General features: G+C 31.5%; 1 protein-coding gene across 28 annotated transcripts; it reads right to left on the bottom strand.

Moving 5' to 3' along the window:
• Nucleotides 1–19,791: 19,791 nt before the first annotated feature.
• On the bottom strand, nt 19,792–106,324 carry LOC145312035 (neuronal acetylcholine receptor subunit alpha-7-like). Of its 28 annotated transcripts, none has more exons than XM_080151144.1 (16): nt 105,863–106,324; nt 99,897–100,072; nt 81,713–81,810; nt 70,880–71,019; nt 65,724–65,768; nt 57,268–57,377; nt 56,256–56,436; nt 51,968–52,040; nt 42,175–42,369; nt 37,353–37,436; nt 30,298–30,407; nt 28,286–28,387; nt 26,448–26,518; nt 25,697–25,783; nt 23,326–23,391; nt 19,792–22,858 (listed from the first exon to the last, which is right to left on the bottom strand). In XM_080151144.1, the coding sequence occupies exons 3-16, from the start codon at nt 81,807–81,809 to the stop codon at nt 22,660–22,662; spliced, it is 1,560 nt and encodes a 519-aa protein (XP_080007270.1). In that variant the 5' UTR covers nt 81,810; nt 99,897–100,072; nt 105,863–106,324; the 3' UTR covers nt 19,792–22,659. The 28 variants fall into 28 exon arrangements, with proteins under 28 accessions (XP_080007270.1, XP_080007284.1, XP_080007268.1 ...); XM_080151158.1 differs by lacking the exons at nt 37,353–37,436; nt 51,968–52,040 and adding exons at nt 34,065–34,148; nt 51,351–51,426 and having other exon boundaries at nt 23,326–23,379; nt 105,863–106,323; XM_080151142.1 differs by lacking the exons at nt 37,353–37,436; nt 51,968–52,040 and adding exons at nt 34,065–34,148; nt 51,351–51,426 and having other exon boundaries at nt 105,863–106,323.
• Nucleotides 106,325–144,179: the final 37,855 nt, after the last annotated feature.

The following is a 144,179-nucleotide window of genomic DNA, read 5'->3' on the forward strand; positions in this document are numbered from 1 at the left end:
ATTGTTGCATTCTTCCCTGGACAATTGTAAAAAACTTTGTTTGTCATCCATCCTTTTTTTGCTATAATTTTCCCTGGACCAATTGTAAAAGATTTGTATGTCCATCCTTATTTTGTTCCGATATTCCCTAACCTCTTGTAAAAAGTCTATATGTCCATCCTTATTTTGTTCTGATACTCCCTACCACTTTTGTAACACGTTTGTCTGTCCATTCTTATATTGCTGTAATATTCCATGACCACTTGTAAAAGATTTTAAATTTTTGTCTGTTTTTCTTATTTTGTGGTAATTTTCCATGGCCAATTTTCTATCGTCCATCCTTATTTTGTTGTAATGTTCCAAGAACACTTGTAAATGTTGTAAAAAGTTTGTCTGTCCATCCATATTCTGTTGTGATACTACCTAACAAATTGTTAAAGTTGTAAAACTATTTTCTGTCCATCCTTATTTTGCTGTATTATTCCCTGACTAATTGTAAAAGTTGTAAAGAGTTTTTCTGTCCATCCTTATTTTGCTGTGTTATTCCCTAAACTCTTTTTAAAAGTTTGTCTGTCCATCCTTATTTTGTTGTAATATTCCCTAACCACTTGTAAAAGTTTATCCATCCAATAATATTTTGTTAATATTCCCTGACAAATTGTGAAAGGTTTGTCATTTGTCCATCCTTATTTTGAAGTGATATTCCCAGACCACTGGAAAGAGTTGTAAAAAGTTTGTTTGTCCATCTTCATTTTGCTGTAATATTCCCTGACCAATTGTAAAAATTATAATAGTTATTTCTCGCATCGTATTATAAACGGCTTTCCGCGGATATAGAAAGTACAAATATGAGATTAAAACTAGTTTTTTTAGCCCCGTGGTGCCGAAGGCACCGGCTAAAAAAACTGGTTTTTTATCTTATGATTGTACATTTCTATATTCGTAGAAAGCTGGATATAATACGATGCTAGACATAGTTTTTTTCGTATGGATGAGAACCGGTTCCTATCCACCGGATTCGAATGAATACGAGAAAAATAATTATTTTGTCCATCCTTGTTTTGCTGTAATATTCCCTGACCACTTGTAAAAGTTTGTCTGTCCATCCTTATTTTGCTGTGATATTCCATGACCACTTGTAAAAGTTGTAGTGTCTGGTCTATCTCTGTTCTGAATGAAATATAGATAAAGCATATGTTTACAAATATACAGATTGGATAGACACAGTCCAAAGGTTTGTTCGGAATTATTTTTGGGTATAGCTAAAAAAAATAAAAAGGTAGATTTTCCATAATCGTTCAAAGAGAACAAAAACAAAATTTATGTTTACTAAAGTATGTCCTTGAAGATTTCACTAACAGCAGGTGCACAATTCTCAGGATAGCTTGGTATTTTTCAAGGGGTCAGAGTATGTTAAAATTCAATTTTAGAGGTAGTTGGAAATTAAAGCTCTTTGAGGGTATGGAACCTACAAAAGGATCTCTTAAAAGTAAATTTGAGATTAATAAAAACTTATCAAACAGTATAGACCCTTGAATTGTTTCTTATCTATTTAATTCTGAGACTAAACACAAGTTATACTTTGAAATCAGATAAAATTAAGACCAAATTTACAAATCAAGTTTTAACCCAAACTTATCATTATTTCTCGCATCGTATTATAAACAGCTTTCCGCAGATATAAAATGTAAAATTATAAGATTAAAACCAGTTTTTAGCCCCGAGATGCCGGAGACACGGGCTAACATTTCTAGATTAACGATAAACCTGTCTGTCACACACATGCAATATATGAAGGAAAAAATTTATGTACCATAAATATTTTGGCTTTTGATATTGTGACCGATGTTAGTATATCTGTCAGGCTGAAACTTCTTAGAAATTTCTGAACTACAAACTAATACTCTTTCATCATTTCGTAGTGTACAGAGAAAGGAATAGATGTAGAATATACGTGGATATTATGAAAGGGAAAAATTGTCGTAAATTTAGATTGCTTACATGGAACTCGATTATTGTCAGTAGGTTCATCCAGTAAAAAGGGAGGGGATGGGTTAAAAAGAGTGGCTTTTATCGTATTGTTATCGTATGTATTGTTATTTTAGCCTGCTACAAGTTTCAATTTATTAAAAAACTAGAAAATCTGTTGTAAGATCCAAGTAATAAGATATCCATTAAGATAGGGTAAATAATAATCATATGTACATGAATTTTAAAAAATCTGACTTCCAAACCCCGGTGAAGAAAAATTTGTAGTTTAATTTGACATTTCTTTCTTTTATAACACTGGCATAAATTAGAGGGGGGGGGGGGGGGGTGTTAACACCACTTTAAATTAAGATTAGAAAGGCCTGCCTAATTTCTTTTTCACTGTTAAAGAACCTAATTTAAAAGTCATTAGTCAGATGAAAAACATGATAATTATTACACCTATAACATGAAAAAAGAAAGTTTAATTACATTTTAGGAGAATAGGTTTACGGAAACAAATATTCTTTTTATGTTTTTGTATAGTAAAATAATTTACTGCGAAGTGCCGAAAAATTTCACTAAAACTGGAAATTTAAAAATCACTTAAAAACTAATTTTATATTTTTATGCATTAACTTTTTATTACAAACTGCCCAACTAGAATAAATTTTAGAATAGCCCGGTTTCGCTATCAACAATACATAAAATAATCAGGAATCTAAAGGGATAAGACAATGGGTGATAAATTGATTTACATCCCCAATGATGATACACAAAATTATCCGTTCTGTAGATTACAATTAGTGGTTAAAACATAAAACGTTTGGACTCCCAACAAATCAAAATTTAAAAAAAGGCAACAAATTACAAAACGTTATTATAAGACTTCTGGGACTAGTGTAATACAAAGTCCAATGTCCACTCCCTCACTGTAAAATAATGCATGTCTACTTATGTATGTATATGTATTTTCTACTTTAAATCTACTTTAAATTTTGTGCCCATGAAAGGCCAACAACACTTTCACTCTTCCTTTACCATTTAATAACATAGACAAATATTATGAATAATAAATTAATAACCATTTTTTGCATGACCTTTAAATTTTCTGCTCAAAACAAAATAATTAATTTCTTTGTTAAAATACTAGTAGTATTATTCAATGAATGAGGGTGTCAACTCCCCCCTTAAAACTGAAAATTGGAAGGCCTGTCTTTCCCTTTTTCCCCCTATATTAATGAATATCTTAGGTTTCCAAATATTTTTAAAAACCTTTAGAAAACTGAAAACATCACAAACATAAAGCGATTCAAATCGATTCAAATTTTTGTTTGAGTTAATCTTTCGTTATTGCTTTCTGTTCTTTTGTAGAGACATGGCTGTGTTTATATTTCCGACGCTATTGGCTTTTTTCAAAGACTCAATACAAAAACGGGATAGGATTTTGTAGACACTAGACATAAATTTTTTCTTTGAATGGGGATGGATGAAAGAAATTCCTGATTTTAAAGGTTAAATTTATAACAAATTTAACATGATTGAAATAAAATCTGTAAATATATTTCCCCATCCCTTGATATTGTGTTGGAACACGCGGGGAGCAAGGATTAAAGGAAAATGGACAGAACAGGACTGTTATCATCCTTTCTCTCATTCTCTTTTCTACCAGGGAGGAAGGGAACATTGGACTGTTTATTACCTCTGTTCCCAAAGCTTTATAATAATGTTTTCATTTTCATCGACTTTGGGGAATTTTATTGAATTTTAATTGGTTGAGTGTCCAAACGTTTCAATCACCAATTTAAATTACAGAAGGGGTAAATTGTGTACCATTGGGGATGTACATCAATTTTTCGGCCATTGTCTTATCCCTTTAGATTCCTGGTGTTTCTGTAGGGTGTTTAATCTTGACATTTTACCTGTTTGCTTTCCTATGCACAAATGTATTCAACCTTCATGGGACAATCTTATTTACATTTTATTTGAAAGATATATAGAAGAAACAAGGATGACAACATCCATAAAAGCGAAGCACTGAAACAGTAGGACAAACGGACATTAACACTTGTATAGTGTCAGAATTAAATAATCAGAATATAAATGTATAAGAGTTGAAGCAAAATTGTAAGTAAATTTGTTGAAAAACTGCTTGATACAGAATAATGTTTACGGACATACTTACACTTTTAGTACTTGATTATAGAGTTGCTTCGCTTATGATATTGTACTTTGTTGTCGCAGGAATCAGTATACCAAAAATCAGATCAATCGGATAATTAGATCACATCAAAAAATTTTGTTAAAAAAGTAAAAAAATCAACATGTTTAAAATGGACGTACGGACATTCTGGTAATGATTATATAGTTGCTATGCTTTCTAAATCGTACCTAACTACTACTGGAATCACCATGCAAAGTTTGAAATCGATAGGACAATTCTAACATGCCTAAATTAAATCAGATCAATCGGATAATTAGATCACATAAAAAAATTTTGTTAAAAAAGTAAAAAAAATCAACATGTTTAAAATGGACGTACGGACATTCTGGTAATGATTATATAGTTGCTACGCTTTCTAAATCGTACCTAACTATTACTGGAATCACCATGCAAAGTTTGAAATCGATACGACAATTCTAACATGCCTAAATTAACGAAAAAAGCTATCCGTTACGGACGGACGGACGTACGGACGGGCCGACCCTAATTATAGAAAAGCTTTGCTTTTAAAAATAACTTTTTATCACGTTATATTTTGCTTTATACATGAAAACAAAACAAAACAAGTACGAATTTTAAAAAGAAGTTTTAGGTTAAAAATATTAGAAAGCTGTAATGGGCCCTAAGGCCACATCCATATTAATTGAAGCTTTTTAGTCCGCAAGTTTGAAAACAGCCACCAAAAAATAAAATTATAAATATGCAGTTCCTTACAAAAGCAATTAAAACTAGAAGACCTGACTCATTTGAGTAAAGTGCAAAAAATAACACTGTTATATATCTTCAAAAATCCAATCTTAGCCTCCAAGTATTGTACTTCAGGTCCTAAAGGGCTTAAGTAAACTCGCCATTGACTGTCGGAAAATAAATATAAGAGGAATCCCACAGCTATTTGTATACCCCTATATACAATAATGTCTTTTATATTCATATTTGAAGATGTATTTTTAATAAAATTAGAATTAATAACTAAGAAAAATATTTAATTATGAGTGTCCTTTTAACTAAGATGCAGTATAGGAATGAAATCTACAATTGTCCACTAAAATCTGGTAATTTGAGACAAAACCAGCAAAAATGAATGATTATAAAACTTCAAACAAAGGTTTGATCTTAAATCCTTATACTAAAGTAACAGGATGTTTGTTTGTCTGTGTGTGTATCTGTGTATCTGTGTGTGTGTCTGTACCGAAGGATCTCGCTAACCGCTGAACCGATCGGGTTCTCCGTAACAGGGTAGCTTCTCATATGTCCTGGGAAGGTTTTTAACTATTTTGGGGGAGGGTACTACCACCCTCCCAAAAGAAATGACAAAAAAATTGAAAATTTTCTTAAAATCTGGGAGACTTCAACGTCAAATAAGGTGGTATCGTACATAAAAAATTAACTTTAACAAACAAAAACATTTAAAGTGCCACTAGAGGCCTCTAGGGGCGTAGCCGCTAGTATATATATAACCTACATAAAGGGACTATACAATTTTGTTTTAATTATTTTTCTTGTTATATTTTTTGGAACATAGATGATAAGTGATATAGATCCTTAAATTGTATCTAATCCTATAAATTTTTCTAGGCCCTATATCTTTATTTATACTTTATAGATTAAAAAAAATAGACAGAATTATTAACTATAGACTTCATCATATTCTATTATATAAAGTAAGGATTTTTGGTCTGTTCCTAAAGATTTTAATAACTAATGATCTGATGGAGTTCTTCAATTTAGGGAAGCTATTTTAGGCTATTTTATATAAAAGTATTCATTGATTATATTATCAAAAGATTCAACTATGCAAGAATAGTTATTTCTCGCATCGTATTTTAAACGGCTTTCCGCGGATATAGAATGTATGTACAATTATAAGATTAAAACCAGTTTTTTTAGCCCCGAGGTGCCGTAGGCACTGGCTAAAAAAACTGGTTTTAATCTTATGATTTTACATTTTTATATTCGTAGAAATCTGGATGTAATACGATGCTAGACATAGTTTTTTCGTATGGATGAGAACCGGTTCCTATTCACCGGATTCGAATGAATACGAGAAAAAAAATATTAAAATTGCAATAATCATCAGTGCATAAAGTCATGCCTAATAAAGCTTTTAGAAGGCACTAAAAGTAATCCTTATTATTATCATGCATACTACAAGAGAAAAATTAATCAAAATTAGAATCCACATTGCCGTATTGATCGGGTGGATATTAAGTAATTTTAATCTGGTAATCACAGGCTTGAGATAAATTTGATAATTATTAAATTAAACTAACTATTTTGTGTAGGGTGATATAGTACAATAATTTACAAAACTATCTTTGGAGGAGATTATGTTTCTTTCATTGTTTTCTCCATGTATCAGAATGTTAAAAAAAAACATTAAAAAAACTTGGACGTTCTTGACCAGTAACAATATCTTATCGCATCATTTTATAGACAGCTTTCCGCAGAATTTTTCGATTTCTATTTCATTAATTGCGGAAAATTGTCTCTAATACGATGCTATACATGATTTCTCAGTTTAGCTGAGAACCTGTTCTAATCCAGCGGATATTAATCCCCCTTATCTTAGTTATACTATCTGAAATTATCTGCATTTACTTACAAAGAGGTAATTTAATGGATAAAAGGGAAAACTTTTACTCCATTGAAACATGGCAGATGGACGCAACATTTTTATTTATACCTGTAACTTAAAAACGAAATATTGGACGAATTTATCTATTCATCTTTTTTCGGTTTAAGAATAGTTGAATATCAAGGTGAATATTTTTTTTATTTTTTTGATAAGTTGTAACTACATTTTAAAAAAAAACATTTTGTTTTATGACATCTTCTAGTTTCTTTGCTAAATTCTTATAGAATTTAACAAATTTGATAAAAACAGAAAAAATTTGATTATAATTTATGGGTATTGTCTTTTTAATTTGAAACAAATTTACGTTTTTAAAACCATCAACAACCTTAGTATGACAAGTACAGACGGATGATTGATTCTTAACTATGAAGTTGTTGGGCTGTTATTACACCAATCGTGGTTATTAAATTACACGTATCTCAAAACCAATTTAAATCCGCTGGGTTAGAACTGGTTCTCAGCAATATTGAAAAATCATGTATAGCATCGTATTACCAATAATTCTCCACGAATGTTAAAATAAAAATTATTAAATTAGTACCAATTTTGTTAACCTGAGCCCTAGAATCCATGGAGCTAAGAAAATTGTTTATTACTTTTTAATATCCGTAGAAATCTGTCTATAATACGATGCGATAAATAACTATTATGAATATAGCATATTTAACTAGAGCCTATTTTTCTTGTAAGCATTGAAGTTTTTCTATGCTTGACACATATAACAAAATTTTTGTTATGAGTGATTCGCTGGTGTGGATGATGTTATCCTTTTTGAAATAGAGAAAAGTACTGTGGCCTGAAAGCAGTACAATATAAATATTTCAGTAGGGCAGCTAAAAAGTTTTCTTATGAAGATTAGATCGGTACAATAATATGACAGATCAAAATTTTATTTTGCATATTTTTTTTCATATCCTATTACTTGTATAATACTAGCGGCTGCGCCCTTAGCGTTTAGGGCTCTGTTTTCGAACAGCAGAGAAATAGCCTGAAACAATTCCAAGACTTACCTCTAGAACAAACCTAGCCTGAAACCATACACGGGCTTTCCTAAATGGAGAACACAATCGGTTCAGTAGTTCTGGAATCTTAGGCTAATGGACAAAATTACCTTACTACTTTTTGTAATTAGACATCTCTAATCTGGGAATGAACTTTATGTGTTAAATTTTAAATGGAACTAGTGTAGAAATAAATGCATAAGTAGCTTTTCTGACAAAGCCCATATTGAACGATAAATTTATGTAAATCCCCAATTATGATAAACAAATTTACGAATTATGTAGATAATAATTATTGGTTGTTAAGTGTTTACACACAGCTAGTTTGAACCAACTAATCAAGATTACATAAAGGTACCAAAAGTTTTTGAGTCAATGAATAAAAGTCCAGGTTAAAAAACTTTGGGTACCAGTAAGATATACATCCAATGTCCCCTCCCTCTATAAATATAAGATAATTGTATTAATCTGCCCAGATGTTATACATATTATATTTGAGTGTGCTTACTGTTTACTATGCACTTCAGTTGGGCTATCATTTCCGCAGATAAACCAACAATTTCATAAATTTTCTGTGTATTTAGTAAATAAATATAGAAAATACGTGACCAAAGCCATTTGACGTTTTTTAGGGGTTTTCTTTCTCACTTCTCCTCGCATCTCCCTCATTTTGTTACGTCACATAGATCATTTTTGACACAATTCTAACACAATTTAGTCTTTGTCAATACGTGGAAAAGTGAGTGTGGGTAGGAGATGGGCAAATAAAGTGGATGGGGGGATAGTTATTTTGCCAGATACAAGTTTCACTTTATTAGTGCCACTTGAAGATGGGTTAGATCACCACTAAACATTATTTTTTCCTTTGGAAATAATATAAATATTTAAAAATACCTACCTTTTATTTAATGATTTTAAAAGCCATGTGTTAAAGAAGGGACACCTGCACTTAAGGCTTCAAGGGTGTCATAAATGCTTCTCTGATTGGCCAATTCTTGTGAGAGAAACACATACACTCTAACAAACATACTATATCAATGGATATATTATTACTTAGATCTTACACCATCCATCTTGTATTTTAATACTCTCTAAGTGAAACACGCAGCGGGCTAAAATAACTATTTATATTTATCCTAAATATTATGAGTAAAGCTTAATGTCAAATATCAGTCAAATAACGTGTAATGGGCCAAATCATAAAAATTATTTTTCTTTATATCTATGTAAGGGTTAGGAAACCATAAATCCTAGGCTAAAGTAAGACGGGCATGTTGGCGGCCACGGTAAACAGGCAACACACACATGTAAAGTATATAGAAAAGTTTTGCTTCAGAGTTCAAATGAGCATAGCAGCTCTATAAGTTGGTCTGTACCTCTACAGAAGCAAAGGAAATAAGGAAATATGTCCACATGTATGTAGAACTCTTTTATCGAAATCGTTATGAGGATCACTAGAATGTATGTCAGCAGCACGATATCAAGTCTAACAGGGTTGCAGGCAACTAGTCAGGCTGCCAGGACTCCGATCCATTTTAGAGTCTGAAAAAAAAGGGATAATAAATTGTTCTACATTCCCAATAAAGATAAACAAAATTACACCGACTGTAGGTTTATTTTTTTGTTGTAAAGTTTGCACACTATTAGTTTTAAAACCAACTCATTGAAATTTGTTAGGGTACCCAAACATTTTGAGTCAATGAATAGTATAACTCTATTATCAGACTTTGGGTACCAGTATAATGATCCCTTCCTCCCTGCTTCAATTTTATATCTGAATGTTTTTGCATTTATTTATGGATCATTACACTCTCTCATTCCAGTCTTTGTCATTTGTCAGTCTTTCACTTCCTGTTGGTTATTGGTGCTTATGGTATATCAACGTAATAGCTGCTTTCAACTTCTTTTTTTGGAGGGATGGGGGGGGGGGGAATTGAGGGTGTCCCACACCCCAACAAAAAAGTTTAAAACTACCGCAGGACCAATATCTATATTCCCCGAAGAGTAAAGCCAAATCGGTACAGCGGTTACTAAGATCATAAGCTTCAGACAAACGGAAAGACGGACGGGCAGACAGACATTGTTCTACTTTGTATTATAGACTAGCGGCTTCGCCCCTAGCCTCTAGGGGCTTTGCCCCAAGAGGTTTGATCAACCTAATTTTTGTAATTTAGATTTAAAAAGAAAAAGTAAAAAAAAAATTTTTTTTTTTTGGGGGGGGGATTTTTCATTTTTTGGGGGGGGTTGGGGGTGTCCCACCCCCCGAGAAAATAGCTTAAAACCATCAAAGGACCAGTAGGTATATTCCCTGAAGAGTAGAGCCCAATCGGTTCAGTGGTTACTGAGATCTTAAGCTTCAGACGGACAGACAGACGGACAGACGGACAGACAGACAGACAGACAGACAGACAGACAGACAGACATCGTTCTACTTTGTATTATAGATAGATATAACAATATTGGCATCAGAGGCGATTCCACCTCCAACTACCCACTTGACAAGAGAGGTGTCAAGTAAAAAAATTAAGGGGATTGGAAAAATTGCATGTTTCTTTAAAAAATGCTTGTTTGACTTCTGAGTATGTTGATAGTATAAAATCAGCACGCAGAATACTATTTAAGGACAAACTTGCATTTTTAGAACTTAATGGACGTACGGAAATTTTGGTAACAATTTTATGAGTTGCCACGCTTTCTAAACTACTACTGCAGGAATTGCCACGCAAAGTTTTTAATCTATAGGAGAATTCTAACGTACCTTAATTAACAATAAGAGCTACCGTTAAAGCGTCACTTTAAAATGGTTAGAATTAAAGCATGTGTTTGGAATAGGCTTATAGTCAATCTTAACCTCGACAGAAATAAGTATCAATGTAACAAAATTTCTATTTATTTTCTACCATGGCCTTTCTATATGTTACATAATAAATTAATATATATTGAAATAGAATGTTAACACTATACCTCTGAGGTCAACTAGTCCAAGCAAGGCATACATTTTTAGTATAAAATCTTTCTTTATTGGGATTTAAAGCCTACTTTATTTTAAGGCAAATAATTTATTGTTTTCTTCTTTTAAATTTATCTATTTTGTTTCTTGCGCCTTGTACCATACCACCCAACCAAATGAATTTTTTAAACTGCTTTATTTTATAATCATGGATATAGCAGGTGTCCTAGATTCTATAAGCATTTTCTTTTAAAAAGCAGAAATAAAACTTTTAATCAAAAAGAGTTTAAACCCATAATAATTTTAAATTGTATTTTCTATATGAGTTAATGCTCTACGGGATATTTGATTTATATGAAGGAAATGTTTTTTTTCTACGTTCACTTTTACAAATAAACGAATAAATTTTGTATTCTTCTTGTAAAAAAAAAAATTCGAATAAGTGGACATATTATTTATATGCTTTTCTGTTTATCTATTTATGTTGACAATCTTGCTTTTTATACAGAGGATAACTTCAGAAGAGAGTTACAAATAATTCTAAAATATCATTATGTTGTAATTTCCAATGTAAATTTCATATCCTTAACATTGCTTTGAACTGTCCAACGCAGTTTTGTTGACCTTCTATTAAAAATGTAAATTGCAGATACTATTATAATAAAAATTTATTTGTATACTTGTGGTAGCGGCTGGAGTTTGTCAGCCGCTTCCCGAGTCCGGGTATTACGGCGGTGTGAACAGACGTGGACAAGTGTAGTTATAGAGAAGCTGTGCTTCTCTATATATCACCAAATAACAAACAGAATATAATTTGGGATGTTGCTTTATTCAGAGCTCACAAGATACTAATTTATAATACAACAAAATGGTCAATGCATAGATTGGAATAATTAATACTAAAATCAGAGGTTAAAGATATACATATAAAAATCATAATAGGCAATATTTATCCCCCATCCCTGAAAGGGGTGGGCAGAAGCAAGATAATCAGATTAAACACAATAGGGTTGTCAAACTATAAATACTTTAATACAGGGGGGGTTCAAATGGCCCCACCTCCTACTTAGGGGAGATCTCTCGGACCGCCCGCAAGTTGGGAGCGAAGTTACTAAACAATTATGGGCTTCTGGGTGGCGAATACCACATACTTTTGAAAGTGGGTGTTATAGTTTGTAATGGGTGTCGACAAGACCCATAAAATTGAAATTGGGGATGCCTTTCTTTACATCAAGGTACACGACCACTGCTAAAACTCTGTGCATGCCACTGAACGGAACCATAGAACGCCATTTATCTTGGAGCTTTCGACATTTTAGTATTATTTTTCTTATTCTAAATAGATAAAGGGAAAAACATGTTTCTAACCCTTTAGGGGCCCTATCACTTGCGGGTACTGTCCTTTCGTGGCTCTACTAACCCCTAATTAACCAAACATTTGCAGCAAAATACTTTTTGTTTGTTCCATATGCCATATAAAGGAAACTTACAAAGTATGTAATGTTCCTTTATTCTAAAGATGAAATGACATTACATATTATATTCTAAGGAATTCGTTAAACATGGAATTTATTATGAAAATATTATAGTAGAATTGAATATTAATTGAATTTTAAGGGGTTTATTCTCCTCTTCAATTTGTATGCTTCTGATTGCTGTATAATGGAATAATTGTTACAAAAAAAATATAAGAATAGTATGTACATTATCAGTCAGTTAAATTTTTTGCTCATATTTTTCCAAAAGCAGTATAGAGATTTGAGACATGATTTATCTATTTAGATTTTTTTGTAATAATAACTTTTATAATCTTATGCAATTAGTTTTTAAAGTTTATTTTCTACTTATTTATTGTTTTTTTTTAATCTAAACCATTTTGTTTTAGCTAATTACTGTCTGATTGTATGCTGTAAATATATCAATCCTTATAAAAAAGCAACAGGATGTTTTTCTGTCTTTCTTTCTGTAAGTGTAAAAGATGGATCTCGCTTTCTGTATCTGACTTGTTTATCCTGTACAGCTACTTAGAGGTCCGGGAAGGTTGAAACCTATTTTGTGGAAAGGTAATCACACGCTCCCTAGAAAAAAAAAATTGCCTCTGGAAATTTCTGCATTGCTAATCCCCCCCCCCCCCCGGCCCCCATACCAACTTTTTTACCCCCCGAGGCCTTTTTTTTAAGTTATAGTCTGAAGCTAAAGATCTTCGAAATCGCTTGTCCGATTAGATTCGGCTTTTCCCCAAAAAAAAACAAGGGTCATACTGTAGTTTTAGTCTATTTTCACTTACATTCCTTAGAGACTAGGGGAAGCTGCTAGTATTAAACATACATATAACTTTTGTCAATGCTTTTATAGCGTATCTTTTTATGATCATATTTTCATTATCCCTAACTTTTGTTTACGTAAAGCGATAAATAAACAAATACTTGTTTGTCTTAGTGTTTCTTGTCTTTTTTTGTGAGGAATTTACTCGATATCTCACTGTGTCTGTCCGTTTATCCTAAAGGGAAGATGGAAACTCTTTACAGACAATATAAAGAGCGTCAGAAAATGCATAGAAACGGCTGCTTTTCGTAAAGACTCAATTTGCCAAAAAGCATTTACTCATTGATACCGTTTGTCCGTCCCTTCATTCCTTTTACTGTATAAAGGGTATGGTATTTTGTGTGAATAAATCTATGGGTTTTTAATATGTGCTTATATATTATTATTTAATACCTATATTTGCGACAACTTTTATTTAATGAAATCTTCCAATTTTTAACATTGATAAAATGCCCGCCCCTCTCGGAGAAGATTCGAACCCGAGTTAATCGGATAAGAAGACTCGCGTTCTATATACAAGCTACACGAAACTTCAGAAAACAGATGTAAAAAAAGAAAATGTATTAAAAAAAAGTAGTATTCACGAAACCTCGAAGTTTTTATTTCATAAAAAAATTTGGAGGTTTGGTGATTTTTTTCTCACCAAACCTCCCTACTTTACATTATGGCATATTCACGAAACCTCCGTGACTATCCGATAATGCAACTTTTATTATTCAAAAAATGTTTTATTATTATAAATTGCATCATTTCTATTATAAAAAATAACTCATGATTTGTGAGAAAATTAAGTTTTTGTAAAAAAAACTATACTATTATTATAAATCCATCCCACTTCATATGTTCTTCCTTCCCTATTTCCTCCATATGTCTCCCCCCACTCCCAAAATAAAATTCACGAAACCTCCGTGATTTTTTTATCTATCTATCTATCTCTCCCTCTCTCGCTAAACTACAAAGGCCATATGATGCCGGTTCAGTAAACCCCTCCCCCCCGGACTATTGTAATTAATTTTACACATTTATATTGGCGTTCTTGGTATTGTGGTTATCGTACATGCTCATTAATGGAAACATTGCGTGTTCAAATCTCTGCGGTTGATCTATAAATTTTTAGCAATAAATTTTGCTGCACGGTCTAGATCCTGCAAACATTGTAATACAAAACTTTGACGATAACCACAAGACTAAAATAGAAAGGAAATTTTTTCAAAAAATTAAAATATCTAAAAAAAAAGAGAAAAACGTTGAGTATGGAGGTATGCATTGTATTACAAACAGCTTTTCACGGATATAAATATGTACAATTATAAGATCAAAGCCAGTTGAATTAGTTACGAAATGCCAAAGTCACGGGCTACCCTGTAAAGGAGAACTATAACAAACATCCTGCTACTTTCTTATATGGATGATTGCTACAATCTTTTGAGTTACTTGCCGGGATTTGAACTTTAATTCTTAGATAAGTTACGTAAAAATTAACCCCAAGACCACAACAGCACAATCAATTTATGGTGATTTTTATATTTGTATCGCAAAAAAAGACAACATAATCATTTTCATAAACATTTCTCTCTCTAATCAAAAGAATTATTAGCTTAAATGGAGTTAAACCTTCCAACTAGCATGATAACCTCTATGGAAAAGAAGAATAGGTATAAAACAGTAAAATTTAAGTCAAGCGTACATTATCCCTTTCTCTCTCTCTCTCAAATTGTATTTATACATGTGGATTTGAACTCGCAACCTTCTTAACTCAACAATTGTACTATAACCTCTACACCAAAGAAGACAAAAATCTCCACAATAAAATTTAACTTTTTTGTACAATACCCCTTCTGTTCCGTTCCGTTCCTCTCTCTCTCTCTCTAATTAAAACTAGCTGATGCGCCCCTAGCATTTATGGGATCCGTATTCAAAGGTATATGGAAGGGCAGAAAAATACCTTAAAACCATACCCAGACTTTTTTTTATAAAAAGAAAACAGCCTAAAACCATCTCATGACCTATAAGAAGCTTCACTGTAAAGGAGAGCCATATCGGTTCAACAGTTAGTGAGATCCTTCGCTTCAGACAATAACTCTTACTACTTTATATTATAGGCTACGCCCCCAGAAGGTCTCTAGGGGCACTTGAGGAGGGGAGAGTTAAATCCCAAAACCCATTTTAATATTAAGATTCATAAAAAAAGTTTTTAAAAATTTGTAGGGGGGTAGGTATTTTTTTCTAGGGGCGAATTCTCTTGGGAGGGTGGTGGTACCCATCCCCAAAATAGTTATAAAACTTTCAGGAAATTGTGAGAGATGCTACCCTATTAAGGAGAATCGATCGGCTCATCGGTTAGCGAGATCCTTTGGTGCAGATAAACAAACAAATATACACACATCCTTTTTACTTTACTTTAAGAATTGTAAAAATATTAACTTTGGTAGAATGGATCTCGGTATAATCTGATTCAATTTCAGGAACGTTAACCACTACACTATTGAAGATAGGTTATATATGGTTAAAATTAAGTCTTGGGTACATTATCCCCCCCCTCTCCCTCTCTCTCTCTCTCTCGCTATCTTTCTCTCTCTCTCATTCTTCCTCTTTCTCTCTTTCTCTCTCTCTCTCTCTCTCTCTCTCTCTCTTTAATCGTAAAAAGGACATCTAGACCCAAGGATTCCTAATAGAAACTATCAACTATCAGTTTTGATTTTCCTGAGATTTTTTACGAATTTTTCCGTAAACCATTAGAACTATTTTTTTTAATTTACACTCTGTTTTATCCTTTTGTTTACTATTCATTTTTGAGAAGAAAAAAATGTACTTTAATAGCATTACAGTAGTTAGGTTTGAACCTCAACCATTCAAACCCTAAAGATCACTGCTAACCACTAAGCTAAATAAGAGATATATTTTGATGATTAAAAAATTGGTTATATTCTTAATTCCACCATTAATTATGTCAAGTGGTATGCGAATGTTTCATTTTCCAATAGTTAGAAAACTGTCCAATAAATTATGCGATGCAAAAATATATATAATCCATTCTTAAATTTAACCACAAAGCAGAAATTATTTTTATTTATTAGTTGTAGTTTGTGCCGAGATTCGAACCTACCACCTTCCTGTCAAGGATTAATCCCCCATCAATTAATTTAATTAATTAAAATGGCACGAAACCTCGAAGTTTTTTTTGGCGGGGTTTTGTAGATTTTTCATTTATAATATAAGATTATCTAAGTTTTGAAAAAAGCGTAACTTTAACATTACAAAAAAAATAAATTTATTAGAATTAAATCATTTCCTCTATGTTCTTTAAAAATCGCGCTAAACTAGACGTTGTTAATTCTGTGAAATAAGTTATGATTGTGAGACAAATTGTACTTTGAGAGAGAGAAAGACAGAGAGGGAGGGAGAGAAGGAGAAAGAGATAATTTTAGACAGAGATAGAGAGGGTAAGCTGTAGTGAGAGAAATATGTCTATTAGAATAAGAAGCAATTCAAATTAATATTAAGGTTAATAGTCTACTAATAAGTTTTAGATATTTTAAATATTGTCTTAATGTGGAGGATATTTTAATTGAGCTACAAATAAAAGTAAAATATAATGGAAATAAAAAATTATGAATGAAAGAAGAGATAGAGATGGGGGGTAAGAGAGATACAAAGTTAAAATGGGAAGAGGTTTTATGCACATCAAAGGAAAAAAGTTGGTGGGGTTTTGAAGTGAAATTTAAACATATTTACAAAATAACCTTCCATACTTGATTTAATAAGATAATCCTATTAATTTATTTTGAACGCTTAAAAATATAGAAATTGACGTTAAAAGGTAAATCAGGGGGTTGTGTGATGGTCACATACAAAATCATGGAGGTTGCGCGATTGTTACATATAAACCATCTCAACAACATGTTTAATTACACAACCTGTTCTCCTATATATTCCGCATTCATCACATTCATTTAGGAATTCATTTAAATTAAAGAAACAATAACAAGCAAAGAAAATGGGCAAGTACTAACAAAGAATAAATTTGTTGGTATTATGATGTAACATACACTTTTAGAAAAGATTTTACAGTAACATAGAATGTTTTTTAACAAAACTAAATAAATACGAGGACCTTTGAAAATCCTACTTTAAAAGGGGAGAGGAGGGGGGAGGGTGGCACCTCTGCTAAAAGCACAAGAGATATCAAGATGAACTAAAAAGTTGCATGGAATAAAATAATGAAGATAGTTGAAATTATATTTAATCATGCATCAGTTATTTACCAGGAAAAAGGTACATAAAAGCTTCCTTAAATTGTCTCAATTAACCTATGTTTTTAAGTGTACTGATTTTATTGTAATACCAATAAAGTTAATTAAAACAAACATTAAATAAATCTAGCCAATAGCGGGCTAATTTTAGCACGCATCTCTAGTTATATTATATAGTTAGATGATTATATTGATCATCGCCACGTACGAATATTGTTTTCCTTGTATTTATATTTGCTCTAACTTTATCACATAGAATTTATAGAATGTTTATGCTGCTGAATTTTTATTTGTAACTAGCAGCTGCGCCTCTAGCATCTAGGAGCTCTGTATTGCAGTGGTAGGGAAAGCTAAAAAAGTGCTAAAACCATACCTAGACTTAAATTTAAATAGATATACTAAAACCATCCCTTTAAGTGCGGTAAGTCTGACGAGCCCCTTAAAAAAACACAAGTTTTTTATTATCCCCAAAAAAATAAAAATGAATATATTATATCAGTCACAATACAGTCGGACTAATTAAGTTACAAAGTTTCTACGCTTTTCAATTGTCAAGTGGTTTGTCAAGACTGGCTCGAAATATAGGAGTGTAGATTTTAGACTCTATCAAAATATAAGAAGATTAGATTTTGGTCTTTGTCGAAAATTTAAAATTTTTTTAATATACTTCACTGAAGTATAGGATTGAAATTTAAGGCTTATAACTTTTAAATTTCATTTTATGTGAGGATATAAGGTTTACAAGGTCTAAAAGAACTTTTTGTACTAAGATTGTATTCCAATAAATCATTTTCATTGTAGTCTGTTGCCGCAGGCCTTGGCGTAATAATCATAGTAAAGGGATAGGGAAACTGAGGAATATTTTTATTTTCGCTAATTTTATCGTCAATGACATTCAAGCTTTTTATATTTTTGGGAGGGGTAGCGGGGATCTGTTTAGGGAAAGAGGAATGGTTAAAGGGTCAGGTTAGAGTAGGTTGGTATTGAGTTATTAAAGTTCAGGGGTTTGGATGGGTTGGTGGGTCCCGCAGGGGCTTGGAATTTTTAAGCAGGTGTAAGGTTTGTAATAATAGAACCATTTTTGTTTCTGGCACGTCATTATGTATAGCATGTTAAAAATGTATTTCTCACATTCCTGTTATTATGTGTATGTGTGTATGTGTGTGTGTGTGTGCGTATAGATGAATGAAAGGCAAGGCTGGGCTGAGTTGTCCCCAGGGAGCCCAGGAATGATATCCTAACCATATTTTGGTATCCCAGGCTCTCCGCATCCCTAGGGATCAAATTACGGTATTTTCCCGCATTCTGCAGGTTCGGCACCATCCCCCTCCCCTCCTAAAGAATGGAGCTATATTCATAACTATACGAAATTAAACACAAATAATAAAAAAAAAGCTAACCTAACATAAGTTAAAGGGAATACAATTGTGTGTTTCTTATCTTATTGAAACTTAAATTAAAATTTTTGGGATTAGTCCCTTTCGTAACATCGCCCCATAAAAAATGGCTTTTTATAGGTTGTTTTAGGTTAGGTTAGGTTATATTGGGTTAGGTGATTGTCCCACAGGGTTAGGTAATACGCCCCGCAGGGGCTAAAAATAGGAGAAAAGCTAATGTGAAAAATACGAAGAATCGCCCCATAAGGTGCGATGTTACGAATAAGTCAATACCCAATTTTTTAAATTTAATAAAGCATAAACCAAACTTCTAACTTGAAACACTATTGAATACTATTGTGCTGAATTGGATAGGCAAATGGAAGGGTAGGGAATAGATTTGATTATATATATTATATATATTTTATTCAAATACATATATTTTTATCACAGGAGAATTTTTGTCTGATTAGTAGTAAGTGCTTATTTTCATATTTTAATACAAAGTTTGTACACTTATTGGAGTGTAGCTTCTTCAAAATTTAGACGGAGGATAAGTTATTTGTTTCAAAAAAGAAAGCAATAAGTAGAAATACGGCTTATGCATCAATATATACCCTAACCTAGTTAGGGTTACTTCAGGATCCAATTTTGTAAAAATTTTCTAGAGTTTAATGTTTAAATTTATTTTCTATTTGTATTTGACGTAATTTTAAAACTTGCGTGCATTTTCAGTTCAATGGGTGTCTCTCATCCCTAATCTCCCTACTTTTTTTCTAGAAGAGTTGAACACATAATTTTTGGGGGACGATTATTTCTAGTCAACTTTCCTAACCATTTTAAACTATTTAAAAAAAATGGTAAGGTCTTAAAGAAATTCTTCATACAAAGTTCTAAATAGCTTTCTCACCTTTGAAACTCCTCATTTACCTCCACCCCCCCCCCTCCCCCTTCCCTTTAAAAAGCTTTAACGTCCTTGGCTTGGAAAGAGTTTTAACAAGAAGAAATATTAATTTATAGTTCATTGTCCTATCTGTGTATTCCTGTTTTTTGTGTAGACAGCTGAATAAGAAAGACAGATTTTAGATAACAAATTTAATTTATTCAAGATTTTTATTATTCCAATATGTTCTTATGAAATGTCAGCAAAATAAGAAATAATAAAGTTATGCTAGAAATGGATTATAATATATCTAATTTATCTGACAAGAGATATGCTTATTAGTATTCTGATCAAATACAAAATAAACAAATACATTCGTTATAATAATAATAGCTAAAATTGATAGAAAAAAATGATGAAATTATTATAAATAAAACTGACACTTCATAAACTCATAATTATTACATAATTATCAGAAAACTTAACTTAGGGTGCCCTCCATAATAGCAGACAAGTAAAATCTTATTGCATTTGTCAAAAAAATAAAACAACCAAAATCCAAATTATTTGATTAAATCATTTTTTTCTGCTATTACGAACTAACGACTAAAAATTCAGCACTCTTTTTATTCAATACAATAGTTAATAGTACAATACAAAAAGCCTCAATAATTTTATTTTAACATTTGCTTTAGTTTGATTATATTTGAGCAATTCTATTCAAAATTATATAAAAGATTTAACTTTTTAAAAATTAATTTTTATATCTAAATGTTAAGAACTTAAAACATTAAAATTTCAAAAAATTTGATTTTTAATACTTTGGTTAAATCTTTTTTATATTTCTGATTTTGGTTGAAAGCTCCAAGCTTTTTACACACCAACAAATAAACATTTTAACTATTTTTATTTGTGACATTTTTAGTATTTTCTATTAAATAGATTCTTTTTATTCCTTAATTCTATTTACTAAAATTATATCATTTATACTCTCAATAAAATCATTTTCAAGTTGTTTATTATCATTTCTTAAAAATTGATATCATATGTCTACTTGACTACTAGTATTACATTACAAATAAATAAGGAAGCTGAAAATAAATATAAATCTAGAATTATTTAAACATATGATTCAATTTTTTAAACATTTGCTTTAATATTTTAAATGAGAGCTTATGGAAGCAGGGAATATTTATATAAATTAATGCCATTACTTTTTTTGTAGAAAATTCACTTTAGTGGCATAAACATTTTTTGCTAAGTTATTATTATTTTGTGAAGGCTTTTAGTATAATTACTGGCAGCCCTAATTATCTATAGCTTTTAAGCACAAGTCATTACTTTACCACCGAGATTATTTTTTCTTTAAATCAGAAATATTATTTTTTCCTTAAAATTTCGATGATTAGGAAACAACCACTTTTTTTTAGTTGGCTTCAAGAGATCACAGTCTTTATACATAATAGTTAATATAATAATAGTAATAATAATAAGAATTATGCATGCTACAATTCATCAATAATCTGAGAAAAGAACTAATATATTTATATATATAATTATAATATAATATACGAGATAATATATAAAAAAAATTTAAAAACATTACAAGTTGATATAATTATTCACATCTTTTAATGATTTAAGACAAGCAATAATATTTATAAACTTTGAGCCATTATGATTAAGAATTAAATTAATTAAACTTATGTTAAAAAAGCATTATTTAAAGTTTAGTATGTACAATTTTTAAATTAGCCAACTTGAATGGTTGATTTTAATTTGATACATTTTTGGAATTGTAAAACTTTGATTGATATATTGGCACATATAAAATCCCGTATCGAATGAGCATAATTATTTGGCACACTTGCAAAAGAAATTCACATTTTTTATGTAGCAAAAGAACCTAGTACATTGAAAGAAAACTAGGCCTGTAGGGTCCTAGAATTTGACATATAAAAATAAATAAGAAGAGTGTCCCTTTATAATAGAATGCTGATCCCAGTGATGCCTGTTTAACAGTTCAATACACAAATGAATTTCTCAGTTTTAAGAGTGAAAATTTTGTAAATCTTTCACATAATTAAAATGACTGCCAAAAAATAAAGGTTTTAGTGGATTCAGTTAAAAATCTATTAAATCCCAATATCATATTACGTCTCCCATAAACAGTAATCCATTCATATATTCAACTGTATAGTATGTACAAAGTTTTAAATTTCAAAGCTAAATTGTTGAGCGTAATGAAATAAATGATTGTGCCTCATTTAACATTTTTAAAATTTTGAATCAATTTAAATATATAAATTACAATTTTCTTCTAAAATTCTTAACATTCATTTAATTGTAATAAATATAAGTTTAACTTTAAATATATCTTATGATTGCAAATTAAAATTTTAACTATCATTTACATTATATTTTCTAAAAGTATATTTTTAAGGGGCATTTTTCTGGCTTCAAAGTTGCCATATTTTTACTATTATTCAATTTTGCTATAACTTTAAGTTTAGGTATATTTTATTTTTCATTTATTTAACAACCATTAATTTTTTACTTTTTAAATTTGCTTTAATGTTTACAGTTTAAGAATGAAAATTTTATTTCTATTTTTATAATCTATTCTACTTGAGGGGAAAGGCCTGAGCCGAGGGGGGTTTACTCTGTATCTTGTCAAAATATAAACTTAGCATTTTTCAAAACAGATAGTAAAGAAGATTAAGGACAAGTTTAAATATTCTAGAGATAAGAGATATAACTTTTTATACACTTTATTATGTTCTTGTCCATAATATTCTTAACCAAAGCTGTAAATATAATTATTATCCAACCTTTATGCACCATAAAGTTTTTTTATTTATATAATATCAGTCCAAAAACAACACGAAGATTTATAAAAAATTCAACATTTTGATTTTTTCCTTTGAAAAATCTTCGAATTTTTTGAACAACCAGATTTTTTTTCTCTGTCTTTTATTATTTTTATTTATAACACTTGTTGTCAGAGACAAAATATTGAGAAAGCTATTTGTTCTTTTATTATTATGATTAAATAATAATGCAGTCTATGTAACAATAACATGAGGCGCAGCTGCGAGCACGGCCACTGTCGCAACAATGGTAAACAATGTGAAGACAATGAGACAGAGCCTGTCGAGGACCATGGCGGCGAACTTCCAGTCGTTCTCTATGGCCGCACTCTCCTCGTCGTCCCTGATCTTGTCCGTGATGATCTTTATCTCTTTCAAGATTAGACTCAACTCTCTGAAATAATACAAAATTAAGGTCTTTGAACATTTTTAGAAAAAAAGTGTAGTCCTATACAACCCTTCTCTGTAGAACATAGCTTTGCATGGAAATGAATTTGGATACATTTTGGCTGAGGATTAGGTCTATGTAGTTGTGAATTTATACCTGATTTATAAAAATACTAGCGGCTACGCCCCCTAGAAGCCTCTAGGGGCAATTAATGTGGGAGATACCCTCCCCCAAACTAGTTAAAAACCTTCCATGGACCTATAAGAAGCTTCATTGTAAAGGAGAACCATATTGGTTCCGCGGTTAGCGAGATCCTTCGCTACAGACAAAAAAGCTCACTACTTTATATAAAAGGATAGCTTAAAACCATCGCAAGACCAGTCTCGATATTGCCTTAATAGTAGAGCCCGATTGGTTCAGCGGTTACAGAGATCTTAAGCTATTGACAGACAGATGAATGTGTTGATGTTTACCTGTGAGCACCAGGAGGAAAGGAAGAGCTGACATCTTCTGCTGGCGGAGGCAAACTTCCAGAGACCCTACGCATTAACAACAGATTGTTCCATACTAACTAGAAACCCTCGGGACGCCAAAGCTTAGTTTAGGTTAGGATAAGAGGGAAGTGCAAACGTTAGACATATTGTTTTAGATTAACTTGAAACCCTTGGGACACCAAAGCTTAAGTTAGGTTACGAAAAGTAGAAAATATAGCTAACCAATGCATGAGCAGATTTATCTACACTAACTAGAACCTTCGGGGCATCAAAGCTTAGGTAAGGTTAGGACAATAGAGAAGTTAGTTTAGGTCAGTGTGAGGTGTAAAATACCCAAAACAAAACCCTAGGAACGCCCACTCTAAGTTATATTTTAACAAGAAGGACCATTTAAAATTTAAACAACCAATAATGTGTAGAACTAAAGCCTCCCTACTAAACAAGTTTTCTAATATTTTCTGCAATTCTAGGTAGTGTCTAGTGTTTATTTACGTTTTGTTTTCCTTAAAACCTAAATCTACCTAACTTTACTGATAGATAGGTAGTTCTATTTTATAGCCATCTAATAATGTCTGTTTATTAATTTGGTTGTAATACTCTTGAGAGAAATGTTGATACCCATAAAAACTGAGAAAATTGGGTAAATGATGATTGATTTATTATGGCTGCACCAATAAAGATAGCCACAAACATATTATTTTTCTGGTGCTAAAACGATTATGTTCAACTATTGCATAGGCTTATAATAATAGTAAAAAATAGTTCAAAGCAGTTTTTTCAACTAGCAGCTTCGACTGGTTCAATTCACATTTATTTCACTTACGTAATAGAATTGAATATTTTTTTTATGTATTGGTATTCGTTTTTTCGGAATATTACATAAATGTCTTATCTTTTTTTATACATTGAGTTAACCATTATGATTCTTTTGTAGAAATTTATTAATTATTTAAGTTAGAATAGAGAAAAGATATGAATTGTTGTCTTAATTGCTCTCTTTTGTGTAAAAATAGAAACTTCAAAGAAAGATGTTCTGCCTTATTTTTCGAATTAAGTCTAAAGTATAAAGTAAGACCTATCACAAAGGCTGTGTAAGGAAAAACGGTTAGACGCATAGCCTGCATTCAAAAGTTTTTGTAACTATAAGAATGTGCCTTAAAAAATAGTTTAAAAATGCAACGGCTCAGCTCAAATATATGCGCGTAAAAACCTATATTACTTCTGACACCAATAGCAATACAAGAACATTTTCATTCGTATTTTGTACTTGATCCTTGGTTCTTTTGTTGATATTAAACTATTAGCAAGTCTTCAGCTGGAGTTTATGTAATATAATAAGAAAACTTTATTTATTTATATATTTACAGGTACAGAAACTATATTCAGGAAAAAAGAAAAACTTTGGGAAATGGAAAACAGAATGAATATGTTCAAAAAAGCATAGCAGGTTGCCAAAAGAAATATAAGACCAAAAAGCATAGAAAACCCGCTAAATTGCTATTATATATCACTTCAAGGAATAATTTTTCATAATTATCCGAATATCCAATTATTGAGTAATTTCGCTACAAAAAAGAGATAGCAAACGAAACGAGAGCAAGGTTGAAAAATGATAGGAGGAGAAAATAGATAGAATTCTAGGGAGTATTGCTCCTCCCTCTCTCTCTCTTCTCTCTCTCTAACTGTCTTTCTATCTTGTGCAATTGTTGGACGTTGCAAACTGATATTATGAAAGGATTTCTTATGTAACATCGTAATTCCAACTTATTCTGGCTCTCATATTACTCTCTCTCTCTTTCTCTCACTCTCTGTTTTTCTCTCTTTATATCTCCCTCACTTTTTATCTCTCTCTCTCTCCCTCCCTCTCTTTATTTATATCTGTAAATGTATAAATCCTGTACTCGCATACAAGTTTGCATTTAAAATATTCCATTTTACATTTATTTTTATTATAAAAAGAGAATTGTTTTATCCTATTCTTATATTATATGTATTCTTTTGCTACAACCATAAATCAAGCTCTATTTTATATGTGCTTTTTTTAGTTTCTCTAGTATTTTCTAAGTGTTGAGCACTGAATCCCCAATTTCAATCTCTTAACTTTTAGATAAATTTAAAATCATTGCCTAGGCCTATTTCTATAGGTATCACTAACTCTGCGGGGGCCTATAACTACGGAGCCCTAACCCTGCAGGGGCCTATACCTACGGAGCCCTAACCCTGAGGGGTCAACCAGCACCCAATATAATTCTCCATTGATTTAAAAATGATGACATGAACTTAAAAGTTTTTTTTTCTTTGAAAGTTACAAGGTGCCATACCAAAGAATTCCTAATTGAAAAAGTTGTACCTGATAAACCCGCCATTGTTCTGTTGCGGATGTGCGTGACTGGGATGATGGGGGTGAACATGGCTATGGGGCAGTGTGCTACTAGGTCTACAAGTTATCAAACTGTGCTTTCCTGGCTTCCAGGGGAAATTAATACTCATGGACGATCAAAAGATATTAAAATAGGTTTTTTGCTATCAAACTTTGAAATAATAAATTTTAAAAATGGATGTAATATAAATTTATCATTTTTTAGTAATAATGATCATGCTGGAATAGATGTTCCAAATGTTCTGGCAACATCAGTTTTACATGAAAACCTTGAAATTTTCCTCTCCGAAGAAGATAAGACACTCTAACCTTCCGTCTTTAAAGGTTTAATTAATATTCTTTTTACCATAACTTGAAATCATAATGTTTATGATACGATAACATCGGGAATTAAGGGAGAAAAAGATAGGACCATGTAATAGTTATTTATCGCATTGTATAATAGACAGCTTTTCGCGTACATTAAAATTTAAAAACATTAGATTAAAACCAGTTTTATTAGCCCCGAGGGAACAGCTTTCCGAGGATAAATAAAATTAAAAGTTATTAGATTAAAAATAGTTTTGTTAGCACCGATGGGAGGGCCGGACAAACAAAACAGGTATTGATATTATGATTTTTAAATATTCGTGGAAAATTATCTGTAATACGATGCTATACATGATTTTTCATTCTTCAGTATTTAGAATTACAATAAGAATTATTGAAAGCACAACTTGACCTAAAATCATCGTCCATATCAAGGACGTTGGCTAGTAAAGATTTGCTAGATTTCTCCTTCAGATCTAGCTCCTGCAAAACACACACACAATCACAGTTTAAACATTTTACTTATTTTGTTCTGTATTTTTTACTAGTGGGTATTCGAAGGGGAAATATGGAAGAGGGGGGTGGGGGCGGATGCCTTAAATCATACCACTACTTGAGTCGAAAAATGCATTAGCTTAAAACTAACCCTGTATCTATAAAAAGATTACCTAAAGGAGAACTCAATCGGTTCAGTAGTTCTCGAATTTTTAAGCTTCAGAAAAAAATAAAACTATACTATATATTTACTAAAAGATGCGCCCCTAGCATCTAGGGGTTTGATAATCGAAATCAACTTTAGTACTTTAGGGGGCAGAACTTTAGCGTAAAACTATCCCAAGACTTGAATTTTTAAGAAACAAATCGACAAAAACCACCCCGGGACCTATGTTAAGCTTCCATAACATGGAGAACTCTTCAATCTTTCAGCCAAAAAATTATACTTATTCCTTTTAAAATTAAAACCTGCTTTGATATTAAATACTTTAAATAATATATATCAATTCCAAATTTTAAGAATATGTTTTGTGCGTGCAATATCTCTCGCTGAATATTTGAATATTTACTTGTAATTCAGAGTGTGATATAAAACGAATAATAAATCTACAATTTTCTGCATTATTTATAAATATACAACCCCTGTTAAACGTTAAACAAATGGATTGACATACATTGTATACCCTATTATATAAAGTAGTCGACATTTTTTTGTCTGTAGCTTAAGATAGCAATAACAACTGAAGTGGTTGATTTCTCCATTTTAGGGAACCTTTACATAGGTCCTGGGATGGTTTAAGGCTATTTCATTTATTAATTCAATTATTGGTATGGTTTTAGGCTATTTTTCTAGCTTTTCCTTCTACTTCGAATACGAAGCGCCTAGATGCTAGGGGAGCAGATATTAGTATTTGAAAAGGTGACGAGACTTAAACAATTAAAAATTATACAAAAATCGACAAGTTTTTTCTTATGCAGATTTAATGTTAGCACAAAGATTAACAGGAATAGAGGCATTTGCAAGCATAAAGAAACCTTAGAAACACAGAGACAGTATATATATTTAATTCATTATTTAAATTCTAAATAAATTCTTAATAAATATTTCTTTTGTTTTAACAAATATCTAAAATTACGAAATATAAATTTAATTAAAATTTGAAGATTTGATTTGAGGAATTAGTGTTGTTATTTGAAACATTTAGTTTAATTTAATTCTAATGATTTAAAATTTGAAAATTATCAAATGATTTTATTTTAGTCATCATTAAATTTTAGCTTACTGATATTTGTAATTTAAAACCTAAAACATAATTAATTTTACAAGTTTTTTTACAGATGAAAACGAGAAAAAAATCCGCAAACTTATTTAATAAACATCGAAAGCTTTGTCGAAGTCAAACTGCTTTTAATTAAGATTTTTTAAATAAAAAAATTACAATTTTATTAAGTAGTACGTTTTTTTATGTCTGTAGCTTAAGATCTCGATAACCGCAGAATCGACGAGTTTGTGCTTCTCATGAAATATATCCTGTGGTGGTTTTTGTCTATTTTTATGTGTGTAAGGTATATCACACTTCCGAATAAATAGCACCTACCCAAATTTTTATAATTATTAACATTATTTTCTAAAAATGGAAGATCCCCCCCTTTGACCTCAAGTGGAGAAGCCATTAGTAATAAACAAATTTTGAAAACAATTCAAAATTAATGTTAATGGCAAGGATATGTTATGATTGTGGTTGTGAGTCCTGCCTTCATTTTATTTTGCATCATGATGGTCTTCCTGGTGATCTTCTCACCAGGCCGAGACATCCGTAGGAACCACGGGATCCACTGCAGAAACAGAACTCGAACCTGAGCATCAATTTGATAAGTAACTTTGTACTTTAGTTTTGTTTGATATTACCAGCATGCTAGGTTAGGCTTAGTTTTGGTTTAAGCGATTTCCGCAGGGTTAGGGCGTTCAGTAGAGACTAGAAACAATATGTTATCAAAGAAAAAGTATAAATTAATTCGCAGCTAACCTTTCCTTAAAAGCGTATTTAAAAATGAATGACAGACAGTATTTATGTATTTAGCTTTATTGGCAATGTTTTTAGCTATTTTTGTAATATTTTTCTTATAACTGCTGACCGCATTAGTTTAATCCTTCTTTGACAGAGGGCCAGATATCTAATAAATCATTTTACAACTTTTGCCAGGTTTTTACTATCATTGATAAATGAATTATAGTTGCTATCTTTTGGCTCAATTATAGGAAGTTTAATTTTTGTTGATTTTTTAACTACAAAATTAAAATGTTAAGCTTTTTTCGAAGCAAATCTATTGCATAGAGTCTTTCTGTTGGTCTGTAATGTTCTCGGAACATCAAACTTTAACTTTATCTTTACTAATATAGTTTTTTATTAAAGCTTTCAGTTCGTGTTTTAAAAAATTTACTTTTTTGGTATACCTACCCCATAAGTCTTAGTCTTACTATTGGTTTTATGTAGAAGAGGGAATTTTAGGTTAAGAACCAAAAGCTCAAGAGATCAGAAAAAAATCCTTAAGGTTGTAGGTCATCACTCTATAAGAGGACAAAAATAATGACCTTTGAGCTCTACTAATATTGATCATAAATATTCTTGTTTGTATTGAAAAAGTTTTAGCATTTGGAAAAAATAAGTTCTAAAAAAACATTAAAATGTATAGGATAGAAAGAGAGCACGATTTAAAATTGCAAAGATATTAAACTTTATCACGTGCCATTAATTTTCTACCAGCTTAATAAATAGCTTGCAAAAAGTCATTTAAATTTTACTAATGGAAAAAGTTTGCTTTGTTTCCTAAAATTATTCTCCTCTGTTTTAATACTAGGCATAAAAGATAGATATATAAATTTTCAAACAAAAAACGCATTTTTGTTTTAATTGTTAACTTCAATTAGAAGGTATGTTTAGAAACTTTTCAGTTTAACTAACGATATCTCCCCTAAATGGATTTATTAATAAACAAAAAAAATCGGGGGGGGGGGGATTTTTTCGGGAGATTTTCCTAGGGGTGTGTGCAAACCCTTATCCCCCCCCCCCTCAAGTCTAAAAGCTTAAGATGATAACCGATACTATGTTATAGCAAAAAATCGCATTATCGCAAATTTAATGTGATTTAAATTCATATCCTAAAGAGTATGTCTAAACGTAATTTTTTGGTATATCAGCAGTAAAACTACTTTTATGTCCAATTTACCTTTCTTTCAACCCCTGGCACATACTGAATGTTTTATAAACTTTGCTCTTCCACAATACATACAAATACAGAAACTCAATTTATTTCCTAAACTTAGTTCAGAGTAATTCAAGTTTTTAACCTTAATTTCTTCTACAAATGTGGATACATGTTACATGAAACAAATTCATGAAAAAATGTATAAAGAGGAACACCTGCCATATTATGACAAATCATACGTAGATTAAATATAATTTTCGGTAAAACTAAAATACTATAAACTAACTTTTTAAACAAAATTTCATTATGATATTTCGAAAAACTTTATGAAATATTATACAAAATGATTTTTTGCAAAGGTCCAGCAACCGCAACTTTTGTACATCTATAAGTACTGGCAGCTGAATGCTTGAAAAGACAACGGCTTATCTGTGGATTAATTTTCAATTAAACCGCTGAATCCAAAGAATTATAGCAGCCGCTGAATGGATGCTGTTTTGCGGACGTACGAACGGCTTTTTTAGCGGCTGCGGCTGCCAAATTGTAAAATTGATACCTACCCAGTCTGGCATCTCGTGAGTGTCAGCAAGTCTGTGGTGATAATTGAGAATCATAATAGTTGTGACTACGCTGCTAGCAACCATGAACATAATACAGTTGAAATACGTTCCTAAATCACATACACAGTATTATAACCTGTTCAGTAAAGGTTTCGGTATTAATAAAAAATTAGAATAAAACTTGAATAAAAACTTAGGCTGTTCCACAAAGAAAATTGTCTTTCTTTTCTTTAGATTATGGACAAATAAAGCAAGGTTTATTACATAATATTGAAAGCTATGTGTCAAGACCAATTTTCTGTTGTGATTTGGCCAAATTAAATATAATGTGCTTGAAAGATTAGAAAGAGTAACGTTTACAATAACAAAAAGAGAATAAAAGTAAACTTTAGTAAAATAATAGTCTTTGTATAAATTGCTTTGCTAAAAGTTGAAAATAAATTTCATGCATTCTAGATACGTTTATTTTCCTTCTTATAAAATCCTTTGCAGGATAAGCTTTTTAAATTGGTTTAGAAGGGTTATTATCTATATTTAGTATCAAGTTTAACATTATTTAGATGGTTCCATTATACCAACACAGAGCATAGCAATATTTTCCAACAGGTTTTGTTTAATTGTTTAAATTTTTTTGTTTAGTTTAGGTTTTGCTCCAGGCTTTATGATGGTATGATGGTAACTAGAAATAATTATATTAATAGTTTAGCAGACTACAACCATTTGAACCAGTTAGCAGAGGGGCTGAACATTTACACTATTATGCTTTAAATTTAGTTTACCAGGAATATTTAGGTGGGTTTAGATGATTTTTGGTTCGCTTATGCTCTGTTATCATTGAATTGTTTAAAGTTGATTTTGGTTGGTTTAATTTGATCAGTTTATGGTTCTCACAACCTGAAGATTTTCATTTTTTATATTTTTTTTAAATATGTGCTAAGTAAATAGTATCATTTTTGAATATTACAGCGTGCATTAAATATTACTATGTAGTGACAGTACGCGTGTGCAGAAAAAAATATAATTATTGATGAGTCGGCATTACCCAGGTCTACAGAAAATAATAATATATATTTGGCATGCTCTGGATATGTATGTATATATTTCAATATATATCTATCATACAAAATTATTACACCCCTGGCCTACCCTCAGGCCTCCACTTTTTTTCTTTAGATTTAGGTTTAATAACAGTTTAGTTAAATTTCATTTAGGTGATATATTTTTTCATTTTTATTTGGTGTTGGTAATTTTGAAATAATTTAAATAAAGTCTAAAGCAATGAAAAAATAAATCTAATAAAGCAAAAAATGATATATTGACTGAACTATCCCTCGCTTGCTGAATCAAATAGTCATAGGAGGTTTATAGTTTTAAGAGAGGTTATGGCAAGCAGATTAGAATTGGTTTAGCTGTCATCCGGTTTTTTTTTGTTTAGAGTTGGCCTAAAGCTAATTTATTTAGAGTTAGGTTGACTGTTATAGCAATATTTATCAAGACGTTTAGGCTTTATTTAGATTAAAATTATTTAGATTTATGTATAATATAAGAATTATCTATTTGAGCGCATTCTATCTACAAGTTTGTGCCTGATTCAAAAATTTTAAAACGATAAAATTGCAGTTTTACTTTATTTTGCTTTTCTCATTTATTTTCTAATATTGGTTTACCAACAACTAAAGTTTTCTAACCTCTACTCTTAATCTTATTTGATTTCAATGATTCCTCAAGTGCCCAAAAGTGCTATAGAATTAAATAATGTTACAAGGCAAAATAAAATTAAACAAATAATATTAAGCGTCTACACATTGTTATATACAAAAAAAATGAAGTTAAAATAAAAATCTAAATAATAGATGGAGAAATTAAATTAGCCATGAATATAAACAAAACTTAAAGATTTTTTCTATGACTAAAAATAGGCTACTTTGTTTTTTTCTTAATATTTTTAGGGCATTTAGTTCTTTTTTTGTAATAAAATCCAATGATAATGAAATGGCATAGCTTTTTAAATTTATAATTGACAGGCAAAGATATCTATAGTGCTGTTTCACCAAATATCATGCAGGTTTTTATTCAATTAATGGCCAAGATCACTTATTTTGCAATTGGAGAACCCATAATCTCACACCACTAGAAAATAAGCTCTAAAACATTTGTGTCTTTTTAAAATTATTTAAGACCTGGTTAGGTAATGTTAGATCCTGTCAGCTTGTGTCTGTCAGAATTAAGGCCCTGCAAGATTAAAACCATCTTCACTGACTTAAAGGGAGAATGGGGGGAGTTATTTGTCCATCAATTGTCAAATAAGTGATCCTACCAAATAACCTTTCCATCTAATAAACCATTCTTCTTGATTTACCACACTTGTACAAGCATGGCTATCAAAATATTGATTTAAATTTGGTCAGATTATTCTGAAAATTTTTAATCTTGCTTCTTCCTAAATATGTTTACATTCATTTTAAATAGTTAACTACAGTGAAAAGAAATTTTGTAGAAATCTAAGTTTTATTTTTTAGCAGCACAGCTACTTTATATTTATGAATCATTGGGCGATTCTATGCAATATTGCATTCCTTGTGAAACCAGTTGATAAACTAAAACAATATTTATAAACAACTATTAAGATTTTGTTGGTAAACCAACAGGAGGCTTTTTAAGTCAAGAAATTTTGGTTTAATAAAATGTCTTGTGCTCAAAGGGAACCTTTAATTTTGATTCAATTTATTTCATTTAATTTCATAATTTATTGTTTGCATAAAAATGTTTAGTAAATATTTACATGGCACTCTTTATTCAATATATTAATCAAAATATTAATCCTGTTAAAACATACTCATATTTACACCAAAATTACAGTAAAAATTTACAATAAATTAGGGAAGTTTTTCTATCTTAATTAGACTCAGAACATAAAGATATTTGCTTCATAAACATAGACTTATTTTTTGTAGTTTATTAACACTAAAAGATTACAATCTTTTTAGAGTGCATGGTTCTTGTTTACAAATGTTTTGAAATACATTTAGTTTTTAAGTTATTTTTTAAAAATTTAGTTTTTTTTTTAAATTAAAAGAGGTCAATCCTGTGAAGCACAAGACAAGAAGTGAAAACTAGCTTCAATGTTTTTAACTGCATTGTATCGTCATTAAAATTCTGCTCACGCAAAACTTTTTAAGCATTCTAATTTTTCTGGCCAGGAATGAAACTCTGAAGCCTGGGGCTGGGCTGTGCAGGGTTGCAGCCAAGGGCGGGTTGGGCCGGTCCTATTAGGGCCCCTACCCAGGACGAGATGGGCCTACTATTGGGCACTGTACCCGGGACGGGACGGTCCTGCTGGAAGCATTCCCTTGGGCAGTCAGAGCCTCCCAGGCCGAGCAGGGACACTAATCCTTTTGGGTATAGAAAACTAACCAAAGTCGGGCTGGGACTCCCAACCAGCAGGCCTAACCAATACCCCCCCCCCCAGGGCTAACCCTGCACAGTCGGAGAAACTTAGTTTACACATACACAGGAATCATTTTATCCTGCTTCATGCAAAGATGGAAATATAATAATTCTTTTTTTCATGCCGAGTACATTTCTGCCAAAAAGTTTATGTATATCAAATTTATTCAAGTAATGTTTAAATCGTTTAGTATATAGGAAAGTAAATATATAATATTATAAAAGGCATTAATAGGTCCAAAACTGAATGCTTATTTTAGAATGCTTAAGACGTTGACTAAATATTATTAATTATTTATGAATTCTGGGTGTATTCTGACCTATGAGCGGAGTGGCATCTGACACTGGTAAAGTGTCTCCCACAATTGTAGCATAGATAGTTATGCTAAGCATGATAGTAACACCTAGGAACAGAAAGGAGTCAATAATAAGTGGAATCACATTAAAGTTAGGTATACCTTACCAATAAGACAGGTTAACCTAAATAGAAGATAGGTTTTTTTTTGTTAGAGAAAGGTAAACATTTATATGATTCCAGTAAATATTATTGCAAATTTATGTTAACCTTTTTTTGTGCGACACTTTAATTGAACAATAATTTAGACTCTTTTTTTTAGAAAAAAAGAGTTTTGAACTTTTATAGATAACTCATTTTAAAATTAAGATTGATGGGGGAAAGTGAAATATTTTTGGAAAATGCAAACTAAGAGGTGCAGTAAACTTACAATCTTTTTCATATAATCTTGTTCAATATACATACAAACATCTTTATCTCCTTTAGTTATTAAATTAAAATATACACCCTCTTTCAGTTTTTAAGATTTAGGTAAAATTAACATTTTCTAAATAAAGTGGTTGAAGAATTCAAACTTTTTTCCTCATCCAAAATTTGATATGAAAATTTTTGATATGAAATAATCCTGACTTTATAGTTTTAACATTTTAGCTAAATCTGCAAAATGCTAGTTTTATTTTTACAATGTAGCCATTCATATTTACATAATATGGCACAGACTGGAGCCTAATATAAATAGAAGTAGTTTTTTTCTACTAAAATCCATAACAATGAAGTATATCAAATTATATGTGTTTATAATAAGTGCAAGGTGTATCCATATGATATATCAATTATTGCCCTTTCATAATTCTGAATCAAAGCGTGGACATTCACCTACTTTATAACCATTAGCCATAAGTTTGTAACATAGCTTGTATTGTTCATAGTATGTTTTATAGTTTATCAATTGGTTTTATAAGGATCAGATTTACTACAGTTTATATTATTCATGGATATTTTATTCAAATGGTATTTAAATTGCTTTTATATTGGTTTGAATCAGAAACCAAGTATAGCAGATCACTATTTGGACTTTTTTTCATTTGATCATTTTTTTGTTTAAAATAGCTATGATAAAGAAGGCGTCATAAAAATTCTTTTTCATAAACTTTGTTCAAGTGTTGTTTATAATCATTTACAGGAATCTAATATTAATTTTAATGGCATAAAAAAGTCCTATACTAAATGCTTACTATTTAGTGATTGTGTGAGACTACATAGTGTTTATCATTATTTATTTATTGGATATTCTTTACGGTTCTGACCTATGAGCGGAGCGTTATCTGACACTGGTAAAGTATCTCCCACAATTGTTGCATATATAGTTAAGCTTAGCATGATAGTAACACCTAGGAACAGAAAGGATTATACATACATTAATTTATTAGCAAATATTGAAAAATTTAGGTTTTTAGTTGTTTATTGTTTAGTTAAATAAAATATAACACATGGCTCATGGCTATATTGTAGGGAAGTCTTATTTTTTAACATATTTAGCTAATTATACATAATTGTATAAACCCTATAAAATGAAAATATAATGAAAGAGTTCTCAATAATTTCATATAAAATATGTAAAAACTAATCAAATCCAGTCTATGCCTGTAGATCTACCATCAAGTAAATATTTTAAGTAAAATCACTATACGATGTAATATTAATTAAAAATGCAATTTTGATTAAAGATGTAAAGATACATTCACACAAACACACTGTGAGATAGCATACTATACACACACCTAGTTTTAGTAAACACATTTTCATTTTTTACAGTTGAAGAATTTGTTTTCCAGTATTGTTCTGAATCTGATTCACTACCCCTGGATCAAAACCAGTTTAGAATAATACTGAAAAAATATGTATCATATCCTATTATAGACAATTTTATTGGAAAAAAAGATAAATATTCTGTTTGATATTAATTATTGTTTTACTGGCCCGGGCCTGCTGCAAATTGGGGCCAACAAAGCAGGAATTAATAAAGTAATTTTTCATTTTCTTTTCCACGGAAAACTGTATTTAATATGATATGATATATATACATGAATAATCTCATTCCAAGGATGTGGTTTATTAAATTTCTGTTAGGAACTATTCAGTTGAAATATTTTCAAAATTGATATGAATGATAATTAAAGTTTTCAAATTGTAAGAATATATTTTTATAAGCATTAAATGTAATGGAAACCATTCATACAAATTTAAAATTTCAACTTTAATTCCTTTCAGAGAGTGTACTTTGATATAGTGCTGCAAGGGTTGCTTATTAATATCTTGCTGCTGACAGCTGACCTATAATTGGAACAGCATCTGACACTCTGGGAAGCATCTCATTAACCATGATGCTAAATACTGTCAGAGACAATAGCACTGTCACTCCTAAATAGCATTTGCCAAAATTCAAATAAAGATAAACTTAACTGCCACTTTTTCTACATTAAGACACATTTATAGATGTTTTTATGGAGTTTTTTTTACAGTTATCTACTTACTTGCATTTTTGTGAATGATCTAAATCTTAGTTGACTTTTGACAAAATGTATTATTTCTTCTAAATTCTTAAAATTTGAAGGCATACTTTCAAAATTTTAGTGACTTGTATGTTCTATGTTTGTTAAGATTGTCCTTTGACAAAGTTTTTAATAATGTACTTTATGAATTTATAACTACAAACAAATAATAATTCATTTATAAATAAGCAATGCACACATAGAGAAGTAAATTTTTAGAACCGTAACAAATCACCATTTGTAACAAAAGATCTTGAAATTTAAAAAACAACATTTTTGGTATTCTGTATGAAAATTACTTAAACGGTGATTTGTTGTATAAAAAGCCCCTTTATATAAATAATCTATGCTAGATTAACCAAATGTATAAAAGCAAAAAACAGATCCTAATCCCAAGACATCAATGATAACAGAACAGCCCTATTGTAAACACACTTAGTCAAATCACACTTCAAGTTGTATTGATCATTGTTCATCTATGCAAACATCTTGACCCTAATTTGTCTATGGATTGTTGGATAATTTGGAAGGAAAAATAAAGCTTTCTAAATATCAATAAATAAATGGTTTAAGTGCATTGGGATGCTTGCATAAAAAGCTTCATCCCCTCTGCGATTATTGGTTTGATTTAGTGACACAAATTCTGAGCACCTTTTCCTTTTGTATGGTATAAATTTTCAAAATTTTGAATGAGTCATAGTCTGCCAAATGTATTTTTGTACTGTGTGTAAATTGTTTACCATGTAGTTTTCATATATTACCTATCAACGGGCTATCAGATGTAATGGGAATGATAGCCGAGACTGTGTTAAGGAAAATTGTCAGGGAAAGAAGGATGGTCACACCTGGAAACAAGAATTACAAAATCTCTGAACAAGCTTTTTCAGATCAATATTATTTATCATGAGTATATGGTAGTAAAAGGGGAGAAAACAGAATTATATGAAAAACAGGGAAAAGGTTCAATCGCTGCCCTAGCCGCCGAGGGGCGGTAGGATGGTGGCAGAATAACCAGTGCTCAGAAAAATGCATCAAGAGATGGATAGGCTAGGTAGGCTGAGTGCCAAGCGGGGAATATGTTGTAATATACCCAACCTAACACAAACCAACCTAACCATCAAGTTATACAATTAATGTTCATTTAATATCATTATTGTTTAAGTAAAAAAAACTAAAATGATAAAATCATCTGCAAACTAAAATCAAATCATGCAAACAAAGTTAAAACTGGATAAAAATCAACCAGACAAAATTAGAACAAAGCAAATAAAGCCAAAGTGTATCACAAACATAAGAAGGTAGAATTTCTTATCAGCAAGAAAGACAAATCGACAGGAAAGAGAGAAAGAAAGATAGACAGAGATTTGTAGAAAAGGGAGAGTAGGTTTTGTATGGAAGAAAAAGTTTGTAATAAATTTCTAACAAGACATCACATATCACACCTGCACCATGTAAAAAAATGCTTTTAACTTGTTGTATACAAGTTCTTATCTTAATGTTCAGTTTCACTTTCAAGATTACAGCTCTAGGCTCAGTGGTAGGGTTGGTGTGTCAGCCTCCTCCCCGACCTTTAAAATGATAGCAGACAATTCAAATCTTGAAAAGTGTTTTATCATTCTTTCTGCAAATTTATAAAAAACAGGCATAACAAACGGCTAAACAAGGGCAGGAAATTCTAGGTAAAAATCACAGACAAAAAAAATACAAAATATTGCCTGTTTATAATAATGACAATGTCTAATCTAATACAGGTTTATACAATTTTGAACATTTTCGGAAAGTTTTTTAAAAAACGCACCTTCCACACCTCAATACTTGATCATAATTATGCAGATTTTTTTACTAAATATTTTGTCTGTTCATTTGAAAATACAGACTCAAGCCAATGAATATTTATTTGTTCATAGTTGAATAATTAATGAGATTTGTATTGTACATACATATACATATATGTTGATGTTTAGAAATAGTCTACTCAATAAAAGAAACAAGGAATAAAAGCAGCAAACTAAATAAAACAAATTAAAGTAAATAGAAAAACTTTTCATGAACAGAATTTTGTTTTGTTTTATTTGTTCTAAATTGAAGCTTTAAATAGAGCTCTATAATTAAATGCATGGTATGTGTTTTAAAGTTTTAAATCACAATGTATATTAAACACAATTAAAATAGGATTATAATTTTCTCAATTATTTCGAGAATTTTCCTTTTAAAATTCCACGCTCCCAGTGCTTAAATGCCAATGGTAATTGAAATTAAGTTTTGTCCGCTGTTTGTTGTAAAAATCTTTTCCCCATTTAAGGCAATGAAAATCTAAAATAAACTTTTTCTTAAAATGCACAAAGAAAACAATTTTCTCTTTTTCACGCTCCAATCTTTGCATGCATTATAAAAATATATGAATATATGTATACTTGTATTCTTAATATAATTGTTTGCACTAAAATTAATATCTTAGCACAATTGTTTTTTACTAGTTTTCCTCTAGAATATATTTATATTAATTGCAATATTACTCCCACTTTGTAGATAAAAATTAAATGAATATTTTCATGCAATTACAAATATGTAGTGTCAAGTTACAAAATTGTCAGGTCTTTTTTCTTAGAAAAAGGTTAAATTCAAGTTGATTGGTTTGGTAGGGATTCTCAAATGTCTAGGATAATTTCTTATTGAAAAATTCTTGATCTTTAAAAATAATGGAAGGATATTTAAGAAAATTCGTTTTTTCATGGAAAATGTTTACAGTTTAATTAGAGTAGGTTTGAACTTGTCAAAGCATTTGATAACATGTACTGTATATTTTGTTGCATGCTAAAGATTATAGTCTTATACCTCTCATTTAAACAGCAAATCTTACATATTTACATTTTCTATGACGAACGTTTTTGGATTTGTAATTTATTATCATTTTTGCAGTGTCATACTTTGACATACTGAGACAGGCAAGAAAAATAACTGTCACAGATTCTCTTCTAAGAAAGTTAATAGATTATCAGTTTTTACTACAAAATTAAATGAAATGAAAACATAAATTTCCCATTTTCAGTGATATTTTTTACATACGTCTTATCATATAAAAGAAATGAAACTAGATAATGATTAACAAAAAAGACAATTTGTTGTATGTAATATAAGTCGTTGCATAAACTATGTTTGTGGTATTTGAAGGTACAGCAGAGCTAACATCTCAATTTGAATGAGTTCAGTATGCACTTGCACAATGAGCCGGGGTTTTAAAAATATTCCATTCTTTTGCCTTACTTTTTTTATTTTTATATTGAACTCGGTTGTATAAACTTATAATGAACCCCGTACCATTACCTAACCTTAATATCAAGTTTTGATTCTTATCCTGAGTCATAAGGATCAAAGGAAAGGACCTCTGTAAGGTTGCAAAAACTGTATTTCTGACTTATTTCTGAGCTAAGCATTATATAATTTTTTCTCTCGATATTATTATTGATCAACAAAAAAGGCAAAAAAGAATATAAAATCCCAACCCTATATAAAAATTGATTGCTTAAAAGAAGGTGCACAAACATGAAAACATGTCTTTCCATTTTTTACAATTAAGTTTGCAAATAAAAAGTAGAATAAATTTTTAAGAAAAATGCTATCAGAATGAAAGATAAAAGTTAGTTTGAAAATAGTTAGAGATGTATGTAAGAAGCATTTTTTGTGTTCATTTTGTTGTTTAAAATTTGTCCTTTTTCAACGAATTTTTCATGCTGCCCTCAAAATTCATATTTGATATTGAAAATAAAGTTATAATTCATTATTTATAGAAATAACATTGCATTTATATTTGTAACTTTTTCATGATCTTAAATTTAGAATGTTTATCAATCCTGACATCTTGTATGTTTTACAAATAGTGAAACAAAAAGCCCAAAAGTCTCTCACGTTGCATTGAAAATATATTATAAAACATGCAAGAAAAACTTAAATTCTTAAATTAAAGAAACAAAAAATATTTAATTTGAAATGAACAAGCGTACTTAAAGGCCTAAATAAATTTACATGCATAATTAGAAGAAAAGCCATCTTATTATAATAAGTATATGATAATTATAATAATTAGCTAGAAATTATAAAGAAAATTAGATGCAAGTATAGATAGATAGTTAAGATTAATGTGTTAGAATAATGTACTTGCATCTGCTTTTGAATAAAGAAAAAACTAAATAATAGTGCGACAGCTGTTTTTGTAAATCTGGGGAAGGCACACTCAAAATTGATCTTACCAGAACAGCAAAATTTGTAAGATTTCATTTTATTTCGAAGACCTAAAATGTTTATTTGACAGAGCAAAAGTAGAACAGTCAAATAAAGTTAGAAAAATTGGTTTTGGGAGGGAAAATTACACTTATCCTTGAACCTATGTTTTTTACCCCCTTTTTTCTGTATGATGAATTATCTCCGTTATTCTGGAGCAAATGGGTTGTAGCCTGACTTTGGATATCTGCACGATGTTACCTAGTAAAGGTATTTGAAGTGAGGTAATGGGCATAGATTCTGACACTGTCTGTTGAAATACAGTCAGTGACAGCAACACAGTTACACCTAAAATCATATCGTGTCCAAAGTAAATCCTTTTTCAGAATATTCATAGAATAAATATTTTCTTTTTTTTAATAGACTTAAGAATATTTTTTTTTGTGTTTTATAATTTTTTTAAAAATTCTTTAATTTTAATAATATATATATATATGTATACATAGTGAACAAATATCTATTTTTCTATTTATATAAAACTATTGATAATACAAGCATGAGGTGCAGGAGGGTGCACATGTGTGCAGAGGAGTGCACATGTGTGCAGGTGTGCACATGTGTGCAGGTCTTGTCAACTATTAAGAAGGAAACAAAATTAATAATTTGAGATACATAAGATGGGGGTTGGGGGGACAGACTCATAAATTGCTCCACTAACTGCAAGGAAAATAAAAAAGGTTAAATAATAATAAATAATGATAAATAATACTGATTATAGCATGCTTCCATCACTGGTGGCCCAAACAATCCAAGATCAAGATTTTCTAGCTCAATAATAATGTTTGTAAAAGTTATAAAATATGAAACTAAAATTTTATAATTACATGGACCTAACACTCGTTTTTCGGTCCAGCATTACAACCGTGTAAAGCTGTTCTAGGAGCCAATCTGAGTTTGGCTATATATTCGGGTTATTTTTAAGCCTGAATGGGTTATTGTTTAGAAATAAATAATTAAAAACTATTAAATGTCTTCTATGGTTCCTATTTATTATAGAAAAAAAAGTTTTGTTTAGTTTTTTACTTCTAAGATATAAATTTATGTGAGGTAATAAAATACCATAATGTAGGCATGAAGATTTTTCAGTTTTTAAACACATTGTTGAATAAAACAATTGAATTAGTATGAAAACTAAAATATCATTTTTCTCTGGTAAAAAATAGACTTGTAAGTCTAAAATAATATGATTTGTTTCTAATAATATATGCACAGAGAGGTTGAGATATTATAGGATGTCATAAATTTTTAATAACAAAATAATTGAATTTATAAATATATAAAATTTCTAATTACTGTTGTACTTACCCAAGGAGAGCTTCTCGCCCGAGTCGGGGGGCAAAGTGAAACCTAATACAGCCATAGAGGCTATCAGAACACAGGGTACTATCAAGTTAAAGAAGTAGTACAGGGTGCGCCGACGAATTTTGATGATAAAGGTGATATCAAGGTAGGGCTCAGGACAACATTCGTAGATCACTTCATTCCTCTTAGCAGGTACTCCTTAACATTAAACAAAATTAGGTTGATTTTTTCACTTTTCTTCTAAGACAGATACTAAAAAAGTTAACATTCATTAAATTTTTTTTGACTTTGAGATAATTTAGCAAGAAAATGTTTTACTTTGTTAGTATCAGTAAGATAATTTATTTTGAAATTTAATATTTTTGATATTTGATTTTGCCTTAATTCTCATTAAAAAAAGAAATATCCAAATATCATTCTTTTTCATGATGGTTACAATTTATAACAAAATATTAAATATTTTCTTTTTAAACAAATTATCTAAATTAGAAAAATTCTCCAATATCTGTTTTAAAAAATCAACAATAGTAACCATCATGTAAAGAAGTGATGTATGTTTAAAGACACAGTTCTGCAACCTTTAGCTTTGAGTACAAGATATCTAAGATATTTGTTTCTTATTAGTTACAGAAAATAATCTAATCAAAAAATCAACATGAACAATGTTTTAAATTTACAATTGCAAAATTTCAGTTATAAATTAATTGAGAAAAGAATTCTAAACCACTTACCTAACCTATATTTGCAATTCTAGGCACATATTATGATAAGAAGTTTAGGCTTAATTTGTTTTACTTTAGAAATCTGTAAAATTTAGTTTTTATATCTCATATTTTAATACTTTATGAGAAAGTCAAGGGTTGCAGAAATGCAGCTTCAGTCAGGGACTGGGAAAGTCTTTAGCAATATCAAAGCATTTGAATAGTGTATTTGAATTTTAAATTAAAAGTGACTTAAACACTTATAAAAAATGTTTAAAAGAATTAATCTTGCAATAACAAACACATCACATAATTCAAATCCTTTGAGTAGCTGAGTATCTCTCCCTTTTAATTGAAATTAAACAAAATATAAAGGGATAGCATTCACAAAATAATTTAGAAGTATATTTTAGATTTTTATTTAATTTACTTTGAAATATGATATTTAAGTGAAATATTCTTAAATCTTATATTATTATCACATATATTACCTTTTTAAGTCACAAAATGTACAGAAAAATCCATTTTACAAATGCTATACCTAACCCCTTTATGGATTAGATAAGATTTTAAAATATCAAAAGTATAGCTTGTAAATATTTGCTTTTAATTCCAAATAATAGCCTTATAATGTTTGGCTAACTCAAAAATTACATAAATTTGTTCCTAAATAGACCAGGATATACTGAGTTAAAAATCCTATAGTTTTGCAAAAAATATTACTAGATACATTTTTGATATTTTAAATATTCCTTTTTATTTACAATGTTTAAAAAAATATATGATTAAAATAAAGAATAGCTAATTTTCAATGTTATCTAATAAGGTTCTATTTAATGAATGAAAATTTAACCTTTTAAACATAAAAAAGCAAGCAACATTCAAGCGCTTAAAGTGAATCATGCAAAACTATTTTAAGGTAAACAAATTTAAGGGTTGACAAAAAACAAATCAAATTTTCAAAGATATAAATTTTTTACCATAAAATATATAAAGATTTTTAAAGATAATAAGTAATGAAATAAAAAGATTCCTGAAGGTGCAAGAAATGAAAATGAGTGAGAATGGTTCAAATTACTTTAAAGAAAAAACAAAATATGCTAAAAAATATAGTCACCATGTCTTGATAGGTCAGAAAATATAAATTTATAGTTTATAGTTTATATGGTAGGTTTCTTTATAATAAACATTAGTAAGATCTTATATATTTCTGTGTATCTTTAATGTGCAAGTAGAAAAACTTTTTAAAGGAAGCCTGCAGGAATTATACTGCTCAAAGACTGTCACAAGTAGACACAAAATCCCAAATTGGAAGACTCCAGTTTCAATAACAAAAAGATATAGGCATCTTGAAATGACATAATGGGAAGTTGAAAAACTTTGAAATTTTATCAGCTCTCATATAAGAAATTTAAATATTAAATCTGTATCATAGTCAAATTCTCTCAAAAAAATTGGTACAACTTCTATGACCAAATAGAGTATTGTAGTGTGAGAATTCCACCTGTTAGTATTTCCAGCCATTCAAAAGACTAGATCTGCTCTACAAGCAATCACAGTTCAGCATCTGTATTTTAGTTTCCTTTTTTTCTGTCAGAATTTTACATTTACACATCAGTAACTTGCATTCTAACTTTAATTTTGCTTCTATGTCTGATTTATTAGTGGAATTTCTGATATGAGGGCTTAAAATTTCAATGATTATTAACTCTCTAAATGTCATTTCAAGATGAATATTACTTTTTTTGTTATTGAAGCTAGAGGCCTCAAACTTGGAGTATTTTGTCTACTTTTAGTCTATCAGCAGTAAGAGTGATGTATTACATGCAGGCTTCCTTTAATTTGGAGCATTATTTCTTACTTATTGATGCTGATATCTTTTCTAAAACAATTCCTGTGCAACGTTACAAACTCCATCCTTTTTCTTATCTTTTTTGCCATCAGCCAATAAGCAATACATTCTCATTTTCTATCTATGCACAGTTAAGAATGAAAAATTTGTGCAAAAACTAGAATATTTTCAATGCAACAATGGCCAATAAATTTGTTTAATACCATTCACGTCTTTTCCAATACAGATTCCATTTCCCAAATACATGCTTCATTCCTCAATATTTAATCAATAAAATGATACCTAATACATATATAAATTTTCAACAAAAAAAAAATGAAATCTACCTACCATATATGTATATATAGATTTTATTATTGAAAAAGTAAAGATTTGATGTTAAAATGGAAATATGGTCAATGTATAAAAATCAGAATAAATTGAGGGAAGGCCTATGTTTTCCACAGTTAAAATTACCTTGAAGCCAAAATGATTAGCTCTTCTAAAATGAGTATTTCAATGGATTTAAAAGATTAAATCTGATTTTTCAATACTAATTTTATAAAATATAATAATAGTTATTTCTCGCATCGTATCATAAACAGCTTTCTGCGGATATAGAATGTTCATTTATAAGATTAAAACCAGTTTTTTTAGCCCCAAGGTGCCAAAGGCACTGGCTAAAAAAACTTGTTTTAATCTTATGATTGGACATTTTAATATTTGTAGAAAGCTGGATATGATACGATGCAAGACATAGTTTTTTCGTATGGATGAGAACCAGTTCCTATCCACTGGATTCTAATGAATATGAGAAAAATAGGTTAATACAATATTGATTGTTTTGACTTTTAGCTCAAAAATAATAACAAAAGAACAATATTTTGGCTTCCAATCTTTTTTTAACTGTGTCTGTTCTTCTGTTGTGTGCCCTTCTATGCATGCATTCAACAGAAGATATATTTGTATTCTTGTGAGAAATCATGCATTTATATCATACCAAGGGTTGGGTGGTATGTGGCAAGGGAAAAAAATTGTTTTTCTGGCTTATATATTTAGCTTTAAATTCTTGCTTATTTTTTACCCTATTGTAGAATAATTTACTTTTAACTTCAACATTTAAAATTGAAATTAGATTTAAAATTATGCGAAAATTTTTTTACCCAGTTACTATTCTTCAAACATTCCTGATCAAAATAAATAATTTTCCTCAATGTTTTTTGATGCTGTGTTTATTTAACAATTCATAGAATAATTCAGTGCCATATAGGTAGCTGCAAACAAATACTGATATCTTTTTTCCCCAAACTTGAAGAATTGACAAATAAATAAAATATTTTTAAATAATTCTATTTTTTTGTGATTTCTCTTGGGAGGGTGGTGGTACCCTCCCCCTAAATAGTTATAAACCTTCCCGGGACCTATGAGAAACAACTCTGTTAAGGAACACCTGATTGGTTCAATAGTTAGCGAGATTCTTTGGTACAGACAAACAAACATCCTGTTACTTTATAATAAGAATTAATAAATCTATTATTTTTTTTTGTGAATACCTTCCCAATACTGTCTTTGGCAAAATCTGCAGCCTAACTATCTTGAATTTGGTCTATAGAATATTTAACTATTGTTAGAGGGACAGGATATGCTAATCAGAACATATATCAACCTTCTCTATTGTTCATAAACATGATAGTTGAATGGAAGGGACCAAAACTTAATAATGCTTTAAATTTGTCCTTCAAATCTGCAAAGTACAAGAAAATCTTATTAGTTCAAGAATTATTATCAATGTTTAAGTTAGTAATGGTAATCTAAAAGTCAACAAAAACAAAAATATGATAGAAGATGCTTTTTAGCAAGATATTGGTTTGAAAAGAACTTGACTTAGAAAACAAAGCTATAAAAGGTGGATAAAAGATTTTTCCCAAATATAATGTGTAATCAACATCTTTTTTTGTAGAATGTTGTATATACCTAAATGAGAAATCTAGTAGAAACTAATTTACTTAAGAGACGCAGTGAATCAATCTTTTCCAGGATTAATTATTTTTATACAGACAGATTTCTTTATATTCCATACCATTAAAAATAATAGTCAGATATAGGCTGTAAACTAGATTCATATTTTATTTGTTTAATAAGCTAAAAAAATTATTGTTAAATGTCTAAAATTTTGAGGTGTTTGTATATTTCCTTTATTGTCTTAAAACAACTTCAATAATTAAACTATTTCATCCCAAACCTTAAAATTAGATATAACATTCATTTGCATATTTAAACTTGAAATAGATATCTTTTAGATGAGCTTAAAGTTTGAACCTATCTATAATACAAAGTAGAACGATGTCTATCTGTCTTTCCGTCTGTCCCTTGAGATCTCGGTAACCACTGAACCGATCTACTCTTTAGGGAATATACCTGCTTGTCCTGTGTTTATTTTAGGCTATTTTCTTGGGGGGTGGGAAACCCCAAACCCCCCTAAAAATAAAAAATCCCCCCAAATTTTTTTTCTTTTTTCTTGCATAAGTACCTATTTTTTCCCAATTTTTTTTCTTATGGGGAAGTTAGTTCACATAAAACTACTGGCGGCAGCACCAGTATTACTTATTTTTTTCCATACCTCTTGGGGCCCCTAAAGGCTAAGGGCGAAGCCCTAGTAGTTCTATATGGGATCAAATTATGAATAAATTTATTACTACCAAAAACTGGTACAATTATAAGAATAAAAAGGAAAAATTCAAAGTACATCTTTTTATCTCATGACAACTTTAATACAGAGGCGTGGAGAAGTTGGATTTATCCACCCCCAGGCAAAATAGAGGGGGATGGATACACCCCATATGTGTCCATACCCCTAAACACCCCTGACAAGGGTCTACAAAGTCCTGATACATCCACCTAATACAACCAAGGGGGTGTTAAGGTAAAATTAAAAAATTGAATGCTTAACGCTCCAATTTACCAATTGAGGGATGCTTGGACACCTGTGGGTGTATCCATTCCCTGACACTAAAATTACACCCCTTTTGATGTCTCTAAAAAAATAAAAAGGGGGGTTGTCAATATTTTTGCATACTACCCTGGTAAAACCCTCTACACGCCACTGCTGTAAAGCTCTAAATGTCCCTTTCCACATTTATACCTTGATTGTATTTCAACAATTGTACTTTAATATACTTATATTTTTGAGCAACCATCAATTTATTGTAAACTTTTCATATCTCAAGAGAACAAAAACTGACTCTGTACATTCCCAAAATTGGCTGTATGGTTGTGTGAGTGTGTGTTGGACCAGGATTGATTGAAAAAGTTTTCTTTTTTCTTGCAACTAACTCACTTTAATATTATAAGCAATGTTCTGCTATAGTTTCATAGATCCTTACATTATCATAAAAAATGCATTAAGATTATTATCTTCTAGAATTACATTTTTTACAAAACAAACATAAAAGAAAAATATTATTTTGATTTGTAGCATTCTGGAGATAAAGACCTTTCCAATATTAGTTTAAATTATTCTTAATTAATTCCAAAAATCATCACACTCACAAAACACTTAGTTAGCCAATTTGTGGTATAGGGCACCACCCCCTACTGAACAACCTCCCCCCCCCCCCCTCATTTTAAAATTACTAAACTATTAAGATTTTATAACTACCTCTCAAAGAAAAAAAAACTTGGACATCCTTATTTGTAGTCTTGTTTGTTTCCTTATTGGGTGGTGTGGGGAGGGGGAGGGGGGGAGGAAGTAATTGTTTAAAAATATCAATGTAAAAATCCCTTGAAAATTGTCCCGCAGTTCAGGAGATCTTAGCAAACATATAGACAGACAACATTTTGTTACTATTACTTTAGTATTACTAAATACTACTTTACCAAGAAGGGTATCAAAAACATTTTTTTATTTCCAATTTTCTATTCTTATTAATAAAAGTTAATGTTTGATTGTCAAAAGTTTTTTTTCATGGAAAATAATGCAAGTCGATTTGTGGTAGGCATAGCTCCATCAACAAATTTGTAAATAAGTTATCTTCATATCATTTCTCTCTAGCTGACAAAACTTTACTCAATTTATTCTTATTAGTAGCGTGGCTACTATTTAGCTAAGGGTTACTGTTTGTGTATTGGTATTCCTGTAAGTTATTTTGTTTAATTTACATATACTGAGATTAAAATCAATAAATGCAAAAATATTAGGTACCTAACAAAATGTCATGTACAGTACTGCTAAAAATATCAAACTTTCATTTGGTATTTAAAGTATAATACTTTTTGTTCTTATTTAATAAAAAATATTGTTTTAATGTTGTTGCTGTGCTACCTACAGAAAAACCTATCCTTGTTAATAAAACTAAGGTTCTTTTATCTTGAGGTACATTTGGAGATTATTTTCAACTTAGGTATAATCCTAATTTAATTCTTTTACAGAGTAGTCAAAAATTCCAAGTATTTATATCATTCTAAAACAGGATAGAGATAATTACCTCTTTCAAAATGCAAAATATCTTATTTAATGTTTTTAAAGGAAGCCTGCATAAATACGCCGTTCTAACTGCTAAAAGACTACCAAGTAGACCCAATACCCCAAATTTGAAGCCTTCAGCTTTAATAACAAAAAAGTTGTAGGCATTTTAAAATGACAGTTTATGTACAATGAAAATTTGAAATATTTCCATCGCTCATAATTGAAACTACAATGTTAAAATACGTCGCCTTTTTTGTTATTAAAACTGAAGGCTTCAAATTTGTGGTCTTGGGTTTATTTGTGGCGGTCTTTCAGCAGTTAGAATGGTGTATTTTTTGCAGGCTTCCTTTAATGTCAGAAATATGTTTAATTATTAAATTGAATCATGTATTGTTTGTGTTTAATTTTTAGATATCCTTTATTGTTTATTTTACCCCAAAAACAGCCTTCATATCCTGATTAAAACACCAGCTTATTTACATTAAAATTTATAATTCTATTAAATGATTTCATATCTGTGCTGTGGTTAAAATAATTTCATTTGTGCATTGTCATTTACCTTTATTTCACAAGAAAATTGTAAACAATTTCTGCTATCTACACCTAAACTAATATATGTATAGAAAAAATATCCATTTCTTCTCTAAATTGATGTTTTTTTTCAGGGGCAGAGGGAGAACCTGCACAAAGAAAAATTAATCTTTAGAAAACAATTTAGTTTAGAAAATAAGAAAAAAGAACAATTGAATAAAAACTTAGGTTTGATTATAAATGCATCATTTTTATTCTTCAAAGCTTCTTTGAATATTTCATGTTTCCATTTTAGAATTGAAAGAAAAATAAACATGCTGGATTTTAATAGTTATTTCAATATAAATTATTTTGAAAAAATTGAAATAACTATTATGATGCTCAGAATTTCTGTATTTAGTTGTTTGACAATGGGAATAAAGTAAATGACAATATTCTTTTGGTAAGTGGAACCAAAGTCTCCAATGTCAAAAAATAAGAAAAAACATGATTGTTAGTTTTTGTTAAAAGCACTTGTCAAATCTTTGAAAAAAACAAAAAATCACAAATAAAATCCAAAAAAGAAATTCTGAGCAATCTTCATAAAAAGAAACTAAATAAATTATAAGGAATTACATGCAGTTTAAATTTGTATTTTATCTGTTGAATATCACACCATGTGAACTTTTTTATTATTATCTTTATTAGGGTTTGTGTGAACACTGATACATCATCTAGACCTCTCACAATAGTACACCTAGACTTAGCAATACATCTATCATCACTATTTTATATTTATTTATTTTCTAAATAAATAGAATTAATTTATCCGGCATAGGCTATGGCTATATAAATATATATAGACTGCAAATTATAGATACAACACCCAAGTTGAAAACTTTAAAATTGGCACCAAATTTGACATAACATGATTTTGATACAAAACTTTGATATTCCCAAAAGGATTCAAGTTAAAAAAGCGGAGCCAAAAATATTTTTTTAAAGTAATTTTTTTCTTTATTTTACTTTGATTTAACATTAAGTTTACTTTTTAACTCATGATGATAATAACGTGCATTAAAAAAATATTTTTATCTTTCAAAAAAAAATTTTAAATCTATTTTAAGTTAATGTAAAGTAATTTAAAAGGATTAATCCCAATTAAACTTCACAAAGTTAAATTAATGTTTAAAAAAAAGTAAAATTCTGAAAATATTCTAAAAGTATCCAATTTTGCTCAGGTTTTAGTAATCTAAATATAATCACCTAGATTTAGAAGTTTATTTTAGATACTGTTTTAATCTCTTTTTTTGTTGATTTTGTTATTAATATGAAAACCATGCATAAAAGTTAGTTTTTCCATTTCAAAATATCTTTAAATGTTGAGGAAACTTGACAATGACGCCTAGTTTCCACACACGTCTGGCTGGTGGCTGAATTATTTAAATTTCTCTTTCAATTTAACATGATTTTTTATGTCAAAAAAGATGATAAGAAGAGAATCCATAATTTATATTTTATATATATAAATATATCTATGGGACATGGGATAGTTTAATAGCTTGATAAGAAATACATAGGAACATGTATTTGTAACAAATGACAGGTGGTGAGATGGATTGTTGTGTGTGTGTGGAGTGCAAGAACGGCCTACACACATGAGTGACTATACCTATGAGATCCCACTCGCCGTTCAGAATATATGTGCTTGTGTCCCCGGCGTTACCCTCTTTTAATTGTAAATCCAGCTAAAAATGGATAATAAAAGTTCACATATCGTGATGTTCATCATATTGGTAAGATGTAAATTGTTGCAAAAAAAATAGCATACATAGTATAATAGATAAATACAAGTGAGTTTCTTTAGTACAATACAAGGAACATTGGAGCCATGGACTTCAGCCATACAAATTTTATAAAGAAAATACAAAAAATAAAATAAAAAGACACCAATGCTCTATATCTATGATAACTATGTCTGGCTATAATCCATGCGCTACAATGCATAATAAGTTGAATTATTAATTAGGTATAAAGGGGTTGTTGTAGTATCATGGTAGTGGGTTGTGTTATGTTTATAAAGCTCAAGCATGTAATGCTGTATAAAACACAATCATATTTTGAAGTAAAGATATAATATTTAGTAGTATAATATTATATATAATAGAGAGATAGATACAGATAACTTGAAACGCGATGATGCAAAAATAAACTAAAAACTTTGGTTGTGATAATATTGTGTTGATGAGTTTTTGGAAGGTTTGGCCGTTCCAGAATACCAGGACATACCTAATAGGTCCCACTCCCCATTCAGTACGTATGTACCCAAGTCCCCTTCATCGTCTTTAAGTTGAAAATCCAACTGAAATTAATGAATGTCGCGTCATTTTTTGACAGTAGAATCTATGAATTAAGCATCTTAAATTGTTGCTTAAAACTCAGAGATAGTAATATATTTAAATTGTTAATATCTGAAGTTCTGCTTAGGATATATAGTGATGACAGTTAAGAATTTTAAACATGAAATTTCTGAAGATTTTAAGATTATTTGGGTTGGAAAATTGTTTGGACAAACATCTGATGAAAGTTTTCAAATTTTGTGAGATATCAAATATTTCAAATATGCAACAGACCTTTTGCAGGAAACTAGGGGCGGGGCAACTCATTAACTAGAAATTTCAATATTTTGAAACGTGGCCAATGAATTTAGAGCTGTACTTGAGCTTTAATTTCGTGTAAAACAGCCTTTTTTTAATTATTAACTTTAGGAAACTCAAGATTTTATGCATTTTTATGGATAGTATGACACCGTTTTGACTAGATTCGAACCTGAGATAAAATTTGGGACTAATGGGACGCTTAATAAACGTCCACAGAAGTTTTCCTGAATATATTTAAGAGATTGAATGTTATTTTGTGATTAAGATTAATAAATCCTATTATCATATATTTTTTTTATTTTTTTAAATAACATCCAACCTCTGAAGAGTATATATTATAAATAAAATATTATTAGTAAAGCAATAATAATCAGTGATTTTTAACTTTTGGTTAAAAGAAGTAACACGCTATAATCAAAATTACTTCTAAGACATATGTCTCCTTTTAACCCAAAGATAAAAAGTCCATCAAACCAAAAGATTTTCACATGAAGATATAACATTTTTGTTCTGGAAATATTTTTCTTTGAAAATTATCTATCTTGAGAAAAAAATTAAGGTTTGATAGAAGATAAAATGATGACGAATTGCGTTTTTCCAATATCCTAACAATTTGCTGCGGATTTACCCTCAAAACTTTGAAGAATATAAAGATGAAATGATAATTGAACAATCTGCCACCAATGAAGGTTGTAACAAAAGGAATTAGATTTATCAAAGGGGAGTGACAAAGTATCAAATTAGGGAAAGGAGGGAAAGAAAGAAAGAGAAAGGAAATGCAAAATACCAGATCTGAAATCTTTTTTTTTGGCAGAGGAACAAAATTAAGTTGCCAGCATAAAATCTACTTTATGGTTTTGTGGGAGGCGGATGGATGGAAGTGGTGGTTAAGATGGTTTAAGGCGCGAGACTTGCAGTCCTTGCCAGGTTTAACTGGTGCTGGCAGTCCTTGCCAGGTTAACTGGTGCACTTACGACGCCTCCAACATTATCAATTCTTCTTTATCTTCTTATAAACATTTGATTCGGACAAAAAGATTTGAGTTTTGCATTAATCTATCTTTAGAACAATAAATTTATATTTTATTCCTTTCTAGAGAGATTGTAAAGAGTTTTTTGAAGCAAAGCCTTTCTGTTGTATCTTTTATATTCATTAAAGATGCATTCTCATGAACATGCACCCATAACAGGGAGCTGCAATGATAGAAACTAACAATACAAACCATTGACATATTCCCCTTTTCTTTCCTATCTTATAAATTTTTTGATAGATGAGTGTGTAATTCTAAAACATCTTATCCAATCTTAAAAATCTACTGTTTAACTTGTATAGTACAAAAGGCACACAGTTCCTTAGTTAATTCATCTAATTAACCCAATATACTTCAGGGATAAATGGATCATGCATTTAATTTAATTATGATTGGTCCTTAATACAAAATAATGTAAATAAGAGTTCATATTGTTATAGACTTGATCCAACAAATCTAAGAGAAAAAAAGTAATTTAACTTTAATGTCTTTTAAACAACAATGCCTAGTGAATAAATAAACATAAAACAGATTTATGTTGGAGATATACAGAAGAATATAATACAAGTTCTATGCTTGATTTAGGGGGGTGGGAAGGGGGTGTAAAAGTATTATATTTCCCAACCAAACTTGAACTATTACAATTCAGAACCAATCTTTGCTTTAAATTTAGAAAGTTAGTGTGTCCATATGTTTCCCATTACAACTTAATCCATTTAACTTTTATGTTCATGTACGTGGAGTACTCTGGAGTGTACAATGCAGCAATAAAACATCAAGTATTCTTCTTTTAAGCCTTTAAAATTATTTTAGTTGCAAAGCTACTCTGTAAAAGTCTTACTTGTTTTTTTTTGGTATCTTAATAAATTTCAACTGTACTTAAATTAAGATAGTAGATCTTTTGGAATAATTTGGAAATAGTTGGTTCTCAAGAGAAAATGGTAAAATGTTGTTAAATGTGGTAGCACCAATTATATAAAACTGAATTGTTTGTTCCTTTAAGTAATGGCTAAGAAGTACTCTAAATAAATACATTTAAAATGAAAATATTTCTAACACTGGACTTAGTCGTCCTTGTTAAATAAAATATTTGTATGTACTTTAAATGTTTAATTATCATTTATTCCAAACTTTGTAAAGAGTGAGTTTAACAATAGTGGTGCTAATAATAAATGAATTCTGCTTAACAGTTGAACAACATCATAATTTATATATATTCACAAAGTTTAATCCCACTCTGCACAAATTAATCTCATTTATTAAAATGAGGAAAGTGGTAGAATTGTGAATAAATGAAGGTTTGGGAGTGGGGGGGGGGAGGCGGGTTTGGAACGTTTTAGAACCGAATGTAGGCAAGTAATAACATACACACAAACATTTATGTGTTTGTGAGTGTTTTCACTGAAAATTTGTACATACATTCAATATTACCAGTGAGGAGTTTCAGTTGGTTACCTTTTACTAAAGTGACTATCCCCTGTTATTTTTAGATTTAAAGGTCAACAATTAGTTTGTATACCAAAATAGAAAATGAAGTCCCTAATTAGATTTAAAAGAAAAGATAGAGGGTCAATATTAAAACAAGATTCATTTTTCATTAATGTTTAAAACGTATTGATGTTTTTTTTAAAGTAGTTAGGGGCTAAAGAAAATAGAAATGTGCGCTGAATCCCCACTGTCCTATGTGTATGTGTACATGGTTATATTGTGAATACCTAACATTGCATTCTATTGAATTGAAGCCAAACTCTACATATTCTCTCAGTTAAGGCATAAATTGCTGGTATTTCAATGCATGGGATACCAGTACTTCCCGAGCAGAAAAGGGAGTGGGGGGGGGGGGAATACAAAACTTTTACATTTGTCCGAATCAAATTTGAAATTGAAATGCCTGTGTATGTGTATATATATCCTGTATGCCTAATTGTAAATAGAACCGTTGCTTTGTCCGCTTTTAAGTGCCCCCTATCTTGCCCTTGTACAAATTTAAATTTTAAATACACCTTTTTTGCATTCGCCAGTGCATATATTGCATATTTATCCTATTGCAATATAGAGAAAAAAGCTAGATATGGATCACATAGTTTCCCAAGAAATTCCAAATTGTTCCAGGGTTCAGAAATACGTACATACATTGCGTTTTACATATACATACAGTGTGTTTTTTTTTATTATTTCAAATGCAATTTTTACCAATTTAGAAACAAACTCATTCAAAAAATTATAATGTAAATAAATTAGGGCATTTACATAGAAACGTCCTAGAAAACCAAACATTAAAAAAAATTCCACTATTATCATTTTCATGTATTCATGTAAAGCTTCCCCGAAAAGTTAATATCTCAAGGTTTTTCTTAATGAAATGTTTCAATATGAAGTATTTAAAGCCCAACTTTTATGATCTTTACATTAATTAGAATTTCACTTTTTCAGTAAAAAAAATAAACACACTGTAAATATATATTCAAATATTCTTCATACAATATTATTCAATGGAAATTTTCATTATTATGTATATTTCAATTCAATATTTTTACTCAAATTTATATACGTTTTCTTTCCGTGAATAACAATTTGAATTTTCTGAAACATAAGAGGAGTAAAAAATATTATAGGAAGAATTGCGTTAGTCAGCAAAATTGTAATAAAATATTTGTTTTGCGAGTAATTTTTTTCCTCTAATAAAATAATAATAAATAAGGGCCGTTACAAAGCCTTTCAAGCTTAGATTTGGTGTCTAAATAAATGTTTATCTTTAGAAAAAAAACTTTTGTAGCAAACCCACCCTAAAACGATTTAAAAGATAGATAAGCAATTCTTTTTTAATGGCATTGATTTTTTTAGAATCAGTTAAGAAATTATGTGATCCAATAATAAGGTTGCCTACTTTAAATCCGTTGTATGTCCAGCTGCCAAACTTCATGTCACAGTTCTGGTCGTCGAACGGGAACCATGTGATGTCGATCTTGCAGGTGGACTTGAATATACCCGGAGGGATATACGTGCACCCGCCGTTGCTGAGAACGACCACGTTTGTCGGGTAAGTGCCGTCAAACGCTTCGCTAGCACTGAAATATTAAAATAGTTGTAAATTAATTAATTCAATAGAATTGAATAAGGACAGGTTTTCAGGAACCTCTGCATAGTGCCTATATAAAAAATTACGTTATACAATACAAATGACCAATAATAGGCCAATAATACACAGACTAAATTACTAATGGCAGGCCAATACACATTTTTATTGACCAATGGTAGGCCAGTTGGCGTAATTTTTTATAGGCACTATAAAATGTGATTTTTTAAAATTGCAAATATTAATTGAAAGTGATTAAAATCACTGAATATCATAACCTATTCCTGCCAATGGCAAAGCACTATCAACAAACAATTTAGCGTTCGTTCACCCCAGGCTTTACCAAACATTCTCATTTATTTACTTAAGGATGAACCTGTAGTGATTGATAACATCAAATTCCCTCGCTACCATTCACTTCAAACTTGGAAATGATTGTTACAACATTTTGGTTAAAAGGTTATGAAATAAGAAGAGGAGGGAAGGGGTTTTTTTAAACGTAAGAGTTAATTAATAAAAGAAATCATTGTCAGAGGCTATTTATACCCCTATATTTTGCTTGTGCTAATTAGCAGTTTGTAAAGTGTTAATTAATAGCAGTTTAACTTAAGAAAGATATTTGATTAAACTAAATAACAACGACGCTGTATTTTCAATTTACGATTTTCTTTAGAAATTGTGTTTTTTATAATAAATTAAATGGTAAATGGTTTCCACTATTATATAAAAAAAAACATTTAAAAACGGCCGTCAATTGCAGCTGGGTTTATACAATGTACACATAGGTACCGAACCAGAACAACATTTAGATATATGTACCTACCTGTTGTACATAAGAATATCAGGCTTCCAGATAGAACTTGGAGGCATCCTGATATCCGCCACCTGGCCGTACTCGCTCTCATTCCACCGCAAGTTAACATCTGTCCACTCCTAAACATAGTTCCAACGTCTTTTTCTAATATCACTTTAATTTGGTCATTAAAAATTCCTAGCCTTATTTTATAATACTGTTCTTAATGCTTGATAAAAAGCAATCAAAAGTGTTTTGTTTTATTCATCGATTCTTAAAAATATTTTGCTCTAATAATGAAACTTAAAACTATATTTCGACTATTCTGAACTTTTTTGTTAAAAAAAGGAAAAACTTTTCTTTGTATGTATGAGAGTTAGCAAAAATGTAAAAAGTAATTTTGATTACACATGACAAAACAATATTCTATTTTGTTCCATTTTATGTGAATTTTGTCATGTAATGTATTCAAACATGTGTAGTTGTGTAGCATACTTGAATTTTACCAATTCAAAATAGTACGGAATTTAAAAGGATAAAAGTTTACTTAAGCAGTTATTCTAATATATACATTTAAATATCTTAGATATTGATTAGTTTTTATGCCTTGCTGGAAATAAATATCATTTTTATAAAAAGATATCCTTTTTATTTCTATAACAGTGGACCGCGAATCTCTACATTAAATTTTATAATAAAAAATTACTTAAGCTTTTAGAACTAATATTATACTTCTTATATGTAAAAATTGAAAATAACTTCCTAAAGAGTATAAGTAGTTTAGTTGGGATCATTTGGAAGAAAAACTAGGATCTATTAAGTAAAAGGCTAGAAAATTGCTTAAGTAAACAGAAATCTCTTGAGTATCCTCACTGAACAATGTGTGTGAATGATTTTTGGAATGTAGTAACATTTAGTATCCTACGCAGATTTACTTGAATTTTACAACGCCTCCTCTACCTGTAAAATGTGGCATATACACTATTTCATTGGTTTACTAACAAGACAATTTACCTTATACATTTGTTAGACCACTAAATCTCCCCTCCCCATCTTTTGACAGAAACATACTTTTTTGGCTACCATCTCTTTGGGACATGTTTGTGTTTTCAGTAGTTTAGAATCGCCGAAAAATATAGTCTCATTATTTCTAAAGGGGTAGTTTCACGAAATGCATTTGAACTTAATTTAGTGAACCGCATATTTTTTCCTAGTTAATTGGTTAAAATACATTTATATGGCATATATTTGGAAGAATTTCAATTTTCTACCACGTAGTTTTTAAAATGTCAAGACTTGAAAATCGTCTTTTTAAATTGCATATATCACAAAAAGACGATTTTCAAGTCTTGATATTTTTTTTAAAACTACGTGGTAGAAAATTGAAATTCTTTCAAATATATGCCATATAAATATAGTTTAACCCATTAACTAGCAAAAAATATGCGGTTCACTAAATTAAGTTCAAAAGCATTTCGTGAAACTACCCCTTTCGATTTTTAAGGCAAAAATCAAGTTCATTGATTTGGTGATTATATATTCGCAATAAATTTACGTTCGTTTCTTTGCATTTTGTAGAGCTAGTAATTCAGTCGAAATACAGTTTCAAATTTTATTCCCTATTTTCTTAATTCAACCATAAATAATATAAAAATTACCTACCTTTAGATTGATAATAGTGTGTACAACATCTAAATACTACATATAAAGGTATGCTAAGGTGTAATTCTAATTCTAACAATCTCATACAATCATGCAACTAGAGAACATGCAAATTTAATAATTATTTGTTGATAAACACTTTAATTTTTTAATATTTAGATAAGTTAATTATAAGTTTTTAAGGTCAATAATGTTTAAGGCCCTGAAAAAATTAAATAAATATTATAACAAGATTTATCATTATTTTTAGTAGCGCAGCTACTCTATAGTATGGATTCTTCTTACCGTCAGAGCAATTATTTGTTTTCATTATGAGATTGATTTAACCTCCTTTTGCAAATTTGATCCAATATTATTTTTGTATTTAATATGTTGTTGTTTTAACGCTACTTATAGACAAATTTATATTTCTTGTATCATATTTAGATAACAGTTTTTATTTTGCTATGAATGTAAGAAAATACGTTTTGTTTGTTTCTATAAAAACTCTGTTCCAACTGAATGTAAGTTTGCCAATTAATTCAGACAAAACTTTTATAATCTGTTCCCAATATCTGTGCTGGAGCTACATGCTAAACATTTCTTCTCTGGTTATGTCGACATCAAATTACAGAACACAATTGGAAAATAGAGGTGTTAAATTAAAAAACTTTAGGAGGAAAAATCCAAAATTATGTCATTCTATTATGACGTCAGTTTATAAAGGCACTAAAAAGAAGTTCATAGTCAGTCATTTTGTTAATTACAATATAGTTGATATAAATAAGTTGTGTGTCAACAAAGATCTCCAAGGTTCAACAGGGCTGGAGCTCTAGCTAGATAAATTCAACACAACACAACAAAACTTTGAATGAGACTTTCTATGAGTTTGGTGGTGATAGCAGGATGTTTAGGATTGGTACTATTTAATTAATAGCAGTTGGACCTAACAAAGGCATTTGATAGGATTTTTTACAGAAACGCCTTAAAATTAAACCTTTTAAATTCTAGTGGTAAATTTTTTTTATAATCAATCTTTAAAACTTACATTGTCTAAAATTGACAGGCAAGTCTAAAATAGTCGACATATCCCATGGAGAACATATAATATTTCATAAGAAAACTTGTTACTAAGAATTATTTATCATTTTCTAAGCTGGGACTAACTCTAAACAAGGACAAGTATGTTGTTTGTAGGCAGCGCAGTCATAACAAAACATTATTGATAACAAAGAACAGTAAAGTATTAAACAGTTAGAACAGAGGCTATTTGAATTATAGAGATTAGATACTTTTTTCAATATTTTAGAAAGATAACATTTTCAGTATCGCCTTAGTTTCTTAAAATCACTAAATAAACATATAAAATACAGATTTTTAAGAGCATTAAGGTAAACTTTATCGTATCAGAAATCAGACATAAGGACGTTATGAAGAGGCTAAGCTTAACTCCAAACAAACAGAGACAGGGAACAAATGAGTGACATCAATTTTATTTCTTTGCCTTCTTCTTAGTATTTCTACCAGGGATCTAAAGGGATAAGACAATGACCGATAAATTTATGAACATCCCCTATAATGAAACAAAATGTTACTCCTTCTTTAGATTTCAATAAGTGGTTGAATTTTTTGGACACTTAACTTAATGAACCAACCAATCATATTTCAATAAAAGTAAAAACTTTGGGGACTATTGTAATGAACAGCTCAATGTCCCCTCCCTCCCTGATTTCTACTTACACAGAGTTATATTACATTATTTTTCACAACATTACTAAGAGTAAATCAACACAAGAATATATTACAGTTTCTGCGGACACAAAGTCAAAATAAAGTAATAATCCTATCTTAACCTTTCAAATATTTTTTATTTAAGTAACAGGATGTCTGTGTCTGTCTGTAGCTTATGATCTTGTAAATCAATGTATTTATATTGTCTCTTTTTTTGTAAAATTTCTTATATTTCTAGGGGAAGTTTATAACTATAACCCTCCCAAGAGAAATATCTACTAGAAAAAAATACACCCCCCCCCCCCCCACTTTTTCTGTTCAAAACTTAAATTAAAATGAAGGGTTAACTTATTCCTCACTCCCCCAGCTCTCACTAACCCTCTAGGGTACTTACTTTTATAAATGAAAAAAAAGTTTCATTTTAAAGTTTTGCAAATTTTCGCTGGATAGGCATTAAAAAAACTAAAAAATCTTACCTAGCCAGTTACTTACTCAAATAGTTATTTTATTTTGTGAATTAAGCTAATAAAATTACAGTAATTTATCCACAGGTTCAACAGTAACGTACTATGTACTTGATGAAAAAGTAAATTAAACTCAAAAAGAAAAATATATAGCCTGAAATATAAGACAAGCGATAGTTGCGTGTCCCAAGTTAGTTTTGAATTTGATTTAATATGAAAGAAAATAATTTTGTCTTATGGTTTTTGTCTAGAAAGTTTTTATTGCTCATTATAAATTTGGCTTCAGAATAGGAAATATATATTTGAAAATCTATCTATATGTATGCTTTAGGTTTAGTCGAAGATTCTTTAATTTTAAACTTTAACAGAAAGTTTTTCATTAACAAGAAAGTCAATATTCTTCAACATGGATGAGATATACTTTCTTATTTTAATTTTCTTTATCGGTAAATTTAATAAGAATATTGTGTAAAAATGCTTTAAATTGAAATAACACCACCACTAAAAACTTGTATTAAACAAACTATAACACTTTTTGCACTTTGATATATTTTTATCAAAACACAAACAAATCAATATATATGAAAATTACCCACTCCACAATCCTTTTAATAAAGTAAACGGATGTGTGTTTGTCTGTCTGTTTATACCGAAGGATCTCGCTAACTGCTGAACCGATCAGGTTCTCCTTAACAGGGTAGCTAGAAAAAAATTACCACCCCCAAAAACTTTTTTTTTACTTTTTCTTTTAAAATTTTAAAAAATAAATTAGGTTATCAAATTCGACTCTCCCCTAGCCGCTAGTAATAATAAAAGCATTTATTGCTTACATAAATAATAAAAATGAGGGTGAATAGTTGAGCTCCAATTGTTGAATAAAGGATGTCACCTATCCTCTTTTCTTATCCCGAGAATCTGTCAGTCATATCAACAAATTTAAATTTATATTTGAATTGAAAGGAGCGTACGCTCACAATTTCAATTTGTCTCCAAAAATATGTGCAGGGATGTAGGGGAAAATCAATGGCTTAAATTAAATTATAAAAAATAGTCAGAAGCATTGTTAAAATAAATATAAGCTTCATAATGGGGAAGAAAAAACGGGTATAGTCCCTTTCGTGGCAACGCACCTTAAAGGGCGATTTTTCGTATTTTTCACAGTAGCTTTTCTCCCAATTTCTAGCCCCTGCAGAGGGCTCTAACCATGCGGGGCCAATTGCCTAACCTTATGGGGCAATCACCTAAACCAATATAAAATAACCTATAAAAAGCCATTTTAGAAATACGACGAATCGCCCCTTAAAGTTTCGTTGTCACGAAAGGGACTATTCCCGAAAAAACTAATGAACAAAATAAAATAAAAGCAAAAATATTTTTTGTTTTCTTATGTGTTACCCTCTCATCTTTGACTCCTTGGTTATCTTATTCACTTATCCCCAAAGACTTTTCTTTACATTACATTTTGGTGCACAGACAGTGAATGACTGAATCTAACAATGGATAAGTAAGGAATAAGAATAAGATAATTCAATAATAATAAGTATATGTTGGTATTAGAAAGTTTATTTTTATAATATATAGAAAAAGGCATTTGATTAAAAATGGCTCCCTCGTGCATACTCTGCTACATTTAGAATAATTTGAAACAATTTTTACACTTGTAAATGTAAAATATATTTAAATCCTGTTATAGTCTTTAGCTGTATATAAGAGATCACTTTACAGAATTTCAATGAAATCTTTTACAATATCAAAGCAGAAAGACTGTAAATGTAATTGTAAAACTTTGAAATTGATATTTAAAATTTAGAACAATACAAATCGCTTTAAATATTAATAAAATGAATTATGTATTAACAGCGAACCATCACTAAATGAAGTGAAATAAATCTTTATCTATGGATATAATGGAGAAAAATTTCTTTGTTGGGTCTAAAAAATACTATTATAGGATAATGTAATGTAAAACTACTAATTTAGTCAGGAATTAAAGAGAATCAACATCAAAGTTTTATAAAGTTTCATACTATTTTGCCTTTTAAACATTTATGGCACTTTTTCAACAATTATGTAAAATCTCTTACTTATTTCTGACTCTAACACAAAATATTTCTTACAGAACCAATTGGATTTCAAAATTACTAAATGTTTTCCTGTTTAAAGGCGGTCAGAATGAAAAAAGAGAAAATTGTAACTTAGAAAAAAAGCATTTCGGTAAAAAATAATCTTTTCATAATAGTCCAACTCTTTTATTTTTCATAGTCAATTTTTCATTTAACCCTTAACTAATAATATGCTTTCATGACGGTTTAATGACAGACAAATACAGTTATAGAATAACTTTACTTTACTAGTACTCGTTCAGGTGATGAAAAAAAGGTTTCTTTTATTTAAATAAAAACAACGATTAAGGGGGTCTAGTCTATTGTTACAAGTTACAATATTCAAATAAATATCAAAAAATTATCTCAATAATATTCAGTGATATTTCATCTAATTAAAAACTATTTTGCCTTCAATCTATTTGAAAAAAAATCAACCTTGTGACAATTAGGATATAACTGTTAGTAAAGATAATTTATTATAAAAATTTGAAGACAAAACAGTTTATTTCCAGATAAAATTGCCCTCAATAAAAATTTCAGCCTAGAAAATTAAATAGAAAACACTTTTTTGATTTTTAAGCTATAAATATGTATACTTTTTAATGATTTATTTTTCAAAAACAAAACTTAATTTTTTATCCTAGTCATAAAATGATATTTTTAACAAGAACGATTATTCAATGTTAGCATGCAAATTCTTTTTTTATGAAATCTGAAATACAATTTTAAGACTAATATATTTCAATTTTATTGTAAGAACTTCCATTTTATAATTTCTAGATAAAGTTATTGATATCTGAAAAATTGCTGTATCCGAAAAAAAATCTGTTGACTACCTCTTATTAAAAAAATGCTTTACATATAGAGAGATATAGAGAAAAGTGCTTTGTATGCGAATTTTTATACAAAAAAATTATTAAAAAAACTCTTGATGCCGTCCTTTATGCATCTAAATTATATCATTTTGAGAAAAGTGCAGAAAAGTAGATCCAAGAAAGATAAAAGATAGTGGCAAAGTTTTTCAATAAGGTCGCCAGGTACTTCAGTAGCTAACGAAACTTTATTTGTTTTATTAGATGATTATGTCTGAGGGCCTATGGTAGTGTGGTTCGTGAGGAGATTTTTATTTACTAAAGTGGCTATACTACCATTTAAGTTACTTTTTTCACAAAAAAAAAGATTAGTTTTCATGCCTTTTTAGAATAATAATCTTGCTTTCAACAGTTTTACATACAAAATTAGAATTTGAAAACTTTTTCAAGTTTATGAAACTACAATTACAGTCTGCTTATGTGAAAAGGATTAGTAAAATTTCCACTTAAGTTAATAGTAATCCACTCAAATTTGTCACTAGAGGCACAATATAATTCCAAGTTCAGTTATTTTATGTCTTTTTTATTGGTATTACATTTGTCGTCCAACTTGTTCCATAAAAACTTGTGTAGATAGACGGGAATTTCAAATAAGGAACAATTAAAGCAATAAGTTCCTTTTGAAAGTTTCTATATTATGAAATTGATATTCTTGAGTTACATAACAAGTTTTGGTTTATAAGACACTACTTATTTGTTGAATATAGGTTTATAAAGTTATGTTATTTTTAAGATTTTTTAAAATGAATTTAAGATTAATTTACACTAAACAGTTTACTTAAAAATTAATTTATCAATTAAAATACACTTATTTTGGATGATTTTTAGTTTCTTGTTTAGTTGAATCTAACAGTGTGTTTTTTATAGCATGCAATAATTTGGTGATTTTAATTAGTTTTTAGTTAAATTTATAAACAGTTAATTAAGCCAGTTTATATGAACTAAGGAATCACACAGAATTAACACAATATTTGGACAAAAAATGAACAAATTCTGTTATAAATAGGTTATAGATTAGTGGGGTGTGAAACCTTAATTACATATTTTGGCACTGTCCCAATAAGATGACATCAGTTTGGGATGTAAGTTGGGGGGGGGGGGGTTGAGAATAGGAAGTTATTAGGAGATAAGGAAGATAATAAGAGACAGAGATTTTATGGTGGAAAAGTACATAAGAGGACTCAATAGAAAAGAAAATTGGTTCAGGAACTTTATTTATATATTTATAGTGATTATTGTTTTAAGAAAGGAATTATCATGCAGACTTCATTAGAAAAGGTTATATTGAAATAGTGGACAGAAATGGCATAAATACTGCCTTTTTTTACTTTTTATCCTCCAGATTTTTTAAAAATACAAATTAACAAACACAACTGTGACTACAAATAAAATTTGAAGGATTAAAAGTGTGTATGAAGAAGCTAAGGACTACACAATATGGCTGAGGACAGTAAGATTAGTGGGCGGATATAATAATAATAATAATTGATATTGTACGAGTATTGTCTGCGAGAATATCAGATGTGAGTTGAGACCAGGACTCAGAGCCAACAGCCCCGGCTGAGCCAGACGGTCCTGGGGTCGCCCGCTTCGGTCAGCCTTGCGGCTTCGCGGACAGCGGGTACCAGTTGCCGAATGGGCCAGCGCGGCTGCAGGATTTGTTGTAAACTTACCAAGTTCAACCAAACATTAGCAGTCAGGAGTTGGTTTTTCTCATCCTGGTAAAATTTGCTAATGTAGCTGGAGGGACAGGGACGTGGTACAACTTTAATTATCAAGGAGAAGCACTCCTTATTATTTTTCCTAAGTCGTTGTGTCCCCTTTATTGGATATCTTAATATTGAAAATTTAAACTTTGTTTAAATGATAGCTAGGATATTTTAATGAAAAACTGTCCGTAGATAGCTTTCAATTTTATATTACTAATCACAAAAGGCATGACAAGTTTTTAAGAAAAAAGTGCTCTTTTTTGGGGGTGAAAGAAAACGGGGATAAAGTTTTTAAGGGTGGGGGAATGCCTGGGCTTATAAAATATACACAGCTATCTCGAATGAAAATCATAATAAATAATCAAAAATAAACCTATCTTAATTTGTTAAGTTGCTTAATTTTTTTCTTAATAATTCTAAGCATATATCTGAGTAAAATTGGTTGAAATAAGTAGTTTTTTATTTTATATAATAATAATAATAATGTTAGCACAACATACAGTTAACTAATACAGGCTGGGCATTGTATAACGGCTATGAATGCCGGGCTAGTAGTAAAAGCAAAAATATCAGTTTGTAATGTTTTCACAGACAGTGCAAATCTTTAATTCTGTTCCAAACACATAGTTCCAGGGACAACAGGGATAAGGCAATCGAAGAAAAATCAATTCCAGTGAAATTCTTTAAAAATCAGATTTTTATGCCAACATAAATTTTTTTGTAAGTTGTATAAAGCTGGAATTCAAATTTTTCTTCGGGCGCCTCAACCTATTTATCCCTATCAAGTTGCCTAATAGTTATGCAGTATAAAATAAAAATCCAAACAAATGAAGTATATTTTAATAGCAATATTGTATATGATTTATATATATGGTAATGATTATATGATAAAACTAAAGAAAAACCTAGGCCATGATACTGTAATCATTTTTTACATTCATTCATCAGCAAATTTCATTTTTCAAATTCCAGAGATAATGACGGATTTTTCGCTAAACCGCCGCCCAAAAGAAACGGCCGCGCCACAAAGCAGCCAAGAACAAAACGTCCGCTAGTTAACTAGACGGGAGGGCAGACAATTAAAGATTTTTTTGCTACAATTTTCTTAAGATATAATTATTGAATATGATTCTAGTTTTTTTTTGTAATCTGTGTTTGTAAACTGAGAGCAATAGCATGCACACTTGCAAGGCAAATTCTTTACACACTGGGCCAAGCCGGAATCAGCTAGGTCAACACAAGGAATAGTTGTGTACACAGGTTAAATGTACTTTTATCTTTTATAGATTCTTAGAGTTTTTATGCCTTACTGAGATAAAGATTTAGTCGAACTTTTTCTTTAAAAACTATTTTAATAGATTCCCTCCTTTACTTAATATAGAATAGCATAATAATACGACTTTTCCATACCAGTGATTAAAGAAAAATACAAAATTAGTTAAAGGTTTTAAAAAGTATTATATTTAAAACAGTTTCCCAACGACGAGTTTTTTTATTAACAGCTTTTATTCTAGAACTCTTTATAAAAAAAAAGATCTATAAAAGATAAAAGCACACTATCTCCCTTAACACACACAAATCCATGTATGTATCTAACTGTTGATCTCGCTGCCGCCTAGAATCAAGCAACTAGACACCAGCAAATCCTATTTTATATATTTATATATCATATATATATATATAGATTGATGTTGTATTGTATTAGGAGAAGTGTTTAGAGTAAAGCCAACTAGTACTCTTTCAGCCAATTTATTCTATTGTAAAATTTCTTGATACTTTTGCTAATGCCATTTGGGAAACTATATAATTCTGTTCTCCAAATAGTAAATTTAAGTCCTTTTATTTTTATATTTTGGTGTATTTAATATTTTGTAAAACTTTGATAATATGGAAAACAAAATTGTAGCTTCACCCTACTTTAAAAGCTTTTAACCAATCAATAACCATGGTTAATAGATAATTATGTTATATACAAAATGTTTTAAAAATTGGCTTTTTTGAAATTTTTACACTACAATACAAATTAAACACATGTTTATTGCTGAATCAAAATAGAGAATTGTTTAATTGAACCATTTTTAAATCTACAGAGATGCAATGCAAGGTTCACTAAAAACATGACTCTAATCAATGATTCATACTATGTGTTCTTTTTTCAAATCCTAATCTCATACAATATAATAATATAATAGCCAAGCTCTAAGAATAGAATATTTGGAGTACATAATGCGGCCCTATACTAAAAGAGAAAGAAGTAAATGGACTGTGGAAGATAGAGGATAATTTGGCCAATTTAGCGACCCCTGGAAACGTAGTAATCACAGTTAATGTGGCTAGAAGTCGGGAAGAAATATATTTCTGTATAGTAAGTGTAGTTTAACACTGATATAATTTGCAATGTCTGTCTGGCAATCCAGCTTTTAATTTACAATCATTTCAGTGTTTTCTTCATATATTTACAGCATAAGATTTTTTGTTGAAGCAACATTTGATTTAAAATTAAAAGATGGATGCCCTTATATTTAAAAGATGCAATCTCATGAGCCTGATGATTTATATAGCTACAGCATAGCCACCATTCAAATAATACAAAGATATCAAAATACTATCAAACAAAATAATAATAATAATAATAGGGAGGGAAATAGCATGATGATATAATATGCAAATGGTTTTTAGCATGGATTTAGTCATCTGCAATTAATGCTTTAGTAGTAGCTGTGTTTTTTTTTTTGGTTCTTTTTCTTTTGTTTTTTATAATTTATAGACTGTTTAGGAGAAATGCAGTTTATACAATTATCTAAAGCAAAGAATCTTATAAAAGATAATTAACTAATAAAGTAAAACACCCCATATAGGACAATTATTATGTTAGAGTTAAGATGTATATTTGATAAATTCCACCCTTTTTAAAATTTAATTTAAGTATGTGTTTTGTTTGCAATGGCAAAGATGTAAATTAATGCACCATGTTTGTTATATAGTATATATTTATAGTCTGATCAGTATATAATGGATTCCAGTAAAACACAAAACTGCAAGACATGCTGTTGTATACACAGCATACATCTCACAGCCCCACACCTACACACCAGTCAATAGTAAGAGATATACAGAGGCAACTGCCGGCAGCTGTATATACACCAGCTGCCATGGCAGCCATAATAACACAAGTGAAACAGGCAAAATAATGTTAATAATAATGATAATAATTAATAATAATATAAACATTGATTCTATATATAGGACAGCTGTGAGTTGTATGCCAGGCATGAGGTTGCTCAAATAATATTATCCTTGCGCATCATCTAAACTTACCAAATTTAACCAAATATTTGTTGTCAGAATTTGATTCTTTTCATCCTATCAAATAAGGGGACACTGTGGGAAAAGGAACTAGAAAATTGTTGGTATAGCCTAGACTACACAGAGCTTACAATATCATGGCTACAATTTTTATAAATCATATTTTAATTGCACTTTGTGAAAACATTTTTGCTTAATTTTACTATAATCTTTAATAAAAACAGATTTAAGTAGCTTGATTTGTTCATAAAAATTATTTTTTTCTATGATAAATGATTAAGTTTCTGGTAAACAGAAGTTTATTATTGTTTTGGCATAGTGAGGCATAGATAATATATTTATGACAATGCTAATGGTTATCCCCACCATATTAATCAAGTTACTCAAATCCGTTTGCCTTTTTGGATAGACGAATATATGACAGATTTGTATTTTATTATCAATACATTTTTTATTTTTCTTATAAAAAAAGGTATATTATTGATCAAAAGCATAAGCAAAGTAGTCCCTTTTGTGTAAAGATATAATTTTAGTCCTTTTTTAGATATAAAAATCTTATACCATTTTTGTATTATTTGTAATGACAGAACCTAAATACTTCTCTGTAAAAAAAAGGAAAGATTATAGATATAATATCTCAAAAGAGATTCTAGAACGGTCCATACAATATGGCACAAAGCTAAAAAAGTAGCAAAGCGAAGCAATTTTTAAAATTTCTATTATAAACAAAAATATGAAATTGATGCCTTTTGAAAAAAACCTTTAACATACAGAAATTATAGACTATCGTTAAAGTTGTCCCAAGGGACATAGAAATGACGAGAAAGCACTAAAGGTTTGATTTATAAAATTTGAAAAACAAGAAGTTATTTTCTGAAAATATGCGAACATACAGACACTGCCAATTTAAGATTAGCTACTTTGCAGTAAATTTTGCTGCCATGTGTGACTAATTATAGAGGAGGGATTAAGTACTATTTGGTATCTGTCATCAACAAAACTTATACACACCTTAAAAAGAAATTATCTAACTCTCAAAAACAAGATCAGTTAAACCAAAAAATAAGAAAAATGAAAGATATAGAAAAATATCCTTAGAAAAATAAGAGTAGAGGCGGTTAAATATGAAAGCGTAAGTTTCTAAACCATCATATTTTGATGAAAAGACAACTTTGCTTATAGTATTAGTCAATAAATACCTCAAGAATAAAGGGAGTGGACTTAGAAAGATAAAGTAATTTTCTTCTTAAGCTAAATAATATTTTGAAGGAAGAGAATAATCTATCTTCCATTATCCCTTCCCTGCCTGATAATACTATAAATACTGTCATACAATCATCTAAGATCATTATATGGAACAAATTTATCCATTTCCTTACAATATGTGTGGTAGCACACACACACACCATCCCATTAGGACCATGGGCTCGTCAATACATCAGAACATCATTGGTTATTATTATAAATAGAAAAGCTTAACTTGTATTGATTCCCGGCTAGATTTGTTGCTCATTAATTGTCCAAAATTGATAAATATGTTTTTGCACAAAAGCAGTTAATGATAGATAAACACTTTTTATGCCTAGTTTTTCCCCTTATGTATTTCAATGTAATATAGGAATCTTTTATCTATTCATCATAAAGAGGCTTGTCAATATTTCTATTTTTTATAATGAACACCCGTCATTTAATTTTCCTTTCATGGCTTCTTTTTCCATTCCTTTTCGCCCTTTTTTTGATTTAATTTAATTGGACAATTTTCCAATGAGACAAACCTAGCGGGAACGTCTACGTGCAAAGCGTGGATAACTTACCACGTCAATGATCTGTTGAAGAGTGAGGCCGAATGTGAGCACTACGGCGTCGGATTCATTGATGACCGGCCGCTCCAGCTTGTTGTAATTGGCCATAAGGTCATTCAGCAGGCGACGTTCGTGCGCTCCACTTTCAGCACCTAAAAAAGCATTTGTATTACAAGATAAAGATTATAAGCAACTAACTATTTGATTTATTTATTATAAAAAGTACCCTTTTAAGCATCCCCCCCCCCCCCATTTGAAAATAATATTCCTATGTTTCTTTATAACTTTAGGTTAGATTATATTGAGCAGTGTTGGGATTCCCGCAGTGGTTAGGCATAGGGAAAAGTAATACCCAACTCCCCCTTATTTTTATTCTATTTCAAAATAAGGGGAATGGTAATCAATGCTCAACGGGCCACTTGCAGGAAAGCACCAATAATTTCAATAACAAGAACCAAAATACGCCTTCAGCTTTTCATCACTCAAATATGTTGCTGAACTTTAGCAAAGCAAGTTTATTGTGAGGTTTGTTTCCTACAGCAGCTAGTAAGGTTAGGTACATAAATGTATTGCAGTAAACAATCTAAAATCTTGACTATATCAGAAAATGTATTACTAATCTAATTTGTTTTTAAATGCTTAGGTATTACGGACTTCTATAAAAAAGAATCAATCTACAAATAAATCATGTATTTACTAACATAAGTTAGTAGTAAATTATTTATTCCAATGCACTGTAATCCATCGTTGTACCTAACTCTAGTGGTAAGAGTTGGTGGTATGCGTGTGTGTAGGGGTATATTTGGGGTGGGGTTGGGGCTGTTTGGGGCTTCTGGGCACAAATTTTATCTTTTATCCTGTAGTTCAAAGGTATTCTGTATGCAACCAAACTTTTCAAACAAACATCGGGCAATATTTCAAAGATATACCCAGGGAAACAAAGGATTAGGCAACATTAGATATATAGGTTTTTAGTAGTAAATTTTGATGTGACCAATGATAGCAACTTACAATGGGCTCTATCATTAATATATAACAAATGAAAACTTTAATAGAATGACAAATAGTCAAAATGGACTGAAGTTTTAGAATAATTATTCAGTTGTTATATCCCTACCCTCCCTGGATTTGTTAGCTAGAAGTTGAAGGAGAGTAAATTTGGTATCTTTCTATTTTAATTTGGGCAATTAAAAAGTTTTAAGCTCAAATTCAAGGTATAAAGTCATATTTTCTTTAAGGAAGGTCAGAGTTAAACCAAAATATGCTAATAAAAAAAATTAATTTGATTTGGTTATCGTTTTTTCATATAAAAAAAATATTTTAAATCTAATTCAATTAGTTTTTTTAAAAACTTAATTAAAAACACAATAAATGATTTTATTGTTCATTTAAATTGAAGAAAACTATTATATTTGAAATTATCTACAATTGTGACGTCAACCATCTTTTGTTATAAAATTTAATGTGCCCACATCAAATGAAAATAGGATCCAAATCTGGGATAGGGTTTTCATTTTTCTTTTTACAAAATTAGATGGTTCGAAACCTAGCATTTTTGAGTACTTTCAGGCTTCGTTATAAGTTTTCAATTATACCAAAATAGTTAGTCATGACCGCTTTAAATTTATACTGTCTAGACGACATACATAATACCAATGGAGTAAATGTTTATTACATGTCAGTTATGACAAACTTCTGTTAAATAACAAATTATCGTCTTATAGCATGTCAGTTAATCAAACAAAATTGGTATTGATCTTATGATTTTTACTTTAGTACACGTGGAAAATTTTCTATAATACGATGCTATATATGATTTTTCAGTAAAGGTGATAATAGGTTCTAATACAGCGGATATTAATCGGGTTTGAAGAATATTACTGAGGTGGATTCTTAAAAAAATTGTTTTCATGAAAAATCCTCCAAAATCACATAAAAAATCTATAAATATTAAATAAAATCTTATGTTAATAACACTTCTATGATTTTGTTTAATTTTTGTAGGTTTTTAATGTGATTTTGGTGGATTTTTCACGAAAACAATTTTGCCCCTCTAAGCGATTATTGGGGCAAATTTTTTTAAAGAATCCACCTCTGGAATATTTTTTAGAATCCATTTCCCTGTTCCTGCTCCCAATCTTCTATAATTGTTTTATCCATTGTTGGCCAAAATACTTCCAATATTTTCATTTATTATGGAAAGAAAAAATTTAACAAAAGAGACGGGACCATTGAATAATTTTCTTCAAAAATTACCTAATTAAATCATTTTTTTCTTTAGTTCTATTTTTCATCTCTTTTTATTCTCAAAACAAAATAATTTTTCTGGCAGTCCTTACTATAGGAGGGTTGTAAAATAGCATGTAACCTCACAATGACAATTACTAAGCTTTCCTTAAAATTATGGATAGATCGGGTATAGTCCCTTTCGTGGCAACACCCCTTATGGGGCGATTCTACGTATTTTCACAGTAGTTTTTCTCCTATTTCTAGCCCCTGCGGGGCCCATTGCCTAACATGCGGGGGCAACCACCTAAAATGACTAATAAAAAGCCATTTTCAAAATTCGACGAATCGCCCCTTAAGGGGCGTTGCCACGAAAGGAACTATTCCCGATAGATATAAACAGTCCTTTACTAGATCTGAGCATAGATGCAGCCATACAAATATAATCTTATTATTTTAGTATTTAAGATTTTTTCAAAATTTCTCCCCGTCCGTGGATTATTACAAAAGAACTTTTTCTATAATTCTATTAATTTGTCTTATTGATAAAAACGTCCATTTATTATGTAGTTTAAGAAAAATATATATATTATTTGAACATGTTATAAAATAAAAATAGCGCTGGAAAGTGTCATGTGTGACGTCATAAAAATATGTCTAAATCTATCTCTTTTTCAGGGTTTCCTTTCACACTTCTTCCTCCTTTTTAGACGTATTTTTATGACGTCACACATGACACTTTATGGCGCTCAAATAAAAATCTTCAGTTATAGAATGGAAAGCCTAATAAGCTTTGCTTAAGTAACACCTTAAATAATATTAACAAAACAATAAGGATATGTTTATTAATTTAAACCAGCTTGACATTGCACATATCATGTGGTTATTGTGGTTTTAAGTTGTTGTTTTATTGGCTAAATCTTACAACAAGGTGTCCTTACATAGGGGTTAAAAATAAACAATTTACAATATGCATTATATTCCCAAATAGTAAAACAATTTCTTCTGAAAAAATTCTTTGTTCTAGCTATTTGGTTTGCGGTCAGATGAGTGTTTACTGCAGGGATCTAAAGGGATAACACAATGGCCGATAAATTGATGTACTTCCCTAATGAATGATGACAGACAAAATTAGCTCTTCTTCAGATTAAAATTAGTTGTTGAAACGTTTGAACACTCAACTTAATAAACCAACCATTCAAAATTCACCAAAGTCTCTAAAGTTGTAAATCCAATTAATCAAAAAACATCATTTAAAAACTTGGGGGACTAGTGTTATAAACAGCATTATTGTCCCCTATCTTTCTGTGTTTTCTGTCTTAATTCTATAAATATAGTAAAATCTAGATTATTAGTATAATATCCTTGCATGTTATTGTACAGTTGTGTGCATGTGTGCATGCTCTAGTAGAATCTAGATTATTAGTATAATATCCTTGCATGTTATTGTACATAGTTGTGTGCATGTGTGCATGCTCTAGTAGAATCTAGATTATTAGTATAATATCCTTGCATGCTATTGTACAGTTGTGTGCATGTGTGCATGCTCTAGTAGAATCTAGATTGTTAGTATAATATCCTTGCATGCTATTGTACAGTAGTGTGCATGTGTGCATGCTCTAGTAGAATCTAGATTATTAGTATAATATCCTCGCATGTTATTGTACAGTAGTGTGCATGTGTGCATGCTCTAGTAGAATCTAGATTATTAGTATAATATCCTTGCATGTTATTGTACAGTTGTGTGCATGTGTGCATGCTCTAGTAGAATCTAGATTATTAGTATAATATCCTTGCATGTTATTGTACAGTTGTGTGCATGTGTGCATGCTCTAGTAGAATCTAGATTATTAGTATAATATCCTTGCATGTTATTGTACAGTTGTGTGCATGTGTGCATGCTCTAGTAGAATCTAGATTATTAGTATAATATCCTTGCATGTTATTGTACAGTTGTGTGCATGTGTGCATGCTCTAGTAGAATCTAGATTATTAGTATAATATCCTTGCATGTTATTGTACAGTTGTGTGCATGTGTGCATGCTCTAGTAGAATCTAGATTATTAGTATAATATCCTCGCATGTTATTGTACAGTTGTGTGCATGTGTGCATGCTCTAGTAGAATCTAGATTATTAGTATAATATCCTCGCATGTTATTGTACAGTTGTGTGCATGTGTGCATGCTCTAGTAGAATCTAGATTATTAGTATAATATCCTTGCATGTTATTGTACAGTTGTGTGCATGTGTGCATGCTCTAGTAGAATCTAGATTATTAGTATAATATCCTTGCATGTTATTGTACAGTTGTGTGCATGTGTGCATGCTCTAGTAGAATCTAGATTATTATTATGATATCCTTGCATGTTATTGTACAGTTGTGTGCATGTGTGCATGCTCTAGTAGAATCTAGATTATTAGTATAATATCCTTGCATGTTATTGTACAGTTGTGTGCATGTGTGCATGCTCTAGTAGAATCTAGATTGACATGTTTAACAAAGTTTACCATGCAACTCTGACACAAAGATACATCTCTTTCCTTACAGTACAGGCTTTAAACAGTTGGGAGGATGAAAATATTTCTCTTACTTGAGAAAGAATATCTTTATTTAGCATCAATTCATTTACTAAAGATATTAATTGATGGACTGTAAGGCCATTATATAACACTGTCTAATTATAGACAGTATAGTCAACATCTAATATTTTTAATTTATAAACAGTAAGATCAATATTTTGTCAAATTATAGACAGTTAGGCTATTAATACTGTCTAAAGATGACAGGTCATTTAATCATAGAGAGAGAGGGGGCAAGGAGCTGTTTATTACACTAGTCCCCAATGTTTTATAATAATGTTTTCTTATTCGTTGGCTTAACAACTTTTGGAACTTTTAAGGGATTTTGATTGGTTGGTTTAAGTTGAGTGTCCAAAAGGTTCAACCACTAATTGTAATCTAAAGAAGGGGTAATTTTGTGTATCAACATTCAGGATGTATTGTACATCAATTTATCGGCCCATAAACCTTTGGATCCCTAATTTCATCTTGAAATTATCTTTTAAGTGAGTAAAAACTATGTTCAAGCCCTAACTGTTTATTGTGTATGTATTTAGATGAAAAATTAGGCTTGTATTGTGTACCAATTTAACCCTTTAACGTTAAGAATATAAATTAGGTTGGAATGCCGTAGTTCTTGAATGAATTTTGCTCATATTTACTAGTGTTGTCTATAACCTTATTTACTTTAGTATTCAGATGTGTTTTTGCTTGTTTTTTTTATATATCTTTTAGCTTTTAAGGTTTAAATTAAGGAATAAGACTTTCACCCAAAACATAATTTCTTTACTTATGAATGAGAATACAAAAGCCTACCATTTTGTTTAGATTGTAATATGCAGTAGAATATGTTATTTTACAAGTAATAGTTCAAGTTCAGACCCTTCCCTTATTTTACTTAAGCAAAATATAAGCAACTAACTTTAAGGCATTCTTCTGAACATTTAGTTGTTATTTTTTTTCTATTGTCATATTATGATATGATTATCAGCTGATATTAAAATGATAACAAAATAAAATTAAAACAAATTTGGATAGTCACGAGGGGCCGAAGGCCCGTGCTAACAAAAATGGTATTGACTATACGAATTTTATTTTAATATTCGTGAAAAATTGTCCGTAATACGATGCTATAAATGATCTCTCAATGGCTGAGAACCGGATCTATTCCACCGGATATTAATCGGTTTCAAAGCCATACTAATATTTTCCATAAAAAATATGTGAGGGTAAATGCTACCCCATTTGCAAAATGCAGGATTATGTCTGATAAGCTTGATAGATACATGTGGCTTATTTTCTTATTTCTCCTACAACTTTTTCTCTCAAGGCTGAAGAGAAAAGAACAAGGCTGAATAAACAATAGCCTGGATAACTTTTTATACAATTTTATCCTATTCTTATACTTGGATGAATAATGAAATGTAAGCTTTAAAACATAACAATTAAATGTATTAATCATGGCCATTTAAATCCAGAATGAGAGGGGACAATGGGCTGTTTTTTGCACTAGACCTCAAAGTCTTATATTAATGTTTTATTATTCGTTGGCTGAACAACTTTAGGGACTTCTAGTTAATTTTAATTGGTTGGTTTTATGAGTTGAGTGTTCAAATGTTTTAACCACTAATTGTAATCTACAGAAGTGATAATTTGAGTATAATGATAGTTGACATTTAAGGAGCTTTTAATATTATTTTAAACTCATTTGCAACAAACAAATTAACCCACCATGCAACGGTTGCTGTGGTTTATTAGAAAAATATGAAAACTTTTTTATGGCTCTTTATAGTTCCAATAAGAATTGACGTCATACGATATAAATGACCAGTGATAGGCCAATACACAAACTAAATTACCAATAGCAGGCCAGTATACATTTAAATTGACCAATAGTAGGACAGTATTACGTTATTTCTTATAGGCACTATAAAAAGCTTTTAAAAAAACCTAAATTTTTGTCCATCCTATTAGACAATATGTGCACAATGCACAAATATTTGACATTGGAGGAGACTTTTTATTTATATTTATTTTCTTGTTGTTAGTCCCACCCAAAAATAAATGTATAATTTAGATATATAATCCAAATTGCTGTCTGTTCTTTTGTAGGGAATCGCTGTGTTTATATTTCTGACGCTATTAGCTGATTTGAATGACCCAATACAAAATCGGTTCAAGAACCACGCCCTTTGGGATAGATTAACATATAGCTAATGCCCCCTCTATTCTTTTACTATAATTATACAACTGATCCATAAAAACATAATCTAAATAATATTTGATAGATTTTTGAAACCTATAATCTTCCCTAACTTAGTTCTTAAAACATTCTTTATAAATCTTATTTTTCCTATTGACTAATAGTACAAAATTATTTAGCTTCATTCGGTGAATGGATAATTTAGTTACAGCATACATTAATTAGTTATTATTCAATTAATGAAGAAACTATACAAATAATTAATTGAATTATTTATATTCTGATAAAGAAATGATTATTGATTATGTATACATCTTATTTTTTTCTAAAACTATTTCTGGCGTACCTTAAATCACAAACAAAATTTATGATTTAAGAGTTCTATTTGAAAACTAATAAGAAAAAATCATTTTCATCTTTTTTGGTTATAAAACAAAATTAGTTTTTGTTCTACTAATTCCCCACAGTATAAAAAGATAATTAGAAAATGTTGATTTGTAAATTTTAGTTAAAAAATGAACCTCTAAACCTCTAAGATGAATTAACCAAAGTTTTGCAATGGTCAGGGGTGTAGGGATGGCAAAATTAAACTAATCTCTTCTGCAATGCTACTCTATAATTCTTGAAAGTTGGTATGTCTATCAGTTGAAATTAAAACTAATTTTAAATTATATTATTTAATTAATGTTATGAAAGGACAAAATAATTTGTTACAAAAGAATTTCTAGCTGGATATTCTATTTACTTTTTATCAAAGTAAAAGAATAGATGGGGCACGAGCTATATGTTACTCTACCCAGGGGATGGGATCCCTGTGCTAATTATTAATTAGGTCTTTGAATATCATTGAATAGTGTCGAATATAAAAAAACACAGCCAAGTAGCTATAAAAAAAGCAGAAAGCAATTTGCTAGCAGTCGAAAAGATCCCCACCACTTGGCCCAAGTAGTTGTTTGGGTTATACATCTATATTTATCTATTTATTTACGTATCCCTGAACTTCTGCCAATAATGAATGCATGCATCATCATCTTAATATCAATTCTCATTTTCTAGAGCCCTCAAACTGCAAAACACACACACACACACAATTACACAAAATCAAGAACAATAATATCCAAAACTTGGAAAGCTCGTTTTACAAATTAATCAATTAGAAGGTAAAACGTATATAATACCCATTAATTCAACTAATTCATGAAGTATTTGAGAAAATGTCTCATTGCTAAAAAAAGTAAGGTTGTTATCAAATAAAAAGGAACACAGTAATAGTGTCTGACTGATTATGACGTAACAAAAAAAATTAGCCAATGAGAGGCCACTATAAATTTTACCATTGGTCAATAACGGCCTCTCATTGGCTAATTTTTTTTTGTTACGTCATAATCAGTCAGACACTATTACTGTGTTCAATAAAAAGGTTTAAAATAAACTCAGACAAATGAAAGAGATTCAAAGAAAGTATAGAAACAAAATAGAAGTAGGACTATTAGAATTAAGAGTATCTAAGCTCTAAGACCTACACATACCCTCATATAACTCACAAAAATAACCAACACCTAATGATGAACACAAAAACACTAACTAACTCTCTCTCTCTTCTTTTTTTAGCTCTCCTATCCCCATTTCTTTCTCTCTCACTTTCCAACTTTCCTTCCTTAATTAGTTAACCTTGTAACAAAAAAGTTTTTCAACAAATTTGATACACCTAGGCTTTAGAGTTTTGTTATATCATCATAGAAGGGATAATTCCAAACAAAGAACGTCACAGCTTTTAATTTTGGGGAGGAGAGGAATGAAGGGTTTTAAGGGTGGATTTAGGGGTTGGGTTCTAATGTACATCCAAATATTTTGAATATATCTAAGGTATGTTTTTTTTTTTTTTTTTTTTTTTTTTTTTGGGGGGGGGGTTAAGATAAATTCTCCTTTTATCAACCCCCCCTCAAGCGTCCCTGGTTCCAAAAAACTAGTTAACTACCTACCATAGATTAATTAATAATCCCTTTAGTGGAACTATCCCTTTTTACTATTCTAAAATTTACTTTGTACTTCCTAATACCTATTTTAACTGTAGGATTTGTCCTTTTTAACCTGTTATATCGGTAATAAATAACAATATTTGTGGTAATGATGTTTTCTTTCTCATGTTTTCACCCAGCTAAACTGAACTGAACGGATGGTAACACTTTTTGCTGGATTGAGATATAAAAACATAATCGTATAAAATGTATCTCTATATATTTTTCCTATGATTTATTATCATTTCTTCCTTGGCTTATGGTGCAGTTAGATAAATGGATGGATTATGGTTTTGTGAGGAAATATTTTAGTATCTTCTGACAAAATATTTAATTTCAATAATATGATTATAACAGCTAGAGACAACACCGCTCACGCGACATCTTAGCTGCCATTGTAACTGCAGAAGCACCACAAATATGAAATTCTATAATTATAAAAATATAAATATTTTATTGTCTTTTTTGTATTGGAAAATAAATCTACTACTACTACTACTATGTGTTTGATTGTTGCTCTACCAAAACACAGCAATACATTTTTGTATCTTATTGTATTTTAAGTAAGGACACTGTGTTAAATATATCCTGTGTTTACAGTACCAGAACACAGTGACATATACATGTATCTTACTATGTTATATTTGGTGTTAACAATATGTTTGTTTGTTGCAGTAAAGATACTCTGTTACTCATTTCCGACAAAAGATGGATGAGCACCTCAACTTTTCGACCAGTCAAACATAACCTGTTTTCATTACTTACATAAATACCAATAGACACAGGAAAAACAACAATATAATTTTTTGACGAAAGATAGCTATGCTTTTTTATTTCCCGCAATATAAGAAATCAAATTATCAACTATTTCATTTCTTTTAATCGCTATTATCATTAGATCCAACAAGCGAGCCTTCTGTTTATAGCTATAACCATGTTGGGCTGTTTTAACCTTCCTTAACCTAACCTCATTTTTAAAAAAGCATTAAATTATGGTTTTTAATTCAAAAAAGTAAAGAATCTCTAATAGGATTATCAACCAATTAGTTTTTTTTCTAAAGAAAAGTTCTCTGACTAACTAAGAATTAAGTTCTGTTTAAAAATTTATACAAAAAGTTAAAATTTCAAAGAGACTTTGACCGTGACTAGCCAATTCTATGGAGGGTATAATCTCATTAGTCAAACATGGACGAATCATCCTCCCCCTTTTATCCTCTCTTGCAATCTATGACTTTGTTATCTGTTGTTTGTTATTTAAGCCTTAAAAGTCAGATCCCTTTCCAAACCCTAATTGTTCAAGGGGTTAGATAAATAGCTTGAAACCATCCCAAGATTTAAATATGAAGATAAAATAGCCTGAACCCAACACATGAGCTATATAAAGCTTACTTCAGTAATACAACCCATTCAGCTCTATAGATATTGAGATCTTAAGCTCCAGAGAAAAAAAAAACAATTTATAGAAAAGGAAGAGAAAACTCGAGTCCACTATCAAAAGAAGGGAAATTGCTCCTGTAGACAAACTCTTCATGAATAAGTAAAATCTTTTACAACATTTTAAAACTGTTTCAAGTTCAATGAAGGATTCCTTTATTTTTTTGTACAGTTTTTGCGTGTTTTGGATTCTTTTCTCTCGAATAGTTATTTATTGCATCGTATTACAGACAGCTATTAAAAATTACAAGTTTTGTTGGTCGCGCGGGGCAGAAAGTCCAACAATCTACAACACTGGTAATAATTTTAGTTTTTTTATTTTATTATTCGTGGTAAATTGTCTATAATACGATACAATACATGATTTTTCATTTAAAATCGTTATAAAACAAAATGAAACTTACCAAAAGGGCATAGCCATAGTGTAAGGAAGAACAGGTATGGGTTGGATTTGATGGCCCGGGGCTGCTGGCCCCTCCAACTCAGCGGATATATCAACATCCTGCAAATAATAACAAACATCTTAATTGATAATCATGGAAATTGGTGTTTACTGTCAACAGTTGGGTAAATGGTAACATTTGCCTTGGTTTAAAAATAGGTAAACAAAACCTTATTGGTCCAATGGAAACCAGGGAGGGAGGGGACATTGTTTATTACAATAATCCCCCAAATCATATAATAACGTTTTCTTATTCGTCTATATAATAACAAGCTTGGGGACTTTTAATGAATTTTAATTAGTTGGTTCATGAAGTTGAGTGTCCAAACAGACGGGGTAATTTTTTGTATCATTTTTTGAGATTTACATCAATGTATCGGTCTTTGTCTTATCCATTTGAATCCCGAAATGGAACCTCTATTAAAAATTTTCATGTTAATTGGACACGCTATACAGCGAAAGGAAAAATTTTATTATGAAAATTTATGTATTTACTATTCGAAGTAATTGTTGATTAATTGTCAGCTGCTTTACTAAAGTCAATGTTTACAGTTTGTTTAAGATCTACTCTGAAAGAGTAATAATGTTACATATTTATTTACTCAGCTTATTGTCAACATTCTTGTTTTCTCACAACAAAAATAAATGTAAAAAAGATTAAATAAATTTTTAGATATAGGTAAAAATATAAATATTTAGGGCAAAATACAAGATATTTTGTTGCCGTAATGGTTAGGTTAAGTTATGGCTTTTAAACCCCTTTTTCATTACTTTGTAATTTTTAGAATAATATATGATATATTATGATATTTTTTTTGTATTTAAACTTTATAACTCTTTAACACCTCTTTCTGTAACCGAAAACGTTTCCTAATTTATTGATAAAGTATGCCTATATCTATATATATACTAATGTTGTACTTAATATAATTCCAGTCAAGTTGTTCACTTACACTAACATTGATACTTCATACTTGATAATACAATACAGTGTAACCAGACAAAGTGTCTCAAAAATCGGCCATGTGACGTTATAAAAAAAGAGGGAGATGAGAAGAGAAGTTGGAAAGAAAACCCTTAAAAAAAGAGATGGATAATCCTCATTTTTATGACGTCATATGGTTGATTTTAGAGACACTTTGTCCAGTCTCCAATACAGTCCTTGTACACACCACATTACATAACATCAATATATCAAAATTTATTGATGACTACTAGAACAATTAGGTAATTTTGGAGTCCCAAGCATTTATATAAAAACAACCCCTACCAAAAGATTAAATTCTATCCTAATATATAAAGTAGTAAGCGTTTTTTGTCTGTCCTAAAGGATCTAGCTAACTGCTGAACCGATATTGTTCTCCTTTACAGTGAAGCTTCTTATAACTTGTAGATTCAAACATCTTTAACAATTAACAATTTATTCCTTGTTAAGACCTTAACTCACTATTATTTAATTTATACTAGCGGCTACGCCCCTAGAGGCCTCTAGGGGCACTTGAGGAGGAGAGAGTCGAAGTTAATAATTCAATTTTTTTTTTAGATTTAAAAAAAAATTTAAAAAATTTTGGGGGGGCCCCCCCCCCCTCATTTTTAATTTTAGTTAAAAAATTAAATTTTTTTTTTTTTGGGGGGGGGGATTTTTCATTTTTTGGGGGGTTGGGGGTGTCCCACCCCCCAAGAAAATAGTTATAAACCTTCCCGGGACCTATGAGAAGCTACCCTGTTAAGGAGAACCCGATCGGTTCAGCGGTTAGCGAGATCCTTTGCTACAAACAAACAGACAGACAGACAGACATCGTTCTACTTTGTATTATAGATAGTCTTCATTTTGTAAATTTATTGCAACCGTATTGAAATTTGCATAGAATATGTGTTAGTGTTAGTTTGTATATGTGCAGTTTCAAATTGCAGTGGGTAGGGGAGCTGTAAATAAGTTATATAGGTTTTTGGTAGATATCAACTACACTATAATATCTGGGTATTTTCGTCGTTGGCACTATGTATGTTGTTTTGATGTGATTTGACTGAGTTACTGATATCCCTTTGACTTCAGCATATAATTACCTCAAAACCTAAGTAAAATTTTCATCAATCCAATCAAAATATGTAGAATGATTCATAAATCTTCAATTTTAAAATATCACCTCCCCTACTACTGGATCAACGAACTGGCCAATAAATGATTTCCATGTTAGCAACCTAATTTGACGACAATTTATCCTCTGTCATAATATCCATGTAAATTTTAAGAAGCTTAAATTCTAAACGATATTTTTAGCTCCTCTATTCATGTCAAATTCTATATTTCGTTAAAATCTGTCAATGTGAAAATATCATTGCAATAATATGGCTTCAGATCTTGATATTTTATTGAAAAATAAAAAAATAAAAGATTATTTTTACAACAGAAAAATAAAAAGATTAAATACGTTTAAGTTTAACTGAACAACTTTTATTTAACATTTCTTCAAAATATTTCTTTTTAAAATTTGCAGGTTTGCTCTATTTTAAAAATCTAAAAATAAAAGTAAATCCGCTTACAAGATTTTTGTGAAAGCTAGTTAAATTAGAAGATTTATCTCCTATGATGTAGTTTAAAATATACATTCTTAAAATAGTTATATCCCAAAGTAGCGCAGTAACTGAAAATAAAGCGTAAAAAAGGGAAGGGGGCTCCTGAAAAACTTTTTTTTGTAATTCCATGCTATACATGATTTTTCAGTATAGCTTAGAAACGGTTCTAATCGACTGGGTATCAATCGGCCATGCTGGAAAACCACTTAAAGTCTTCTTGATTTTATTCCACTTTCAGGTTGATGTGAATTGTATTTTTTGTACTTAATAAAGTTGTGTACATAAGTATTTGTAATACACACTTCTTTTTCAAAGTGATCCAGCAATGTATATTTGTGAGAAATCATAATTTATCCCATTTTTGTGTCAATATATACAGCATGAACAAAAAAAAACATCAAACGTATTTGTAAAAAAAGTATTCCGTATGGTCAAACATTGTTTAAAATGTATTTCTTATTGTTTAGACAAAAAAAACAGTTTATTTCCAAAGCTTTTTCATTTTATTTGCCCATTCTCTTAAATTATGTTCAATCAGTCTACTTTTTTACATTCAACTTTGATCACACTGTTTGTAGGTAATGTTTATGTATGTTTGTGTGTGTATGCATGTGTGCACTACAGACCTGTATATGTGTGTGTGTGAGTAGGTCCAAATTATTTGATGGATCAGAGGATATTGTCAAAGGAAAGAAAACTGCGGAGTTTTCACCAGTTCAAAGTATAGTAACTATATCGAATTACCCCGGGTGTTCTATCCCTTCCCCCAAAGAGCATAGTTTTCATATGTTTAGTAGCCATCGAAACTAAAGCTAAAAATAATTCTTCACCTTAAAAACATCCATAATACGAAACAAAAAATAATATCATCTTATTTTGCTTTCTATGGTATAAAATATTTGCAAAATTTATTAATGTAGGCAGAACAGTGAATTATTTCAACAGCAGTAAACTTTTGTGGAAATGTTTGTACACCATTACTGCTTTTATTGAAAAAGTTGTTTCTCTCTTCTCTACTTCTTGATGTGAGTAGTGTTGCAAAAGTATTCGCTTTACTATAAAAAAAAAACTACCTAAAAAATGGCTGTTTGTTAAAATGATTAGTCTGCAATTTCTAGATATCTTGACTATTGTTTTTATTTTAAAGAATAACTTTATTGTATTAAGTTTAGTAAACCAGGGTTGGTTTTAATTCATTTTGTTTTTAGATCTATGCCTTGGATTTGTTTTAGGCTATTTTTCTGTCCCTTCTATACCTCTTTAAATATGTCTCTAGATGATAGGGGCTTACCCACTAGTCCTGTTTAAAGCAATACCAATCAAATTAAATCTTGTAATTTCATATCAACAAGATGAATTTTATGACTTATTTACATTAAATATCCGATTATAATGGAATATAACAAATTTCAGAATATATAAAAAGGTTGAATTATAGGAATGTGTTGGCATAATATAAGGCCCGAAACAGGATTCTGAATTAAACAAGAATTTGTTTGAAGACCATAAGCTGAAAAATTAGCTTTAATTCTTGTCCAAATAAATTTCAAAGAATTTTTTACAGTGTGTACTAACTTACTCTGTAGAGTAAAGCTATTTGTTAATCTACAACTATAGAATATAAATAAAGTTGTTTGTACATACAGAAAGTACTAGTGTACTTAAATATTTACTACTTTTGGCTTGCTTGCTATTTAACTATTTTATATTATTTGAAATGTTCAATATTTTTCACTGAATAAAAGTAGCCACAACTGATTTATAAACTCATCTGTCTGATAATTATATCGACACAATGTCCAAGTTTATTTTAAAACCTGACATGTAAAATTATGATAGTTATTTAACAAATGGCTTTTAACTGTTGAAAAATTAGGGGCAAATTGTTTTTCTTTAGAGGATACTTATCTCTTGAAACTTTTAGTCAATTTGTTAATATATTTGTATCTTTATATGAGGCTATTTGCATTTTACATCAACTTTTTAATCCATTATATTAGTTCAGAGTAGCAAAAACAATAAAGAAGAGTTCTAAATTTCCTCCTAGAGTATAATAACAATCATTTCTAATAGGCCTTTACTGCAGGGGGTGTCAGGGATGTATAGATAGATATATCTTTTATCTATTCTATTATCTTTCTCATGATAGAAAATTAATATTCTTATCCGTTCTATTGCCTTAATTCTGAGTACTTTAATATATTTTGTTATCTTACCAAAGATAATTTTATTTTACTTTGCTAAAAAAACAAGGAAAATAATAGATTTTATCCAAAAGCAGCGAAGATTATTAGGAGAATAGAGGTTACTTTTTATAGTACTAAACGGAAAGAAAAAAGATAAATAGACAATCATAGATAAAAAGAAAGAATGAAAAAGAGAGATTAATTTTGCTTTAAAAATGAGGTAATGGGGGGGGGGGGGGGTGGAGTATAAAGATGTACATAAATGAAAAGGAAAAAGAGAAATATTATTAGAAAAATATGAAAAAAAGTAAATAAATGATAAAAATGAAAAGTACTTTTCAGAGAGTCTTCACAACTAAAAACTAAATGGTTTTGTAATGTATTCTCAAATTCTCAAGTTCTTGAAATTCAAATCCTCTTAGAAATGAGAAAGTGAGAGGGGAAGGGGGTTAGGGAAAGAGAGAGAAAGAGAGAGAGAGAGGGGGGGGAGATAAGTTTAATGTCGTATAAAGTTCATATTCATTTAAGATAATAATAGAATAAAATTTGAAAAAGTGTAAATTTTCACACACACGCACAGTCACACACAAATGCACACACACTCATACACATACACACACTCATGGAATATATTTCAATATTTTGTCATATTCTCTTCAATAGCTAAAAATTTACATTCTTTACTTTGAGAAGCAATAAGAAACAGATGCTAGAATTTAGGCTGCCGTCAGGTACCATTTGCCCTCATTAAATTTAGTTTTTTTTATTTCAATTTATTACAAAAGTACTATACTGAAGTCTTACCTTTCTAGTAGTAATACTAAAAGTAGAAAATGTCTGCGTAATAGTATTGAATATTTTTTAACAGTGAACTTTTATCAAATGCTTCCAGTGTAAGCTTCCGTTAAAGTAAGAAAAATACCCCCTAAAAATATATGCACACCCTTAACGGCAGCTTGTTGAATTAAGCGTGTGGTGCAGATTCTAATATAAATCATACATATTTTACTATTAAAGTATAGAAATATCATCAATATTGAAATATGCAAAGTTTTCACATTCAGTAAAATCAAATTTAGCCCCTGCATGATTAATCTTTTGATTTGTGTGGATCAATTTAAAAGTTTTGATAGATTTGCCTTCACATTATTACTCTTACACAGGGAGCAAAGTAAAACTGGGGAGGTAGTTAGATTTTTCAAAGATTTTACTTGATTATCATTAGCATTTGGTTTGGCCTTAGGCATAGAGTAGGGGTAAAGTAAAAGGATGTTTAACCCCTCAAACTTTAAACCCCTCATTTTACCTCCCTCAAATTTTTTTTAAAAATACATCAGATTACCCTCCTCAAACTTTTAAAACCCCACCTTTTACCCCCCTCAAAATAAAAAGCTTGTAAGTCCCTGTCCTTTGGTTTTATATTGTCATTTTTTTCCTTTGGGGGAGGGGGGGGGGCGTAATTTTTCCACACGAAATAGAAGTAATATGACTTTAAGAATCTTTATATTTTTAAATTACTAATTTTATCATTTGATTTTACTTTTATGTTATAGTAATAATGCCAAAAAACCAAAGTGCTAAAACAATCGCAGCAGACTATAATTTCGCGTTCATTTACCAAATGCTTTAGAAATTTATATAAGAAATACTATATATAATATATTTTTTGATACATTTATTATCATAATAATATAATATAATGTAGTAAAAGTAATCCATAAGAAAAAATAGTTACTTGGGTTTCATTTGTATATTCGTATGACAGATGAAAACCTGTGATTTATTAGTTCTACAACAATATACAATGTAACTGTCTTAGGACATTAAAAGACATTTATAATTAACTTTCATCTCCTTAAAAGGTGTATAACGTCAAAAATCATGCGAATATAGATACATCCATTATAAGATTAAAAGCAGTTTTGTTAGCTCCGAGGGGGCGAAAGTCCAGGCTAACAAGACTGGCAAAACTTTTATTATTTTCTTATTATCATTATACATGGAAAGTTGTCTGTAATACGATGATTTTTTAGTATGGCTGAGAACCGGTTCTAGTCAAGCGGACTTAAACCTGTTTCGAAGAAATAGTTGATAGAATTTTGATATATTTAGAAACATAATACTTTGATAAACTTATATTCTTCTTAAATCTATTAAATATTTAATTTTTGAATTGTTGTAAGAAATAATTGTTTTGGTTCTGTCCTAAACAAGTTGCACTAGTTGGTATTGTTGCCTTCTGGCTGTCAGAATTGTCCAGTTATTGGTGTACATGTCATAAATCAGCCACAACCAAAAGATAACAATATAAAAAGTTTTGCCGGAATAATGCCCTGGGGTTCTGGCCGTACGTCATAAAGAACCTTTTTTGCATTCACATATATAGATTACACAAAGCTTTGTCATAAAAAAAGTATAAATATAAATAAAAGCTTTTAAGAATAAGAACAAAATTATTTCTTTAAAACCAGATTTTTAATTAATGTCACATAGACATAAGCAAAGCGTTTAATATAAATATATACAATATTCTAATCACATCATTATTTAGTCATATTTTTGTTACTTATTAGGTGTATAGATTAATGTTTTATTACCAACTAATAAATATTTAGATATGAAGTTAATTTTCCATTATTATATTACAAAATCTTAGGGTACCTTTTGTAATGTGCTAGCAAAAATAGTTTATTTATAAATAGATATATATAAATTCAAGGCTATAATGTTATATGTATAAAAAGAGAAAAAAAATGTATCTAATACTCTTAGATAATCTGCTCTGAATGACTACAAAAAATCCAAACAAAAAACTAATCTATGCTAGAAACATGTATGTGAATAAGTGTGTGTGTGTGTGTGTGCGTGTGTGTGTGTGGGTGTGTGTATGTGTGTGTTTGTGTATGTGTGTGTGTGTGTGTGTGTGTGTGTGTGTTTGTATATTCTATAACCCTTTATACATTGGTAGCATCTCTTTAGTTTAATATTCTCTTCCCATTTTTTTTCAAAGAAAAAGAAAGAACGATTTTGTCTCTCAACGTATTTTAAAATGTTTTTTGTTAAGATTTTTATTAGGGTCCATGAATTGTGTTAGTAAAAAAACAGAAGACAGGAAAAATTGGTTGAAAATTTGTTTCTCTGGACGTAGTAGTCCTTGTTTTCCTTTGCTATACACCAACCATAATTAATTCTCCATACGAGTAGTTTTCTTAAACACTTTCCCCTTTAATTTAAACTAGCGGCTACGCCCCTAGAGGCCTCTAGGGGCACTTGAGGAGGAGAGAGTCGAATTTAGTAATTCAATTTCTTATTTTAGATTCTAAAAGAAAAAGTAAAAAAAATTTACGTTTGATGTTTGTTTTTCGTTGAACTCTCTTTCTAAAATTGAGAAATTTAAAAAAAAATTAATTTCTCTAGGGAGGGTGGTGGTACTCTCCCCCAAAATAGTTATAAACCTTCCAGGGACATATGAGAATCTACCCTGTTAAGGAGAACCCGATCGGTTCAGTGGTTAGCGAGATCCTTTGCTACAAACAAACAAACAGACAGACAAACAAACAAACAGACAGACATCGTTCTACTTTGTATTATAGATTGAGACATTTTTCTCAGCCATTTCATTGATCTTTTATTACACAATAATAAATAAATGATCAAATGATTGGAATCTTACTTTAGATATAAACTTTAATAAATAGGCCTAAAGTTTCTTTTAAAAGAAAATGCATACACAGAAAGTATATTCAATAAATAGTTGAACTTTTGATTTAAAATTGGGACATTATTTGGCAACAGTAAAAAAAGGAAAGGTCTCACCAAATCAATGAGGATCCTTTTGTGTTTTCTTCTTTTTCTAATATACACTTAAACACATATATGTATATATCAGGAAGGAAGGGGACAATGGGCTGTTTATTGCACTATTCCCCAAAGTTTTATGATAACGATTTCTAATTCGTTGGCTCAACAACTTTGGGGACTTAATTTTGATTGGTTAGTTCATTAAGTTGAATTTCCAAACGTTTCAACATCTAATTATAATCTACAGAAGGGGTAATTTTGTGTATCGTCATTGGAGATATACATTAATGACCGGCCATTGTCTTATCTCTTTTGATCCCTGCATATACATACATTTTCTGTGGCTTCCATTGTAAGTGTGAGCAAACCATGTTTCTTTTTCTTAGTTAAATTCGAGGTTAAATAAAAATTATACTTCCAGAATCAATATAATATTACTTGGATGTTGCACCAGATTTGCATGTACTCTGATAAAGTAATACTTGCAGCTGGCTAAAATAACTATATCTCCCCATTTACCCCCTTTTCCCCATCCCCTCCTGATGGATGGACGAACTGACCAATAAATGAGGTCCATATTAGCAAGCTAAATTGACGACAAATTCATTACTACCAGATAAGATAGGTAAGTAGGTTCAAAAGTTCAATTAAAAGATAAAATTTTCGGATCTGCGCAGCTATTATACTTTTTCTATTTTACATTAGTTGGCTTGTTATTTAATCCAATATAGGATGAAAAAATATGCAAAAAATACTTATCCTGAATTGATGAGTAAAGATATTTAATGCAGAAAAAAATACTTATATTTTCAAAATTATAAAATATATGTTTTGCTAATTATCTATATTTGTTTGTGGAAAAAACATGTTAATCTTTTTTAATTAGCAAAAATGAAAGTACAAAAATGCAACCTCAAATATCCACCCTACCCCAACTCTTCTCCCATCCCAAAACTGCCTCCTAAGACCGCAGCAATATTGTTAATTATAAGATATAATTGTGTATGGATGGATGGATGGATGGATCTTACTAATTCTCCGATAACCTTCCCGATTTCTTTTGTGTAAACCTCCAACTCCCAATTCTTCCATTCTCTATCTTCTATAATTGTAGAGATCTCTTCAGCTGTAGCCATGGAGAGATACATGTTTTCAAACATTTTAATCGATTTAAAAATGTGATTTTTTGTAGGTATATAAAATGGGATTAATTTAGTGTATTATGTATCTTTAATAAATTGTCATATTCATTAAAAAAAGAAAAAAATACCTTTATCGAAAAGTTCGAACTGTTTATTTATGATTTTCCACCCGTTAATGGGCCAGGGCATTCAATTCTTTTTAAATAATGTTTGAAATTTATAAGATTTCAATTAGATAAAAAAGCAGAATAACTGTCCATGATTCTCTTTTGGTGTGTGCATCCTTTTTGTTCATTTTCAATTTGCACACAACATGACTAACATTTTCTTTTTACACAGGCTCACATTTTTAACTCAGGAAGGTCTGCATGCTTCGAAAATAATAGGTAAGGGGATGGGTCTATTTTTTCAATTTAAAATTTTTAAGTACTAAAATTTACATTTGTATCATGGTTTTAAGCTGGAATATAGAAGCTCTTTATAGTGCCCATAAAAAAGGGGGATAAATTAAAAAAAACTTTTGACCAAAGTATCCCAAATGACGTCATAGTGAAATAATGGATTATAGGCACTAAGAAGAGCTTCTGGAAAGTAAGTAAAAGAGTACCAATCACAACATAAAAATTTGTATACAAAATAATTACGTCAGATACATTATTAAACCTAACTTTATATACCTTTAAGACTAAATAAACTAAGTCTAAGGAAAAAAACATCAGATTATTTTGAATTAATTGTATAAAAGCTTTGCTGCTAGCAAGTAATTATTGTTCTATTTTGCTTAAGCACACATGTTCATACTTTTGTAAATAAACGGTAGGTAAACATACACAAATAACTTCACATAAAACATAAAAAATAATATTTATTCATATAACAAATTTCTTTAACCCTAGAACCAACTGCAATTTTCGTCTATTTTTTGTTTAATGTATCTAAAAATCAAATCACCTATTTTATGATATATAATTTAACATGTTAGTTACCTTCTGAACTTCTAAAAAAGAATAGAGGTAAAAAAAGCTATATACTGCATTAATATTTCTAGCCAACACTATGAATGTAAGTACAAAGTGCGATAAATATATTTTTGATGTTTTTTTTCTGAAAATTCGCAGATTTTAAACACGTACAGGGCCCCCCAATCAGATCATTTATTCTGAAGTGGCTATGTATTATTTTTCTTTAATTAATCCATTGAAGTTTACATCAGTGGTATTTAAAAAGACCAAAAATGCGCCAAAAAAAATATAATAAAATTTCCCCGGGCACCCTGTATATTTGTAAATATCTGAGGCTAGAGAAATGTAAACAGTAAGAATGGTAATTACTCAGCCCTAATGATTAGATAATCAGGAAATATTCATTTTATAATTATTATTCGATACATTGGAGAATAATTTAGTAACATCCACGTTTTTTGATGTAGTATTTTTATTGTGTTATCTTTTTTCAATATGCATTTAAATAAAATTATCAATATTGTCATTTTTTTGGTTTTATTATTATCCTTTAACAAAATTAAATTAGTTTAAATATATTCTGTAATAGGACAACAGATGATAAATTAATCTTCAGTTTTTAATGTGTTTAATTCTGTCTTTAGGGAGGGGAATTTATTGACCATTCCCTCCCTTGAAAATAAAAAAAAGTTAAACCACACTTTTATAAATATTTATGGCCAAAGTACATATTTGTTTTTGTATAAACTAAAACTTTATAATTTTCTATGCAACCTTTCTGAATTTACATAAATATGCTAATAAGGCTAAAACCACAGCTAGTCAGCTACTTGCAGGGCCTAATATTCTAAATAACAAGAACAGCAGAATAGTTATTTATCGCATCGTATTATAGACAGCTTACCAAGGATATAAAAATGAAAAAATATAAGATTAAACTCAGTTTTGATAGCCGGAAGTAGATGGTATTAATTTCATGATTTTGTTTTAATATTCGTGGAAAATTGTCTGTAATACAAAGTTATACATAATTTTTCATTATTGCTAAGAACCGGTTCTAATCAAGCGGATATTAATAGGTTTGGAAGCTATACTGGAAATAAAATTATTAATTAAAAATGCTACAAAATCTAAATTTTGTAAATCAATCAAAATGGTCGAATAATTTTCTCTACCCCATGCTGTTTTTAAAAGCTTATTTATTATGAATATATTTCCATGAATGAATACGGTTGAAAATGGTTGAATCATAGGAAATATGTCTAGTGAAAATGTTTCTGGATAATTGACTTAAAGCACATTAATTACAATGTTGAACAATAATGCTGGCATTATATCAATATACAACAAAATACAGAATACAATTATTAACATAGCATTACAAAGTAAAAAGATATACATATCTTGATTTGACTTACACCAACTTAAATGTCAAGCAAATAAGATCTTATTACAGTATGTCAATAATTTATCAGACAGCATGCTAAAATTAATGTCAGCATAATGCTTCCATTCTTAGCAGGCCTGATCCAACTCTACTCAAACTAGCCATTCTCCTGTTTTCTGTAAAAATACCAATAAATCAAAGAGATGTATAGTACATAAATCACAATATTCCTCCATCAAATCAAGAAATATTTCAATCTTATCAAATATTTCTTATAAGCCATAAAACAAATCTAACCCTTAGTTTTATAATATTATTACATAAAAAAACATCAGGATGTATTTAAGAAAGAAGTCAATGAAAGAAAAGTTGCCTTTTTTGATTTTATCAAGGTGTTTGATTTAAGGAATTACTTAAAAACAAATGTATATTGATGTTTTTTTTATTTCTTCAAGGCTCAATTAGTCTTAAACTTGATAAGTTAGTGTGTGGCAGATCCTTTATATAAAAGAATGAGTATATATATTACAGCAGGGAGGGAGGGGACATTTGGCTGTTTATTACACTAGTTCCCAAGATTAAGTAATAACATTTTCTGATACATTAACTCAACAACTTTTGGACTTTTATTTAATTTTGATTGGTTGGTTCTTTAAATTGAGTGTTCAAACGTTTCAACCACTAATTTGGATATAGAGGAGGGATAATTTCATGTATCATTACTGGGGATCTACATCAAGTGTCCAAACGTTTTAACCACTAATTTTGATGTAGAGGAGGGGTAATTTCGTGCATCATTACTGGGAATTTAAACATCAATCTATCGGCCATTGTCTTATCCCTTTAGATTCCTGTTTTCAAGCACAATATTCATATAATACAACAAGGATGACAACATCCATAAAAGCGAAGCACTGAAACGGTAGGACAAACGGACATTAACACTTATATATTGTCAGAACTAAATAATCAGAATATAAATATATAAGAGTCGAAGCAAAATTCTAAGTAAATTTGTTTTAAAAAATGCTTTATTCAGGATAATGTTTATGGCCATACCTACATTTTAAGGACTTGATTATAGAGTTGCTTCGCTTATAACATTATACTTTGTTCTCCCAGGAATCAATATACCAAAAATCAGATCAATCGGATGATTTGATCACATAAAAATTTGTTGTTAAAAAGTAAAAAAATCAACATGTTTAAAACAGACGTACGGACATTTTGGTAATGATTATAGAGTTGCTACGCTTTCTAAATCATACCTAACTATTAAAGGAATCACCATGCAAAATTTGAAATCGATAGGACAATCCTAACATGCCTAAATTAACGAAAAAAGCTATCCGTTACGGACGTACGGACGTACGGACGTACGGACGGACGGACGGACGTACGGACGTACGGACGGACCGACCCTAATTATAGAAAAGCTTCGCTTTTAAAAATGTTTACAACAACAACAACATATTCAAGAATGTAGGACAAAATAGATTAACATTAATACAAAATTCCCAAAATAAATGAATATTCTGTAGGCTCAAAATGATTTATTATACCAAATTATTATTTTAAAAACATCTTAACTAGAGAAGAAAAAATGTAAAAGCTAGGCATCCGCAAATTTGTTTCACGTGTTACGGCCTTTGATTATTTTGGCAGTGTTTTTACTACGGTAAGACGCTTAGTGATCAATGGTTTATGATGAATGACTACTTCAGCTAGGAACAGTTTAGCGGCAGCTACTAAGCTTTCTATGACTTAAATTTGAAGAAAAAATTAGCGGCCCACAGTGTATGCGGCTGTCAATCCCTCTTATTAAGCTCGACTATAAATCTCAATCTCTCTGGGAAGCGCAAAAACATTGGACCAATTTCAAATTCAAATTTGGCAAAAAGTGCAAAATATTCTTAGAAAATTCACCAGCCGAAAAAAATAACACGGACAATTATGTGCAAAAATTGCGCAACAATAACAGAATTATTTTTTTTCAGTATGGCTTCGAAACCGATTAATATCCCCTGGATTAGAACCTGTTCTCAGCCATACTAAAAAAATCATGTAGAATCGAATTAAAGACAATTTTCCTCCAATATTAAAATAAAAATCATACAATTAATACCAGTTTTGTTAACCCGGAACATATATATTAAGTTCATTTTTATTTTCTTAGGAAACATGACAAGGACTTTAATTATAAGGTAGCTATGCAAAAGAAATCTTAAATAAAGTCCATTAATTTTACATTTCCATCATCTAAAACTAGAAGAAAAAACTTATTAACTATTCATAATATTATTCTATATTTGAATAACAAGAAAAATTTGAATATTTAAATTTGTTAACTGGTTCCATCATGGTTTAGCTTTTCTTTTGTTTACAAAAATATTAACTTTTGTTCAATTTTAGCATTCTTTATATAATTTTTATACAAGGGAGATTATGTGCAATTAGCAATTATTTTAATAATCTGTTAAACTTGATGTCAATTGAAGTATGATAAAATACATTCATTGACATTTAAACAAAATTCTTTGATATAAAGTAAAATGTTTGGACTAAAAGTAATGTTTAATATGAGGCATTATGTTGGCGTAATAATAACAGTCAAGCAAGTGGATAAATAGTATGTCAATTAAAAAAAATGAACACAGTAATAGTGTCTGACTGATTATGACGTAACAAAAAAAAATTAGCCAATGAGAGGCCGTTATTGACCAATGGTAAAATTTAAAGTGGCCTCTCATTGGCTAATTTTTTTTGTTACGTCATAATCAGTCAGACACTATTACTGTGTTCAAAAAAAATATTAAAGTTCTTAGATAAGATATTGTGCTTCAATTAAAATTTCTACATTATTTTATAGATACATAAATATCAGTTTTAGGCTGTAAATTGTTTATTGAAGCCTTGAATGATAAATCAAAAATGTTGATTTATATTGACAGAATTTTTTCTGTTGATTTACACCTCAGCGAACATTTGGTGAAGCGAGAAAACTGGATTTTTATCTCATCATAGTGAGAAAGGATAAATAAACAAACAACATTTCCATTGTAGAGAGAAAAAGTCAAATTATGTATTAGTATGGTAAGGATCTTCATTATTTAAAATTCAAAATAAATTATTTTTTAAATGATAAAAGCCCTTCTTTTATAAGGCAGAGTTGATTAGATTTGAGTAAAAATATTACTCGAAACCGATTAATAACAGATGGATTAGAACCGATTCTCAGCCATACTGAAAAATCACGTATAGCATCGTAATATATATTCAGTTTTCTACGAATATAAAAATGTACAATCATAAGATTAAAAACGGGGTTGTCAAAAATACTGGTTTTAATTGTACATTTTTAAACCCGTGGAAAACTGTTTGTAATAAGATGAAAAAAATAACTATTCTTACATATTAAAGAATGAAACAAAGGTTTAATATTTTTGTATTTGTTCCAATATTTGAAGTGTAGTAAAGAAAGAAAGTCTATATTTCTATATTTGTATAAGTTGAGTGTTGGTTGGAGAAATTACTTTTTCCGCCAGTAAAATAAATTAATATCCCCCCCCCCCCTAATCATAAAGTAACCCATAAAGCTTCCTGTTACATTCTTACCCATACCCAAAAGAAGCTTTTAATAATTATTTAGCGCATCATATTATGCTTTAACGGATAAAAAAATCAAAGAATTAAATCAGCCCCGAGATTTGTTAGCTCCGAGGAAAATTGTGTGTAATATGATGCTAAACATGATTCTTCAGTATGGCAAGGAACCAGTTCTAATCCATCGGATATTAACGGTTTCGAAGCCATACTGAAAAATAAATTATTCTTTTCATAATCTAATTTATAAATATTTAACCAAAAAGGTTAATATGATGAATTTTACACCTTACGTTCTTGTAGGTATAGACGTATGAACTTAGAGGAAATACAGATGCGCTCTTAAACTTAGAACGGGGTATCGGGTGGTCCATAGGCGATAAAAGTAAATGTAGCAGTGTTGGTTTATGTCTAGAATCAATAAGAGTGTTGCAGATGGGATGATGGCTAGCCAGGGATAGGTAAACATGAAACAATGATGTCACATGCTTTAAATTGATTAAATAAATCCACAAAGCATATGTCAAATATTGATAATTGTAGATAGTTGTTAGGACATTTTACGCATTTTCAAATTACTTTAAAAATTTTAATTAAAAAAATAACTACATTTTAGATTATATTTTGAGTAATATTTGAGTCATTGAACTATTTCTATTTCCTTGCTAAATAAATGCCTTGTCTAGGTAGCAAGAAAACTGCGCAAAATTTTAATAAAATCATAGTTATCAAATCATTGACAGTTTTAGCTGCTTATATCGTATTTTTTTAATGTATTCATTAAAATATGTACTTATACCGTAATTATCACAAACAGAAAAAGTCCTATATTAAAAGACACTTTAATTTTGGAAAATTAAAGAGAAAAAAGTTTTACTTTAAATGAAACATTTCCCCTTAATTTAGTTTGAGAAATTTTATTAAGATATTATTATTTAACCAGACATCAACATGTTCAAAACAACAAATTATATCAACCATGACTTTTACAAAAATTACAATTATTTAGATATTATTTTCAATTCTATATATATGTCAATAAAGTAAAGAAAAAGTGTTTTTCTTTTTCTAGCTTAAGAGAGTAAAAGTAATAGTAGAAAAATAACTAAAACAAGAATAAAAACATCAATAAAAGCGAAGCTCGTCCAAACGAGAAAATGAAGATGGTAAAAGTGTCTCATACAATAGGGGACAATTTATGCCGAAGTATCCCGATTGACGTCATGTTACCTTCTAATATGGTGTCTATTGGAATAGTTTGGTCCAGGAATAGGTATAACCTGTGATTTTTTCCCGAATTAATTTCGTTATTGGTATAAGCTGAGTTTGGTCAAGCGTTGTAACATTTAACCCCTTTTCTAGGATTTATATATCAATTAGAGACAATAAATAAAACATAAATATTTTTCTTCTAAAAACAGGATTGCACATACAAAAGAAATTGAATTTATGTTTTTGTGTGTGGATAGAGATGGAAAAGAAATAAAAATTGTCTAGTTCAGAGGTTAACTCACAAAAACCAAGTGTTTCGCATGTTAGTGTGTGTGTGTGGGTGTGAGTGTGTGTGTGTGTGGGTGTGTGTGTGTGTGCGGGCATGTGCAAATATCTTAATCTTATTGACATTGCAAATATATGGCCTTCATAAAGTTTCTATCGTATAAAAATGCCTATATTGCCAAGAAGGAAATATTATCAGGATATATTTTAGTAAGTTACAACAGAATTTACGCCAATAAGGTTTTGCGAATTTAGAAATGAAAAAAAATTTTACAATTTATTTTACTGATTCTTAACATACAATTTTGCACGTATAAACGTTTGAAATTTTGTAAACTACATGACATTAATCTACAAAGAATTTTATTTTTAAGCCTTGTTGAAATACCTATGATGAAACCATCCCATAATAAAAACAAGTAATTTGAAGGTCTGACTTGTAAAGAGTTGGGAAGCCAATTAAGAAAACATAATCCACACAGCAAGAAATGGTAAGACACAGCAAGAAATTACCTCAACTAATATTATTATCAAAACTATTTTATTTCTGCTAGGTTTTACATTTTCAATTCAATTTTATTTTAGAAAAACTACCGTGCTTTCATATTTTTTTCATCTCTTGATGATAAATACAGCTTTAAGCTTCATATGTAGTATACCATATGTATCCAAAAATACAAAACATTTTTAGTAGATGATATTTGTTTGATTTTAAGATTTCTAAATTTAGTGGACTTTTTGAGTTATTAAAAAAATCTGGAAGTTAAAAACAGTTAAACTAAACAGTTTAGAAAACAGTTTTATTATTTTGTATTTAAATTTATAGTGGTTTTTATACAATATATTTATGAAAATTTGCTTATTTATCTATTAACTGAAAAAATTATTCGTTTATACTAAAATAGTTTTTTACTTTAGCTTAATTTAATTGAAGCTATTTTATGATATTGGTTAAAATTTAAAATATGAACAAAATATAATATTAGCTTACCTTATTATTAAACTTTATATCACAGATGTCTCAATTAGTTCTACTGTTATATTGCGTGGCTGCTGTATGTACTACTCTGGCTGTATTGGCTGTATGTACTACTTTGGCTGTATTGGCTGTATGTACAACTGACAGACATACCACTGAGGATCATACCCAGCAAGCTAACACCTTGTCTGAAATAAATACAATTCATCATCAATTATCAAACTTTCAGAAACAATAGACCAAGTTGGAAATTATTTAGAACCTTATTAATAATTCTATTTCAAAATTACTAAGTATAGTAAAGAGTTATAATTGTAACAATAAAAAGCAACTTTAATCATATGAAACGAATTTTCATATATACATATAAGATCAAAAGTAAAAAATGAATTATAAGCAATTTGAATTCAACAAAGCATTTGATTTGTAATAAAATATGTAAGGTATATTCTATTATATAAAGTTGTACGGGTTTTTTGTCTGAAGCTTAAGATCTCAACAACTACTTAACTAATTGGGTTCTCTATTTTAGCTAAGAGTCACAAAGATCCATTGATGGTATTAGGCTATTTCAATTTCTGATTAAAGTCTTGGGATGGTTTGAAGCTATCCTTTCATCCCCTTTCTAACCTTTCGATTACAGAGCATATGATAGGTGCTTATTTGATGTAAATATTGAAAGTTTTTATCCTTAGTTATTATATTGTTTATTGTAATACGTGACAAGAAATACACTTACAGAAGCTTCTCATATAATTAGTTAATGTAATAATTCTTGCCAAATTAACAATTACACTTAAACACATGTACTTATATATCTTTTTATTCAAGGATCTAAAGGGATAAGACAATGGCCGATAAATTGATGTACATTCCCAATGATAATACACAAAATTACCCTTTGTGTAATTGTATATACAATTAATGGTGAAAAAGTAGATAAACCAACCAATAAAAATTCAATAAACAGTCCCCATAGTTGTTAAGCCAACCAACGAATAAGAACATGTTGTTATAAAACATTGGAGACTAGTGTAATTAACAGCCCAATGTCCCCTCCCTCCCTGCTTTTTATCACAATAACTTATTAAGAAATATAAATGTATTCATGATTTTACATTTATTACGATTAACAAGCAATATCTCTCAAATGTGCTTTAAGAAATAATCTAAAATATGGATAATACCAGCTAATCTGTTTTCATTGTGTTTGTCCTAGTTTTGTATAGATTTTCTTTTTACACTAATCTTTCAATCATTTTCAGTATTAGCTAGCTACAGCTTTCTTACAACATAGTATATATCTATTAGATTAGCCTTTTTGCTGAGTTTCAAAAAATAGGATTTATATTTTAAACTTTTTGTATTGTATGATCAATAATATATCAACATGTCGTGATTATTATCGTCAGAACATAGGTTTTATTTAATTTTTGTAAATGTTTTATGTGATTTTGGAGGATTTTTCATCGCTGCCTCGCCAAATTGTTTTTGTGAAAAATCCTCCAAAATCACATAAAACATTTATAAAAATTAAATAAAATCTTATGTTGATAGCTCTTCTATGATTTTTTTAAAAAATTGTAGATTTTTAATATGATTTCAGAGGATTTTTCACAAAAACAATTTTGGCGAGGCAGCGATGCAGCGACCCAAATTTTTAAAGAATCCACCTCTGCTTTGTTGATTTAATAGGTTGATTAAGGCTGACTGCCTACATTCTGACGGTAATAATCATGATATGTTGATTGTTGATATATTATTAATCATACATAATCATGATCCACCTCAGTTTTATGAATAATAAAACTTTGATGACAAGCCAGCTATAAACATTTACTGAAAAAAATATAAAGTCTCGACTTTTTTGCCAATCAAAACATAATTGTTGATATTTTCTTCAGATGTAACACCCCTCCATGAGATACAGAGATATATTGATAAAAATTAATCCGCATAAAAGGTAAAATGATTGTATTGTATAATGATATTCCCCCCCCCCCCTTTGACCTTAGTATGCTTAATCATCTGAATAATCATCAAGCTAACCTCTTCCTCTCATAGTTAGAGCCAAGAACATATAACTGTTTCTTACTGTACTATTATCTTTTATTGGTTTTATCATTAAACAGATTAAAAGGGTGAGAACTATTCTTTTTACAAGTTCTATTTTTTGATGTAAGACAATATTTCTTGATAAGTAACTTAAACAAGACTCGTATCTTAAAATTACCTAAAAAATAGCCCTAACCCAGACTAGCCCAAATAAGGTTTGAAATACATGTTTTTTTCGACATATTTATACTTTCCAAGATATTTTTTGACAGAGATGAACTAGAACTAGAATAATTTTGATTAATTTTGGTTTTGTAACTTATAATTCGATATAGAACAAGTTTATTACTGTAAACTTGTTAATAAACGGGTAACTACAATAAAAATGATCTTATTTGGAATTTAAAATCTTTTTAATGACGTAAAAGCTAAAATATTATATCCCTAGAAAACAGAAATATGTTTGTGGCTCCAACCTTTCTCTTTATCTTAAACAATATGCTTATTATACCCTTTTGTGCTTCTATCTGATTCATAGGCACTCTGAGACTTAGTTACATAAAATAATTTCATACAAATTTAGCTATAAAGCTTATGTATCTAGGTAAATCAATAAATTCATAAAATTAAGCTTTTCTTATAGCTTATGAAGCCATTATAAAAATAAAATCATATATTTCACTTCTATATAAAAAGAAATTATCTAATAATCTAATAATTCGTACTAGAATATCTTTAACTCAAAACCTTAAAGGCTTTTGGCGGCCAAACGACTGAACATACATGTAATGTTTATTCATTGTTATATTTTGCGTATGAAGGCCCAGAAATATTTATAGAATAGATGATTAACAGTAAATCAAATCATCCACCCTCTCCCCCTACAACACTGCTAGAAGAACAGAAAAAGTGACTTTTAAGAAAAGAAATACTTTGAAAGAGAAAAAATTTCAATCCTATATACAAAGTACTAAGCTTTTTTTGTTTGTAGCGAAGGATCTCGCTCACCACAGAACCGATATGGTTCTCTTTTAGAGGGAAGCTTCTTATAGGACCTGAGATGGTTTTAGGCTATTTTATTTTTATAAATAAGCCTGGGTATGGTTTTAAGGTATATTTCTGCCCTTCCATATCCTTTCGAATATAGAGCCCCTAGATGCTAGGGGCGCAGACGCTAGTGATTAATAATGTTGAATAGAGAAAAGAACGTTCAATACATATTGTAACATACGACAGGGATAAAGGGATAGTGCAATACCGATAAATATTAAGAAACTTAATAATATGTGTAAAATTTCTCTTTTGGAGCTTGTAAATATTTGAAGGGTACAGGAGTAAGGGCTATAAACTAATTTCATCTACATTGTATTTTCCCTGTCCGAGTAGAATAGAGGGGGGAGAAATAATTGAGTTAAGTTCCAATTACACTGCTATCAAAAAGATATTTACATACATATTTACAAAATAATTGTACACCAACAAAATTTTAAAATATGTTTGCTGAATACTCAAATTCATTCACATACTCACACACACACACACACACAAACAAACATATACAAACATCGGGTTTAACCACTTATATGATTATTGAAAACAGCCCTATTCAAAAACTAACAATTAGTAAAAAAATTCCATTATAACTTTTTTGTTTACTCACATTTGAAAAAGTTGAACAAATGTGGCTTTGGCTAGAATATTTATGCACTATAATAAAGGGAAATTTGCTTGATAAAGCGTCTACATTATGTCCAGTATTAAGCACCACAACTGTACAGAGACAGAAGAAACTGAATTTTAAGATCTTTAAAGACAATAAGAAAAAATACGGTGAAAAAGTGTAAGTTCTATGTTAAAAAATTCGACAAATATATTTAAAGGCTTTTTTTGAATATCTTTAAAAGTTTAGATATATTATATATCAATTAACACTTGAAATAAATTTGATGTATATTTTAACAGAGAACCAGAAATAATTTCTTCATGTTCCTACGGGTTGTTTCAAAGAACGAAAAATAACTTCTATACCTATAACAAAACGATGTTCTTTCAATCGCACTATGCTATTAGCTCTATGTTGATATTATAACAGCACCAGGTTAGGTTATTGATTGTATTTTAGACTTAGGCTAATGTTTATAATCTGAATACCACATAACTTGAGCAAACTTAGGTAAAGTTGAATATCATAGAGACTAGAGTGCCTCCAGGGAATCAGAGATACGTCAATAGACGATGAATTGATTTTCCCCAATTCTTATATAAAACTATGTCTCTGATACTTATAAATTTTGTGGAGAAAAACTTAGCATTTTAACTACAATTGACCCCTCCCTCCTTGATTTGGTCCAACTTTGGGTTGCTATTGTACCCGACTAAACACAAAGCTATAACTTTCAAACATGGTTAACACCAGGTATTTAAAGGGATAGGACACTGGCCGATAAATTGATGTAAATCCCCAATGATGATACACAAAATTACCCCTTCTGTAGATTACAATTAGTGGTTCACACAATAAAACACTGAATTTAATGAATCAACCACAAAATTCACCAGTTCCCAAAGTTGTTAAGCCAACGAATAAGAAAACGTTATTATAAAACTTTATAAATAAACAGCCCATTGTCCCCTCTCTATGGTTAACACTAACAGTGAATCTAATAAACCATTCAATCTATATGTAGAAGATTAGACCAAACTAGTGGCTGCGCCCCCTAGCATATAGAGGCTTTGTATGTAGGTAAACGCAAAAAATAGCCTAAAACCATCCTAGAATCTATATGGATCTTTCCAGAAAAGGAGAACACGATAGGTTCATTAGTTATGAAAACCTTAAGTTACAAAAAATCTTATTACTTTATATAACACAAGATACTGTATCTTTTAAATATCCTGTATTACTTTAATCTCATAAATACAGATTTCCAATGGAAATTGTGGATTTATATGTATAGTAATCTAAGATTTCTACAATAAAACCCTTTACTTGTCTATTAAGAAATAAATGTTTTAATTCCTTTACTAAAATTTTGATGAAGAAACTTAATTTAGGCTTTTAATCTTGAAACTATTGTTAATCTTTTCCAGATAAAAGAATTAAAAGATATAAACTATTACTATCTTTATAACTGTAAAACGAGAAATACGTCTTAATAAAGAAATTTGTTAAGAATATTTAAACACGAGTTAGATTTTTAATAGATAAAAGAAGATAAAAAAAATCAGTGTACAAACTTAAATTTACAAATAAATTAAAATTTTGAACTGGTTTAGTTCCTATAAATACAATAAGAGTTTTATGAAACACACTAGTTATCCTAGAATACTGAAAATAGTTTAGCAAGACCTATAGTGTGATTTGTAAACATATATACATTACATACAAAATAAGAGCTTTATGAAACGACTTATATACCCATAATACAATTATTAAGAATTCTTGTTAAGCCAGAATTTTTATAAATAATATCAAGCGACAGCCTGACTTTAGATAAAAGTTTTTTAATTATGAATTTTGAAAGTTGTGTTTAAGTTTTGTGCATAATAAAGCAAGATATTCTAATATAATATTAAAACCTGTTAATTCAAGTATAGTTCAACAATAAATATAAAAAGGCATGATGGTTAATGCCTTTATTTGACCAATTAGAATACAATGTAGGAACAATCCAATCACAATATTGGGTCAGAATGTGCAAAAAAAAATTTTAATGAATTTTAATCAGTCTGCTATAAATAGTGAAAATTTCTTAGGATAAAGCTTTACTTTTAAAAATGCTACAATCTTTCAGTTTTTTCCCTCGTATTATAGGGTTGAATCATATGTGACGAAATATAAACTTTTGGATAAATAAAAATATGCGATTATAATATCATACTTGAAATAAGAACAATACTAGAAATATAAAAAAAAAATTTACCTGATTTGACAAGCATGGAAAGGCTATGAAACTGTGGCTGGCAGATCCTGGTGGTAGCCACCTCCTCCAGGTTCATAACTCCGCCCCCTTAATACTCAATAACTCGGGAGTCCCCGGCCCACCCCCTGGATAGGAGTTAGGAGCGGCGGGGGGGTTAGATTGGTGTTGAGAAAAAAAATTGTATGTGACTGGAAGTAGCTAGTCAGGATCCTTGGAGAGGTACCTGACTTTACAGGCTGCTATCAGCTACTATGTATACTACCAAGTTATATGTGTATATGTATATATATCATATATACATCTTAGGGTGGGTGAGTGTGTAATGTCTAAAATACATACACTGCCACCTCACCGAAGGAAGAAGAGCTTTTCTCGTGTGTGAGTGTGTGTGTGTGTGTGTATTTGTATGTGAGTGTGCTTTTAATCTGAGAACCTGGGCGCTTGAAGCCCGCTGGCAAACTGGTCTCCAGATGTATTATACACACACATACTCTCCTCTCAAGCAGGGGCGACATCATCATACCTTACTTATAAACCAAGCCTCTTCTTACCCCCCCGTAGCCCTCTTCCATACCTTATAAGCCCTCAAATGTATATATGTTATCCACAATGTGTGTGTATGTGTGGGTCTTTAGCATCCCCTAGTTTCTTCTTTACTTTTCATCTGTGTATCCTCCCTTTAGTTATCCTCAATCATTTTGCCCTCCCGTCTCCGCCCTAATTTCTCCAAATTTTCATCTCCCACCTCCCCCCCCCCCCCAAAACTTAAAAGAAACTTCTCCCAACTTTTGTGCGGGTATGTGATGAGCCTGTGTGTGTTAAGACGTATGGTTGTGTTGTAGGCCCCCCAAATATAATTCTAGCTAGATCTCAACTTAAAACACAGCCTCAATATTACATCTCTCTCTCTTACTCTCTCTCTCTCTGTCTGTCTCTCTCTCTCTTACTCTCTCTCTCCCTCTTTTTCTCTCTCTCTCTCTCTTCACTAATTTCCCTTTCACTCCCAAAACTCAAATTATATTTCTCTTTAGAACTTACTTTTTTCAACATGCCTATTCTCTATTTTAGTTTAGGTTTTGTTAAAGTCTTGTCTTTTATACCTTTGTTTACTTATATTTTGCTTTGTTTTAATTTCTTTTCATTTACACCTTTTCTTTAAGTATAGTTTTATAAACATTTAACTTTTTTTCCTTTTTTTAATACAGTTTTTATTCAATTTTGTAAATTTAGTGGAAGGGTTAGTGCAGTTTATGCCAATAAGTTAATGTAAGGAGAAGTTTATTGTAATAGAACCTTTAATTGCCCAACCTTTGTGTATGCGTACTTGATCTGTACATCTGTATATGTATTTACCTTCCACACACCTTGACTCTTATTTTCACACATGCCCTCTTCCCTCCTCTCTCAAATTCCTCTTTCCCAAAGATTCCATCTCTCTTTCTGTGGTGAAACCTTGTTGTATATATATTGTTGTACTACTAAAGCAGAACCAACCCCTCCCATCCGTCCCTTGACCCTGTATATCCTTATTTAGTGTCACCTCCCTGAGTGTGCAGTAGTACCCTTCCTATCCAAGCCAAAATTCCATATTCATTTAAACATGGAAAAAAGAAAAATGCCCTATCCACCCCCCACAACCCTACCCTATCCGCCCTTCTTTTACTTTTTGTTTTATAAAGAAAAGAGAATCTTCCCTTTCCTTGTTGGGTTCCCTTATGTTTTGTATATGCTCATGTATAGATGGGTTTATAATATATATTGATATGTGAGTAACATATATATAATATATACATACATTTACCAGAAACAAAAAGTAAGCAACACTTATGTTTCATTTCATTTCATTTTAAAAATAGTTTTATCTAATATGATTTTTTTTTTATATATCCCCTCTCAACCGGCTTTTCTAGGATGTTAACAATAAAACGATTCTTTGGAGGAAGGGGGGGGGGCAAAGCTATTAAATGACTCAGAATGTCTGTATGCACCGGCTAGATTCACTTAGTTGGAGGACAATGCACTATTTAGTGTTTTAAACATCTAGCCTCAGCACAATTTTCAGATTTTAGTTCTTTAAACTTTGAAAGAGATCCTTCATATACAACGGACATTGGCAATAAATATTGGCGTTTTCTTACATATAACATATGGACCAAAAAACATCATAAGTAAAAATAAACACTTTTGGTTCTTATTTTAAGTTAGGCTAGGTTAAGTAAGTGTTAAACAGTCCCACTTGGACTAAAAACACATTTTTTCAAAATTATAACGATATCTCTACAAAATTACCTCTACCTTGGCATAAAATGAAGCAGCATATAGTGAATAATGACCAATGATAGGGCCAATATACATTTTACCATTGGTCAATATAAATTAGATGTTTCTAGCGTAATATCTCCAAAACGGCTGGTCGTTATATCCAACATAAATTACACTTTGTATTTGACTGGAGCATTTAATTTTCTTTCCAGTATGGCATCGAAGCCAATTCACATATATCCGCTGGATTAGAACCGGTTCTGAGTCAAATTAATAAATCATGTATCGTTTCGAATTGTAGACAATTTTCCACACAAAAAATAAAATAAAAATCATATAAAATACCAGTTTTATAACCCGGACCTTCAGGTCTAATAAAACTGGTTTTAATTTTTAATCTTAATCTCCGCGGAAAGCTGTCCACAATAAGATACAATAAATAAATATTATTGATAACAAATTTGCTGAGAGAAAAGTATTAAAATTGTCGGTTACTTTTAAAGAATAGGATCCGCATTATTGGAATAGCAATTTTTGGTCTATAATGGTCTATACAACACAAGAATAATAAAATTTATCTTATTTGTCCTTGTATTTAAAAGGAAACTACACTTTGAACTTTTATAAAAAAAAAATATTTATTTTTTCACTCAAAAATTAGTATCTAGTATTTTCCAGTATTGTTAGCCCGGGCCTTCGGCCTCTTGGGCATATCAAAACTGGTTTTAATTTATAAATTTTTATTTTAATATCCTCAGAAAGCTGTCTTGGATACGTTTCGATAAATAACTATTCTCAAATTTGACTTCATTTTTATTTGTGTATTCTTTTTCGGTAACAGTTTATTTTTTGTTCTTTTTAGTAGGAAAGCTACTCTATAATTCGAAATGTCCGTCGTCTATCCGTCTGTCCGTCCTTCTTTAAGAAACGGCATTGTCGAGAGTGACAAATTTATGTACATTTTAATGGGGAAAATTAGTAATACGTCATATTTTTTTTCATTTTAATTTGAAAAGAAAAAGAAATATTGTTTTAGTAGAAATAAGTTATTACAAACTTTGGGAATTAATCAATTTAAAAATATTTTTGCATTTATCTTCTTGTAAACAATTTCAAGTACTTCAACACTGTAAAAAAGTAAAGAACAAAAGTTGGTAGAATATGTTAAATGAAAGAACAAAAAAACCACTGTTTTATAATGGTTATTTATCGCAGCTTTATCATGGACAGCTTTCCGCGGATATTAAATTGAAAAATATTAAGCTTAAAACTAGTTTTGTTAGTCCCGAGGTGCCGAAGCCCTGGCTAACTAAACTGGTATTAATTTTAAGTGGAAAATTGTCTGTAGTGCGAAGCTAAACATGATTTTTTCAGCATGGCTAAGAACCGGTTCTAATCCAGCGGATATTAATCGGTTTCGAAGCCATACTGGAAAAGCCCTTCTCACCAAAGAAGAAGCATCACAAAAATTGTTCAACACGTTATTTTTCCTCTTATTCCATATTGTGATATGCTCGAGCACCACCCTGCTACAAGAATTCAATGAAGTGCACATGTTTTTTTTCAGTGGGTTGAACCATGAGTAGGGAAACCTTATACACGCTTATTTTCAAGATGCCCAAGTTTTCTATAATTAAACGGCAGTATTTTGGCCTAAATCAGCCCTATATTCATGTGCATCTTTTCAAAATTATTTCAGAGAAACTCTTTATTGATATTCAATATATTTAATCTAGAATATATTTTAATAGTGTTTTTGAATTTGACTAAATTGATGAATTTGAGTTTAAAACAAAGTTTGAAAAGGAATTACAAAAATGTCATTTTACATTGGTTCTAGAGTAGAACAAATTTTTCAAAATTAAATTCTTCAAGATTTCAAACATTTAGAAATATTTTACATTCTTCTTTCTCTCTCTCTCTCTCTCTCTCTCTCTCTCTCTCTCTCTCTCTCTCTCTCTCTCTCTCTCTCTCTCTCTCTCTCTCTCTCTCTCTCTCTCTCTCTCTCTCTCTCTCTCTCTCTCTCTCTCTCTCTCTCTCTCTCTCTCTCTCTCTCTCTCTCTCTCTCTCTCTCTCTCTCTCTCTCTCTTCTCTCTCTCTCTCACTTACTCTTTCTCTATCTCTTTCTTTCTCTCTTTATCACTCTTTCTTTCCCTAATTGTATCTTTAAAATTGTCAATTTAACCTAGTTAAAATTCCTACCTTAACAAAAAAAATAAATTTTTATTATATATAATGTAGATTAATTACCTCGTAAGGGCGGGATTCTCCTTCGATTTAAGTGATCATCTAGAGAATCCAGAGCATCATCCACGTGTAATGGGATATTCTAACATATTAGGGTAAGTAACATCCACCAGACAACCCACCCTTTGATTGCACGACCTTTATCTGAGATGTTTCAGAGAACTGTGCATGGTAATGAGTTTCGCCTGTTTATAGGCCAAGGCATTCCCCCTACTCTTTATGTCGCACACCTGACATAGCAGCAGTAGGAACAATTTTAAACGTCTATAGTTATGACGTGGTGTCGGCCCGATATTCGAACCTATCACCTCCCCGGCGACAAGCGAATGCGCTACTTGTTGAGCCACGATCGCGGGTATTAAAATGTCGATTAAAGTGAGATCATCATTTATACAAATATAAATGCAGATACAAATAATTACAGGGAAAATTTAAAAATAAATTATTTATAACTAGCGGCTACGCCCCCCCAGAAGCCTCTAGGGGCACCTAAGGTAGAAGGGGGGAAATTCGACCTCATCCCAATCCAAATTTGAGTTTCAAAAGAGTAAAAAAAATATTTTTTGTGGTGGGGGAGGGGGTGAAGACACCCTCCCCAAAAATAGTTTAAAACCTTCCCAGGACCTATAATAAGCTTCACTGTAACGGAGAACAATATCGGTTTAGCGGTTAGCGATATCCTTCGGGACAGACAAAAAACACTTACTACTTTATATAATAGGATAAATAATATAACATTTATAATAAATTTTCTCGTATTCATTCGAATCCGGTGGATGGTAACCGGTTCTCATCCATACGAAAAAACTATGTCTAGTATCGTATTATATCCAGCTTTCTACGAATATAAAATGTACAATCATAAGATTAAAACCAGTTTTTTTAGCCGGTTCCTTCGTCACCTCGAGGCTAAAAAAATAGTTTTAATCTCATAATTGTACATTCTATATCCGCGGAAAGCCGTTTATAAATACGATGCGAGAAATAACTATTCTTTGACTGAAGTAAAAATAGATTTTCCAGTATGGCTTCGAAACCGATTAATATCCGGTGTATTATAACCGGTTTTCTGCCTTAGTGAAAAATCTTGAATAGCATTAAAGACAATATTACACGAAATTTGATAAACAAATCTCAAAACTGATTAATCTAATAATTTTTCATATTTAGAGCTATTCGATAAATAACTATCATAATTTTCCTCTAAATGTAACAATGTTAAACATTGCAAGGTTGCGGGATTTTAAAGTTGTTGCTTGGGAGAAATTCTTTTCCAGTGTGGCTTCGAAACCTAATAATGCCTGCTGGATTAGATCTGGTTCTCAGCCCTACTGAAAAATCATGTAAAGCATCGTATTACAGACAATATTAAAACAGAAATCATAAAATTGATACTACACTTGTTTTGTTTACCTTCAAGCGGATGTTCGAGAGGTTTTGCATTTAAATGGGTAGGGAAGGGCAGATAATTAGCCCAAAACCATCCCAAGACTTGAGTATAAAATAAAAAGAATGACAACATCCATAAAATGAAGCACTAAATCAAACGGTAGAACAAACGAATATAAAACCTTTTTGAGTGGTAAAACAGCGTATCTGACTATTAATTTAAACTTGCTACAAAATTGCGTAAATGCAGGATTCTGTTTAAGGACATGCTTAATTTTAGGATTTAAAGATATTCTTAGCTACAATATTTTATCTTTTTGTCCTAGGAATCAAAATCAGATCATTATTAGGATAATTATATCATACAATTTTTTTTTTAAAGTTAAAAAACTGCAAGTCTAAAATGAACTTTCAGGTAGCCATTATAGAGTTGCTACGCTTTATAAATTGTACTCAACTATTACAGGAATCATCCCTATAGCCCTGCAGGACTCCTGTGGGAATTATTCTTACATTTGCCGACCAACAATCAAGATTCATTGCAAAGTGTTTTTAATAAAAATTCATGAAGGTGCAGTTATAATAAAGAAGTACAGTAGGGTAGTTCAGAAATATCCCTTAATATCCTTCGCCCCTAGGCTTCTAGGGAAGTCGCAGAAAAAAAACCTCCATCCTAAACATTAATAAAGTTCCTCTTGAAATCACATCTCAATCAGACCAGTCATTTTCGAGATCTATATTTACAGACAAAAACATCTTGTTACTTTATATTACAGGATATTTCAACCTTGTATATCATATATAGGTTCACTTTTTAAACTCGTATGCGTTTTTAATATCTTAATATTGAAACCGATTTGAGCAATTAAAGTTTATTTTTTTGAGAGAGAAAAAAATAAATATTGAAAAGAACCATGCACATCTTTAATAACTTATTTCAACTTAACAATGGCATTTAATAATAATGGATTTATTGTTACTTGGATCTTACAAAAGATCATCATGTAGTACTCTAATAAAATGAATTTTGAAGCTGGCTGAAATAGCAATCCCCCCATCCCCTCCTCCTGGATGAACGAACTGACAAATAAATGATGTCTTAGTAACCTAAATTGAAGACAATTTTTCCCGTGTCATAATATCCACATATAATCTATATTCAGTTTAATAATATATATTAGAACGATATTTGTGGAGATTTAAAGTCAAAATTTTTGGTTGGATTTTTCGTTTTTAAATTACAACACCTATTTTTTTTAAGCCTACCTTTATAAACAGGCTTGACTCTATTAGGTGTGTGTGTGTGAGTGTGTGTGTAGGTGTGTGTTGCAGATGTTGCAACCTTTACCCACTCATCAGGGAGGGAGGGAACATTACATGGAAATTACACAGGTACCCAAAGTTTTAAATTTTTTATCTTATGCCTGAAATTTCTAACATATAATTTCAATCTACAAAATATGTAACTTGTTTATTATAATCGGGAATAAACATCAATTTAACACCCATTTTCCCTTTTGGATTTCACACCCATACCCACAGAACCACATACAAACAATTCAGGCATACCTGTAAAATTACACAAGCAAAAACATACTAAAGACTCAAAACAACAGGAATCTTAACGAATAACACATTTCTAATAATTTGATATATATCCCCAATGAAAATAAACAAATTTACTTCTTTTCCACAATTATAAAACTTTGGATACCAGTGTAATTACAGTCCAATGTCCCCTTCCTCTCTGCATAACGCAGAAATGCGTTAAATTAAATCCGGGCTAACAAAACTGGTATTAATTTTAGGTTTTAATTTGATCTTTGTGGAAAATTATCTATAATACAATGCTATACATGATTTTTCAGTTTGGATGAGAACCAGTTCTAATTCAGCAGATATTAATCAGTTTCGAAGCCATGTTGGAAAATCATTTAAACGTTTACAATATTTTTCAGGTTTTAAAATATTATTATGTTAATTTATCGTATAATATTATTGACAGCTGTGGTCGTGGAGAAAACTTAATGCTTTTATTTTTATTTTATTTTTCGTGGACAACTTCTATAAAAACTAAACGATACATGTGCATGGTATATAATAGTAAATATTATATATTTACAATTTTATTCATCTAACTCTAGGGCGTACAGGTAGGATAAAGTAAGTAGCACCCCCCCCCCCCCCCCTTAAATTAAATTTATCCTTCAGTTATGATTTTTAACCTCCTAAACCACCTCTTTTTCTAATTTTCTTATATTCTAAGAATGGATTGTTAAAACTTAATATATTTATGAATCTGTGCTTTAAAATTTAGTAAACCCAAACTTACACAAACAAAAAGCCACTCAAATTTTAAATGCACAACTTACAATCACACCACTCTGCAACTAAATCAAGACAATGTTTGAATAACAGAGGAAATCTAGAGACACACTCTTTAAATCAGCCAATAGGATAACAGTTGAAGAACAACCCATCTATGGTATTGGTTGAAATCGTGTACAGATTTTGTTAAGAAATGGCATATTTTTTTTCATTTTTTTCGTATAATGAGTCTTATTTCTTGGTTAAAGTTAGATGAACCATCCAGATATATTATGTCTATTGTTTTAAAGTAAAACTTTATCTTCCGACTATCTACTCTATAACTTACTTAACCTGTACGTCTGTCAATGACGCGCTATATCATATTTTATTTTAATTGAATAAATGCCAAGTAATCGGTAAAAAATATGATAGAATTTATCAATGAGTATCTATTCTACAAATAACTTTCTAGCCACTTCGCTTTTTTTCTTTTCGCTTTTCAGCTGTCCACTCTCCCCCCCCCCCCAAGAAAAATAATAATAATAATAATTTAAAACGTGTGTTTTCCCTTGTAAAACTTTTACCAGTATGGCTTCGAAACCGATTATTATCCGCTGGATTAGAACCAGTTCTCATCCATACTGAAAAATATCCTCTGCTCGGAAAGCTGTTTATAATACAACGGAATAAATAGATAATAAATTTTTTCTGTTATATGTAGCGTATTTATTGTGTTTTTGTTACATATTCATATTTACACCTAATAAAATTAAAATATCTTAATTTGGTTCCAAGAACTCGAGAATACCAATACATGAAAATACAGTACAAACCCAGGAACATGAATAAGTATTCAGTTTTTGTAGATTTTAAATTTAGAATATGGATCTAGTAATGGATATATTAATAATTTGATCTTGTCCCAGATTTTCATGTTCTCTAATAAGTGAAACTTGCATCGGGCTAAAATAACGAGTCAAGGGCACCCTAAACCTCAGTCATTTTTAGAAACCTACCTACAGCCGTAGCCAACCTCACCTGTAGGTCAGTTATGTCAAATTTGTATCCAAAGTTTCAAAATTAATCATCAAACAAGTGGCGAACTAATAAAATGGAATGTTATGATCTATGCTAACATGGTCATCATTTATTGGTTGGGGAGGGGATGGGGATGGGGTAAAGGGGGTGGATCATTATTTTATTTAGAGTACATGATAATCTGGTGTAAGATCTAAGTAAAAATAAACAGTCGTACATACAAATATTTGATTATTCAATTGAATATTAATCCATATCTGCAGAAAACAAGACACTTAGGTAAACTTGGCTATACTGCATAATATCTACATATCTTATAGCTCAGGGACACAAGGATAACACAATGATATATAATTCAATTTTACCAAGGGAGGGAGGGGACAATGGGCTATTTATTTTACTAGTCCCCAAAGTTTTATAATAGCCTTTGCTTTAGAGACTTTTATTGAATTTTGATTGGTTAGTTTATTAAGTTCAAATGTTTTAACCACTAATTGTAATCTAAAGAAGGGGTATTTTGTGTATCATCACTGGGGGTACTGTACATTCATTTTTCGGCCTTGTCTTATCCCTTAAGAAGCCTGATTTTACCTCAAATTCTTAAATTACTATATTGAACCTATTTTAGCTATAAATATTGAGGTAAATAAGTAATGATTGTCCTAATGTCCTCTCCCTTCCTGCTAATATGTACATAATTTCAATCAAATGAATCTAAGCAATTATTAATTTACTCATTCATCGTTGTTTAATCAAGGTTGAGTTTAAATTAAAGATATGTGCACTTATATATCATTCATTAATTTTTAAAATGAAAGCTTTTCTACAATTAGTCCACTCCGTACGTCCAAAAGTATCTCTGGTCTTGTTATGTCTTGTTAGACTTGATTAATAATTACTTTCAAGTTAATACATCCTTTTTTAACCCAATATTAATTAGCTGTTTTAAAACCAAATTATACTATCCTTATCAAGATTCTCTATAAATAGGTTAGGTCCATCCGTCCTAACATCTGCAACGGTTATCTCTTTTCGTTAATTTATACAGTTGGAGTTATCCTATTGATTTCAAAATTTGCAAGATGATTACTACAATAGTTAGGTACGATTTTCTAGGCGTAGCAACTTTATAATCGGCACCAGAATATCCGTTCTTTCATTTTGAACGTGTTGATTATTATAATCGAAGCATCTCTATAAATTAAGTCCTAAAATGTAAATTTACATACAATTTTGTTTAGACTTATAAATTAATTTTCTATTAATTAAAGTTCTTACGATCTAAAATAGTTAATGTTCGTTTGTCATACAGTTTCGGAGCTTCGCTTTTACAGCTGCTGTCATCCTTGTTTATTAACAAATTCAAGTTTAGATTAACTAATGAAACGTTTTGCTTTTGCAAACAAACAAGGATATATATATTTAACAAATCAAACATTAATTTTACATCAAAAGCTGAATTTTGTTAATCCTAAGCATATTATAGTAACAGGATGTATGTATGTGTGTCCAGTAAGTTTAGCTGGGCAGATTATACTCTACAGTTTTCAGAAAAGCTTAGTATTCGTCCTGGGAAGAATTATAATAAATTTTTTTCTCAAAGAAAAAAAATTCTTTGATTTCAAATTAAATACAATACTTTTTACTGTGCTCTACATAATTTTACTGCATTGACAGAACAACTTCTTAGTCAAACTAAGTTTACCTTAAGGGGCTTAGAAATGCAAAAGGTAGAAACCTGTAACGTCCAAATAAACCAACAAAAAAATACCCAATGTGTTAGTGAAAATAAAAAATGCATTTATATCCTTTTTTTAATTTTGTACACATTTCTTAGTGAATTTTATTCTTGGATGGAGTAGGTGTAACCAACAAGCAACATGATAAAGGTAGATAAGAAAATATCACCAATACTAACAAAACAAACCAAAAAACTGCTGAAATCACGAAATGTTATTTTTTTAATTAATTAGTTTACATGGCTAGAGCTTACTTGAACAACTTACAGACAAGAACAAACAACAAAACATGGCCTAAATAGTTTCTTTTCCACTATGAAACAATTGGTTTGATAGTTGGAACACACAGGTTGAGAGATGTAAATCAAATAGAAATGCACGTAGCTCAATTTTTAGATACACGTTGATATTATAGATATTTGAATAGTTTGTTCAACGTTATGTTTCGCTATATTATTATTTTATTTAGCTAATAAAAAAACGTTTACTTTAGTTAAATGAGGGTTATTTAAAGGAAAAAATACTTTTCTCTAACTTTGGGTCAGACAAAAATAGTATTTACCCGTTGATTGCACGACCTAACTGTGCTTGGTTATGAGTTGCAACTGTTTTGGGCGAAGGCATTCCCACTATCCTAACTATTTATGTCGCGCACGTGACATAGCAGCAGTAGGAACCATTTATAACGTCTTTATAGCGGTGTCGGGCCGAGATACGAACCTATCACCTTCTCGACAACGAGCGGATGCTATACGTAATATGCCTCCGCCATATTGGAAAGTTTCCTATCTGATCATCATATGAAGATTACAAATCTGCAATAATCTCACTGTTGACAAATTTTTTCCTTCTTTTCTGATTTCCTATGAGCTGTCAGATCTTTATAACAAGAATAGAATTGTATTTAAGATAGAAAATACTTACATAAAATATTTAAGTATAATTTTATCATAATGTACATATTACCATGATTACATGAGCTCGTGATATTTCAATCGTTATCAAAGCTAGATTTCTCTTTAAGAAAATAAGGCAAAAAGTCATAAGATGCAAAGATTTAAAGAAAACAGTTACATTACTTATGATAAATCTTTAAGCAGTAATTAGGTTAATCTTAATTAATCGTACAAGGGTGCCCTCAAAATTTTTAAGATGATAAAATTATTACCCTTCACAAAATCTCAACAATCGAGGTAATGGGGAGTTTTGTTTAACCCAAACTAAAATTTTGATTTGGGTAGTACTGTCTCCATACATTCATTTTAATTCATAATTGTTTTGAGAAGCAGCTTATATTGCCTATTAAAAATGACGTCATATAATACAAGTGACCAACGATAGGCCATTATGCATTGTAATTGAACTATGGTAAAATGTATACTGTTCTATCATTGGTCAATGTATTGTATGATGTCATCTTTTATTAGGCACTATAAGCTGCTTCTTTTTGTAACCATTTATAAGTTTTTTTCAAATCTTTCCTAAAAATCTTTTATAAAATCTGTATACATGAAAGTATTGTTAAAGTACAACAAGTTATGTTGTATAATCTATTATCATAATATTACAAAAGTAACAAGGAAGATATTAATAATTGTTCTTTAGTATTTAAAGATTATTATTATTATTTGATTCTTTATTTGTCTTTATCATTTACTTACAAAGATTACATTAAAAGTATAACAATATTAAGTTAAAACTCATTTAAAATATTCAAGTTGGGTAAAAATTGTTTATGTACACATATATAAAAGAATAGCATTTCAAAATTACATTGGTTAAATAAAAAAGTTTTTTACAATCTGTGACATTCCCTTCGTTCAGTCATATTTTAATTCCTCAGATTATAATGGATCACATTTAAGGTGTGATTGGCAGACTGAATAAAGAAAGGAGGGAATGCTCTAACACTGTTAAGTAAAAGGGTCGCCAGAGGATGAATTAAGGATAATTTTCGACTGGTCCCTTACCTTATTATTGCCCCTATAACTCAAGTCACAGATCCTGGGCAGGGACAGTTTTATTAAGAGCAGAATGCTCTAACATTGTTAGGTACAAGGGTCGCCAGAGGATAATTTTCGACTGGTCCCTTACCTTGGTATTGCCCCTATAACTCAAGTCACAGATCCTGTGGCATTCCCCTAGCCCAGTCATCAATAAAGCCTCCAAAAAAATAGTGTATCACATATAAGATGTGTTTAGCAGACTGAATTAAGATGAGAGGGGCAGGGACAGGTATTCTGATAATAGACAGCTCTGACCCTGTTAGGTTTAAGAGTCGCCAGAGGATTATTATCGACTGGTCCCTTACCTAGGTATTTACCCTGTATAGCATACTTGAGCTGACTAACCGACAGAGTAGAAATGAATTTTATCCAGGGTCAAATTGTATTGTTGTTAATTTTTCATATCCTAGCTTATAACTTTTATTTTTAAGCAAAAATTTCCTTTGAAAGGAAATAAATTCAAGTAGATTTGAATTTAATGGAAGCTTTTTTTTCAGTCTTGACTGAAAGATGAAAAATAACACAAGAATAATTTCGATATTCAATACAGTTATGATGTTACTGGTGAGCGTTTTTGGAACTCCTACTAACAGCCAGCTTGACTCAAAATTATGTTCAATATTTTGTAGAAGGTTTGTGAAGTAGTTGGCAGTAATACTAGTGGTGACAGGACAGTCCAGATAAAAGTGCTGGGCAGTTTCTTTGGGTGCGGGTAGATTCCTGTCCAGTCTACAAAGTGTACATTCTGGAGACTCTGGCCTAAAATTAGCGATATTGGCATTAAAATAGTGAAAATTGTTTATTGATTTAAATGAGAAATCTCTTATGTTTATAGGAATAAAGGACAAATTCCAAACTTTTTGCCATTTACGCTCTCTCTCTATGTCAAATTCTCTGATTTTCGCCCAGTTATACCTATTTAAATAGTTCTTACACTTTTCTATCCTCTGTTCATCATTTGATAAGAAGTAACGAAAATGTTTTGACTTTACTTTTGGCTTTAAAAACAGGGAACTGATTTTATTTTGGGGTTTTGAAAGTTTACACCTATATATAGCAATATTGTGCTGAACAAATCCCCTAAGTCTCAGATATTCCATGTAATTAAAATTGACCTTTGATTTGATGTTAAAGTTTCTATAATCTAGACATACATTATCAGTATTTAAAAGGTCTCCAAAGCAAATTAACTTAATATCATTTTCATAACGTAACCATGTTGTTTCTGTAAAAATAGCCCTGCTTACAATTTGTTTATCACTATTACAAAAATAATCATTTTTAAAAATTCTCATGTCTTTTATATTGTCATGTTTTAGCCAAAATGAATTTGAAAATATTGTATATGATTCAATAATTCTTGATAAAATGGGATTAATATTCTTATCTAAATTTTCATAAAAATAAAATGGATCATTTGCTTGGCATCTTGTATTTTTTTAATTCTGAAGACCAAGTATCAACTATGGATAAAGATTTTTTATACATTAAAATATCTAGAGATCGTAAAAAATCTGTTACTTTTGGTATTCCTAAACCTCCATTTTCGGCACTTGAAAAGATTTTGGATTTTGCTATTGGTCTACTTTGACATAAGAAAGAAATAATAAGATTTTCAATTTGAGAAATTATTTCTTCAGATGGATAGACAACTGCCCCTACATAATTCAGTAAAGGTAACATTAGTAAGATTAGTTCTGGATAATATTTTATAAGAATTTATATGGTATTATAAATGTTAAATGCTGTTTTTGTGAAAATGTTTTATTGTCTTATTGAATCGAAAACTGGTTAGATGAAAATAAAATTTCGTTTGGTTAATTGGTGATTTTTTAAATATTATAGAAATATAGGAATTTTTTTTTTATTTCGTTGAACTACACCTTTTTAATATACTATTTTACATGTTAAAAGGTTTAATTTGTGTAGTCTAGACTTTACCATAGTGTTTGATTATAATTATAACCATTCAATGATTTACAATATTTTAAAAGCACCTTTGCCGTTCATAAAGATTGTTATCTCGTACATTTGAGAAACAAAGGCATGTAGCGATGCCACACATCCAAACAAGAAACTAAAGCAAAAGTATAATATAACACATAGCAGATAAAGGGTATTACGAAGATAGTTTTTTTAACTATTATCTAGCAATAACGCCCCTAGAGGCCTCTAGCGGCACGAAAAATGTTTTATTTACAATCTATGTTAAGATCAGCTGTTTACCAAAAAATATCTAAAAGGCCGCTCGGCGGAGTCTTTTATATTTTCTTGATTTTTGGCGATTTAAATTAGGAGGGTGGTGATACCCACACCCTAAAACCTGCTAATGACCAATGAGAAGCTACACTGTATAGGAGAACCGTAGCGATTCAATAGTTAGCGAGAATAGATACTTTTACTTTATTATAAGGATTTAAGGATGCTATTACTCCGACTGCTAACGCTTATAAATCATTAACCGCTAAAAACATGTGGAAATGTATAATTTTTGGCATGTAGCATTTAAAGTTATTGGAATAAGACCTTAGCCCTTCTGCAAACGGCGTGTCTTTACATTTGCTACTTGATCCCCCATAAGAATAAAACTGTATTTGCCCAATTTCCGTCGGGGATAATAAACATAAATATTTTATTCAATATGTGTATACTACCACTATACAATATGCGGTAATATACTCTTTTTAGAATTGGACCACATTAATGCCCACCCACCCCGCCCCCCCCCCCCCCCCCAACAAAAAAATAATTAAATACTTAGAATAGTAGAATTATTATTGGCTTGCGCATTCTTCAACAAAGTAATAAATCCGCAAAATCGAGTTGATTGATCCATCCCTCCCTCTGTTTTTAAATCAGTTTTATTTTAGATTAGCAAGGGGGGGGGGGGTCGAACGTTTCATTCAAAGAGAACTAGAAAAATCTCAATATTCACATACATTTATACTTATTATATCTTCATTTGTGTTTAGAATAGTGTTCCATAGATGAATATAGAATATAGATGGGTAGATAAATAGGTAGCTACTTCTGTTTTGGTTATCCTAAACAAATAAGGACTCAAAACAGCATCTTGAGGAAAGCTAAACTTATACAGGTAAACCTACCTATTTTTCTTATGAAAACAACAGTTTCCAAAGGTTAAATTCAACAAACCCAAGTAGGTAAAAAACATAAATTTGCTTGGCAAAATATTTGTTTCCAGTATTGTTATCCGCTGGATTAGAACCGGTTATCAGCTATACCTGAAAAGCATGTATAGCATCGTATTACAGTCAATTCTAAGAATATTAAAGTAAAAATAATAAAATTAAAACTAGTTTCGTGAGCCCGAAATCTTATGATTTCTTTATTTTAATATGCGCGAAAAGTTGTCTATAATACGATGCGAAAAATAGCTGTCATCAGTCGTATGTATTGCATGGCAATGTTTGATATTTAATTTTATATACTTGATTATTTATTATATGCCTTTATTAAGGAAAAACTAGGTTTAATTTGGTCTATACTTCAATTGTCCTCGCCCCTAGCCTCTGGGAAGAACCAATAAATTATTCTATACATACTTCTATGACAGATTAATGGACCATGGAACGAAACGAAGTAGTGGGTTTTGTCGTATTTTCACAGTAGCTTATCTCCTATTTCTAGCCAATGGTGGGGCCAAAACAGAAGTTACGACAAACCCCAAACTGTCCAGTTTTGAGCAAGACGATTCCTGTGACGTCATATAAAAAGGGAAGGGGGGAAGAAAATATCTTCCCTTTTCTCCCATCTCTTTTGAAGAGATTTTCTTCCCTCCTTCCCTTTTTCTTTCCCGAAACGTATATGACGTAACTGGAATCGTCTTGCTCAAAACTGGAGAGTTTGGGGTTTGTCAGAAGTTACCTGAAAAAAAAACAGTTGCTCAATAGCTTTTTCAGAGATATTTAATATCTAAAGGGTGTGCAAAAATAATGCGGAACTTTTTAAAATTTAGATTGCGCGGCTTGTGTTAATAGTAGAAAATCGTTATGCATACTGCTAAATCCGCTATGAAGTCTATTTTTTGGAAATATAAAAACGATTCCTGTGCGTGCTACGTATAATTTTGGAAGTATACAAAAAATATGTACCTTTTTAAAATTCAAATTGCGCGGCTTCTGTACATAGTAGATCAACGTTATGCATGCCGTTAGAATCGCTATGAAGTCTATTTTATGGAAATATAAGAACCTTTACTGTGCTACTTATAGTTTAGTTGCTATGTAGTAGAATGCCCCAACTGACTTAAAACTTGACTTGCGAGTAAAACATTAAAGATAAAAAAAAGGGTGTGCAAAAATGCGGACATTTTTAAAATTCAAACTGCTCGGCTTGTGTGAATAGTAGAAAAATGCTATGTATATCGTTAGAACCGTCATAAGCTCTATTTTTCGGAAATATAAATACGATTTTTGTGCTATTTTTAGTTCAGGAGCTGTATTGATAAATGTGAGAAAAGTGGAAAAAAAATTTTTTTTGAGTTTTAAGTCAGTTGGGACATTCTACCACATAGCTCATTAATTATACGTAGCACATAAATGGTTCTTATATTTCCAAAAAATAGAGTTTATAGCGATTCCATAGGTATGCATAACATTTTATTACCATTAACACAAGCCGAGCAATTAGAATTTTTAAAATGTACGTATTTTTATTTGCATACCCTTTAATTTAATCTTTAATGATTTACTCGCAAGTCAAGTTTTAAGCCAGTTGGGACATTTTACCACATACCTCATAAACTATACGTAGCACAGAAATCGTTTTTATATTTCCAAAAAAAATAGACTTCATAGCGGTTCTAATGGTATGCATAACGTTTTTCTACTATTAACACAAGCCGCGCAATCTCAATTTTAAAAAGGTCCGCATTTTTTTGCACACCCTTTAACTATCCAAAAACAGTCAAAAATCAAACCTTTTTTTACATTAATGTATAATATTAACATTAGTTGAGTTCGATTGATATTAAGTAACTCAAATAAATTAAGGAATCATTTACACCACTAGAAGCTGCGCCCCTGCCCCTACAGGCCTTGAGGGAAGATTCACTAAAGGGTATCTAAGCATCAATTACCAATGAGCCGAAAGAAAATCGACTTATAAATTTATTGCTAATATGGTCTTCCGTCCGTCCTCTGCTTAAATCAACAAATCGCTAAATAAAGCTTTCTAGAAAAGAAAAGAAAATCCACTTTGCAAAGACGCTCAAGCTTTTTTAGATGAGGAGGGTAAAAATATCAACAGGGGGAGTTCTATTTTGAGGGGGTAAATTTGCTTCAGGGGTGTAATTAGCCCCCCTAAATCTGTTTATACATTTTTTAAAGATAATATCTTTTATATCTTTAATTTTAAAAGCCATGCCAACATTTTATTGTTTAAATTCTTCCCTCCAAGTTTTGGAAGCTAGACTGAGAGAAAAAGAATATATTTGACTTCAAGGACAGGTTAATGGGGGAGTAAAGTGGTTATGGACCCCGTTTATATCTTCTTTTTGGAGGATTTAAATATTATAAATTAGTTCCTATGAAAAAATGTTAAAAGTAAGTCAGTCAAAGAAAATCAATTATATTCTTAAGTCCAAATGGTAACTGGACAGTGTCTCAAAATTCAGCCATGTGACGTCATAAAAATGAGGAATGAGAGGAGAAGTGGGAAAGAAAACTCATAAAAAAGTTATGGATAATCCCTTATTTTATGACGTCACATGGCTGATTTTTAAGACTCTTTGTCCAGTTACTTCTTTAAGACTAGATATATTCCACGAAAAGAGCAAAGAAAACCAAACTTTATTAAATTTTTAAACAAAAACAGAAAAGACAGAAAAATTTACAAACAAAATTAGAAATAAAGGTATAGTATCTGCTCATTTGGGTAAAAAATTAATAAAGAGCATTGTCCGCTTATAATGTGTTGCGTTACTCTATCGATCTCTCCAATAGACAACCAACTCTTTGATTTGACGACATTTGATTGAATTTTTAACTGTGCATGGCTAATGGCCAAGGTAGTCCCCCTAGTCTCACTATTAGAGTCACATGCCAAATAGAGCAGAATAGGTACCATTTTTAACTTCCATAGTACAACACGGTGAAGACTAGACCCCTATATCAAGTATGCACGCTATTATTTATACAAATGCCGTAGGTAATATAAAAACAATAGAACCATAGTGTGTCTTTCTTTAAGAGCTAAGAGTAGATTTGTCCCCCCAAAAAGAAACTATTTTGCCACCCCACTGAAAACCTCCTGTCTATGCCCTTGTCTGCCTTATATTCCCATAAATGACACAAAGATTGGCAGCGTCAAATTCTTTACCAGGGAAAAATCACAATTTCGACATTTTATTGAACTTTGATGCGACACAAATGTCAATGGTTGCCGTATGTGTGTTTGGATGTGGGTTTGTTTGTAAGGATCTAAAGGGATAAGACGATGGCCGATAAATTAATGTACATATTCAATGATTTCAGACTAAATTGCCTTTTCTGTAGATTAAAATTAATGGTTGAAACGTTTCAACACTCAACTTGATAAACTAATCAATTAAAATTCAGTAAAAGTCCCCAAAGTTGTGAAGACAACGAATAAGAAAAGGTTATTATAAAATTTTGGCGACTAGTATAATAAACAGCCCATTGTCCCTCTCTCTAACTGGTTTGTTTGTGTATTTCTACACTTTTTTTTAATTGTCTTTAAGTTCTCCAAGAAAGTAGTAAGCTTTTTGTCTGAAGCTGAAGATATCAAAATGTGCTGGTCTGATTCTGAATGAAGTGTGCATTTCAAGAAAGTTTTAGGTGGTTTTAGGTTATTTTCATGACCTTTCATGAACTCCTACTGTTCTTAACTAGTGAAGATGAGAAAGATTAACAGAATCGTCTAAAAAGCGCCTCACAAGTTACACCCAAAACTTATTATGCTCACGGGCAGACTAACACTAGTAAAAATAGAGCTGCTTTGCTCCATTTAAAGAATATCACAAATGTATCATATGTTGAAATTTAATTTTTGGAAAGCTGAGATTTGAGATTGTAAAAGTGTAAGCTTCCCACTGCATGCACAAATTAGGCTGGCACAAAATTGTAAATTTAAAAAAATTGTTTAAATACAATTTACTTCAAAATAACTTTCACTAATCTATATAAACTCAAATATTAGCCCATGAAAGAAGATCTGTGCTGTATAGAAAGGTGTCTGTATTGAGGTATAAAAGCCATACACGTTATTGTTGTGGTTGAAGGGGTATTTACCCTGCTTAAACATTGAAACCCCTCATTTTAACAACCACACAATCTTAAATCACAGAGAAACACTAGATTGTAAAAAATGGATTTGAACCAGGGTATTGCACACCACTAGAAGCACATAGAGAAACAAAAGATTGTGAAATATGGATTTCGCACCAGGCTATATAGCACACCACTAGCAGCAAACAGAGAGAAAACACTGGTAAAACCTGGATTTTGTACCGTGCTATTGCAAACCACTAGCAGCATACAGAGAGAAAACACTGGTGAAACATGGATTTTAACCCATGCTATTGCACACAGACAAACAAAGGCTATTAAAACATATATTTTGAACCGGGCTAATGCACACCACTAGGAGCACACAGAGAAACAAAATCTTGTAAAACATGAATTTTAAACCAGGCTATTGCACACCATTAGCAGCACACAGAGAAACAAAATCTTGTGAAACATGGATTTCGAACCAGACTATTGCACACCACTAGGAGCACACAGAGTAACAAAATCTTGTGAAACATGGATTTCGAACCAGACTATTGCACACCACTAGGAGCACACAGAGTAACAAAATCTTGTGAAACATGGATTTCGAACCAGACTATTGCACACCACTAGGAGCACACAGAGAAACAAAATCTTGTGAAACATGGATTTTAAACCAGGCTATTGCACACCACTAGCAGAACACAGAAACAAAAACTTGTGAAAACTTGAAGGATTTCAGTGGAAAAAGTTTCTGCTCAATCTAAAATCTCAAACTTTTTTATATTTTAAGTTTGCAAAAATCAGGGTGGGGGAGGACAATAAGGGTTAAATTAACCAGCTGCTCTTTCGAATCCCCAATCCCTGTCAAATCTATTGGTATTGATATTTTAAGATACACTTTATAACAATATTTGAGTCGACTGTATGTTAAATAAAAGCAGTAGTGGCTGACAGAATAATGACATAGCGAAATCATTATGAAATTATAACTGCATCATACTTATGTTAATAACAGCAAAATTTTTATGGGGATTATCTACTACTAAAGGCAAAATTTAATTACAAGATTGAGGAGAAAATTAGTTTATCGCTCTTTAGTCCTACATGAGTCCAATTTAAAATCCTTTCTAATAATATTAACTATCAATGACATAACCAGCGGCATGAGCGTAGAAAATAGCGTTCCTGCTTGCTGTCGCGCCAAGGAGGTTTCGGGTTAAAAATTTTATCTACTGGTGTTATGTATGGCACGTGACACCAATTGTGAGAATAGGGGAAAGCCTTTGGCTTTGCATAGTAAGGACTTCCAGACAATGGTCGTGCATTTAAAGGGTTTGTTGTCTGTTGTAATTAACATGGTAAAATCTATTACATAATATTACACACAAAAAAAGAGGGGATGATTAATTTTTTGCCAATAAACCTATCCCTTATCCTTGAAAATGCAGTGACCGTGATTAAAAAAAGTGTAAAAAAACTGGGACACATTGTTTTAGCGAGAAAAAAAAATAAGAGGTCAATTTTTGATATTGTATAAGTTTTTTGGGTTTGTAATAGCTAAGCTACTCTATAATTCAATTTGTCTGTATATATGTCAGTCAGTCCGTAAGGCTATTGGAGAAATGTGATTTTCTCAGCTGCTATTCAAGATATGTTAAGCTTCCTATACAAATAAGCAACCAGTATGTATTTTACTTTGTCCCTAATCCTACAAAATAACAGTTAACAGTTGATTTTCTGAATTGAAAGTGCGGGTTAATACCCACCCCCCCCCCCCTTCTCCTTTTTCTGTAAGTGCCCCTAGAGGTGACTGCAAATGTTAATAAAAGTATTATAAGAGATTAAATTGATCATATTCTTATTGTACAATGTACATTCATTCTCCCCTCCCCATAATTTGTTCTTTAAAAATTAGGAAATGATGAGTTTTGAAGGCTAGGTAGTGAGCGATAATTATGTGTTTTACATGCCTTGCATGGGATTTTCCCAACTAATCTTTATATCTCTAATAGTTGCTAAATATTATATATTTTAATGATACAAATTAAAATGTAGATGATTATTAATGCATTTTCCTAATTTAAAATACTGAGATGCCCTAAATTAGGCTGTTTTATGCTATATATATAAAGATTTATTTAAAAGTAGTGTTAACTAGTTTCTACTTAAGGACAAACTTGCGAATGGCTTTAATAGTAATTTATCGCATCGAATTATAAACAGCTTTCTGCGGATATTAAAATCAAGAGTTAATAGATTAAAACCAGTTTTTTTAGCCCAGAGGAGTCTAAGATTTGGTCTAACAAAACAGGTTTTGTATTTATGATTTTTACTTTAATATTCGTGGAAAATTGTCTGTAATACGTTGCCATACTGGAAAAGGTTTCCATTGATTTTTTACAGTGCAGTTTATAAGTTCTATGCATGTTACATTAAAAACAACTGTAACCAACAACTGAAAAAGTATTTGGTAATTTCAGCTTATTTTTGTATGATTTTGGGGTACATCGTTTTGTATCTGCCCCAAAATATAATTTTAGATTTATTTCAATGTTGGTTATACATAATTCCTGGATTAAATTGCAATGAATATTGAGCTCTAATCAATGTAACATTGGCTCACTTTACTTGCAATCAGAAAAATAGATAAAATCACAAAATTAAAGGCAAGGTTAAGTTTCTAAATTGGGACGAGTGTAGCTACTACAGGGAGGAGACATTGGGCTGTTTATCAAACTAGTCCCCAAAGTTTACAAATATATTGAGTCTAGAGTCTAGGGGCAAAGCTTTTAGTTTTTTATATGTATATTTTTGTTTGAAATTATGTTACTAGTTTATTTTTGCTAAATTATTTTTACCTTTTATAGGATTTTTAAATTTAGTTTGTTCGCTATTAAAAGGGTTTTCTTTCTTTCAATTTGCGAGTTGATGGTATTTTCTTTTTAAAAATATATCCTTCGATTTGTATTTGAAGAGTATGCACTTCTTAATGAAAGACTGAGAAATGATATGCAAGGGCGTCCAACCATTTTCATTTGGGTGGGGGGTGAGGGTAATCTTTACAAATTATAGGCAAATACGTCCAAGCTTTTAATTTTTTTTTTTGGGGGGGGGAGCGGTTAAAAATTCGAAATTCTAAATTTTTTTAGGGGGTAATCACCCCTTACCCCTTCCCCCCACATTGGACGGCCTTGATAAGATGAGATATTTTCTGCATTCACCGACCTCAATATAAATTTTTATTTTTTGAAGAAAAAAAGAGTTATTTCAATAAAAATATTTTTAAAATCAAGGTGCAATGTGCTCGCTGGTTACTTTTAGGTAAATACATGTACATATTAGACTAGAAGGTTCGTCCAGGATATATTCTTGATCAATCGTATCATAGTTGGGTATACGTTAGGACTTACAGACAAGCGCTATGTAATCAACTTAATCTTTGTGTTTAGTTGATTGACCGCAACGAGCAGATCCAGACTAGGGAGCCTATGCAGAAGACCAGCGAGTACAGATCCACCATCAACAAGCTAGAGGTAAATACTGCCAACATTGAGATCCTCAATTTAACCCCCCCCCCCCCCCCTGTATCGACTGTGGGTTTAATTCTGGGCTTTGGTAAATGACAAAATTGGAATGTAAAATAATTATACTGGTACACAATGTTTTAGAGCTTGTTCCTAGATGTTCTGGCATTCATTGACTTAAAAACTGTTTGTACATAGGATATATAACCAGGGCTCGAATTTAAACCCGTTTTTATGTTTTAAACATTTTTTGAAGAGGGATTGCCATATTTGGATCAGTTTAAGACTTCCAGCTGATTATTGAAATTGTAAAAGGTTGATTCTTATATAGGAACTATTTACTTGAAAAAAATGAATTAATTATAACATAATATATTTGAATGGTCTTATACAATTCCACATTTAATTATCATTTATTTGTTTCAAGATGTGAAAAATTGGCTGATTAAGACAGGAGAGAAAAAGATAGAATTTTGTTAACCTGTAATAGTTATTTATTGCATCTTATTAAAGACAGCTTTCCACGGTTGTTGAAATGAAAAATTATAAGATTAAAACCAGTTTTCTTAGCCCCGCGTGGCTTAGGGCCCGGTCTAAGAAAACTTTTTTAAATTTTATGATTTTTATTTTAATGCTCGTGGAATATTGTCTCTAATATGATGCCATACATAATTATTCAGTATGGCTGAAAACCGGTTTTAATCTAGTAGATATTAATCGGCTTCGAAGCCACACTGGAAAGAAAAAGATTGGATCTTGTTTTCCTGTAAAAATCCATTTCTTGTCTCTAGTGGTCCAAGGTAGGAATCCTGGAACAATTTCTCCAGCAGTTGTCAGGATTCGGTGGAATGATTTGTAGGTTTTGTACATCAAATTACTGACTTCGTTATAGGATTTTGTAAAAAAAAAAGATCTTATCAGTCCGAATTAAGTTATATTGGAATTAACGACTAGACACTATAAAGAGCTTAATTGAGGTGTTTATGTGGTATTCGGCAACCGTGAGCCATGCCTATGGCACCCCTGATCTAGGGTTCGGTGGAGGGTCAATGGCCCTCCCCTGAGTCCTGGGGAAGGGGTCTAGCGACCCCCTCCCTATGCTTACAATTAATGATTGAATCTGTCATGTTTATTATGGTTAACTGTATTCTTAATTCTCCCCCACCCTTTTCAGGGATGGGGGATCATTATTGCCCAAACTGACCATTGTATATGTATTATGATGCTTTTATGTTATGATTATTTATTCCTATCCATGTAATTATTGTTTGTTGTATATAGCTTCAGTATCTTTTAAACCTTCAATAAAGTGACAACTGAAATAGATGTTGATCATTATCTAGTGAATGCTAGAGAAGCGTAGCTTCTCTATAGTAAGGTGTCCACGTCTGTTACACTGCCGTAATCTAATTGAACTCCGGTGTCTGCCATTTATCCTCGGCGGATACCACAACTTTGGTGACAGCTGTGTGAGATTACGGCGAACCACAAGTGTAGAGCAGACGCGCATCTGAGGCTAAGGTACTCCCAGCAGTGAATCTGGCAAAACTGACGCAAGCAACCTGAATTACCCACCCTGGACAGCAAAGTTTAACTCTGCATCCGGCAGTTGTGGAAGCGAGACAGCGAAATTTGACGAATAACCGCGAGCAGCGCTGATATCTAACGGAGAATTGAGCGCTCAAAGGGCTGAAACAGGCCTGCGGACCGGCTGAAACAAGCCAAATAAGTGTAAATGGCTGGAAATAGGCCAACTTTACTGCAAGAAATAGCAGGATCCGAACCAGTGGCGCTAGCAGGACGGGACATTCCCTGCCGCCATCAGCCGGATTTGGATCAGCGGCGCTAGCAGGACGGGACATTCCCTGCCGCCGATAGGCTGAAACATGCCACATAGCTGCAAGCTGCGAGCTAACATACGAGTGTAGTGCACCAGAACAGAGAAAAACTACGTCAACTCCAAGTATCCTGAGAGGCTACAACGCAGCCACCCATCTAGAAAAACAGATATTATGTTACATTGCAGGGATTACCACCCTGGTGTGATGGCTAAACAATAGATTTATGAGCAAAGCTTGGCAAACAAATTGTTGTGTTGTGATAAATCTAAGAATAGAACAGGCTTGGATTTATTGTGTATTGTGATAACAGCTAAAAATAGAACAGAGTTGGTAAACAAATCTGTTATGCAATTGTGATAAGGACAAAAATAGAAGCTAGATGTAATATAATAAAGACCCTGATATACAATCAAAACATCTCAAGCCCACAGCACAACAACAATACACCCCTTATTCCAAGGGAAAGGGAGGAGCCCCTCTCCATTGAAGGCAAATACAATCAGGGTGATATAATAGATAAGCCTAGGATTAAGAAGAAAAGGCACTATTACACCAGCACACAGTTACCTCCCTCCCTCACAGGGGAAACGGACGGAGTTACCCCCGTCCCCTCACGCGCTTCCCCCTTCCTACCCACACTAGACTAAGTCCGTCTGTAGTGTGGGGCTAGCGATCGGACACACAGAGCACCATTCACGGGTAGCGCAACAGAGTGCGGAAAATATCATAAATTCAACGGACGAAGCGGACCAATGAGAGAGCGAGTTGAGGGGTGAGAGCGCGTTTTCCCCGTGTGCGCGGATTTGACGGTGCGGACGCGCGTTGCAAGGACAGGAGATTTCACGCACACACACGCACACACACACACACACACTGGAGCGGAGCTACTCCATAGCATTTAACAGGGGTATTTTTAGCAAATAAAGAATTACAAGCTTCTCTCCTTCTAGCTCTAGTGTGATAAAGGAAAACCCAATCAGTTCCTGACAGCAGTTCAGACCCTCAACATCTATCTACCCCTACCAGCCTACCCTACAACCTCAGCACCTAACTAGTGATAAGTACAGCTAAGTTATATCTTTGCAACTAAACTACCAACCTAGTGATACAAACAGTGTTGGCTGTTAGGCTAGAAAGCCTCAAGTGACAAACCATTCATTTTAGTACTGTATAACTTTGTGCCCGCCGTTGAACCGTTGACCCAATGGACCAGCAGCAAGCCCCAGGAGGTGACCAAGCCCCAGGATGGCTCCAGGATGACCCTCAGCCGGCCCCAGCCGAGTACCGCAAGCTGATGCTGAGCAATCTGCCGGAGTATAGAGGGCCGCCCAAGCAATCCTGGTCGTCACATATCCGCAGACTCGAGATGTCATGGGCGGCTTACCGCGTGCCACCTCATGATTCCCTCAACCGCCGCAACGCCCTCCTACTGTCACTGGTAGGGCAAGCGGCGGAAATGGCGTCCCATCTGTTTGGCGAGGCAGGCCAAGCCTTGACCTACGAACAGGTCAAGGCCGAGTGTGAATTGCTATTTCGCCCTGCTTTTGAATCCCAAACGCTTAAACAAGCGTTTAGGGATTACAAGCAACACTCGACAGAACCTATACAAGCGTACATATCAACTAAGTGCGCCTTGTATAGGGACGCCTACAACCATGAGGATCTTGAGTTGTTGGTGGACGAATTAAATCGTGGAATTCGTAACGCCAATGTAAAACGCCTCATGATGAACCATGAAATTACGAGTGTACCTGAGTACACTCGTAAGGCCATGTTTACCGTCACCATGGTTACTAAGCAACTGAAGGAAGGTGTGTGCTTAGTGGACTCGACCGAAGGGCTGACTGGATCTGCTTGCATCCAGTTGCCCCAATATGACGAGTCGGAGCCAATGGAGATTGGCTCCTTGGCTCCGGGTCTCCACCAGATGGGGAAGGTCGCTCCAGATGACAAGGTCCCAGGTCGCTGCTTCCGCTGCCAGGGGAGAGGCCACCGAGCTCGAGACTGCCCAACGCCTGTGGAAGTTAGCCTAGAGGAGAGACGCACCCAGCCACGCCGTGACCATTCTGCCAAGTGTGAGCGTTGCCACTATGACGGTCACACGGCGGCCGATTGTAGAGCTGACTGGGCCCAGGTAGCCAGCCGCAGGCGCACCGCCGATAAGGGTGCCCCTCCAGGGAAGCCCAGCAGAGTGGCCCACATGGAAGGGAGCGCGCCCCCAGCACCACAACAGCAAGCAGCCGCCCCCAGAGCTGCGGACCGAGCCGATGGGATGCCGCAGTTTGGGACTGTCCCAGCTAGGATCAACGTACTGGGCGGCGCGGCTGAACCCAACCGGGTTGGCCTAGGCTTCAGTCTTAACCATCTGGGGCCAGAGCTGATACAATCCAACAACATAGCCGAGCCAGAGGTGCTGAGGCCCCAGCCTTTTAGCCTCAACATGATGGAACCTGCCCGACTGAGCCTACCCAGCAAGAGTGGAGGGGCGCTGCCCAGCGTCCCTGAGACGGTGTATGGGGAGGCCCTGGCAGCCGCCGAACGAGAGAGGCAGGAGGTGCTAGCCAGCGCCTCTGCATCGATGTATGGGACGCCACCCGGCGTCGCCACCTGGGATGATGGGGGGGTGCTATCCAGCGCCTCCCACCTGGTGCCTGGGGCGACAACCGTCGCCGCCACCGAGATACCTGGATCCTGGAACGAGCCAGCCTCCAACCTGATGTCTGGGGCGACAACCGTCGCCGCCACCGAGAGACCTGAGTCCTGGAACGAGCCAGCGGTCCCAGAGGAAGGGGTGACACCCGTCACCCCCAGTCAGCCAGCGCCACCAGCCTGCAGGGAGAGCCCAGCTACATGCCATCCAGAGCCCCCTGCCAGCCAGGGGAACCCAGCTGCTCAACATCAGGATAAGTTGAATTTGTTAAATGTGTTGTATCCAAGATATTGTAAAAACCCAGCCTTGCCTGTGCCCCCTGCACCAGAGGCTGGGGAGATTGAAATTCGGGAAAATAAGGACTTGCCTGTGCCAAATGCACCTGAGTTCCTAGGGCAGGGGAGGGAAGTGAGTAAGGGCTAGCCTGTGCCACATGCACTTCAGCCCCATGCCACTGGGCATGCTTTGGACAAGGGAAGGGAGCACTTGGGGCTAGGGGAGCCGACACCCAGGCAAGTGCCAGTCGCTTGCCAGTCTGTCATTGGGGAGGGTATCGGGGTGCCTCGGCCGCATACAGATAACGCTCAATGGAAACTTGTATCTAGCCAGGAGCAGCCCAGCCGTGTCCAGTCCCAAGAAGCAGCCGTGACCAGAGCTGAAGATCCCCAGCCGCGTGTACGAGGAAGATGGTTGCCTGGAAGCCTCTCCCATTGGTGGATGGTCCTGTGGGGCCTCCTGCTGGCAGCCGTGTGGCCTACAACCAGCTACGTCCTGGTGGGATGGGACTGTGCCAACCCCACCCATGTCACATCCTACAATAAAGAAAAGATGTGTAACACGGAGCCCCTACGCCAGGAGGTGCCCCTGGGCCATGAAGTACACGTCCTGCAGCAAGTCAAGGTGAGGGAAACCACCGGGTACAGTTGTTAGCTCACCGTGTCCCAGTGGACATTCAGGTGTGGAGTATGGGGTCACCTCAAGGTGACCTCGGTCCCCACCCTCATGAGGCCAACCAAGATAGACCCAGAAGCGTGCCGAGACCTGGCCAGGAACCGAGTCTACACGTTGCCAGGCAAGACCCAGCCACTGACGTTCCAGCTGAACCATCCCCTGTTCTTCACCATCGATATGGTGGGCGCCCTCGTCAACAGCCCCGAGGGGGTGGGTTGTGAAGGGGAGGACGTCCACTTCGAGGGCCAGCTATACCGCAACGAATTAGTGCTCCAGGAGCGACGGCTGCTGGTCAAGGAGGAGACCTATGTGGTGGAGGATGGATGGGTGGAGTCCCAGTCTGACCACCTGACCCTAGAGTGTCCCCATTCTGAGCTGTCCTGCATCACTGGGGAAGCAACCTACGTGTGGGACCACCTGGGAAGAGATTGCCCCTTGAGGCTGATCCGCAGCCTCCAGCCCAGCCTGGTGATGGATGCATATCTGGTTGACCATCAGGCCCAGTTTTTCATCAACATGACCAACCCCACCTCGATTGTGAACTGCGACTTCGAGGCCCATGCCACAAACCATCCAGCGTTGTTCGTGGCAGCTGACCCAGCCGCGGCTGCGCTGCCCAGAGTGTCGGCCAGGGATGTTGACGTTCCCCTTCAAGCACAAATACATGCAGGTTATATTGGGTTTACCCTGGAAACGCGCATGAAAAGCACCGCAGCAGAAGAAGTAGCGGCCAACTGCTGGAAGCTCCAGCAACTAGACCCGGCCCACCCGGTGCGTGTCCAGGGGAGCACGTTCTCGGTACTGAGGGGAGACATCCTGCTGCAGCTGACCTGCCAACGTCATAAATACGTTGTCCGCGAACACAAGGAGTGTTGGGACAAAGTGCCAGTAGAGCCCACAGGTTTTGTAGACGCTGTGACACGGGTATATAGTGAACACGCCACCAAGATTCCCTGCTCCTCCACCTACCCCCTGACTGTGCACGCGGAGGAAGGCTGGATAGAGTTAACCCCCGCTCCCAAGAAAAGGCCACCCCCGCTGGATACGCCTAAGCAATTGTTGACAGAACCCTTAGATGACTTCAGTTCAGGTGGCTTGTATTCGCAGGCTGAGTTGAACGACTGGCAACAACTGCTGGCGTTCCCAGCATACAAGAGTGCCATGCTGACCGGCCTATCCTATGGCTCCTGCGTTCAGCAAGGCAGCTGTTCGGCCAAAGGAGACCATGGGATAGTGTCCTACAACATTGACCGACTGGCGGAGGAAGGAGAGGCAGCCCTGGATGTCTGGGCTGGATTTAGACAAGCCATCCACGAGTGGGGAGATGGCGCAGCCATACTGTGTTTGCTGTTGTTGATCCTCAAACTGCTGGGGGACCTAACCATCATTTCCCTGGCAGCAGCACAAGGAGGAGTCCGGGCAGCCCTGAATGCGATATCACAAGTGTTCCTGTACCATCCAGCTTTGTATAGGAAAGCGCTGGCTAGAGCCAGGCTCAACCATGCCAAGTCCCGGGACTTTTCAGTGGACTGGGATGCCATTCCCATCGGCAGGGAAGCAGCCGAGGAAATGGTGTCTATGAAATCAACTGACAGCGGGCATGACCGCCCAGGTAGGCCAGGACCGCCCTCTGGCCGACCCCGCGGCCCCTCAGGAGGACAGGCCGCTGCTCAGACGATTAACCTGGCAGCCAGCGCCCCAGCCGCTGCCAACAACAACCAGCAGGCCCCACTGCTGACCGTTCCAGCAACAACTGTGCCACCAGCAAACCTGATACCTGCCGGCGCTGACCAACGTGTCCAACCCAAGCCAGCCTCTGCCTTCTACCCCACATTGGGAGCCCATCAACCCTAAGAAGACACTCACCACTAGGATTCCATTGAATCATTATCGTTTGTATATATATCTTAGCCCTAAGGAGCGGACCGAAGGCCTCAACCACTGTCGGAAGTCTGGTAGGGAAATCATCTCCCAGCCTTCCGAGGGGAGAGTTGTGGTATTCGGCAACCGTGAGCCATGCCTATGGCACCCCTGATCTAGGGTTCGGTGGAGGGTCAATGGCCCTCCCCCGAGTCCTGGGGAAGGGGTCTAGCGACCCCCTCCCTATGCTTACAATTAATGATTGAATCTGTCATGTTTATTATGGTTAACTGTATTCTTAATTCTCCCCCACCCTTTTCAGGGATGGGGGATCATTATTGCCCAAACTGACCATTGTATATGTATTATGATGCTTTTATGTTATGATTATTTATTCCTATCCATGTAATTATTGTTTGTTGTATATAGCTTCAGTATCTTTTAAACCTTCAATAAAGTGACAACTGAAATAGATGTTGATCATTATCTAGTGAATGCTAGAGAAGCGTAGCTTCTCTATAGTAAGGTGTCCACGTCTGTTACACTGCCGTAATCTAATTGAACTCCGGTGTCTGCCATTTATCCTCGGCGGATACCACATTTATTTAGGCGTTATTTTTTCTTAGCCTATTGGGGAAAAAACTTTTATTTCAGTTTCTATAACAAATAGACTTCAGAAAGAAGCAATTATTTCTAAACCAACCAAAAATTATATTACATTGTTCAAATTTAATAATAATCGTTTTTTTTTAAAGTTGACAATACAAATATAAGAAATCCCATTTGTGGCCCATTGTAATAATACAAGGAATTACTCGATACTTTTCCATGAATTTTTCACTCAAACAATTCACTACTCCTAAATTGTCTTTTTTTAAAGATTTTTATTTTTGTTCAATGGTCATTTTACAATATAACATTTTTCGGCTAATAGCGATGCCATTAGTACTATAAATCAGGGAGGGAGGGGATATTGGACTGTTTGTTTATTACACTGGTCCCAAAAGTATTACGATAACGTTTTCTGATTGGTTGGCTTCATAACTTTGGGGACTTTGGACAATCAAATTATTTGGTTTACTATGTCCAAACGATGTAACTGCACTAATAGTAATCTACAGAATGGATAATATTGTATATAATCATTGGGGATGCACATCAATTTGTCGGCCATTGTCCTATCACTTTAGATCCCTGACTACAAATAATATAAACCCTTCTTCCAGACAAATTAATATCAGTTTTCCGTCCATTTATCCTTAATGAACGGAAAACATTTATTCATAAAACATGTTGTATTACAAGGATGACAACATCCATAAAAGCGAAGCACTAAAACGGTAGGACAAACGGACATTAACACTTATATAGTGACAGAACTGATTAATCAGAATATAAATGTATAAGAGTCGAAGCAAAATTGTAAGTAAATGTGTTGAAAAACTGCTTTATACAGGATAATGTTTATGGACATACTTACATTTTTAGGACTTGATTATAGAGTTGCTTCGCTTATAACATTATACTTTGTTGTCCCAGGAATCAATATACCAAAAATCAGATCAATCGGATGATTAAATCACATAAAAGTTTGTTGTTAAAAAAGTAAAAAAATCAACATGTTTAAAATGGACGTACGGACTTTCTGGTAATGATTATAGAGTTGCTACGCTTTCTAAATCGTACCTAACTACTAAAGGAATCACCATGCAAAATTTGAAATCGATAGGGCAATTCTAACATGCCTAAATTAACAAAAAAAGCTATCCGTTACGGACGGACGGACCGACCCTAGTTATAGAAAAGCTTCGCTTTTAAGAAATGTTCTATGTATATTACTGATTTATAAAAAGCATGGAATGGTTAATATAAAGTAAACTTAAGCAGGAGCATATGCATAGCAAAATGATTTTTTTAAATCCCGAAATCTTCAAAGCAATTTTGTTACTTTGAAACAAATTGATGTTGGAAAGTGGGTAGATTTAGGGAATCGTTAATATAGCCAGCTACAAGTTTTATCATATTAAAATGCATGATAATCTGGTTTAAGATCCAATTAATAATAAATCCAACAACAACGCATTTTGTTTTAGCCTATCCGCACTGAAACGAGTGAATGAACATTTTTACTGGGAATGGGGGGGGTTCTATTGTTGTTTCTATCTACTAGCGGCTTCGCCCCTAGCCTCTAGGGGCTTTGCCCCAAGAGGTTTGACCAAACCAATTTTTCGTATTTTAGATTTAAAATAAAAAATAAAATTTTTTTTTGGGGGGGGGGTATTTTCATTTTTTGGGGGGTTAGGGGTGTCCCACCCCCCAAGAAAATAGTTATAAACCTTCCCGGGAACTATGAAAAGCTACCCTGTAAAGGAGAACCCGATCGGTTCAGCGGTTAGCGAGATCCTTCGCTACAAACAAACAGACAAACACACAAACAGACAGACATCGTTCTACTTTGTATTATAGATATTAGAATATATTTGTGTATAAGAGGGGTGCTTATGATCTTATATGACATTCTTATTTAATATTTATATGTCCTTGAGTTGTGACAAGACTGCTAATTATTTTGATTGCTCCATATCAATAAGTCAGCACTATACATTTGGTTATTATACATTATTATTTTTTTTTGACTGATATCAGTTATCTATAACATCGTATTATAGAAAGCTTTCCGCGGTTATGAATAAAACCAGCTTTGTTATCACCGAGTGACCGAATACCCGGGCCAACAAAACAGGTATTAACATTATAAATTTTATTTTAATATCCGTGGAAAATTGTCTGTAATACGGTCCTTTGCATTATTTTTCATTGTGATTGAGAACCAGTTCTAATATTGATCGGTTTCGAAGCCATAAATTTACAAGTGATTGTAATCTTTTAATTATATTTACATTTTTTTTCTGGGATATGTCTCAAAAGAAAAGAAAAAAAATACATTTTTGGAAGTATGAATTTATGTTATTCGCTAGTTAAATTTGCAAATTTTTCCAGAGAAAGTATCATTAATATAGGGAATGCAATCTTGTAATAGTTCTTTCTGGAATGTATTAGTATAGAAAATCTGTAATAGAAAAGAAACAATAAAATACTAAAATCAAGCAAATTTCGAAATCCTCCAAAATATGTAGTTGGATATCTTTTTTGAGGTATGAAACAAATAAGCAGGGCTCGGCAGCCGCCTGTAATTTCGAGAAATCAACCTTTTACAATTTTTAAAAAATCACCAGGAAGTCTAAACCTGACCAAAATATGGCAATCCCTCTCTGTAAAACAAAAATTCAAAGCACCCAAACGGGTTTGAGTTTGAGGCTTTGTCGCGTCTGACGCCCAGTTGCAGAGCCTTGCAAATAATTCTTCCGAGAGTTCTAGGTATTAACTTCCGCAGACATATATAAATATCAAATAATTACAACAACATGTAATTATAACAACACACAATTACAACACATAGAAAAACATAAGTCTTAAAACACTAGTTAGCTTTTTCTTATTTGCTGTGTTAACAACTTTGGCGACTTTAAATGCCAAAACATTTCAAGCACCTTATTGTTAATTATACAAGGGATAACTTTGTGTATTATCATTGGGGATGTACATCAATTTATCGGTCATTGTCTTATCCGTTTAGATTCCTGACAAAGTCAACCTCAGTCTTTACATCATTGATATCTTAAATTAAAATACATTTTCTCATATTCATTCGAATCCGGTGGATAGGAACCGGTTCTCATCCATACGAAAAAACTATGTCTAGCATCGTATTATATCCAGCTTTCTACGAATATAAAAATGTACAATCATAAGATTAAAACCAGTTATTTTAGCCCATGCCTTCGGCACCTCGGGGCTAAAAAAACTGGTTTTAATCTTATAATTGTACATTCTATAACCGCGGAAAGCCGTTTATAATACGATGAAAGAAATAACTATTATTTCATATATAAAACACAATGTGGATGTGAAAATATGCGGTAGTGAAGGCACACAGATGATATAAAACACAAATGGATACAGAAAATACGTAGATATTATGACAAGGGAAAAATTGTCGTCAATTTAGGCTTCTAACATGAAACTCATTTATTGGTTAGTTCGTTCATCCAGTATGATGGGCGGGGATTGGGTAAAGGGGGTATCATTATTGCAGCACGCTGTGAGTTTCACTTTATTACAGAACATGAAAATCTGGTGCAACATCCAAGTAATAATATATCCATTATTCTTTCTTTTTTCCAACAAATAAATAAGGAAAACACCAGCTAAATAATAATAACATATGTTTTACAGAGAAAATATGATATTTTTAATGAGCGCAGCAAATTTACAGCCATTGTTTGTCAACAGACAACAAACGTTTAGAAAAATGTGCAAGGTTTTGTGATTATTTTTTAGTGATAACTATATAATAAAGGATGATTATCAGGGAGGAAGGAGAAAATAAACTGTAAATTACACTGGTTTCCAAAGTTTTATAATCACATTATCACATATGTTCAAAGACTTCGGTTGCTTTTACCAAAATTATGGATAGAGGGTGATATATAAATTTTTTTACAAATTTTAAAGAATTTCTTACTTGATGATATTGGAAAGAGGATTAATGCCATTATTATGACTACAGTCTTTTATTGATAATGATAGTACCAAAATTTAATAGAAAACTACTTTAGCTTTTTTACCATCGGCTACGTCACTAGAGGTCTCGAAGAGCCTTTGAGGAAGGGGGTAGGGTTAAGTTTTTCTAGAGGGAATTTCTCATGAGAGGATGATGGAAAACCATATCGGTTCAGAGGTTACAGAGGTCCTTCGGTACAGACAGACACACATCATGTTACTTTTATATAAGGATATAAACAATATAATCAGTTTTAACAATTAATTTCTGAACATATCCATTCAACCCTGCTGTGCTCTGAGTAAAAAATTAGGGAACGCATTAAAAATTCTTTTTCTACAATCTAATCCTTTATGCATTTTTAAACTTAGATCAAATTATTACTAGCTGTCATAGGCGTGCATATGTGGAGTGCATACCCCCCTTTCCAACAGTCAGGGAGGAGAGGGACAATTGGCTGTTTATTACACTAGTCACCAAAGTTTTATAATAATGTTTTCTAATTCGTTGGCTTAACAACTTTGGGGACATAAACTAATCTTGATTGTTTAGTTAATTAAGTTAATAATCAAAACGTTTCAACCTCTAATTGTAATATACAGAAGGTGGAAATTGGTATATAATCATTGGGGATGTACATCAATTTATCGGCCACAGTCAAATCCTTTTTGGTCCCCGCCCACCAGTGCCAGAGCTCGTAAATATCGTTCTGGGTTTGTATATTATAGCAATAGGCAAATAAGCCTTGAGTAGATTAAAAAGGAAAGGCAGAAATTTCAATTAATTTATGCAAGATGTTTATACACCACCCTCAACCCCTTCCGCACACCCCTGATAAACAATAAATATGCTATTTTAGAAAATAGCCATAAAATGTGATGTTTTTCTTTAAAACCTACCCATCAACATCTTCTAGGTTGAATAAATCAGATAAGGGTGGGGGGTGGTAAGGGAATTTTTTGCCAAAATCTCAACCTCCCCTCCTAGTGCCTGAATACTGATCACGCTCTGCTAGTTATGCATATTCTAAATGGTTGAACAAAGCATAATTAAACTTAAATTAGATAAATTTATTATCACCAAACCTCTTCCAGAATATTGTCTTATTCTTTATAAAGATATTTTAATGGCTAGTCATTTGGATATTAGTTGGAATAATACTAAAATAAGTAGGTATTCCCATCTCCATATAGGTGTATCTCCCCTTTGAAAGGTTAACTAATATACCTAAAATAAAAGTAAATACTATTTTTTTCAAAATGACTAAACAAATTTCGTTCAAAGTTCTTAGAATTTGGATCAGATTTTTCCATCAGCAAAACTACTTTAATGATCCGCAACGTAATGGTTTGTTGGCATTACTTATCCACTAATTAAATGTTGCCTAGACATAATCTTAATTCTTTTTTAAAACTTTGTTTTTGTTTTTCAAAATGCAGATGTTTCTGTAGATAACAATAAGTGGTTGAAACGTTTGGACCTTTAACTTTATGATCAATCAATCAAAATTTAAAGTTCCTAATGTGTTAAGCCAACGATTAAGAAAACTTTACTATAAAACTTTAGGAACTAGTGTATAAACAGCCAAATGTACCCTACCTCCATGGGTAAAATGTAAGTGTTTAATTTATCATTTTTACTTAATTAAAAATATAAAAGGCTTTATTTTAACATCAATATTTTAATTTGATAATCCTCACTGTTTGATAATCATATGCGTCTTTGGTAAGTCTATCCCAACTCAAGTTTATTAGCATTGACATTGAAATATCCAGGGACAAAGACAGATATTTTGAAATTTCAATCGTATAGCTCTAAATTGATAAACTATAGAGTTGCAATGATCTTCTAACGCAAAAGAAGATCAGATCATTTGGAAGTAAAAAATATAGGGGAGAGGAAAGAAAAATACACTTAATTACTACAAAAGTAAAATCGCTTGTAACTTGTAGCTGGCTAAAATAACGTTCCCCTCTATAAACCCCTTTACCCTATTCCCTCCCCTCCTATTAGATGAACGAACTGACCAATAAGTGATGTCCATGTTAACAACCTGTATTAACGAAATTTTTTTCCCTTTCATAATATCCACGTATATTCTATATACATTGTCCCTGGTGACATTGAATTTCTTCCCCCCCCCACACCCCTCCTTCACTCACACTCAGCTTTAAAGGAAAATAAGGTTGACAATTTATTCAGGAATTTAGAAAAAATGTTAAAGGAGGGGGAGGGGCTGACCCCAAAATTTTTAAGATTAATAAATGGAATGAATTAGGGAATCGTTGGGCATTTACTGTATGATTTACTTTTACTGGCTGTCCGTATTTTATGCTACATAGAAGATTTATATACATAGGGTAAAAGTAATTCTTTAAATTGCTGTTGCTTCTGAAATTCATTATTAACCTGTTTGACGAGCTTCTACTCTATAAGATACCTTGTCCGTTTTTTGTTTAGATATTCTTGATATTTTAATGATCTTATTTATATTTCGATGCTTTGCTTCTTATCTAAGTTGGCATCCTGTTTTTTTTAAACTGATAATCTGTATAGAGTTCTTTCTTGTGTGGAATTAAGTTATTTTTTTTAGATATTATTATTTTGCCAATGCAAT

Source organism: Acartia tonsa, chromosome 2 (assembly GCF_053477335.1).
Source record: "Acartia tonsa isolate MP-2025a chromosome 2, ASM5347733v1, whole genome shotgun sequence".
Classification (NCBI taxonomy): domain Eukaryota; kingdom Metazoa; phylum Arthropoda; class Copepoda; order Calanoida; family Acartiidae; genus Acartia; species Acartia tonsa.

Bases quoted from the DNA above. Each gene is read 5' to 3' on its own strand.
- LOC145312035 (XM_080151137.1), bottom strand. From the start codon at position 81,809: ATGTTGATATATCCGCTGAGTTGGAGGGGCCAGCAGCCCCGGGCCATC. The intron at 56,437-57,267 runs GTAGGTACATAT...TTAATATTTCAG, and splicing joins GATATTCTTATGTACAACAG to TGCTAGCGAAGCGTTTGACG. The intron at 28,388-30,297 runs GTAGGTATCAAT...ATTGATGCTCAG, and splicing joins CTCACGAGATGCCAGACTGG to GTTCGAGTTCTGTTTCTGCA.